Here is a 142,006-nt window from a genome sequence, read left to right as displayed (position 1 = left end):
CTCCCGAAAGCACATTTCCCTTTACTGGTGTTGTTTCCTCTCAGAGTTCAGTGTGGTGATGGCTCTTGGGAAGAAACTGTCTTTCAGTCCTTGTTCTGTTGCATCTGTTGCACCTCCCAGAAGGAAGCAAACAGCTGGGAGGCGGGATGTGTGTTGTCCTTGATGATATTGCGAGCTCTGCTGACGCACCGGGTGGTGTACATGTCCGTCAGGGAGGGGAGACGATCCTCTGCGCTGCTCTGACTGTCCTCTGTAGCCTCCCTCTGCCTGCAGCAGTGCAGCTCCCGTACCAGGTGGTGAGGCAGTACGTCAGCAGGCTCTCAATGGAGAAACCGTAGAAGGCCAGCAGCAGCTTCCATACTGTTCTTCCTGAGGACTCTCAGGAAGTGTAGACGCTGCTGAGCCTTCTTGATGACAGCTGAGGTGTTGCGTGTCCAGGAGAGGTTATCAGAGATCTGGACTCCCAGGAATCTGATGTCGTGGACCCTCTCCACGCTCTCGCTGTTGATGTAGAGGGGAAGGGGATCCCTTTTTTTCCTCCTGAAGTCCACGATGATCTCCTTTGTCTTTGTGGTATTCAGAGCCAAGTTATTTGCTGAGCACCAGGTCGTGAGCTTCTGGACCTCCTCCCTATAGGCTGTCTCGTCACCATTCAAGATCAGCCCGACCACTGTGGTGTCATCAGCAAATTTGACCATCATGTTGTCGCCGTGCAGTTGTAGGCATAAAGACAGTAGAGGAGGGGGCTCAGCACGCAGCCCTGTGGTGAACCAGTGCTCAGTGTGCGTGTATAGTAGACATGGGCAAACTATGCCCCGCCGGCCACATCCGGCCCATGGGGTCGTTTAATCCGGCCCGCCAAACTTGAATAAATTGTATTATTGAACTTTTATTTGGGTCGTTTTCCCTGCTATTAGTATGTTTCCCCTATAGATGGGGAAGCGCCCGCCCGCGCATTTACTACGAGAAGCCGTGTCAGAAAGCTCGGTGCACACTCACAAGTGTGTGTACGTACTAAGTAGTACGGACCCGGCGCACTCCGCGCTCTATTTCCATCAGTGCCGAATTTCGAGTGTGGGCTGTGAGGTCAGCAATCTCGTAATTCGCGCGCTCAGTGGCCTAGTAGTAGAGTGTCCGCCCTGAGACTGGAAGGTTGTGGGTTCAAACCCCGGCCGGGTCATACCAAAGACTATAAAAATGGGACCCTTTGCCTCCCTGCTTGGCACTCAGCATTAAGGGTTGGAATTGGGGGGTTAGATCACCAAATGATTCCCGAGCGCGGCACCGCTGCTGCTCACTGCTCCCCTCTCCCCCAGGGGATGGATCAAAATCACATGGGGATGGGTTAAATGCAGAGGACAAATTTCACCACACCCAGATGTGTGTGTGACGATGATCATTGGGACTTTAACTTTAACTGAGCTTTCAGATACAATTTTACGTTAATGCCACCCACAAACCTTCCCCTGGAATCCTTCCATTAAAATGAGTGGCCCGAGGAAAAGAAAGGTGGACACTGAGTGCCGAGTGTTTAAAAAAAAAGAGAGGACAATTTTGCTCGACCTACGCGTGTGAGCAGACGTTCCGCCACATGAACGTCAACAAAGCCCGTCACAGCTCTAGGTTAACGGACCGACACCTCGGCTCTATCCTAAGAATTACCACAACAAATTTTACTCCAGACCATGATGCACTAGCAAAAAAGAGAGCCCAACAATACTATTGATTTCTTTATTACTTTATTTAGAAGTATTCTTTCACTGATTCTTCAAGATGATGTATTTGGTCAGAATGTTTGCCGTTTGATGTGATTTTGCCTCATTAGATAAACATATTTCATAAATCTGACCTGCAGGCGCTGAAGTGATGGAAACTATTATTCATAATAACAGTGTCATATTTAATGAGAATCACTGATAGTAGTTTTTGGGTGAAATATTTTTTTAATGCTGTTAATAAATGCATTTGTTTTCAACAAGCTTTTTTTGAATATCTATGCTTTACTACCTACTAAAAGCACAAACCTTTTATGCAATGACCTTTACATGTCATTTCTATTACTTCACACAAACACTCCATCCATCTGCTCCTGGTTCGGCCCCCCGATCAAAGTTTAGAACCAAATTCGGCCCGCCAGTCAAAAAGTTTGCCCAACCCTGGTGTAGAGGAAAGGTGGGGGCCAAGTCTCACAGTCTGGGACCTGTTGGTCAAGAAGTCCTTAATCCAGGTGGATGTGAGAGGGGGGAGGCTCAGAGTGTCCAGCTTTGTGACCAGAATGTCCAGGATGATTGTGTTGAAAGCTGAGATGTTGTCCACAAAGATCATTCTCGCATAGCTCTGCTGCTGTTCCAGGTGACTCAACACAGCATGCAGAGCGTCTGATGGCTTTCGCTGTCTTAGGGTGTATTCAGACCAGAAAAATCTTTTAGTCCGCTTGTTAGGTCCATTGTTACGGTTCAAATTGCTCCCATGTTATCTTGCTCCCCGAATCCAGTTGCAGCCGTTAGGGCAAAGCCAGTTCCGCAATCTTGTGTTTCATGACTGCAGATTCGTCACAAGCGACATGGAACTTGTCTGACTGCAAAACTGTTCAAATTCTCAATAAAAATGTGGAACGAAACGTCTCGTTTACATTTCCGACCGGCTGCAAGAAATAGCAAACACTAAAAAATAGAACAGTAATAAACGGGATTTGAACCCGTGACACAAAGTAATAAAGAAAAGCTCACTGGCCATATTCAGACATTTTGCAAGTAAAGTATACACACCACGCTTGTGATGATCTGTGCTCCCACTGGACAGCAATGACCAGGACCACACACAGAGCACAGACCCGAAAATGGAGGAAAACATGCGAGTCCTACGCGCTGCATTCCTGCTCTGCATATTTGTGCTGTTGGTTCGGATCAACGCTGTTTGTAGTCACACCTGAAGCGAACCGAGCCCACTTTAATCCCGTTCTTTAATCCACACCAGGATTTGTTTGTGTGTATTCACACCTGCATAACCCTGGTCCTTTTAAAGTGGACCAAACAGCCAGGTCTGAATACACCCTTAGCGCCTCAGTTAGAGAACAGCCAAACCGAGTACAAAAGATAGGTTGAGAATCAGATTCAGTTTTACTGGCCAAGTTTGTGCATGCCAAACAAGGAATTTGACACCGGTTGATCTCAGCCTCTGTACAACATTTAAGTGACTGACAACATTCAGGTGGCTAACAAACAGACTGTGACCTGGGTGAGAAGGGTCTGTAGAGATGTTACTTGCAGGTCCTGGACAGGTACAAGTCTTGGATAGATGCGAGGTTGGTCCCGATTATCTTTTCCGCAGTCCTGATTGTCCGTTGCAGCCTGTGCTTGTCTTGTTTGATGGCCGATCCAAACCAGACCGTGTTGGAGGTGCAGAGGATAGACTGGATGATGGCGGTGTAAAAGGTCTTCAGCAGCTGCTGTGGCAGGTTGAACTTCCTGAGTTGTCGAAGAAAGTACAGCCTCTGCAGGGCCTTATTCCAGACAGAGTCTATGCGGCCGGTCCATTTCAGGTCCCGGGAGATTGTGGATCCCAGAAACTTGAAGGTGTCTGTGGCGGGAGTAGCATTTCCTCCATTGTAAAATGCACCAAATTATTTATTTTAAATAGCTGGTACTGGTAATTAGAAGAATACAATTATTCTGTTTATATTCATATTAAGCTATGTGAAATTTTGGTGTATAGGTCAAATAAAAAACAATTATTAATCAGTAGAATTTATTCTTAACTTCTTTAACTTTTCCTCGAATGACAAAGCCGCTGCATCTCTGGGTGTGAAGTTTGATAAAAGGTCCTTGTTGGGCTTGCAGTTTTGCTAGCAATGCATCAGCCTCTGTTGCGCGCTCTTTATTAGACAGATTTCTGTATTTTTTCTCAAGCTTGGTCGTGTAGTGGTGACTCAAATTATATTCTTTAAACAGAGCGACCTGTGTGACACAAACCAGACACACGGCTTTACCTTTCAGTTCTGTAAAGAAATACTTGGCAGTCCATGTCTTGTTGAAAACACGGCACTCCTTGTCAACTTTTCTTTTCTTCGCGTCAGCACACATTTTGAGGGCAGCATTACTTCGCGCTGTTCACCTACACGCACAGCTCACATTCACGCACGCTACACGGAAGTGCGACGCCTTTCAAAATAAAAGCAAAGCAGTTGTATTGCATGTACGACACTGATTTTTTTGTTCATTAAGTTGTAATCAAATGTAATTTATGATTGCGGGCCGGATAGAGACGCACAAAGGGCCGGATAAGGCCCGCAGGCCGTATTTTGGTATAGAGAGTATAGAGAGAGAAGAGCAGTGGGGAGAGTACACACCCCTGGGGGGCGCTAGTGCTGGTGGTCCAGGTGTAGGATGTGGTAGTCCCCAGCCTCACATGCTGTCTCCTGTTGGTCAGGAAGCTGGTGATCCACTGACAGGTGGAGGCAGGCACCGCGAGCCGGATGAGCTTCTGGTGGAGGATGTCAGGAGTGATGTTGTTGAACACCGAGCTGAAGTCCACAAACAGGATCCTGCCATACGTCCCTGGGGTGACTAGGTGGCGCAGGAAGTAGTGCAGCCCCATGTTGACCGCATCATCCACCGACTTGTTTGCCCGGTAGGCAAACTGTAGTGGGTCAAGCAGGGGCCCCGTGATGTCCTTCAGGTGGCTCAACACTAGCCTCTCAAAGGATTTCATAACCACATATGTCAGGGCGACAGGTCTGTAATCATTCAGTCCTGTGATGGCGGGCTTCTTGGCCACTGAAGCAATGGTGGAGCTTTTGAAGCACGAGGGCACCTCACACAGATCCAGGGAATGGTTGAAGTTTCGTGCAAAGGTGGGTGCCAGCTGTTCAGCACAGACTTTCAGGCAGGAGGGGGACACGCCGTCTAGGCCTTGTGCCTTCCTGACCTTTTGTCTCCGGAACATCTGACACACCTCCTCCTCGCGGGTCTGAAGTGCGGGCGTGGCTTCTGAAAGAAAGAGAGTAGGTGATAACGACGATGGAGGTGTGAACAGGGGGTTATGGGGGGAGATGTGGATGTTGATTGTGATGCAGGAGGCTCTGTAGTGTTGGTGGATCGTTCAAACCTGCCGTAAAACCTGTTTAGCTGGTTTGCGAGCCTTGTGTTCTCCACAGGACGGGAGTATGGTTTCTTTGAGCCCGTGATGCTCTGCAGGCCTTTCCACATCAGGATTGGCAGAGAGGTGTCTCTCCAGGTGCTCCCCATGGCACCGCTTGGCTTTCCTGATTTCTCTCTTCTGTTTCTAACTTGCAGCAGACTCACAAGCAGGTGGGATATGAATCAATACTCAGACATACCGGTGTAGTTACAGTGGTACCTCTCCTTACAAACTTAATTGGTTCCACAATCAGGTTTGTAAGTAGAAACGTGTGTAAGTAGAAGCAATGTTTTCTATAGGAATCATTGTAAAAGCAAATAATGCATGCCGGACTATCCCAAAAGTCACACTTTTTGCCCTGTTGCTCTGTGTAAAACGCACAGAAAACCGAAAAAACTGTTTTATTTTTGCTTTTTCAAACCTTTATAACAAAAAATAACTGTCACTATATTCTTGACCTAACATTTCTTGGGGGGGCCGGCTGTTCTAATTTTCTACGCTTGCTAAGAAATACCCCCGAGAAGACACAAAAAGTCAGACTAATAAGTTATTGGAATGTGCTCACATACTCGTCGTTATGTTTTGGTGCAATTAATGAGTTTTTCGACTATGTGAATGTGGTCATCGAACACACCTTGCGCAGAACGACTGAGAACTTAAAAAAAGGAAATGAAAGAAAAGGAAACTAGCTTGGAAATTGACAAACAAAAGTGTGTTCTTCATGTTTTTATTGAAAACAAGCTGTTGCTGTCTGTTGCACGGCAACAGCTTACGTCTTTCATTCAATGCGTGCGCGCTCTAGCAGCAGGGGATACTTACTTTGGCACAACACCAGCTATACTCCATCACAAACTCAATGATACGCATGCCTTTGCCATGCTCCTTTATGATTTCAAGTTTCATATTGATTTTCTTAGAAGACAGTGTTTTGACACTGTTAACGCACCAAGACCAAAATGGCAGCGCAAAGGAGACAAGGCGGGAGGAGGGCATTGGTGAGCCAAGTGCTTTGGTTCGGAAGTCGACAATTGGTTTAAGTAGACGCAAAAAAATCGCGAGCCTCTAGTTCGTATCTCGAAAAGTTCGTAAGTATAGGCGTTCGTAAGTAGAGGTACCACATCTACTGTAAGGTACCGGCCAGCTCCCTCGCTCACAACCGCAGCATCGCGTTTGTAGCTTTTACTTTGGCCTTCAATTGACTCTCGGGATGAAGCCACTAAGAGGACATGTATGTAACATTGACTTGTGGTGGTGGTGTGTCTTAAGAGTCTCTGTCTTGAGCCTCTCATGACAGGTCACTCTAGAGCAGGCCAGGACACAGGTGATTAGACCACCTGTGAGGATGGGTTTGGAGTCTGTTAAGTTAAAGTTAACTAGCGCTAGGCTAGACTTTCAGCATACACATAGCTCCTCGTGTAGACTAGAGCGCGACAGTTTAAATAGTGCTGCAGTACACATAAACACACTTTCTACTGGGGTAGTAGACAAATCCAATCACTCCGTCCCGACCGATCTTGCTGATGAAACGGTGCCTGTTTTAGACAACTTCACATGTGTAACAAATATTCATCATCAAATTCCCACGGTCGTTTCATCCCACCGCCCTAATAAACTTTTGAGAGGTGATATTAGGCCTAGAGAACACAATTTTACTCGCATCCCGTTTAAAAATCCTTCGATAGATACGCACCCTGATCAACCGATTACACTTAAATTCGGTTTTATGAATATTAGATCACTTCATACAAAAGCAGTTCTCGTTAATGACCTTATCACGGAACATAATCTAAACGTTTTTGGTCTTTGCGAGACCTGGTTAAAACCTAATGAACTGCTGCCACTTAACGAGGTCTCGCCTCCAAATTTTGTGAGCTCGCATGTGGCACGTCCTCGAAAAAAGGGTGGGGGTGTCGCCCTCATCTCAAATTCTGAGCTTAGATTTAGGCCTCGCTCAATTCACGTATTTAAAACATTTGAAGTTCTCATTGTGCGATCCACTGCGTTACCGTCACTCTATCTTGTTGTTATTTACCGGCCACCCGGGGCTTACTCTGGCTTCCTGGATGAATTTTCAGAATTTGTGGCTGATCTAGTGACAAATGCAGATAATATAGTTATCATGGGTGATTTCAACATCCACATGAATTCACCGTCAGAACCACTGACTTCGGCATTTCAAACTTTAATCGATACGTTTGGTTTTACGCAAGCTGTACAGGCAGCAACGCATAAGAATGGAAATACCTTAGATCAGGTATTATCCCGGGGACTAGCAACCTCAAATATAGCAGTACTGCCATACACTACTGTTCTGTCTGATCATTTCTTAATAAAATTTGAAATTTTAGTTCCTTGTCAAAGACAAGAGAGCAATCAGAATTATAGCAGCCGTAATTTTAACTCCATGACTGCAACTGCGCTATCTGAGTTACTGTCGCCGGCAACCGCCATGTTTCCCGCATACAGCGGCTCTATTGATAATCTTACAAATGAATTCAATGCGACATTATTGAAAGCCATCGACTCTGTGGCACCGCTACGTCTTAAAACTCGCCGTAGATGGCCAACTCCGTGGTTCACAGATGAAACACGTACGTTTAAACAATTATGTAGAAAGCATGAGCGCAGATGGCGTTTAACCAAACTTGAGGTTTTCCATCAGGCATGGAAGGACAGCCTCCTGAAATATAAAGATGCGCTTATTTTAGCAAAAACTCGTTATTTTTCGCAAGTCATTAATCTTAATAAAAACAATCCTAAATCCCTATTTGATACAGTGGCAAAGCTAACTCTGCACCAGCCGACCCCCGATAGCTCCTTCCACTCAGCTGACGAGTTTATGAAATTTTTTGCTCAAAAGATTGAGTCCATTAGGGACGAGATCAAGAATACCATTCCAATCGCTCCGCCGGTTACTAGCGCTGGGGATCATGCAATAACCCTCTCAAATTTTAAAAGCGTGTCCCTTGAAATGCTTACAAAATTGGTTAGTACGGCTAAACAAACAACATGTGTACTCGACCCGCTTCCAGCCAAACTACTTAAAGAATTATTTCCAATTTTAGGACCGTCCGTCTTAAATATAATCAATCTGTCTGTTTCCTCTGGGATAGTGCCAACAGCCTTTAAAACCACTATTATTAAACCGCTACTTAAGCGAGCAAATCTTGACCCGGACTGTCTCAGTAATTATAGGCCAGTTTCAAACCTCCCATTCATAGCAAAACTTCTCGAAAAAGTAGTAGCGCAGCAGCTTATTGATTACATGGTCGCTAATAATCGATATGACTCTTTTCAGTCTGGTTTTAGAGCTAATCATTCTACAGAGACAGCACTTGCTAAAGTGACTAATGATCTCCTCATAGCTATGGATTCAAATACGTCGTCTGTATTGTTACTACTCGATCTTAGTGCTGCCTTTGACACTGTAGACTTCGATATTTTATTAGGGCGTCTTAAAAGTTGTGTTGGTATCTCAGGGTCAGCACTAAGCTGGTTCAATTCCTATCAGACAGGACGCACCGAGTGGTCCATGGCAATACGTCCTCTGAGCTCTATAATGTTACGTGTGGTGTCCCACAGTTGTCTACAGTTAGTGCAAAATGCCGCTGCGAGGCTGCTCTCACGGTCAAGAAAATTTGATCACATTACCCCAATATTAGCCAAATTACATTGGCTCCCAGTCCATTTAAGATGGGACTTCAAGGTTCTTCTACTAACCTATAAATCACTGCATGGCTTAGCGCCTTCATATCTCGTCGACCTAGTCGTTCCTTATGTTCCGTCTCGTAACCTTCGTTCGCAAAACGCTAGTCTTTTAGTTACACCGAGGGCCAAGAAAATGTCTGCAGGGTCTAGAGCATTCTCTATTCGGGCTCCAGAGCTTTGGAATGCCCTACCAATGGATATTAGAACTACTACCTCAGTAGAAACGTTTAAAGACACATTTCTATGAGATGGCCTTTAACTAACTTGTAGTGGCCGATTTGGCCGGAGTTTGTTTTGTTCTCTCTGCCCACCCCCTCCCCGGCTGGGGAGGGGGTTAGGTGGCTCAAAAGCTGATAGCGGCTAGCTGGATTCTCGGGGACCAATTCAAGATGAAGAAACTGCAGCTCAACCCCCTTGAAGACACTGCCAGGACAGTCGCGGGCACCTCCGACATCCATTTTTTTCATTGATTTTCATATTATGTATTACTTGTGCCCTCTCTGCATCCATTACAACCTGGTGATCCTGAAAGGGGGATCCTTCCATCTGTGGTCCCTTCTCAAGGTTTTTCATTTTCCCCTGGCAGGTTTTTTTTTTTAGTTTTTCCTTGCCCTTTTGGAAGCTTAAGATCAGGGGATGCTTTGAGAATAATTGTCAATTTTGGCTATGTGAAGCCCTTTGAGACTGTTTGTGATTTAGGGCTATACAAATAAACTGGACTTGACTTGACTTGCCACCCATGAAATGAAAATGAAATTCAAGTAAACGTAATTTCTGAAAAAGGTCCCGTCCGGCGTCCGTCCTCATTTTGCAAACTGTGTCCGGACAGGAACATCCTGGGATAGTCCTCAGCACACGCGCAGCCCGAGTGAGTGACAATAAGGCCTTTGTGAAATGAAGGGAGGCATGAATTCTTTGACGTTAAGAAAAATGTATGTCTCATCCTTGTTGACGTAGTGAACCTTCGGACGCTTTGTGGTCTTTCAAGTGAACCTTCGGACGCTTTGTGGTCTTTCAGGGCTATTTTGGGAAAGGCATCCTGTCCAGAGCCAGACCGGAGCACGGAGTCTCCGACCGGTGGCAGCGTGAGTTGACGTTTGAAGACGGGTCGGGTATCGGCGTTGAACTCGTAGCTAATGCTATTTTGACCTCCCTGGCAGAACATGAGGGCTTCCTACTTCCGGTGGTCACGCAGGCCAGGTGAGCCACAAATGCTGTGAGAAGGCTTTGATTTTCTAAAGCTTTGACCCGAATACACGACAAGCACCCGGACACGTTCAGTGGAATATTTGTTCGTGGTGGCGACAAAGTGGGCCGAGTTAACAAAATCGCACTGTGCACCATACAGTGCAGGAAATACACACTTTGCCACCTGCCCTCTAGCGAGCATGTTGCCAAAACGTGATGAACGACTTGTGAATCCCTTCAAAGAAACGGACAACACGAGTGATATCATTTTCAATATGACAAGATCCAGAACCAGGCGCTGTCACAATTCTCCGCTTGAGGTGGAGAAGCACACCAAAGGCCCTTTGAGCCTTTACCACTGCGAGCGCTTCCATCACACCGCACCAGTTCTGAGACGCCTTTCCACGTTTGCTGTCCACTCCAGGTACGAGGAGCTGCTCAGGCGGGCCGAGTCCTCACTCTTGGCTCAGGGCTTGGCTCAAGTGGTCGTCAATCAAACGCTGCTATGGCTGCGTCAGCCCATCCGAGCGGACGTGCTGAGGCGGGAGGCGGAGGACGGGGAGGCGGCCCAATCGGACACACTGGCCAACCTCCGTTCTGAACCTGGTCGGAGCATGCTGCGTGAGCTTGGCCCAGCCTCGAGCCCAGACCTCAGAACTGACCAAGGAGCTAAATCTGAGCCTGATGATGCTCCTTTAGTTCCGGGGCCTGGTTTTGTTGTCATTGATGCCGGGCACGTGAGTCTTGTGACACACTTGAATGTTTTTTCGACCTTCCGTGTCATGCTCCCGGTGGTCAAGTTGAGTCTCTTGCTTTCCATGTTGATTCAGGTTGCCGCGCAGCTCAGACGAAATCCTTTACGAATGACCGAATTCCTGGAACTCGGCCCGGAGGAGGTCCACTCTTGAAACTTTGGAGTTGTTTTTTTCCATTGATGTCAATTGATTGATGGCACTTGAATTGGTCACAATGCTGTAGTAGCATCTTCTGGTATTGTCTGTCTTCTGTCTGTCTGTGTCTGTCTGCCTGCTTGTCTGTCTTCTGTCCGTCTTCCTGTCTGTCGGTCCACCTGTCTGTGCCTGCAGGCTTTCTTCCTGGTCTACGGCCTGGGCTGCCTGTCTGTCCATGAGCATCAGGTAATTGTCGCTCTCTTTCCTAGCGGTGAAAAGTACGAAAGTACAAATACTTGATTACTTTTACTGTACTCAATTACTTCTTTTCTCTCTAGGTTCCAGTCGCTAACAGCTAAGGGACATTTTCGAATTTCAGCCCGCTATGTGTGACATTTACCCTGTAAAAAAAAATCTAATTTCATTTCACACAGATGTTTTATAATCGAACGTGAGTGAATGAAAATTGAATGAAAAAGTTTCATTATTGCAATCACAACAGGAAATTCTTTTTAGAGTGAACAAAGACAATGGGACAATTTTGAACACAATGGTACAATTTTGAACATTACCGTTATCAGTGTGTATAGACTATACGTAAAATTGGCAGAGAACAGCAATATCCATCCATCCAGCCATCCATTTTCTGAACCGCTCAGTCCCCACGGGGGTCGCGGGTGTACTGGAGCCTATCCCAGCCGTCAACGGGCAGTAGGCGGGGGACACCCTGAACGAGTTGCCAGCCAATCGCAGGGCACACAGAGACAAACAACCATTTGCACTCGCACTCACACCTAGGGACAATTTGGAGTGCTCAATTGGCCTACCAAGCATGTTTTGGGGATGTGGAAGGAAACCGGAGTGTCCGGAGAAAACCCACGCGGGCCCGGGGAGAACTGTGAGGCGGACGTGCAACCCAGTGCGCCACCGAGCCGCCCAGAACAGCAATAATTTAGAAAAATTAAGAATGATGGCTTTGACCTTTTTCTGTCAGCTCATTTAATTGCCACTCGACAAGAACAACAATTGATAGTTTTCCCATCCCCCAACACTCCCACTCACTCAGAGGTGAAGAGGAGACCAAACCAATTTTACGTAACCTAGGGGTGACGTTATAGCTTTTTGACACAATTCAGAAAATGCACAGGAACTTTAGGCCTGTATTTAAAATATTATACATGATGTGTGTTTTTGGGAAGAAATTGACATGTGATTGACTTTAGGCCACAAATAATGTTGCACTATACAGTGGCTTCCCCCTTTTCATCATCCTCACAGGTGAATTGTTCCCCGCGGGCCCCCTCCCCTTCCCTGGCATTTCCCCTTGTCAGTGAGGTTCTGTGCATGCACAACTTCTTAGCAAGCATGTGCACCCGGTCTGCAACTGAAGTGGGCGCTAAATTGCCAATTCCCCTGAAGGAGGCACTAAATTGCCATTCCCCACACAGTGATAAACAGTGCAAAAACCGCCCCCCACGTGTCATAAAAACATGGCGCCCTGGGCAGCCTGCCCATGTTGCCCATGCCAAAAACCGCTACTGCACCTTGCCCTCCTGAGCCGATCTTTGCCTTGTTGTCACCTGACTGAGGCGAGTGTGTCCTCTGAAATTGCACAGGCGCCGCTGTCAATCACCGAGCTGTGGAGGCACTTGGTGGCTTTGCGCCCAGACTTTGTCAGCTCCTACGCGGCCTACCATCACTTTCGCAGCAGGGGTTGGGTCCCCAAAGGAGGAAGCGGCGCCAAGTACGGCGTGGACATGCGTAAGAAAAGCGGCAGCGCAATGGGGGGGATTGTTAGTATGATGTTTAACGTGACATGTCCCATTTTCCCCCAGTCTTGTACAGGAAAGGTCCTCCCTTCTACCATGCCAGGTACACACAGGACACCAAATCAAGTTTATTCATAGAGTCCATCACAAGATCCAAGTCAAATTATGGTTCTCAAAGTAAGGTGGGCTTGCAAAATCTTCAGGAAACTACAGGTGCAACAAATCGTGACTAAATCGACAGCAAATTGATAATCGCAACTCATTTCATAATCCGTTAATATAGTGGTCCTCGGGCGTGGATTATTTGGCACCAGGCCGCACAAGATAGAATAAATAACTTGCGTTATTTTACACCTTGGTGACGTGTACATAACATACCATTACTCATGTTATGTTGCTGGCACGATGTTATGAGGATGGTGCAAGTAAAGTTGCATAGAATACAGTGGATTCACATTTATTATACTGTGGTGTTCGCATACAGAATTCCCCTGTGGAACTAAGGTTTGAAGGCTTGATGGTGGTGTTTATGCGGTACGCACTTCCGTTGTTGTTCTCCTATATGACTGGTTGGGAAGACAGTATGATGACGTTTAGGATTGTGGTTGGTCTGTTTTTCAGAAATGGTATTGTAGTTCAAACACGGACGATTTTTGCGAACAAAACGTCCATAAACAATGTGCATTCGGTGATTGGTTTATTGACGCTTTCGACACTTGATTTAGATTTTCTAGAATTGTTTTTAGAAGTTTTCTTGGCAAAAATCGTGATGTCATCAAATACCGGGCCGTAAAAATATTGTCTGACATTAATCCGGTCCGTGGTGCTGAAAAGGCTGAGGACCACTGCATTAACACTAATGGCAATAGTAGACGTCAATGGCAGCCAGAGACTTTAGTTGAATTGGAGTTGGCATTGGGATGCCAAAGGGTCCTTGGAGGGAATTATTTCTTTATAAACCCTCCCTTGGCCCAAAAAGTTTGAGAAAACAATGCATTTGGTCCTTTCGCTCATGTGAAAACACGCCCTTCTTTGTCTTGCAGCTATTCGGTGATGGTGGAAAAAGTGGACGAACGTTTTCAGGGTTCAGCGCTGCGTGCCTTTTCCTGGCGTTCTCTGGCGACTTTGAGCAGGATCACCGCAAATGTCTCCAAGGTAACGCTGGCGGCGCCACCGCGCAATTCATCAACTGCCTTTGTCCCGCGTGAGCCAAAGCAAAGCGTTTGTTGCTCCGCCTACAGGAGCTGCTACTGTGTTATGTGATCCATCCAGCTGACCTGTCAGAAGCTGAGCTTGACTCGCCCGCCTGTCTGAGCAAGCTGAAGGTTCAGGTGATGCCGTGGTCCTTTTTCTCACAGGATTAACATGAACATCGACATTGTGCCTTCAAATGCAGCCAACGCTGACTCAGTTGCCAATCTTCCCGAGTCGTTCAGTGGGGAGACAAACCGATAGGGTGAGAGGAGCTTGCCACTGCCCCTTTCCAGCCATGGGAGGCTTTGATTCCGAGGGAATTGTCAAACGTATCGCTCTCCCACTTTGGCCATTCACGTTTGATCTAATTGAAACATTTTCGGGAGGCGAGCATCTACTCATCGTCACGTCCGAGCTTTTTTTCTTTTGCAAAGTGTCATGGTTGCTGTCTGTGTGCAGAACATCATGGTCAGCAGGTGGGTTTCCTCCAAAGAACGTGCTGAGCAAGAAGAGGTCTGATTGGCTGGCAGCAGAGGGGGTGGGTTATCTCCAAAGAATTTGCTGAGCAAGATTTCTGATTGGCTGACAGCAGAGGGAGCGCGGTCCACAAAGTAGCGCAACCTGGACATGAAGTTACGATAGTCATACGGTGCATTTCCACCATCACATTTGAGGAAAATGTCACATTGTGCGTTCCAGGTCTGAATGTTGCTCTCTTTGTGCTGTGCAGTTGCTTTATTTTGTACAGTAAATAAATCATGTTGTGAGTTTATTGGTCAAACTGAAAAGCTGTAGGTTTATTCCCGAAGATCAATGTTTTATTTTCTTGAACCGATCGTGAAAATTTAGACACTCCTTCACCTTAAAAGAAGAAAACGAAGTGCAAAGAACAAATGCATAATTTTCTTAAAGAAATGTTGTGGTGTCGTTTGATTCGACCTCTTCCAAACAAGACTTCAGCATCCTCTTATTGATGACTCCCTTTGCACATAACACACATTGTTCATTTGGTTTGCTTTGCGTCTGTTAGGGAACAAAGACCGTAGTAATGGACTGCAATTTGCTCATCGTTTGTATTGTCCAGTGGTGGCTCCTTTTGGCTTTTCTTCCCCCTCAGGGCTCGCCACAGCGAACCATCCGTTTTTGTCCAGATGGTTTGCATGAGAAGTTTTTGGCACAGTTTTTACGCCGCATGCCCTTCATGACGCAACCTTCTGCAGTTACCCGGGCTTGGGACCGGTGTTACGGTTCAATTTGCTCCCGTGTTATTTTGCTCCCTGTCTCCAGTTGTGTTCGTTAGGGTAAAGCGAGTGGCGTAATCTTGTGTTTCGTGACTGCAGATTCGTCACAAGCAACATGGAACTTGTCTGACTGCAAAACTGTAATAAATTCTCAATAAAAATGTGGAATGAAACGTCTCGTTTACATTTCCAATTGGCTGTAAGAAATAGCAAACACTAAAAAAAAATAAAAGATAGAACAGTCATAAATGGGATTTGAACCCGTGACGCAAAGTAATAAAGAATGAATCACTGGCCATCTTAACCGCTATGCTATCATACACACATTGAAATCAGGGCAAATTATCTTGAATATAGCCAAAACTAAATTACCCGGCGAGGGTACCAGTTGATCTGATGCCTGGTGTATACAACAACAAACTTAACATGGTCGCGTTCCCAGTCTTCACGCCAACCTCGCAGTAGGGCATCATGCGTTTATGACATGATCAACTTTCGAGACACATAAGGAAAGGATTCAAGCACTAAAGCAACAGATTGATCGCCAACGCAACAGTGTCGCCAATGTTATAGTGATCGCCTTTACATATTAATAAGAGTGTGGCGAGAACAGAATGTTGCCCTTTGTGTATTTGACCTTTTTTGGGGGGCTCTTTTTTGTATTGAAAGTTACGTATTGCCTTCCTCACCAACCTACTAAAATATATGTATACCTGACCTGTTAAGTTGTATTCTATTCGGAGTTTTTAGTGTTTGCTATTTCTTGCAGCCAGTCGGAAATGTAAACGAGACGTTTCGTTCCACGTTTTTATTGAGAATTTATCACAGTTTTGCAGTCAGACAAGTTCCATGTCGCTTGTGACGAATCTGCAGTCACGAAACACAAGGTTGCGCAACTCGCTTTACCCTAACGAACGCAACTGGAGACAGGGAGCAAGATAACACGGGAGCAAGTGGAACCGTAACACCGGCACAGAGGAGAAGCTGACATGTCGATTATTATTGAATGCCGTTCATTTAAAATATGTTGCATCTATTATTTAGTTGATTTAAGAATGAACTTATGGACTTATGGAAAATCAAGCTGTCAATCAAAACGACCCCGTGATCTCGCGTCCATAATCTCCTCTCGCGAGAGCATTTCGCGCCATTTCAAGTGTAAGAACTTAACGTCGCGCCAACGACGGAAGAGCGGTCAAAGTCAACCTTGGCGACGTTTGACACTTATTGTTGCTAGAGCAGCAGACCAGGGGCTGAGGAGCGAGGTAAAAGTCGTCTCGTTCGGTCATTTGGTTTGCCCCGGGTCGGGCATACGCGTTGCTAAAGGCGAAGCGGGTGCGTTGCTAGTTAGCGTCGAGTTCGCATCGCGAGCAAACAGCTAGCCGGCTGGGCCCTGCGTGGAGGCCTAGCTAATGTCGAAGCGCTCACAAGGCCGCGGCAGCAGACGGCACGATGCCAGGCGAGTGGCCACTTTAACTATACCGGGTGGGCTATCTTCACTTAAGGCTTGAATAGGCTCAGATGAAGCATTGAAGTTGATGCACTCACTTGGCTATCCAATACATTTTCCCCATTGAGATAAATCGAAATGTCGTTACAGTGAATCCCCACTATTCGCAAGGTCGCCCATTCGCAAAGCTTTCCTCATTGAAATACCGAACCTGTTCACCTGTGTCCTGCTTATATTCAGGCCGACGATCTCTCCCGCTCACTGTCCATCCGTCTGTCAGTCTTCTCTCTGTCCACATAGTGATTAACTTGCGACCTAGCTTTATTTTGCCGTGAGTGGCGCGAGAACTACAAATACGAATTGAAGTCAACAGGACGTTACGATCACGTGATCTCGCGCACAAGGCGCAGGCCAAAATGAAAAGGGCAAACATCGTGTAAACGTCTTCAGAAATCCGAGATCATGGATGTGTTTCCAAGAGGCGCTGCAGAAATGCCAATATCATCCCAAATTGGCGCACATAAGCTTGACATGTTCCCACACAAACTCACTGGGATCGTTGGAGGAACAAGCCATAAGAATGGCCCACAGAATTTGGGAACATCCACACTAGATGAAGCCACCTAGTTGGTTAACCCTTAATTCTAAGTGTTTTATTTTTTGAACAAGTGAATAGAAAAATAAGTGAAGTCAATAATAGCAAATAGAAGAGAAGTTGAGCACGTTAGAGGTCCAGGGCTCAACGATAGCAACAGCAAGTGCGGGCTTTCTTCTCATGGCGTTGCAATGGGTGTCATCAATGCCCTGGACGGGCGACTTCATCAATTCTGTGCCGGTGACAATGCGCTACCTTGTCGCATTGTGGTTAAAGCGATCGCTGCCGAGATGCCGCTCCATTCCTTCAAATCTGCTCACTCTCAACTCGCTGTAAGCAATCTAAAATTGCCAGTTGACGGCAGGACTGGAATTCCTCGCTCCGACCATTGACCAATTGGATTTGTTGGCTCCATCATGTAGCTCAAAGGAGACTCGTTGGCGACTCACTGCAAAATAAGCACAGCAGCTAACTGCAGAAGACGAGAGCAGAGGAGGAACTCACTGTGTTGCGATGAGCCGCTCCTGTCTTGTGTCTAGAGAAACCGAATGCCAAATAACTCTGTGTGTATGTGCGTGCGTGTGTGTATGTGTGTGTTCATGCACGCACATGTGCGTGATGCAGCAAGATGGCGGACGACCTGGACATCGAGGCGATGCTGGAGGCTCCCTACAGGAAGGTGAGCGTCCTCTTCTGTCGTTATTCGCACGGACTCACACTCGCGACGTTGCCTTTGACTCGCCACGTCAGAACTGCTCATTGTATCTTTTCTGCTCTCCTCCTTGACTTTTGTTTGTCTTTTTATTTTTGTGCCACATCCAAATCCTTCGTCCCGAGAAACTACCGTTTCGTGCAAGTGAAGCATATTCTTAGCCGTGAAGAGGGCAAGTGTTAGAAGAGAAACGGAATTCATTTTTGCTGGGCCCAGACCATTATCATTATGGATGCCACATCTGGCATATGGTATCGAAAATTGCCATGAGCCATTAATTGGCCGATTGATTCATTAACTGGAGATGAATAAATGAATTTCTGTTAGGCTTACAGCAACAACAATATGTTGGTGCTTGAATAGTTGTTTGGCTTTACAACAAGGAGAAAGCACAATAAACGTGCACAGAAAAGCACTAACTGATGAATTTGTCTTCGTAATGTGTGCCAAATATGAACAGGCTTGCACAGAATAATTTTGCCGTGTTCTCAAGGTGGTGCTTTGCTCATTAATTTGTTTGAAAGTTGATGAAATGTGATGGGATGTTAATGTATTTTGAATTTGACTGATCGATCACTTGTTTCATATCTTGTTGATCACACTGTCAATGACCATAGCTACACCAAAGACGGTCTATTAAGCCAATGTAATTTGCCATGTTATAAAAGGACATTGAACTCCTCTTGCAGACCGTTGTGTTCGCACCATGGCGTGACCAACCCAGAGGTTGGCTAAGTCATGGGTGAACAATCACCTAACTTCTGCTTGTTGCCATCTTCAACAACAATGAGTAACAGAAAAGCCCCACCCCTAAAAAAACTAAAAACAAATAGGCAGGGCAAGGCTCCATATTCGAATGGCTCGGCCACAGCGGGAGGCGGGATCTCACTTGCTATTGGCTTATGCCATTGTCTTGCAAAGGGTCACCTGACACAACCTGGTATTTTGGTTGGACCTTCAAAGATGCCATTCACATGCATCATCACGAAATGAAAGGCCTGGACAGCATGGTGACTGATTGCCATGCTAACGCATGAGACGCATGTCGAGTCCTGGCGTAGCAACGAGTGGAAGAAGGTAGCCCGAGTGTGGCGGAGCCGGCGAGCGTGAGCAAGCCAGGCAGGCGTCGCCCACTTGCGAGTTGACTTGACGCAAGACTCCTGTCTGCTGCAGGGCCCTTGAGATGCGTCCCAGCGCAGCACCCACAGAGGAAGAAGAGTCCCTGCCGCCCGAGTCGGCCGCCCGCCTCAGCTCTGACCCCCTCCCCCAGCGCGCAAAAAGTCTGTTTGAATGTCACTCATGCATTCTCCATATTCTCTTTTGCCCTCATCCCGCCAACTCCCCAATGTCACGTCCGCCTCCTCACGCTCTTCTCTGTCGACCCCGCTAGGACGACAAGACGGCCAGCCCCAATGGCGGGGATGAACAGGCCAAGAGGTACCTGCCGCCGTCACACTCTTCTGCCTTGTCCTGTCCTGTCTTGTGCTGTCTTGGCTCACCTGTCATCCTGTCTGTGATAAGGCTACCACAAAAATAGGTGGAAACAAAATTTCATTGTCCGCACCATGTGGAGCGTCCGCACACACTCTCCAGCAGTGTCGTCAGAACATCCTTTGGAGCCTTTGAAGTCCGTATTACTCAAATGACTCTATTTGAACAAATGAGCAAAAGGAGAAGCGCTTTCAACAGCATTGCATAGTGACAACTGCTCGGGCACAAAAGAAAGGCTTTTTGCATGAACAGGCAAAAACCTCACGGGCGAGCGGCAAAACGTTTTCAACGTCAACAAGAGCATCTCGGGTGCCTGACAAAGACATGACTGACTGCAACTATCACATATACCTCCAGCAAGAAGAAGTTGTTTGGGCCAGCGCCAGTCGGAACATCATCTTTTATTCTGTGTTCTGTCGTATCCGTGCGCCTGTCTGCAATTTGTCGGTCAACTTGCTCACTGCTGGCCTGCTTCCTGTTCTTTCACTTTTGTTTCGTCTGTCTGGTCCGACATCTTTTTTTTGTCTGTCGTTTGTCTGCATTCCTTCCTTGTCCATCTGGCATGCCGCCCCTTCTGTCTGGCACGCGGCACGTCCTTGCGGTCTCAACCGTAACGGTGGTGCTCAATGCTGCGTTCCGGCAGGAAGAAGCGCAGCCGCAGTCGCGACAAGAAGCGCAGTAAAAGTCGAGAGAGGAAGAGGAGCCGCGAGCGCAAGCGCAGCCGGGAGAAGCGGCGCAGTCGCAGCCGAGAGCGCCGGCGCAGCCGTGAGAGGGGTGGCCGCTACAGAGACTATCACAAGGCGTGAGTTCCTCCTGTCAGTCTGGTCCAGCCTTCCTCAAATGTAACCTTGCTGTAAAGCGAAACTCTTAATGAGACCCTCCAGCAGTGATGACATTAGGTAGACTTAAAAATATTATTTTCTTTGTCACAGTCAAACAGCTCTGATTTCACCAGTACGGCGCTAATATTCAAAGTCAAAGTCAGCTTTATTGTCAATTTCTCCACATGCCAAAGACACACAAAGAAACCGAAATTTCGTTCCCCCCTATCCCACGGTGACAAGACATGGCCCACATCAGACAAACAAGTAAACAAGTATAACAACAGCGTGCTGAATAAATAATGAATAAATAACACAACAAATAAGAGGAGCAAAAAAAGGAGCAAGTGCACGTACAGCAGACATTCCAGAAAATAGCGCAACAGTGCCGCACGCTACTCAACATACACAGAATACCATGATATAATCTGCCTATTTGTTGCTGTCTTCTAGCTGTTTAAATCGCAACTTGCGTTTAGCGTGAGCATTCAGCTATATGGACTTTTTTCTCACAGCTTGGACGGCCGTACTTTGATTTATTTTTTTACATTCAGTTTGAGAGTAAACTTTGCCTGGTAGTGACATTTAACGATTTGAAATGTCCAGTTTGTAAAGAGTGTTGAATTCACTGCCACCGTGAGGCGCTTTTGCGTATCTCAGGCCAGCACTATACCCATTTGAAATTCGACCCATTGGCCGTAAAGCCAAATCCTAATTCCAAGAGTGGCGTCCCAACTGTTGCTCTCAAAGCGTTGATTTGACCGTAGAGCTGCAAAGGGAGGCACGAGCGCCCGCTTCCGAATTCGACATGCAACAAAAGCCAGCATCAAGAGGAACATTTTGCGTCCTGTGTGTGCAGACGGAAGCGGTCAAGGAGCAGGACACCCATTAGGAGGGAGAAAAGTCCAATCAGAAGAGACAAGAGTCCCATCCGGAGGGAGAAGAGTCCCAACAAGTAGGTCTCGAAGGCATGTTGGAGCTAAGCGAACAGATCTCTGGGCTTTATCTGTATCTTTTTTCCCGCGAAGACCTCTGGTGGACAACTTGACCCCAGAGGAGCGAGATGCCAGGACCGTCTTCTGCATGCAACTGGCTGCCCGCATTCGCCCTCGAGACCTCGAGGACTTTTTCTCTGCTGTGGGGAAGGTAACGTCACCGCACGTGAGGGGCTCGCTTTAGCCAACCTCTGCCGCGTATTTTCCCCGCTCAGGTTCGAGACGTGAGGATGATCTCGGACAGGAACTCGCGTCGGTCTAAGGGCATCGCTTACATCGAGTTTGTGGAGGCCAGCTCTGTTCCTCTCGCCATCGGGCTGACGGGACAAAGGCTACTGGGAGTTCCCATAATTGTGCAGGCTTCGCAGGTAACGTGCAAGCAATGAGCTTCTAAAGTTGGCTTGCAGCCGGCATGTTTTTTTGGGCGGGGGGGCTCACTGAGCAGCGCATTGTAATAAGTTGGAGCAATTTCTATTACTAAGTACGTAAGGCACTACCGGTACCGACTCAATTACGGGTCTTTTCTTTAAGCGGGAGCAAGAGAGTGAGTTCACTTCCATCCAGCCACAAATCAATCAGTTTGCTCATTGCTCTTCTCTCCGGGAAACTCGGGCAACAGTTAAAGCCCATACCTTTGCCCGGCCATCCACAATCTGTTCACAGGTGAAAAGCCGGTCATGTCCTGTTGGGCTCCGGCTTACCGTGCAGCCGTGGTTTCCAGGTCCATGCATCTTTGGCCAACTTTTTTTTTCTTCACTAGTCGTTCAGGGAATAAAATCTACAAATGTGACTAGTGAGCTAGGTTTACGCGACGGGTGTTAACTGAATTAAGATTTCCATGTCCAGGCCGAGAAGAACCGGGCAGCCGCCGCCGCCGCTGCTGCCAACAACCTTCAGAAAGGTTCGTCGGGGCCCATGAGGCTCTACATTGGCTCGCTGCACTTTAACATTACGGAGGAGATGCTGAGAGGAATCTTTGAGCCCTTTGGAAGGGTGAGACACTTTGGGATCAGACAACAAAGCAGTGGGTCAGGGTGGCTGACGTGTTCATATTTGCTTGTCAGATCGAAGGCATCCAGCTGATGATGGACAGCGAGACGGGCCGTTCCAAAGGCTACGGCTTCATCACAGTGAGTCGACCCACGAACAACAAAAGGCTCCCTTTTTTTTTTTTTATTATAATTCCAAATATAACAGGAAAGGCACACTTTTTAGAATTCAGTACCCCCCCGCGTAGTTTTCTGTGCAAATTTCTGCCGTGCCCTTTCCCAAGCATTTCTCCAACAGTTTGCAGACGCAGAGTGCGCCAAGAAAGCTCTGGAGCAGCTCAACGGCTTTGAGCTGGCGGGTCGGCCCATGAAGGTGGGTCACGTGACTGAGCGGAGCGACGGCTCGGCCGCTGCCTCCCTGCTGGACAGCGACGAGCTGGAGCGCACCGGTATCGACTTGGGTACCACTGGGCGGCTGCAACTTATGGCCCGCCTCGCCGAAGGTGAGTGAGGTGGGAGACCGATGGCTTCTTTTGAGAGGCTCTCGTGTTGCCTTCACGTTTCGTACACCGCCTCTTTGCGTGTTTTACTTCATTTCCGGGTCTGTGCACTGTGTGCCGCCCTGGTCATTGTTGTCCAATGGGAGCACAAGCGTGGATGTGTATATTTGCAAAATGTACAGTCTAAATAGGAACCGCACCAAACTAAAAACATTAAGTCCGCTTTTGGTCCGGACCAAACAAGCGGACTAAAGAACTTTTCTGGTCTGAATAAACCCTTAATATTTTTCATTCCTATTCAGACTGTACATTTTGCAAGTGAAGTATAGACATCCACGCTTGTGATGATCTGTGCTCCCATTGGACAGCAATGACCAGGGCGGCACACAAAGCACAGACCTATAAATGGAGGAAATCATGCGAGTCCTATGCGCTGCATTCTTGCTCTGCATATTTATGCTGTTGGTTCAGATCTACGCTGTTTGTATTAAGACCTAAAGCGAACCGCACCAGAGTTCGTTTGGAAGCGAACTGAGACCACTTGAAGAAGTGGGTCTCGATCCGTTTCTTTAATCCGCACCAGGGTTCGTTTGCGTGTATTCACACCTGCACAAAAGGTCCGGACCAGCGTTACAATTGAACCCTGGTCTGTTTAAAGCGGACCAAACAGTCAGGTCTGAATAGACCCTTAAGTCAGAATTCTCACTTTAAAGTCAGTATTCCCACATTAAAGTTAGAATTCTGATCTGAGAATAAAGTGATAATTGGTGGCGCTGGAAGTGCCCACCACCTCCAGCTGGAGGTCCGGTGGAAGCTCCACAAACTGGAGAAAATGTCTAGCCGACCTCCTGGAACCCTCCCTGGGCATGGCGAGTGGCGCTGGAAGTCCAGTGGAAGCTCCATGAACCGTTAAAAATGTCTAGCCAGCCTCCTGGAACCCTCCCTGGGCACGGCTGGTTGACACCCGTGGCCCTGGAAGTCACCCTGACCTCCAGCTGGAGGTCCAGTTTAAGCTCCATGAACCAGAGCAAATGTCTAGCTGACCACTTTAAAGTCAGAATTCTGACTTTATTCTAAGAATTCTGACCTTCAAGTGGGAATTATCACTTTAAAGTGGGAATTATCACTTTAAAGTCAGAATTCTGAGAAAAAAGTCAGAATCCTGTCACCCTCTTATTTGTTCTTCTTAACTGGCCCTAATCATCTTCCCTATATCCCATAGCGCTAGCTTGCATTGAAGTCCCCTTTTCGAGATATGATCACACCTTTTAACTGACCCCGCATGGCCTCTGGCTCTTTGAGCTGCTTCAAACTGTTTCTGATATAGCACAGAAGTCACAGCCTGATACCACAATGGGGAAAAAAAAAAGGCACCCAGCTTGGTGTCCCGCTCCTCTGGTCGCAATTTTCTTAATGACAGCGGTGTAAGAGCTGAAAGGAGACAAGTAATGTGCTTGGCGTCCAGGTACGGGCCTGCAGATCCCTCCCGCTGCCCAGCAAGCGCTGCAGATGAGCGGTGCCATCGCCATCGGCGCCATGGCCGCCGTCTCAGGTAAGGCTGGCGCAACTCGACCTGAGCTCCGCCCCCGGCCTCGCTGATCCATCGCGTACTTGATTGCGTGACAGCGGCCATGAATCCGTCCATGAACCTCAACATGAACCCCCCGGCGCTCAACCTTCCCTCTCAGCCTTTGGCCACGCACTGCTTCCAGCTCTCCAACATGTTCAACCCCAGCAGGTGTGCCTTGTTACTGTCCAACGTGTTAAACCGCGGCATTACCGCTTATGTTTGTGTGTGTGTGTTTGCCTGTGTCAGTGAGGATCATCCCGGCTGGGAGGTAGACATCCAGCACGATGTCATTGAAGAGTGCAACAAACACGGCGGTGTCGTTCACATCTACGTGGACAAGAACTCAACAGAGGTAAAATCCACGCTAAAGTCCTGATCCCGCCCTGGTTCAATTCCGCTCGTGGTTTCCAGGGCAACGTGTACGTCAAGTGTCCGTCCATCCCCGCTGCCATGGCGGCCGTCGGCGCGCTTCACGGACGATACTTTGCAGGTGAGATTTGTCGCAGGTGGGTGATATGGCGTGCTATTTTCCTGCTGTCTTGACCTGTCGTCCATGCCAAGACAATGGTTGCGGGGCCGGAACCATTGTTCTGTTCCCATTCGTTGTAAGGAGAATCTCTGAACCAAGGGTCCGCTGGATAGGCCTCGCCTCGTGGGTTGCATTGTTGCTGGGATGTGGCAGCTTTGGTCTGCAGACTACTGCAAGTGATAGGACTGACGTTGACAGTCAAATTTAAAGTTAAAAGTTAAAGTCCCAATGATCGTCACACACACATCTGGGTGTGGTGAAATTTGTCCTCTGCATTTAACCCTACCCCGTGTGATTTTGATCCATCCCCTGGGGGAGAGGGGAGCAGTGACCAGCAGCTGTGCCGCGCTCGGGAATCATTTGGTGATATAACCCCCCAATTCCAACCCTTAATGCTGAGTGCCAAGAAGGGAGGCAATGGGTCCCATTTTTTTTATAGTCTTTGGTATGACCCGGCCAGGGTTTGAACCCACAACCTTCCAGTTGTGACAGACACAGTTGTGACAGACAGTCACATGCACGCTCGCTGATGTAGGCCGGTCATTCAAATATTTTTGGAATTGCTGATTCCATTACATTAAATTGTTTGTTTTGTTGTTGTTTTTTAGAGTTTTTCCTCCCTGATTATGAACCTTTTTTTTATTGAGTGATTAAAAAACACCAGCTAAGCAATATCACACAAAGGATTAGTGGTCAGTGTTTTCCGAATTAAAAGCAGATGTTTGCAAAGTCCTTATCTGAAATCAGATGTTGATAATGTTTAGTTCAAAAGATCTCTAAATTAAAAAAATAGTTGTCAATGAATCTATTAATTTGAACACTTACGCGCTGATGACGACAAAGGGCTACAGGGTAACAAAGCAATGTCCAAAGTGAATGCTTGAGTTTCGGCATAAGGTGAGGCAAAAAACGAATTTCAAGTTTATCGTTGGAGCGATTTTGAGGCATGTCGATTGGACGGGGGAAGATCTCTAAATTAAAAAAAAAAGTTGTCAATGAATCTATTAATTTGAACACTTATGCGCTGATGACGACAAAGGGCTACAGGGTAACAAAGCAATGTCCAAAGTGAATGCTCGAGTCTCGACATAAGGTGAGGCAAAAACTGAATTTCAAGTTAATCGTTGGAGCGATTTTGAGGCATGTCGACTGGAAGGGGGCCTATGAGCGCAGCAAACCCAACAATGAAAAAGTGGGAGCACAAGAGCAATGAGCACATCCGCTACTACGGTCCATCAGTGTTGCTGAGCTTGTTCGTCCGTGTGCTTGCAGGCAAGATGATCAAGGCGGCATACGTGCCGCTTCCCGCCTACCACAACCTGTTCCCGGACGCCGCCACCGCCACGCAGCTGCTGGTGCCGCCCCCGCGCCGATGACTTAACCGCGCCGTGAAATGTTTTGATGAGTTATTTTCGCATCGTTCAGTGAGCTTCTCGCTATTGACTTCCTGTCGTGTTGAAAATGTCAAGGGTGTGGCCTCCGTCCATCGCGGGCCCGTGCTGTCCAATGAATGAGCTCTGTGAGCTGCGAGGAGGCCCGACCACCGACATCAAACATTTGTCTTGGTTTTCTAATAAAATCCTTTATGAAACTTTATTTTCAAGTCGTAAACGAGTGGCTTTTTTTTCTCAAGACGACGTGACGTGGGTCCAAGCTGTTTACACGTGAGCTACAAACTAATAAACACGCACACATGTGTGTACATGGTCCTTCGTTTGTGTTGCGAGTCATAGGCGGGCTTCATTGAAATCAGTGGCGGATACAAGGAGGGGAAACTTAATTTCGGCCTACATCATAATATGTGTTGGTTTATAAGTAAATTCTACCCTTTGTTCCTTTTCTAGAAAATGTTCCCACAGATGTTTGTTAGAGTGGTGCTCACTAACTTATTTTTGCAAGAACCACACGGGAGACAGTATGCCCTTTTTAAGCACTTGCTTAATTCGTCGCTGTGTGTACAGCGATGATCAAATGAGGTTTGACTCAGGCCTCTTGCAAGAGCATTTTTATTGAGAGAAACAGGGTGGGGGTGAGAGTGGAAAGGATGGAGTTGAAGCCCCTGACCTCTGGTCAAAGCATATAAGGGGGTGTTTTACAACGTCGTGTAAGACAGGACAAGCTAGGTTATTTATTACAGGTTACATTCCAACATAAGCATAAAACTAATCTAGTTAGTGAAGGAATGGGGTCGAAATACAAAAAGTCCTGCCTAGCTACAAAAACAGATATGCTCAAACCTCATTGAATAAAGAACATAAGCAGACAAGTATATTCACATATTAAATCAATAAAAGAAACATTTTAAGCATATAATTATACCTACACACCAAATCAATAAAGAAGACATAACGACATTTTTGATAAGTGGTAATGAGAAAGGTTTTTATAACTATGATCTGATATATATTTCTGAGCACTTTGAAATAACAAATGACTTTTGATATATTCCCTAAATAGCTTAATGGCCCTTAAGGAACTGTGTAATGCATGCCTGATGTTTTTTCTCTAAATCAGTGGTTCCCAAAGTGGGCGGTACCGCCCCCCTGGGGGCGGTGGAAAGATCTGGGGGGGCGGTGAGGACGAAGGGGGCGGCAGTCCGAAGTCAGAAGTTGAAGGGGGCGGTAGGGGGGGCGGCAGTCCGAAGTCAGAAGTTTGAAAGTTTGTTTGATGACACGTGCAGTAGGACGAGTCAGTCGACGGGGGTGGGGGGGTGGACGGACGACGATTTGTACACAACATGTGCGGTGGGACGAGTCAGTCGACGGGGGGGGGGGGGGGCGCTAGGAATTCACTGGGGAGCCAAGGGGGCGCTAGTCTGAAAAAGTTTGGGAACCACTGCTCTAAATCATGGACACGGCCAGAGTCGTCTTGACCGTTCAGTACTTGATTGTATCTTATGTTTTGACTAATGCTAGACGCCAGTTTTTGATTACTACTGAATGCTATGCAAAGAGGGAATTATTTTGCCTAACAAAGAAAAGATATGGTTGGAAGCATGATTAAACTAAGAATAAGCAAAGACATGAAGTATCAAAAGAACAGCAATTGATGATGTCACAGCCAAAAGCTAACATAATTTCGTACAAAATGACAAAATTGAAAGAATGAGGTACGACAGTGTATGTCCAAGATTGGGGAAGAATGTTCACAGGAAGGTCACACGGAGATAAAACCAGCAGGTGCCAGAGGGAGCCAGCCAAGGACTCGGCCAAAGATGATCGCCAAGGCCGAAAGACGGGATGGAAGACAACAGCCCCCACACACACCCAATCGCCCATAACCAGCACCCACTCCCATGGCGAACTTGCCCCACCCCAAAGACTCATCACCCATCAAACTCGGCCCACACTGGCATGTGCAACTGATATAAGCTAACCAAAGAACCTTGAACGTTGCCTTTTCTGAATGGAGACTTTCCGCTCTTGAAGGGCCCAGCGCTGTATTGTACTTTCCTGAAAACAGAGCTGTCTGAACAAGAATTGTGATTGAACTCAACCAACCTGTGTAAGTCTAATTTGTGCTTCAGTGTCTTAGCATTTTCCTAAATCTGAAGAAATCAAACGAGCACGCAGTGAGTAAATTGGATAACAGGTGATTGGCAATGGCTTTTGCCGTGAGGCGCAGATAACGCGCTCCCTAAATTGTGGACAAAATCCAACAAATGGTGACCATCCGACGTGATTTCTTCTGAAGGGAAAGTGCATGCTCCACAAAGGATTCTTCCTTCTCCGCTCTTGCTCAACAATATTGCAGTCCGATCGGCACAAAAGGTAAGGGAGAACCTTTTTTTCTCTCTCCCGGTTCAGCAATATTGTGGAGTGAAAGCGGAATACAAAAATTAATCATTTCAGCTTTGTGTTCAGGAATGGTGGTTGTATAGAAGTGTGTGTTTGTGTGGGACTTGGTAAAAGTGATTTGTGGAAAAAAATTAAAAATACAAAAACAGGTGAAGGCGTCGCTGATATAGCAGGACGGATGCCGAGCGACTCCAATAGTGTGACCTTACAACATTATAGGGCTGTCTAAGGTGAGGGACATCTGGGATGTCCGAGTCGTGGTGAATTAAGAGAAAGGTGGGGAGGACTTTGTCTGATCAGCAAAGGGCACTCACACCGCTGGAACTTGTGGGATGCCAGTGACTAGCATATGGGCACCTGAGTGGCCTCAATAGTAGACACTTAGGAACTTATACTGTTGCCTAAGGTCGGGGTCGATTGGATCGGCCAGGCCACCAATACGAGTCGGGGACTCGTGAAAAAAAAAAAAAAAAAGGGTGAAGGCATCGCTGATATAGCAGAACGGATGCCTGGCGACCTCAATAGTCCGACCTTAAAGACTTATATTGTTGTCTAGGGCGAAGGGTAACTGGCAATTGTTGAAGTGTGTCTATGATGATATTGTGTGGAAAGCAGGCTTGGCTGTCAGATGGGACAGCGGCGCAGCTGAAGAAGTGAGTGATTAGTTGTGGTGCTGTTCATGGGATGGAAGTGATGATTTGTGGTTCATGAAGAACAATAAGTTGATTTGTATAAAATTGTTGATTTTATTTTTATTTTGCATGAGAGTTGGAGTCAGAAAAATGGCTTAACAAGAATTTGATAAAGAATGTATATTTAATTAGCATGAAGGTTTTATCCCATTGTGTGGTGGGGTTAAACTGTAACCGTTTTTGTTTTCAAAAGGGTGGGCCAAACGGTCAGGTGGGCACAAATGCATATTTTGGACCGAGGTGGGGGGTTGCATTGTGCGACGTGGTGGTGGCGAGGCTCTCCGCACTTCAGTTGCCCCCCCCCCCCCTTGTTATCAGATGGGAAGATTGTCATGTCTATGTTGTGGGCCCGTGTGTTATCTATGTTTGTCTCTGTGTATCAGTTCGTTATAAAGGATAGAATTACGTTAAATAGGTGCACGGAAACGGTGTGCTAGACAATGGTTTATCAGATTTGCATTGTTAAATGTAAAAATTAGAAATTATAGAATAATCTAAGGGTTGTGGGCAGAAACTCGTCCAACGAGGAGAGTGCCCAGCCCTCATAAAAATGTTAGAGTAAGAGAGAACATACATTGTAGAATTGGATAAAATTAAATTGTGATTGCAGATGTTACATTTAGGAGGAATTATTGATAGATTAGGACATTAGACTATACAAGGTAGTTACATGTAAGAATAAGTCAAAGATTTGAATCACTTAGAGTTAAAAACAACAAATAAAAACGACATTGCAAGGGGGCACTTTTTATCAAAAGAACACCAGGTAAAGTATTAAGTAGTGGGCATTCGTGATTGGGATTAAATTAAGGATAAAATTAGGTCAATGTTTAGAAATCAATGGTGCTCTACACAAAAAGGCTAAAATTTTAATGAGGAAATATTTGGAGTACTGTGTTGGTCTACATATGTCATGGTCCTAGTTTATTTGGTTTTGATTGTGGGTTGGGTTTATTTTGTTTATTGTTAAGGTGTTCCTTGTTATTCTCTTATCCCCTGCATTGTAAATGTCTTCTTTATGCAGATAGGTTAACAGGCTAGGAATTTAGTGAGGAGATAATTGATCAATTGATGGGGGTTAATAATTGTCCAAATCCTAGTCACATGTTTTGAGGGACCACAGCAACAACATTATATTTAATTTGCAGGCCATTATTTCGTATGTGATGACAGTAGATAAGTAGACTGTTTTATCAAAAATGTGAGAGTGAAGGAGGAGGTTTGATTTGTAATCTGGCATTTGGGTGCCACTTTTAAGAGTCTGTGCAGGAGCACAGATTGTTTTTGTTTGTTTTTAAAGACATATTTAACAGTTTATCTTGGTGCAGTAAGGATATAGCAATTTTGAAAGACTTGAAATTAAAAGCAAAATTACATTTTAATTCTGACACATGCCAGCTAACATGAGGATGGGAAATAAATAAATGACTACTGTATTTGCCGGTGTATTGGTCGACCTTTTTCGATCCAAAACCGACCGAAAAAAATCGACCTCGACTTATACACCGAGTCATAAAATTTAACTTCGTATTCATCGCTTCAAATGTGATGGTAACCAAGGCCGTTTCTCATGCATCTCATTGTGCGTTGCACTTAGAAAATTTGAACCGGGCGGCGTGCGCGAGTGCGCGGCCCGCTGGAAGTCGAATGAGGCGCCGCGGCCACCTCCGCGGTGCTTATAAACAGCCGATCCGCTCGGCGGGGGCTATTTTCGGCCACTTGGCTCGTGCGCACGGCCTCCCGGACGTGCCGGGAGGGTGCGCGAGCTCGCCGGCCGCTGGAAGTCGAATGAGGCGCCGCGAGCACCTCCGCGGTGCTTATAAACAGCCGATCCGCTCGGCGGGGGCTATTTTCGGCCACTTGGCTCGTGCGCACGGCCTCCCGGATGTGCCGGGCGGGTGCGCGAGCTCGCCGGCCACTGGAAGTCGAATGAGGCGCCGCGAGCACCTCCGCGGTGCTTATAAACAGCCGATCCGCTCGGCGGGGGCTATTTTCGGCCACTTGGCTCGTGCGCACGGCCTCCCGGATGTGCCGGGCGGGTGCGCGAGCTCGCCGGCCGCTGGAAGTCGAATGAGGCGCCGCGAGCACCTCCGCGGTGCTTATAAACAGCCGATCCGCTCGGCGGGGGCTATTTTCGGCCACTTGGCTCGTGCGCACGGGGTCCCGGATGTGCCGGGCGGGTGCGCGAGCTCGCCGGCCGCTGGAAGTCGAATGAGGCGCCGCGAGCACCTCCGCGGTGCTTATAAACAGCCGATCCGCTCGGCGGGGGCTATTTTCGGCCACTTGGCTCGTGCGCACGGCCTCCCGGATGTGCCGGGCGGGTGCGCGAGCTCGCCGGCCGCTGGAAGTCCAATGAGGCGCCGCGATCTCCTCCGCGGTGCTTATAAAGTGCCGATCCGCTCGGCTTGGAGCTATTTCCGGCCTCCCGTTGGTGCCGGGCGGCGTGCGCGAGCTCGCCGGCCGCGATCTCCTCCGCGGTGCTTATAAACAGCCGCATGCGCACGGCCTCCCGGAATTTGAACACATTTCGTCAATAAATTTCGCATATTGAATTTTGAAGTTTAATATAATGCAACAATTGAGCTCGACTTATACAAAGGATATATCATAAAATCGTAAATTTCCGTCGAATTTTAGGGGGTCGACTTATACACCGAGTCGACCTGTACACCGGCAAATACGGTAAATACTAGCTCAAATGTGGCATGTGTTTTAAATTGGGTGATAAGACATTCACTTTCAAGCACTATCATTTAGCGCTGCTGACAACAATAACTTATGAGATGGTAAACCAAGGAGGAGTGTCATAGTTGGAACACAGGCGCTGCATGACCTATAGGTTGAACAATAACATTCACCGCATATACAACCATGTTGGTAGATTGTTAAATTACATTACAGTTTATTACAAAGGATTTCGGAACTTTATTGGATGATAAACACTGGAACGAGGATTTTAGCCGTGTTAATGGGTGGGGTGGATGGATTACTCAAAAAAAAGAAAAAAAAAGAAAAGCATTTGTTAAGGGCGGCTTGATAGTAAGATGATGAGTGTGCGCAACTGATAAGATACAAAATGTTAATAGGAAGATTTGGGGTTTAAGGAACAAATACTACACAGGAAGACTGATAACACGAAGATAGTTTTGTGAAATGTGTGTCCCAGTGTGTTCTGCCCTAGCGCGTGGCACAAGTCCCGAACTGAGTCCTTGTACTCTACTGGCTGCCTCAAAATCAACAGAGGACTGTCCCTGGTCATGAGAAACCTTTAACCTTTGGGAGAACAACAGGAACTATTATCATGCTTGAAGGGGGCAAGCACAGCTCTTCACAGGACAAGAACCATACAGTTGGTGGAATACACACAGTTGCAGATCAAAAAGAAAATGGACTGAAAGAACAAAGGCAAGATGGACGCATTTGAGAATGGTGGACGACCCAGCCCTGAGTCATCATCATGAGAATCTAAGAGAGAGGCTGCTAAAGACTTGCACGAGGCACATGAAGTCAAACTGGACACATTGCTAAAGACTGCTGAAGCATTACAAAGTTGGTGGAGTATGGTGTTAGAGATTTGCTCACTCCAACTTATTTTGCAAGAACCACACGGGAGACAAGTAAGTCCTTTTAGACACCTGCAGGTGGAGAGTCCATTCGTCGCTGTGCGTGCAGCGATGTTCGAATGGAGGTCTGAACTCTCCACCCTGCAAGGGCATATTTCTTAAGAGAAACAGAGTGGGGGTATGAGTAGGCTGAATAGAAAGCCCTTGTCCTCTTGTCAAAACATATCAGGGGATGTTTTACGACTTTGTGTAGGAGAGGACAAGGTAGGTTATTTATTACCTGTTGCATTCCAACATAAGCATAAAACTAATCTAGCTAGGTTATTTATTACAGGTTGCATTCCAACATAATCCTACGATAAAGATAACCTGGAAAACCCTGACATATGGGACAAAAGGGATGGAGTGTGTTTGGGTGCTGGGGGAGACATAACTGAGGAGTTTTGATAAAAGAGGATAATAATATATAATATAATATATAAAAGATAATAAGGCTGCTTATTGACAATGAAACGGGCATAAAAATATACATCGATATGGACAGTGAAGATGCACTAATAATAAGTCATGCGTGTTCAGAAACTTTGCAAAGTGGACATTGATCGATAGAAATTAAATCATTTGAATCATAAATTTTTATATGTAACATAGCATTTTGACGACATGATTAATCTAATTGAAATAATGACATTTTATAATTGGACCAGTGAAAATTTGGATTCGGGCAACAGAAGGCTGAATTGCTAAACTTACCGTATTTTCCGGACTATTAGTCGCTCCGGAGTCGCACCAGCCATAAAATGCCCCAAAAAGTGAAAAAAAACATATATAAGTCGCTCCGGAGTATAAGTCGCATTTTGGGGGCAATTTATTCGAAAAAATCCCACACCAAAAACAGTCATGAACGAACAATAACAGGCTAAACGATAGCAACAACAGGCTAAACGATAGGTATGCTCACGTGACAAACACAAACAAAGAGCTGAGAACGGGCCTGACGTAACATATAGAGTGATTAAGGACAACTATTACATGAATAACATGTTTATAAAACCATTGGTGTCACTCCAATTCATTAAATAGCAACAACAGGCTAAACGATAGGTATGCTAACGTGACAAACACAAACAAAGAGCTGAGAACGGGCCTGACGTAACATATAGAGTGATTAAGGACAACTATTACATGAATAGCATGTTTATAAAACCATCGGTGTCACTCCAATTCATTAAATCCATCGATCGTTCTTTGTCAACAATGGGTGCGCGTGGCTGAGGGCGCTTGCACTTCAAAATATTCCACAGGCTCATATAACGATATATAAACTATATTTCAAATAACTATAATATAGGCCAATAATATTATCAAACCATCCGTGCACTTTAAATCCATTAACTCCATCGATCAAATTCCTCGTCCTTTGTCAACATCGCCGCGCGTGCGCCCTGACGTCAGCCTCGTCTTTATTCCACAGATCTAGTATATAACTATATTGTAGCGTTAACAAAGTACAAGGATAGATGTGGGTTTGGTAAACGACTCTTTATTAAACAAAACAAACTTCCAAGCGTGTGGCGGCGTGGACTTCCAGACACGAGAGCTCCATGGCATAGGACTGGGCGTGCGTAATGGCCATGTCCGAGCCCCATGCACCGTTCGCGGACAGCCACTCGGCTGAGCGCCGGCCCCCGACTCAGTAGAGTAGGACCGGACGTGCGTAAAAGCCATAATAGTTTTTCAAACCTTATATGTCACTCCAAATCCTTAATTCCTTCAAACTCTTTGTCCTCCATGTCACTTAGAAATGATCACCGCTAATGATGCCGGTAGTCCATACGTGGGTTCGTTTGTCCTTTATGCAAACAACTGTCACGCCGCGCCGTGCCACTGACGTCACTTGAAATAGTAATCCATTGGTACATCACGGTTCTCCAAACTTTCTTTCTGCTGCTCGATTACTGTTTTCAGCTGCATATTTTACAACTTGAAGTTTGTAACCTGCAAAATGTGAGTTTCTTTTTGGTGCCATTTGTCTTAAGCCCACCCAGTTGATGAGTCACGGCCAACGGTGAAATTTAGAGCGCCCTCATCCAGTTTTGTCTGAAAATATAATTTTTTTCAGATGTAGTTTTTTGTTTTATTTATTTGGTTGTTTTATCAAAGTCAAAGTCTGCTTTATCGTCGTTTTTTTTTTCATATACTAAGACACACAAAGAGATTGAAATTACGTTCCCACTATCCCTCGGTGAGATAGTACACATATGCATACAAGCAACACAATAAAAAACAAGAAGGCACAAACAATGAATAAATAAGAGTGTTTATTTATTTATTATTTATTTATCATTTGTTTATAAATGATAAATAAACAAATAATAATAAATAATAATAAATATAAGAGGAGCAAAAATGGAGCAAGTGTACATACAGCAGACAGTGGACTTGGATATGGTGCTTTAAAGTGTTAATTGCTTAATTTGATGTTTTCTCTATTTTTTATGTTTTGAATATGTTCAAGATAAAGATATAAAAGCATGTGAAGTGATCAACTATACTAAAAATAACATGGGAAGTGGTCAACTATACTTGTAAGTAAGTGATGTCTTAATGATCAAGTAAAAATTTGTGAAAAAAAACATATATAAGTCGCTCCTGAGTATAAGTCGCCCCCCCACCCAAACTATGAAAAAAAACGCGATTTATAGTCCGGAAATTACGGTAATTGACCTTTATCAAAACGACAGAATTTAATTACACATCAATTGCGACTGATTTAAAGGATGCATATTTGAGCCTGAAGGGGTGAGGGGCCATAAGAAAGTTGGAATTCTGGATAGTCAGCAAAATAGTAAGACAGGGCACTACTTAATTAAAAAAGAATACAGTAGGGCTTTAAATAACCAATACATTGACATGACCCTTGCGACAATTGATTTAAATTGCAATTTATGATAGGCACTTGGGGTTAGGATTAACAATCCATCCATCCATCCATTACTGGTGCGGCTTGTCCTTACGAGGGCCACGGATGATTAACAATAATAACTAGAATTATTAATTTCTGTAGAAGATGCGTGTGAAGGCGAAGAGGCTGAATAAAAATTCGGGTAATACTACAAGATTATGTTTAAATTTGGAACGTGTTGAATTGGTCAGAAAATTGATAAAAATATAGAAAAAAATTGTAAAATCGGGCGTGAATTCTAAAGTTGAAAATTTGAAATTTTCCACAAGTGGGAAGTTTTGGAATAGGTAGGCATAAGATGAACAGTTAAAAAATTGAAATGAGTTGAGTCAGTGGAAAAAAAAAAAGAAGAAAAAAGAAGGAGAAATTAGAAGGGAAGAAATGACATTTTGCAAAATTTTACCGCAATGTTGGAAGTGAGGATGTGAAATTTGAATTTGAATATAGGAGGTTAAAGCTGTAATGGAGTAAATCAGATGAATTAGGTGGAAGTAGGTAAGATAAAAATAAAATAAAAGGAAGGAGAATGCAGAGGAAATTGAATAACAATCAAGTCAAGGCAATTCAAATGTATTTACGTAGCCCACAAGCAAGTCTCAAAGGGCTTCAAATGTACTAAAATTGCCAATTTAAAATACAAGAACAATAAGTGTGAGGGCCACAATGATGATCATGACAGCAAAAATATTTCTAATTGGTTTTGATAGGTACAAAGGGGGAACATGGAAGGTTTTCAAAATTTGTGATATAGCGTGACTTCATTATCAAGAGTATTTCTTTTTAATTCTAAGAATTGGCATCAACAAAAATGAGAATGATAATCCAAGGTGATAGTGTAAGTGGCAGGAGGAAGCTGTGTATATTTTTTAAACATTATTTTCAGTATCATTATTTCTTAGGAGGGTAAGTAATGCTTGTGAGGAGATGAATGAAGGAACAAGGTAACAGTAAAAGGGAGTGCTCTAAAATGTTGGTTCTTTGTCAGAAGTAGTTATTTGGAGGGATGAATTTAAACTGAAAGCAAAATGGAACTGTTTAGTGGAAGAAATATGGCAAGGTGGAAATATTGAAGTTACAGCTCAAAGTGTCAAATAGTCTAAGTGTGAGATGTGAGCAAACTAAACGGGGAGTTAAATCATGTTCCAGTATTATGCATATTGGCAAACGATGTGAAGACAGGAGACCAGACAATTAGATATTAATTTTGGATTTAAAATAAAAAAGGGAAATTTTAATTGAGGAGAAAATTTTGCGTAGGGAGGGTTCTTTTTACAATTTAATATTGTATGTTTTATGTGTGTTGTGGGATGAGAGTTTGTCTGTAATGCTATATGAATGTCAAGTCTGGATTTGGGATGTGGTGTTTGTGTATTGTGAATGGTTAACATGATTCAAGGTTGGGGTGATGTGATCACAGCAGAAGATAACATTCCTCTCACGTGAAAAATATAAAGATACAACAGATTTGAAAAAGCAAGATTGATCAGGGCTAATTTTGGACTAAATATGGGTTTAGGATTACTCTGGGGCACCATCGACAACAAAAGACTTCAATGGAGAAGGCCCATTTCAAGATTATGACCAGACGTGACTATACCAGCATTGACAATCAAGACTCTGAGCCAAGACAGTGTATGACAACGACTCTGGATTTACCTGACAGTGTGACGAAATGTATGTGACGGAATTTGTGATGACTTGCTTTGTTTTGATGTTTTACCTAATTGTATAGCAGCCTCTAACAGCAACCCAGGGAGCAGATTGTGCTTTATTTGTTAAACTTGCGTTTACTTTGCAGGTTGTCAACTGCAGTCTTGGAGAATTTTGTGTCATGTCTGTGAACATGCATTAACAACTAACCCCTTACTTTTCATAATGAGTTTGTAAATGATCGTTTTCATGACAGGCTCGGCAGGCTCCAATTTTCAATTTCATACGTTTGACATGCGCTCGTGTGGATTTGTTTATAATTATGAATTTTATTTTTTGGTATTATGGATGTTTTTTGTACGAAGAGCTGCATGCACAGCTACAGGAGGGTGGTGGCTTTTGTTCATACAGCCATGTGAGATGCTGCCAGTCGAGTTTCAGGGACTGAGAATTGGTGATTCCAGGCCAGGATGGCATGTGGAGGTACACCGAAGTCCAGCTGGCGATGGGTATGTCACCATGGACATTGTTATTTTTACTTTTTAACCATTGGGACACATTTTTTAGAATGTGTCAAAAGGGGGAGGTAGAAAAAAAAACAAAAAATAAAAACAAAGGGGAGAATTGTGAGATTTTAAGTGTTTTCAGATTTGAGGGTTTTTAAGTCTTCAACATGCTGGAGGAGGAGAAGCAGCAGCTCGGCGGAAATGAAGTGAATGGGAGACGACATCATGAAATGGAGCCAAAGCCTGGTAACAAGTGTGAAGAGTTTCAAAATAGCTTATAATAAACTGTAGACCTTCACAAGATAGGATCAAATAGGTGGGGGAGTATTAAATGTAAAAAAATTAGAACAATAACATACAGACTCCAAACAAATTGGGAACAGGTGGATTATGAACGTTAAAGTTTGAATAACACATTATTCACGTGATTCATTTGCAGGATAAACAATGGAAGGGATTGATAAACTGAACAAATTTAAGATGATTGCGGAAGTATTATGTCGAAAACAAATAGATTCAACAAGTTTTTTCCCTATAAAATGGTGCCGTTTGTGTTTGAAGTACATAGTCGCTTCAAAGGAGGAAAAGCATGATTTAAGATACGTGATTGATCAATGAGAAGGCTATCCCTTGTACCAGGGGGGTCAAACTCATTTGTTCACGGGCCGCAGTGTAGTCATAGCTTCTTTCGGAGGACCGGTATGACTGTCATACCCAAATAAATGTGTGAGCACCTCATATTATATAGAGTAAAAGCTACAAAACAAACTGACAAGTAACTCGCTTTCAAATAAAAACTGGTCTAATATTTAAAAATAAAATAAAATATTATTAAAAGTGAAGACAATTTGCAATTCGAGTAATGACACATGAATATGAAGCACAATTTGTCTTCGCGGGCCGCATAAAATCATGTGGCGGGCTGCATCTGGCCCCCAGGCCTTGAGTTTGACACCTGTGCCTTATACAAAGGTAAAGTAGGATTAGAATTTGATAAAACAGATATGGACATCCACATATTCCATTAGAGTTTAAATTGCTTGCAATACAATTACAAATTAGTTAACGCCTGTGTGATTGATTGATTGATTGGTTTATTGATTGATTGGTTGGTTTATTGATTGATTGAGTGATTCATTGAGTGATTCATTGAGTGACTGACTGAATGACTGAGTGACCGAATGGGCAATCGTTCGATGTCTGTCTAAATGTATGTACTATATATGTATGTATGTATTTCGTTATTTGTTTATGTATTTTTCTTTCACATTTTCTTTCTCATCTTCCACTTCTTTCGGCTGCTCCTGTTAGGGGCCGCGACTGCAGAGTAATCGTTTCCATATCTTTCTGTGCGGTCACACCAACCATCTGCATGTCCTGCAACATCTTCATCTCTGCCACACTCTCCATTATTTTGGCCAGTAGAGATTTCCAAGCCTCGCTTCTAACATTCTTTCCGATAACTTCATGCTTTGCTTAATCAACATAACAACACCTCTGTAGCTACTAGAGTTCTGCGCATCGCCGTGGTCTGAAATAAAAAATAGAAGTCAACACCTTTCCGGGAATCTTCTCGCTTTATAAGAATCTCCCCTGCCGTCTCTCCTTGATAGTCCATGCTGTCACTGGACTGCCGTCTAGGCCAATTGCCTTTCCACTGTCTATCTTTTACAAATGTCTGGGTATGAATTTTATCTATATTTATTTTTCTCACTCATTGGCAGCCCCACAGAGGGGCGTGGTGTGCCAACAGAGGGACCCTGGTGGCATCAACGATTTTGGTGACCTCAGTTAAACTGAGGAATGAAGGAATGAGGTCGAAATACAAAAAGTCCTGCCTAGCTACAAAAACAGATATGCTCAAACCTCATTGAATAAAGTACATAACCAGACAAGTATATTCACATATTAAATAAATAAAAGAAACATTTTAAGCATATAATTATACCTACACACCAAATCAATAAAGAAGACATAACTAGACATTTTTGATAAGTGGTGATGAGAAAGGTTTTTATAACTTTATGATCTGATATATATTTCTGAGCACTTTGAAACAACACATGACTTTTGATATATTGCCTAAATGGCTTAATGACCCTTAAGGATCTGTGTAATGCATGCCTGATGTTTTTTTTCTCTAAATCATGGACACGGCCAGAGTCGTCTTGACCGTTCAGTACTTGATTGTATCTTATGTTTTACCTAATGCTAGACGCCAGTTTTTGATTACTACTGAACGCTCTGCACAGAGGGAAATATTTTGCCTAACAAAGAAAAGATACGGTTGGAAGCATGATTAAACTAAGAATAAGCAAAGACATGAAGTATCAAAAGAACAGCAATAGATTAATGATGTCACAGCCAAAAGCTAACATAATTTCGTACAAAATGACAAAATTGAAAGAATGAGGTACGACAGTGTATGTCCAAGATTGGAGAAGAATGTTCACAGGAAGGTCACGCGGAGATAAAACCAGCAGGTGCCAGAGGGAGCCAGCCAAGGACTCGGCCAAAGATGATCCCCAAGGTCGAAAGACGGGATGGAAGACAACAGCCCCCACACACACCCAATCGCCCATAACCAGCACCCACTCCCATGGTGAACTTGCCCCACCCCAAAGACTCATCACCCATCAAACTCGGCCCACACTGGCATGTGCAACTGATATAAGCTAACCAAAGACCCTTGAACGTTGCCTTTTCTGAATGGAGACTTTCCCCTCTTGAAGGGCCCAGCGCTGTATTGTGCTTTCCTGAAAACAGAGCTGTCTGAACAAGAATTGTGATTGAACTCAACCAACCTGTGTAAGTCAAATTTCTGCTTCAGTGTCTTAGCATTTTCCTAAATCTGAAGAAATCAAACGAGCACGCAGTGAGTAAATTGGATAACAGGTGATTGGCAATGGATTTTGCCATGAGGCGCAGATAGCGCGCTCCCTAAATTGTGGCCAAAATCCAACAAAACGTAGAAGTTAGAGTAGAAAAAGGAAATTTTGAAAATTTGGTTGAATTTCAAATTTGAAAATTTGGAATTTTTGGTGGGTGAGAAGTTGTGGAATTGGCAGGCAAAAGATGAACAGTTGAAAGTTGGAATGGGTTGAAAAATGTAGGAATTAGAGGTGAAAAACGAAATTTCGTTAAATTTTGTGAAAGTTAAACATGAAAACGTGAAATTTTTTAATTTGGCAATTTTGGGAATGTCGAGAATCATTCCGAATGTGGTTTGAATGTGCTAAATGATGTGAATTTAAAAGTGGAATGACGTAAATGTGAAATGTCGAAGCTGCCATTAAGAATGAATGTGGAAAAATTTGTTGTAAATTCGCGAATTTTGCGAAAACGGAAAATTTTCGGAACAAAAAAATGGAAGCGCTCATCTCATGAATATTTGGAATACGTGGAATGGAGTGAATCGGATAAATTATGTGGAAGAAGAAGCTGGACGAAAAGTGGAGAATAAAATAGAACTAGAAAATGCAATTTCTGGATATATTGCGTGTGAAGGCGAAGAAGACTTTGAATCACTTCTTGGGGAATGATGCCGAATGATGTTGAAATGAGTTGAATTACTTGAGAAATGTGGAAAATACAGGTGTAAAACGAAATTTTGGAGAATTTGTGGTGAAAATTTGTAATTTTCGGTAAGTGGGAAGTGGTGGAATACGTAGGGAAATGATGAGCAGTTGGAAGTTTGAACGGGTTGAATCGGTTGAAAAATGTAGAATTTAGAGTTGAAAAATGAAATTTTGGAGAATTTGTTTGAATTTCAAATTTGAAAGTTTGGAATTTTTGGTAATTGGGAAGTTGTGGAATAGGTCGGCAAAAGATGAACAGTTGGAAGTTGGAATGGTTTGAATCGGTTGAACAATGTAGAAATTAGAGTAGAAAAACAAAATGTTGGAGAATTTGATTGAATTTCAAATTTGGAATTTTTGGTAAGTGGGAAGTTGTGGAATAGGTAGGCAAAAGATGAACAGTTGAGAGTTGGAATGAGTTCAATCGGTTGAAAAATGTACAAGTCAGAATAGAAAAACGAAATTTGGGAGAATTTGGTTGAATTTCAAATTTGAAAATTTGGAATTTTTGATAGGTGAGAAGTTGTGGAATAGGCAGGAAAAAGATGAACAGTTGAAAGTTGGAATGGGTTGAATCGGTTGAAAAATGTAGAAATTAGAGTAGAAAAATGAAATTTTGGAGAATTTGGTTGAATTTGAAATTTGGAATTTTTGGTAAGTGGGAAGTTGTGGAATAGATAGTAAAATGATGAACAGTTGAAAGGTGGAATGCGTTGAATCAGTTGAAAAATGTAGAAATTAGAGTAGAAAAACGTAATTTTGGGAAAATTTGGTGTGAATTTCAAAATTGAAAATTTGGAAATTTTGGTAAGTGGGAAGGTGTGGAATAATTGTGTGAAGGCGATGGCCTTCACACATATGTTATTCTACACCATTCTCTATTATTATTATTATTGTGTGAAGGCGATGGCCTTCACACATATGTTATTCTACATCATTCTCTATTATTATTATTATTATTATTGTGTGAAGGCGATGGCCTTCACACATATGTTATTCTACACCATTCTCTATTATTATTATTATTATTATTGTGTGAAGGCGATGGCCTTCACACATATGTTATTCTACACCATTCTCTATTATTATTGTGTGAAGGCGATGGCCTTCACACATATGTTATTCTACACCATTCTCTATTATTGTGTGAAGGCGATGGCCTTCACACATATGTTATTCTACACCATTCTCTATTATTATTGTGTGAAGGCGATGGCCTTCACACATATGTTATTCGACACCATTCTCTATTATTATTATTATTATTATTATTATTGTGTGAAGGCGAAGGCCTTCACACATTGTTATTCTACTTTATTATTATTATTATTATTATTGTGTGAAGGCGATGGCCTTCACACATATGTTATTCTACACCATTCTCTATTATTGTGTGAAGGCGATGGCCTTCACACATATGTTATTCTACACCATTCTCTATTATTATTATTATTGTGTGAAGGCGATGGCCTTCACACATATGTTATTCTACACCATTCTCTATTATTGTGTGAAGGCGATGGCTATTATTGTGTGAAGGCGATGGCCTTCACACATATGTTATTCTACACCATTCTCTATTATTATTATTGTGTGAAGGCGATGGCCTTCACACATATGTTATTCTACACCATTCTCTATTATTATTATTGTGTGAAGGCGATGGCCTTCACACATATGTTATTCTACACCATTCTCTATTATTATTATTGTGTGAAGGCGATGGCCTTCACACATATGTTATTCTACACCATTCTCTATTATTATTATTATTATTGTGTGAAGGCGATGGCCTTCACACATATGTTATTCTACACCATTCTCTATTATTATTATTGTGTGAAGGCGATGGCCTTCACACATATGTTATTCTACACCATTCTCTATTATTATTGTGTGAAGGCGATGGCCTTCACACATATGTTATTCTACACCATTCTCTATTATTATTATTATTGTGTGAAGGCGATGGCCTTCACACATATGTTATTCTACACCATTCTCTATTATTATTAGTGTGAAGGTGAAGACCTTCACACTATTGTTATTGCTGTCCTTTATTATTAGTGTGAAGGTGAAGACCTTCACACTATTGTTATTGCTGTCCTTTATTATTAGTGTGAAGGTGAAGACCTTCACACTATTGTTATTGCTGTCCTTTATTATTATTAGTGTGAAGGTGAAGACCTTCACACTATTGTTATTGCTGTCCTTTATTATTATTAGTGTGAAGGTGAAGACCTTCACACTATTGTTATTGCTGTCCTTTATTATTATTATTATTAGTGTGAAGGTGAAGACCTTCACACTATTGTTATTGCTGTCCTTTATTATTATTATTATTAGTGTGAAGGTGAAGACCTTCACACTATTGTTATTGCTGTCCTTTATTATTATTAGTGTGAAGGTGAAGACCTTCACACTATTGTTATTGCTGTCCTTTATTATTATTATTATTATTATTATTATTAGTGTGAAGGTGAAGACCTTCACACTATTGTTATTGCTGTCCTTTATTGTGTGAAGGCGAAGGCCTTCACACATTGTTATTCTACTTTATTATTATTATTATTCAACTTATTCCTCCCACTTTTTTGACACCTAACTAGTCCTACATGCTTCAACCGATTCACCCCATTCAAACTTTCACACATTCCAAAAATTCATGGCATGCTTGCTACCATTTTTTTTGTTCATAACATTAACCGTTTTTGTGTAATTAGCAAATTTGTGACTTTTAAATCCCCATTCATTCTTAATGGCGATTTCAACACGAGCCATTTTCCCGCGTGGGTTCGAATTTTACACGCGTCACATCTGGCGTCTCACCATTACACAAACTCACACGACACTGGCTGCAGTTTTTTTCGTCATAAACATTTATCGTTTTTGCATAAATAGTACATTTGTGGTGTAAAATTACGCATTCATTCTTAATGGCGCATTCAACATGAACATTCATGACATTAAGCAAATTACACCACTTCAAAAAAGCAAACCAAATAGCTCAGTTAGTAAAGCGGGCCCTTCAGGTCTCTGGCCACTTCCCCGCGTGAGTTCGATTCCAACTGTGGGTACTGCTTTTTTTCCTTTTTATTCACTGCTTAATATTTTTAACGCTTACGATTTGTAACTTGTCATTTTACCATTTATTTTAATAATAATTTATTTTCCTTTTTATTCTTCCCGCTTATCATTTTTAATGCTTATCATTTGTAACTCTCAGCATTTTCCCATTTATTGAATAATAATTTGATTTCCTTTATATTCTTCCCGCTTATCATTTATATCGTTTATCATTTGTAACTTTTGTCATTTTCCCATTTATTTTATAATAATTTTATTTCCTTTAATTCTTCCCGCTTATCATTATTCACGCTTTTCATTTGTAACTCTCGTCATTTTCCCATTTATTTTATTCATAATTTATCATTTATTTCCCTTTTTATTTTTCCCACTCATCATTTTTCCTATTTATTTTATTTCTCATCATTTATCATTATTTATTTCCCTTTTTATTTTTACCACTTATTTTTCCCATTTATTTCATTCATCATCATTTATCATCATTTATTTCCCTTTTTATTTTTCCTGCTTATCATTTTAACACATCATTTTACCCATTTACTTTATTCATCATCATTTATATTCATTAATTGCCCTTTTTCATTTTTCCTGTCTTTCATTTCGAAAAAAGTAGAATAACAATAGTGCGAAGGTCTTCGCCTTCACACGCAATTTCTCCAGGAATTGCAATTCTAGTTATTATTATTATTCTACTTATTCCGCTCACTTTTTTGACGCTTAACTCCTTCCACATACTTCAACCGATTCACTCCGTTCCACTTTTCACTTATTCCAAATATTCATGACACGGCTGCTTACATTTTTTTTGTTCGAAAAATTTTCCGTTTTCACAAAATTCACGATTTTGTGGCATTTTTTTCCCCATTCATTCTTAATGGCAGATTCAACATTTCACATTTTTGTTGTTCCAGTTTGAAATTCACTTATTTCAACACATTCAAATCACATTGGGGACATTCCCAAACTTGCCAAATTCAAAAATTTCACGTTTTCACTTTTAAAACTTTCACAAAATTTTGCAAAATTTCACAAAATTTAGTTTTTCACTTCTAGTTTCTACATTTTTCCACCGATTCAACTCGTTCCAACTTTCAACTGTTCATCTTTTGCCTACCTATTCCACACCTTCCCACTTACCAAAATTTCCAAATTTTCAATTTTGAAATTCACACCAAATTTTCCCAAAATTTAGTTTTTCCCTTCTAATTTCTACATTTTTCAACCGATTCAACCCATTCCAACTTTATTCACTTTGTTCACCTTATGCTTACCATATTCACCCCCTTCACCCCCACTTCCACAATTCAACCCTTGACCCCCACTTCCAGAGTGGCGGCCATCTTGGATTGACCCTGAAGTGCCCCAAATCAAACCGGAATTGACCCCAAATGAACCGGAAGTGACCTCAGGTAAACCGGAAGTGACCCCAAATCAAACCGGAAGTGACCCCAAATCAAACCGGAAGTGACCTTTTTAAACCGGAAGTGACCTTTTTAAACCGGAAGTGACCCCAAATAAACCGGAAGTGACCTCAGCTAGACCGGAAGTGCCTCTAATCAAACCGGAAGTGACCCAAATAGACCGGAAATGACCCAAATCAAACCGGAAGTGACCATATTTCAACATTAAGTGCCCTAAATACCTACATTTGCGCTAACTTTTGCAAATTTTGCCCGATAAAACCCGTTTCAACATTTTAACCCCAAAAGTGAACCTCCTGAAGCCGTTTTTTTTCCTTTTGTTCCTAATTTCAAAAAATTTTGGCGCAATTTTTTTTTCTTTTAATTCCCATTCATTCTCTATTAGGATTCAAGATTTGCTCTAACTTCTACATTTTTTAACCGATTCAACTCATTCCAACTTTACACTGTTCATCTTTTGCCTTCCTATTCCACAACTTCCCACTTACCAAAAATTCTCTACAATTTTGTTTTTCTACTCTAGTTTCTACATTTTTCAACTTATTCAACCCATTCCACCTTTCAACTGTTCATCATTTTCCTACCTATTCCACAACTTCCCACTTACCCAAAATTCCAAATTTTCAATTTTGAAATTCACACCCAATTTTCCCAAATTTCCTTTTTCCCTTGTAATTTCTACATTTTTCAACCGATTCAACTCTTTTCAACATCATTCTGCAGCATTCCCCAAGTATTTATTCAACCTCTTCACCTTCACACGCAATTTCTTCAGGAATTGCAAATTCTAGTTAGTGTGAAGGTGAAGACCTTCACACTATTGTTATTGCTGTCCTTTATTAGTGTGAAGGTGAAGACCTTCACACTATTGTTATTGCTGTCCTTTATTATTATTATTATTCTACTTATTCCGCTCACTTTTTTGACGCTTAACTCCTTCCACATACTTCAACCGATTCACTCCGTTCCACTTTTCACTTATTCCAAATATTCATGACACGGCTGCTTACATTTTTTTTGTTCGAAAAATTTTCCGTTTTCACAAAATTCACGATTTTGTGGCATTTTTTTCCCCATTCATTCTTAATGGCAGATTCAACATTTCACATTTTTGTTGTTCCAGTTTGAAATTCACTTATTTCAACACATTCAAATCACATTGGGGACATTCCCAAACTTGCCAAATTCAAAAATTTCACGTTTTCACTTTTAAAATTTGCACAAAATTTTGCAAAATTTCACAAAATTTAGTTTTTCACTTCTAGTTTCTACATTTTTCCACCGATTCAACTCGTTCCAACTTTCAACTGTTCATCTTTTGCCTACCTATTCCACACCTTCCCACTTACCAAAATTTCCAAATTTTCAATTTTGAAATTCACACCAAATTTTCCCAAAATTTAGTTTTTCCCTTCTAATTTCTACATTTTTCAACCGATTCAACCCATTCCAACTTTATTCACTTTGTTCACCTTATGCTTACCATATTCACCCCCTTCACCCCCACTTCCACAATTCAACCCTTGACCCCCACTTCCAGAGTGGCGGCCATCTTGGATTGACCCTGAAGTGCCCCAATGAACCCGGAATGAACTGGAAGTGCCCCAAATCAAACCGGAATTGACCCCAAATGAACCGGAAGTGACCTCAGGTAAACCGGAAGTGACCCCAAATCAAACCGAAACCCCAAATCAAACCGGAAGTGACCTTTTTAAACCGGAAGTGACCTTTTTAAACCGGAAGTGACCGCAAATAAACCGGAAGTGACCTCAGCTAGACCGGAAGTGCCTCTAATAAAACCGGAAGTGACCCAAATAGACCGGAAATGACCCAAATCAAACCGGAAGTGACCATATTTCAACATTAAGTGCCCTAAATACCTACATTTGCGCTAACTTTTGCAAATTTTGCCCGATAAAACCCGTTTCAACATTTTAACCCCAAAAGTGAACCTCCTGAAGCCGTTTTTTTTCCTTTTGTTCCTAATTTCAAAAAATTTTGGCGCAATTTTTTTTTCTTTTAATTCCCATTCATTCTCTATTAGGATTCAAGATTTGCTCTAACTTCTACATTTTTTAACCGATTCAACTCGTTCCAACTTTCAACTGTTCAATTTTGGTTTTCTACTCTAATTTCTACAATTTTCAACTTATTCAACCCATTCCACCTTTCAACTGTTCATCATTTTCCTACCTTACCACAACTTCCCACTTACCCAAAATTCCAAATTTTCAATTTTGAAATTCACACCCAATTTTCCCAAATTTCCTTTTTCCCTTGTAATTTCTACATTTTTCAACCGTTTCAACTCTTTTCAACATCATTCTGCAGCGTTCCCCAAGTATTTATTCAACCTCTTCACCTTCACACGCAATTTCTTCAGGAATTGCAAATTCTAGTTATTGTGTGAAGGCGAAGGCCTTCACACATTGTTATTCTACTTTATTATTATTATTATTATTGTGTGAAGGCGAAGGCCTTCACACATTGTTATTCTACTTTATTATTATTATTATTATTATTATTATTCAACTTATTCCTCTCACTTTTTTGGCACCTAACTAGTCCTACATGCTTCAACTGATTCACCCCATTCTAACTTTCACACATTCCAAAAATTCATGGCATGCTTGCTACCATTTTTTTTGTTGATAACATTTACCGTTTTTGTGTAATTAGCAAATTTGTGACTTTTAAATCCCCATTCATTCTTAATGGAGATTTCAACACGAGCCACTTTCCCGCGTGGGTTCGAATTTTACAGTGGGCGGAATTTATTTAAAAAAAAAAGTAGAATAACAATAGTGTGAAGGTCTTCGCCTTCACGCGCAATTTCTCCAGGAATTGCAGATTGCTAGTTATTATTATTATTATTCAACTTATTCCTCCCACTTTTTTGACACCTAACTAGTCCTACATGCTTCAACCGATTCACCCCGTTCAAACTTTCACACATTCCAAAAATTCATGGCATGCTTGCTACCATTTTTTATGTTCATAACATTAACCGTTTTTGTGTAATTAGCAAATTTGTGACTTTTAAATCCCCATTTATTCTTAATGGCGATTTCAACACGAGCCATTTTCCTGCGTGGGTTCGAATTTTACACGTGTCACATCTGGCGTCTCACCATTACACAAACTCACACGACACTGGCTGCAGTTTTTTTCGTCATAAACATTTATCGTTTTTGCATAATTAGTACATTTGTGGTATAAAATTACGCATTCATTCTTAATGGCGCATTCAACATGAACATTGATGACATTAAGCAAATTACACTATTTCAAAATAGCAAATCAATTAGCTCACTTGGTAATGCAGGCGCTTATTAACTTGAGCCGCTTCCCCGCGTCAGTTCGAATTCCAACTGTGGGTACCGCTTTTTTCCCTTTTTATTCACTGCTTAATATTTTTAACGCTTATGATTTGTAACTTGTCATTTTACCATTTATTTTAATAATAATTTATTATTCCCGTTTATCATTTTTAATGTTTATCATTTGTAACTCGTCATTTTCCCATTTATTGTATAATAATTTTATTTCCTTTATATTCTTCCCGCTTATCATTTTCATCGTTTATCATTTGTAACTTTTGTCATTTTCCCATTTATTTTATAATTTAATTTCCTTTTTATTCTTCCCGCTTATCATTATTCACGCTTTTCATTTGTAACTCTCGTCATTTTCCCATTTATTTTATTCATAATTTATCATTTATTTCCCTTTTTATTTTTCCCAATCATCATTTTTCCTACTTATTTTATTTATCATCATTTATCATTATTTATTTCCCTTTTTATTTTTCCCACTTATTTTTCCCATTTATTTCATTCATCATCATTTCTCATCATTTATTTCCCTTTTTATTTTTCCTGCTTATCATTTTAACACATCATTTTACCCATTTACTTTATTCATCATCATTTATATTCATTAATTGCCCTTTTTCATTTTTCCTGTCTATTATTTCGAAAAAAGTAGAATAACAATAGTGCGAAGGTCTTCGCCTTCACACGCAATTTCTCCAGGAATTGCAATTCTAGTTATTATTATTCTACTTATTCCGCTCACTTTTTTGACGCTTAACTACTTCCACATAGTTCAACCGATTCACTCCGTTCCACTTTTCACTGATTCCAAATATTCATGACACGGCTGCTTACATTTTTTTCGTTCAAAAAATTTTCCGTTTTCGCAAAATTCACAAAATTCCGGCAAATTCTTCCCCATTCATTCTTAATGGCAGATTCAACATTTCACATTTTTGTTGTTCCAGTTTGAAATTCACTTATTTCAACACATTCAAATCACATTGGGGACATTCCCAAACTTGCCAAATTAAAAAATTTCACGTTTTCACTTTTAAAATTTGCACAAAATTTTGCAAAATTTCACAAAATTTAGTTTTTCACTTCTAGTTTCTACATTTTTCCACCGATTCAACTCGTTCCAACTTTCAACTGTTCATCTTTTGCCTACCTATTCCACACCTTCCCATTTACGCAAATTTCCAAATTTTCAATTTTGAAATTCACACCAAATTTTCCCAAAATTTAGTTTTTCCCTTCTAATTTCTACATTTTTCAACCGATTCAACCCATTCCAACTTTATTCACTTTGTTCACCTTATGCTAACCATATTCACCCCCTTCACCCCCACTTCCACAATTCAACGCTTGACCCCCACTTCCAGAGTGGCGGCCATCTTGGATTGACCCTGAAGTGCCCCAATGAACCCGGAATGAACTGGAAGTGCCCCAAATCAAACCGGAATTGACCCCAAATGAACCGGAAGTGACCTCAGGTAAACCGGAAGTGACCCCAAATCAAACCGGAAGTGACCTCAGGTAAACCGGAAGTGACCCCAAATCAAACCGGAAGTGACCCCAAATCAAACCGGAAGTGACCTTTTTAAACCGGAAGTGACCTTTTTAAACCGGAAGTGAACCCAAATAAACCGGAAGTGACCTCAGCTAGACCGGAAGTGCCTCTAATCAAACCGGAAGTGACCCAAATAGACCGGAAGTGACCCAAATTAAACCGGAAGTGACAATATTTCAACATTAAGTGCCCTAAATACCTACATTTGCGCTAACTTTTGCAAATTTTGCCCGATTAAACCCGTTTCAATATTTTAACCCCAAAAGTAAACCTCCTGAAGCCGTTTTTTTCCTTTTGTTCCAAATTTAAAAAAATTTTGGCGCAATTTTTTTTTCCTTTAATTCCCATTCATTCTCTATTAGGATTCAAGATTTGCTCTAACTTCTACATTTTTTAACCGATTCAACTCGTTCCAACTTTCAACTGTTCAATTTTGTTTTTCTACTCTAATTTCTACATTTTTCAACTTATTCAAGCCATTCCACCTTTCAACTGTTCATCATTTTCCTACCTATTCCACAACTTCCCACTTACCCAAAATTCCAAATTTTCAATTTTGAAATTCACACCCAATTTTCCCAAATTTGCTTTTTCCCTTCTAATTTCTACATTTTTCAACCGATTCAACTCTTTTCAACATCATTCTGCAGCATTCCCCAAGTATTGATTCAACCTCTTCACCTTCACACGCAATTTCTTCAGGAATTGCAAATTCTAGTTATTAGTGTGAAGGTGAAGACCTTCACACTATTGTTATTGCTGTCCTTTATTATTATTATTATTATTATTATTATTATTCTACTTATTCCGCTCACTTTTTTGTCCGTTAACTACTTCCACATACTTCAACCGATTCACTCCGTTCCACTTTTCACTTATTCCAAATATTCATGACATGGGTGCTTACATTTTTTTCGTTCACAAAATTTTCCGTTTTCACAAAATTCACGATTTTGTGGCATTTTTTTCCCCATTCATTCTTAATGGCAGATTCAACATTTCACATTTTTGTTGTTCCAGTTTGAAATTCACTTATTTCAACACATTCAAATCACATTGGGGACATTCCCAAACTTGCCAAATTCAAAAATTTCACGTTTACCTTTTAAAATTTGCACAAAATTTTGCAAAATTTCACAAAATTTAGTTTTTCACTTCTAGTTTCTACATTTTTCCACCGATTCAACTCGTTCCAACTTTCAACTGTTCATCTTTTGCCTACCTATTCCACACCTTCCCACTTACCAAAATTTCCAAATTTTCAATTTTGAAATTCACACCAAATTTTCCCAAAATTTAGTTTTTCCCTTCTAATTTCTACATTTTTCAACCGATTCAACCCATTCCAACTTTATTCACTTTGTTCACCTTATGCTTACCATATTCACCCCCTTCACCCCCACTTCCACAATTCAACCCTTGACCCCCACTTCCAGAGTGGCGGCCATCTTGGATTGACCCTGAAGTGCCCCAATGAACCCGGAATGAACTGGAAGTGCCCCAAATCAAACCGGAATTGACCCCAAATGAACCGGAAGTGACCTCAGGTAAACCGGAAGTGACCCCAAATCAAACCGGAAGTGACCCCAAATCAAACCGGAAGTGACCTTTTTAAACCGGAAGTGACCCCCAATAAACCGGAAGTGACCTCAGCTAGACCGGAAGTGCCTCTAATCAAACCGGAAGTGACCTAAATAGACCGGAAGTGACCCAAATCAAACCGGAAGTGACCCCAAATGAACCGGAAGTGACCTCAGGTAAACCGGAAGTGACCCCAAATCAAACCGGAAGTGACCTTTTTAAACCGGAAGTGACCTTTTTAAACCGGAAGTGACCCCAAATAAACTGGAAATGACCTCAGCTAGACCGGAAGTGCCTCTATTCAAACCGGAAGTGACTCAAATAGACCGGAAGTGACCCAAATCAAACCGGAAGTGACCCCAAATGAACCGGAAGTGACCTCAGGTAAACCGGAAGTGACCCCAAATCAAACCGGAAGTGAGCTTTTTAAACCGGAAGTGACCTATTTAAACCGGAAGTGACCCCAAATAAACCGGAAGTGACCTCAGCTAGACCGGAAGTGCCTCTTATCAAACCGGAAGTGACCCAAATAGACCGGAAGTGACCCAAATCAAACCGAAAGTGACAATATTTCAACATTAAGTGCCCTAAATACCTACATTTGCGCTAACTTTTGCAAATTTTGCCCGATTAAACCCGTTTCAACATTTTAACCCCAAAAGTAAACCTCCTGAAGCCGTTTTTTTCCTTTTGTTCCAAATTTCAAAAAATTTTGGCGCAATTTTTTTTTCTTTTAATTCCCATTCATTCTCTATTAGGATTCAAGATTTGCTCTAACTTCTACATTTTTTAACCGATTCAATTCGTTCCAACTTTCAACTGTTCATCTTTTGCCTTCCTATTCCACAACTTCCCACTTACCAAAAATTCTCTACAATTTTGTTTTTCTACTCTAATTTCTACATTTTTCAACTTATTCAAGCCATTCCACCTTTCAACTGTTCATCATTTTCCTACCTATTCCACAACTTCCCACTTACCCAAAATTCCAAATTTTCAATTTTGAAATTCACACCCAATTTTCCCAAATTTCCTTTTTCCCTTGTAATTTCTACATTTTTCAACCGATTCAACTCTTTTCAACATCATTCTGCAGCATTCCCCAAGTATTTATTCAACCTCTTCACCTTCACACGCAATTTCTTCAGGAATTGCAAATTCTAGTTATTATTATTATTCTACTTATTCCGCTCACTTTTTTGACGCTTAACTCCTTCCACATACTTCAACCGATTCACTCCGTTCCACTTTTCACTTATTCCAAATATTCATGACACGGCTGCTTACATTTTTTTTGTTCGAAAAATTTTCCGTTTTCACAAAATTCACGATTTTGTGGCATTTTTTTCCCCATTCATTCTTAATGGCAGATTCAACATTTCACATTTTTGTTGTTCCAGTTTGAAATTCACTTATTTCAACACATTCAAATCACATTGGGGACATTCCCAAACTTGCCAAATTCAAAAATTTCACGTTTTCACTTTTAAAATTTGCACAAAATTTTGCAAAATTTCACAAAATTTAGTTTTTCACTTCTAGTTTCTACATTTATCCACCGATTCAACTCGTTCCAACTTTCAACTGTTCATCTTTTGCCTACCTATTCCACACCTTCCCACTTACCAAAATTTCCAAATTTTCAATTTTGAAATTCACACCAAATTTTCCAAAAATTTAGTTTTTCCCTTCTAATTTCTACATTTTTCAACCGATTCAACCCATTCCAACTTTATTCACTTTGTTCACCTTATGCTTACCATATTCACCCCCTTCACCCCCACTTCCACAATTCAACCCTTGACCCCCACTTCCAGAGTGGCGGCCATCTTGGATTGACCCTGAAGTGCCCCAATGAACTCGGAATGAACCGGAAGTGCCCCAAATCAAACCGGAATTGACCCCAAATGAACCGGAAGTGACCTCAGGTAAACCGGAAGTGACCCCAAATCAAACCGGAAGTGACCCCAAATCAAACCGGAAGTGACCTTTTTAAACCGGAAGTGACCCCAAACAAACCGAAAGTGACCTCAGCTAGACCGGAAGTGACCTCAGCTAGACCGGAAGTGCCTCTTATCAAACCGGAAGTGACCCAAATAGACCGGAAGTGCCCCAAATCAAACCGGAAGTGACCATATTTCAACATTAAGTGCCCTAAATACATACATTTGCACTAACTTTTGCAAATTTTGCCCGATTAAACCCGTTTCAACATTTTAACCCCAAAATTGAACTTCCTGAAGCCATTTTTTTCCTTTTGTTCCAAATTTCAAAAAAATTTGGTGCAATTTTTTTTCTTTTAATTCCCATTCATTCTCTATTAGGATTCAAGATTTGCTCTAACTTCTACATTTTTTAACAGATTCAATTCGTTCCAACTTCCAACTGTTCATCTTTTGCCTTCCTATTCCACAACTTCCCACTTACCAAAAATTCTCTGCAATTTTGTTTTTCTACTCCAATTTCTACATTTTTCAACTTATTCAAGCCATTCCACCTTTCAACTGTTCATCATTTTCCTACCTATTCCACAACTTCCCACTTACCCAAAATTCCAAATTTTCAATTTTGAAATTCACACCCAATTTTCCCAAATTTCCTTTTTCCCTTGTAATTTCTACATTTTTCAACCGATTCAACTCTTTTCAACATCATTCTGCAGCATTCCCCAAGTATTTATTCAACCTCTTCACCTTCACACGCAATTTCTTCAGGAATTGCAAATTCTAGTTAGTGTGAAGGTGAAGACCTTCACACTATTGTTATTGCTGTCCTTTATTATTATTATTATTATTATTATTATTATTATTATTATTATTATTATTATTATTATTCTACTTATTCCGCTCACTTTTTTGACGCTTAACTACTTCCACATACTTCAACCGATTCACTCCGTTCCACTTTTCACTGATTCCAAATATTCATGACACGGCTGCTTACATTTTTTTCGTTCAAAAAATTTTCCGTTTTCGCAAAATTCACAAAATTCCGGCAAATTCTTCCCCATTCATTCTTAATGGCAGATTCAACATTTCACATTTACGTTGCTCCAGTTTGAAATCCACTTAATTCAATGCATTCAAATCACATTGGGGACATTCCCAAACTTGCCAAATTCAAAAATTTCACGTTTTCACTTTTAAAATTTGCACAAAATTTTGCAAAATTTCACAAAATTTCGTTTTTCACTTCTAATTTCTACATTTTTCCACCGATTCAACTCGTTCCAACTTTCAACTGTTCATCTTTTGCCTACCTATTCCACACCTTCCCACTTACCAAAATTTCCAAATTTTCAATTTTGAAATTCACACCAAATTTTCCAAAAATTTAGTTTTTCCCTTCTAATTTCTACATTTTTCAACCGATTCAACCCATTCCAACTTTATTCACTTTGTTCACCTTATGCTTACCATATTCACCCTCTTCACCCCCACTTCCACAATTCAACCCTTGACCCCCACTTCCAGAGTGGCGGCCATCTTGGATTGACCCTGAAGTGCCCCAATGAACTCGGAATGAACCGGAAGTGCCCCAAATCAAACCGGAATTGACCCCAAATGAACCGGAAGTGACCTCAGGTAAACCGGAAGTGACCCCAAATCAAACCGGAAGTGTCCCCAAATCAAACCGGAAGTGACTTTTTCAAACCGGAAGTGACCCCAAATAAACCAGAAGTGACCTCAGCTAGACCGGAAGTGCCTCTATTCAAACCGGAAGTGACTCAAATAGACCGGAAGTGACCCAAATCAAACCGGAAGTGACCCCAAATGAACCGGAAGTGACCTCAGGTAAACCGGAAGTGACCCCAAATCAAACCGGAAGTGAGCTTTTTAAACCGGAAGTGACCTATTTAAACTGGAAGTGACCCCAAATAAACCGGAAGTGACCTCAGCTAGACCGGAAGTGCCTCTTATCAAACCGGAAGTGACCCAAATAGACCGGAAGTGACCCAAATCAAACCGGAAGTGACCCCAAATGAACCGGAAGTGACCTCAAGTAAACCGGAAGTGACCCAAAATCAAACCGGAAGTGACCTTTTTAAACCGGAAGTGACCTTTTTAAACCGGAAGTGACCCCAAATAAACCGGAAGTGACCTCAGCTAGACCGGAAGTGCCTCTTATCAAACCGGAAGTGACCCAAATAGACCGGAAGTGACCCAAATCAAACCGGAAGTGACCTTATTTCAACATTAACTGCCCTAAATAGCTACATTAGGCGCTAACTTTTGCATTTATTGTCCGATTGAACCCGTTTCAACATTTTAACCCCAAAAGTGAACCTCCTGAAGCCGTTTTTATCGTTTTGTTCCAAATTTCAAAAAATTTTGGCGCAATTGTTTTTTATTTTAATTCCCACTCATTCTCTATGGGGATTCAAGATTTGCTCTAACTTCTACATTATTTAACCGTTTCAACCCGTTCCAACTTTCAACTGTTCATCTTTTGCCTACCTATTCCACAATCTCCCACTTACCAAAAATTCCAAACTTTCAAATTTGAAATTCAACCAAATTCACCAAAATTCTGTATTACACTTCTATTTTCCACATTTCTCAAGAAATTCAACTAATTTCAACATCATTCGGCATCATTCCCCAAGAAGTGATTCAAAGTATTCGCCTTCACACGCAATTTCTCCAGAAATTGCATTTTCTAGTTATTATTATATTTTATTCTCCACACTTTTTTGTCCCGCTTCTTCTTCCACATTCTTCATCCGATTCACTCCGTTCCACTTTTGACGTATTCCAAATATTCACGAGATGAGCGCTTCCATTTTTCTCGTTCCGAAAATTTTCCGATTTCGCAAAATTCGCGAATTTACGACAAATTTTTCCCCATTCATTCTCAATGGCAGATTCGACATTTCACATTTACGTCATTCCCCTTTTAAATTCACCTCATTCAGCACATTCAAACCACATTCGGAATGATTCTCGACATTCCCAAAATTCCCAAATTCAAAAATTTCACGTTTTCACGTTAAAAATTTCGACAAAATTTCACAAAATTTGGTTTTTCACCTCTAATTTCTACATTCTTTGACCGATTCAACCCATTCCAACTTTCAACTGTTCATCTTTTGCCTACCTATTCCACACCTTCCCACTTACCAAAATTTCCCCAAATTTTATTTTGAAATTCACACCAAATTCTACAAAATTTAGTTTTTTCACTCTAAATTCTACATTTTTCAACCGATTCAACCCATTCCAACTTTATTCACTTTGGTCACTTCATCCTTACCGTATTCACCCCTTCACCCCCACTTCCACTATGCTTACACAATTCAACCCTTGACCCCCACTTCCAGTGTGGCGGCCATCTTGGATTGACCCTGAAGTGCTCCCAATGAACCTAGAATGAACCGGAAGTGCCCCAATTCGAACCGGAAGTGACCTTAGGTAAACAGGAAGTGACCTCAGGTAAACCAGAAGTGACCCCAAATCAAACCGGAAGTGACCCAAATCAAACCGGAAGTGACCCCAAATGAACCGGAAGTGACCCCAGGTAAACCGGAAGTGACCCAAAATCAAACCGGAAGTGACCTTTTTAAACCGGAAGTGACCTTTTTAAACCGGAAGTGACCCCAAATAAACCGGAAGTGACCTCAGCTAGACCGGAAGTGCCTCTTATCAAACCGGAAGTGACCCAAATAGACCGGAAGTGACCCAAATAAACCGGAAGTGACCTTATTTCAACATTAACTGCCCTAAATAGCTACATTAGGCGCTAACTTTTGCATTTATTGTCCGATTGAACCCGTTTCAACATTTTAACCCCAAAAGTGAACCTCCTGAAGCCGTTTTTTATCGTTTTGTTCCAAATTTCAAAAAATTTTGGCGCAATTGTTTTTTCTTTTAATTCCCACTCATTCTCTATGGGGATTCAAGATTTGCTCTAACTTCTACATTATTTAACCGTTTCAACCCGTTCCAACTTTCAACTGTTCATCTTTTGCCTACCTATTCCACAATCTCCCACTTACCGAAAATTCCAAACTTTCAAATTTGAAATTCAACCATATTCACCAAAATTCTGTAGTACACTTCTATTTTCCACATTTCTCAAGAAATTCAACTAATTTCAACATCATTCGGCATCATTCCCCAAGAAGTGATTCAAAGTATTCGCCTTCACACGCAATTTCTCCAGAAATTGCATTTTCTAGTCTAGTTATTATTATTATTATATTTTATTCTCCACACTTTTTTGTCCCGCTTCTTCTTCCACATTCTTCATCCGATTCACTCCGTTCCACTTTTGACGTATTCCAAATATTCACGAGATGAGCGCTTCCATTTTTCTCGTTCCGAAAATTTTCCGATTTCGCAAAATTCGCGAATTTACGACAAATTTTTCCCCATTCATTCTCAATGGCAGATTCGACATTTCACATTTACGTCATTCCCCTTTTAAATTCACCTCATTCAGCACATTCAAACCACATTCGGAATGATTCTCGACATTCCCAAAATTCCCAAATTCAAAAATTTCACGTTTTCACGTTAAAAATTTCGACAAAATTTCACGAAATTTCGTTTTCACCTCTAATTTCTACATTTTTCGACCGATTCAACCCATTCCAACTTCCAACTGTTCATCTTTTGCCTACCTATTCCACAACTTCCCACTTACAAAAAAATTCCAAATTTTCAAATTTGAAATTCAACCAAATTCTTCGTAATTTCGTTTTTCTACTCTAATTTCTACATTTTTCAACCGATTCAACCCATTCCAACTTTCAACTGTTCATCTTTTGCCTGCCTATTCCACAACTTCTCACATACCAAATATTCAAAATTTTCAAATTTGAAATTCAACCAAATTCTCCAAAATTTCGTTTTTCTACTCTAACTTCTACATTTTTCAACCGATTCAACTCATTCCAACTTTCAACTGTTCATCTTTTGCCAACCTATTCCACAACTTCCCATTTGCCAAAAATTCCAAATTTGAAATTCAACCAAATTTTTCGTAATTTCGTTTTTCTACTCTAATTTCTACATTTTTCAACCGATTCTACTCATTCCAACTTTCAAGTGTTCATCTTTTGCCTACCTATTCCACAACGTCCCACTTACCAAAAATTCCAAATTTGAAATTCAACCAAATTCTCCAAAATTTCATTTTTCTACTCTAATTTCTACATTGTTCAACTGATTCAACCCATTCCAACTTTCAACTGTTCATCTTTTGCCTACCTATTCCACAACTTCCCGTTTACCAAAAATTCCAAATTTGAAATTCAACCAAATTTTTCAAAATTTCGTTTTTCTACTCTAATTTCTACATTTTTCAACCGATTCTACCCATTCCAACTTTCAACTGTTCATCTTTTGCCTACCTATTCCACAACGTCCCACTTACCAAAAATTCCAAATTTGAAATTCAACCAAATTCTCCAAAATTTCATTTTCTACTCTAATTTCTACATTGTTCAACCGATTCAACCCATTCCAACTTTCAACTGTTCATCTTTTGCCTACCTATTCCACAACTTCCCGTTTACCAAAAATTCCAAATTTGAAATTCAACCAAATTTTTCTAAATTTCGTTTTTCTACTCTAATTTCTACATTTTTCAACCAATTCTACCCATTCCAACTTTCAACTGTTCATCTTTTGCCTACCTATTCCACAACTTCCCACTGATCAAAAATTCAGAATTTGAAATTCAACCAAATTCTCCAAATTTTCGTTTTTCTACTCTAATTTCTACATTTTTCAACTTATTCAACTCATTCCAACTTTCAACTGTTCATCTTTTGCCAACCTATTCCACAACTTCCCATTTGCCAAAAATTCCAAATTTGAAATTCAACCTAATTTTTCTAAATTTCGTTTTTCTACTCTAATTTCTACATTTTTCAACCGATTCTACCCATTCCAACTTTCAACTGTTCATCTTTTTTCTACCTATTCCACAACTTTCCACTTACCAAAAATTCCAAACTTTCAAATTTGAAATTCAACCAAATTCTTCAAAATTTAGTATTACACTTCTATTTTCCACATTTCTCAAGAAATTCAACTCATTTCAACATCATTCAGCATCATTCCCCAAGAAGTGATTCAAAGTCTTCGCCTTCACACGCAATTTCTCCAGAAATTGCATTTTCTAGTTGTGTGAAGGCGATGGCCTTCACACATATGTTATTCTACACCATTCTCTATTATTATTGTGTGAAGGCGATGGCCTTCACACATATGTTATTCTACACCATTCTCTATTATTATTATTGTGTGAAGGCGATGGCCTTCACACATATGTTATTCTACACCATTCTCTATTATTGTGTGAAGGCGATGGCCTTCACACATATGTTATTCTACACCATTCTCTATTATTATTATTATTGTGTGAAGGCGATGGCCTTCACACATATGTTATTCTACACCATTCTCTATTATTGTGTGAAGGCGATGGCCTTCACACATATGTTATTCTACACCATTCTCTATTATTATTATTGTGTGAAGGCGATGGCCTTCACACATATGTTATTCTACACCATTCTCTATTATTATTATTGTGTGAAGGCGATGGCCTTCACACATATGTTATTCTACACCATTCTCTATTATTGTGTGAAGGCGATGGCCTTCACACATATGTTATTCTACACCATTCTCTATTATTATTGTGTGAAGGCGATGGCCTTCACACATATGTTATTCTACACCATTCTCTATTATTATTATTATTATTATTATATTTTATTCTCCACACTTTTTTGTCCCGCTTCTTCTTCCACATAATTCATCCGATTCACTCCGTTCCACTTTTGACGTATTCCAAATATTCACGAGATGAGCGCTTCCATTTTTCTCCTTCCGAAGATTTTCCGATTTCGCAAAATTCGCGAATTTACGACAAATTTTTCCCCATTCATTCTCAATGGCAGATTCGACATTTCACATTTACGTCATTCCCCTTTTAAATTCACCTCATTCAGCACATTCAAACCACATTCGGAATGATTCTCGACATTCCCAAAATTCCCAAATTCAAAAATTTCATGTTTTCACGTTAAAAATTTCGACAAAATTTCACAAAATTTGGTTTTTCACCTCTAATTTCTACATTCTTTGACCGATTCAACCCATTCCAACTTTCAACTGTTCATCTTTTGCCTACCTATTCCACACCTTCCCACTTACCAAAATTTCCCAAAATTTTATTTTGAAATTCACACCAAATTCTACAAAATTTCGTTTTTTCACTCTAAATTCTACATTTTTCAACCGATTCAACCCATTCCAACTTTATTCACTTTGGTCACTTCATCCTTACCATATTCACCCCTTCACCCCCACTTTCACTATGCTTACACAATTCAACCCTTGACCCCCACTTCCAGTGTGGCGGCCATCTTGGATTGACCCTGAAGTGCTCCCAATGAACCTAGAATGAACCGGAAGTGCCCCAATTCGAACCGGAAGTGACCTTAGGTAAACAGGAAGTGACCTCAGGTAAACCGGAAGTGACCCCAAATCAAACCGGAAGTGACCCAAATCAAACCGGAAGTGACCCCAAATGAACCGGAAGTGACCCCAGGTAAACCGGAAGTGACCCTAAATCAAACCGGAAGTGACCTTTTCAAACCGGAAGTGACCTTTTTAAACCGGAAGTGACCCCAAATAAACCGGAAGTGACCTCAGCTAGACCGGAAGTGCCTCTTATCAAACCGGAAGTGACCCAAATAGACCGGAAGTGACCCAAATCAAACCGGAAGTGACCCCAAATGAACCGGAAGTGACCTCAAGTAAACCGGAAGTGACCCCAAATCAAACCGGAAGTGACCTTTTCAAACCGGAAGTGACCTTTTTAAACCGGAAGTGACCCCAAATAAACCGGAAGTGACCTCAGCTAGACCGGAAGTGCCTCTTATCAAACCGGAAGTGACCCAAATAGACCGGAAGTGACCCAAATCAAACCGGAAGTGACCTTATTTCAACATTTACTGCCCTAAATAGCTACATTAGGCGCTAACTTTTGCATTTATTGTCCGATTGAACCCGTTTCAACATTTTAACCCCAAAAGTGAACCTCCTGAAGCAGTTTTTTAACGTTTTGTTCCAAATTTCAAAAAATTTTGGCGCAATTGTTTTTTCTTTTAATTCCCACTCATTCTCTATGGGGATTCAAGATTTGCTCTAACTTCTACATTATTTAACCGTTTCAACCCGTTCCAACTTTCAACTGTTCATCTTTTGCCTACCTATTCCACAATCTCCCACTTACCAAAAATTCCAAACTTTCAAATTTTAAATTCAACCAAATTCACCAAAATTTTGTATTACACTTCTATTTTCCACATTTCTCAAGAAATTCAACTAATTTCAACATCATTCGGCATCATTCCCCAAGAAGTGATTCAAAGTATTCGCCTTCACACGCAATTTCTCCAGAAATTGCATTTTCTAGTTATTATTCTTCTATTTTATTCCCGCCACTTTTTTGTCCCGCTTCTTCTTCCACATAATTCATCCGATTCACTCCGTTCCACTTTTGACGTATTCCAAATATTCACGAGATGAGCGCTTCCATTTTTCTCGTTCCGAAAATTTTCCGATTTCGCAAAATTCGCGAATTTACGACAAATTTTTCCCCATTCATTCTCAATGGCAGATTCGACATTTCACATTTACGTCATTCCCCTTTTAAATTCACCTCATTCAGCACATTCAAACCACATTCGGAATGATTCTCGACATTCCCAAAATTCCCAAATTCAAAAATTTCACGTTTTCACGTTAAAAATTTCGACAAAATTTCACAAAATTTGGTTTTTCACCTCTAATTTCTACATTCTTTGACCGATTCAACCCATTCCAACTTTCAACTGTTCATCTTTTGCCTACCTATTCCACACCTTCCCACTTACCAAAATTTCCCAAAATTTTATTTTGAAATTCACACCAAATTCTACAAAATTTCGTTTTTTCACTCTAAATTCTACATTTTTCAACCGATTCAACCCATTCCAACTTTATTCACTTTGGTCACTTCATCCTTACCGTATTCACCCCTTCACCCCCACTTCCACTATGCTTACACAATTCAACCCTTGACCCCCACTTCCAGTGTGGCGGCCATCTTGGATTGACCCTGAAGTGCTCCCAATGAACCTAGAATGAACCGGAAGTGCCCCAATTCGAACAGGAAGTGACCTTAGGTAAACAGGAAGTGACCTCAGGTAAACCGGAAGTGACCCCAAATCAAACCGGAAGTGACCCAAATCAAACCGGAAGTGACCCCAAATGAACCGGAAGTGACCCCAGGTAAACCGGAAGTGACCCTAAATCAAACCGGAAGTGACCTTTTTAAACCGGAAGTGACCTTTTTAAACCGGAAGTGACCCCAAATAAACCGGAAGTGACCTCAGCTAGACCGGAAGTGCCTCTTATCAAACCGGAAGTGACCCAAATAGACCGGAAGTGACCCAAATCAAACCGGAAGTGACCCCAAATGAACCGGAAGTGACCTCAAGTAAACCGGAAGTGACCCCAAATCAAACCGGAAGTGACCTTTTTAAACCGGAAGTGACCTTTTTAAACCGGAAGTGACCCCAAATAAACCGGAAGTGACCTCAGCTAGACCGGAAGTGCCTCTTATCAAACCGGAAGTGACCCAAATAGACCGGAAGTGACCCAAATCAAACCGGAAGTGACCTTATTTCAACATTAACTGCCCTAAATAGCTACATTAGGCGCTAACTTTTGCATTTATTGTCCGATTGAACCCGTTTCAACATTTTGACCCCAAAAGTGAACCTCCTGAAGCCGTTTTTTTTCGTTTTGTTCCAAATTTCAAAAAAAATTGGCGCAATTGCTTTTTCTTTTAATTCCCACTCATTCTCTATGGGGATTCAAGATTTGCTCTAACTTCTACATTATTTAACCGTTTCAACCCGTTCCAACTTTCAACTGTTCATCTTTTGCCTACCTATTCCACAACCTCCCACTTACCAAAAATTTCAAACTTTCAAATTTGAAATTCAACCAAATTCTCCAAAATTTTGTATTACACTTCTATTTTCCACATTTCTCAAGAAATTCAACTAATTTCAACATCATTCGGCATCATTCCCCAAGAAGTGATTCAAAGTATTCGCCTTCACACGCAATTTCTCCAGAAATTGCATTTTCTAGTTATTATTATTCTTCTATTTTATTCCCGCCACTTTTTTGTCCCGCTTCTTCTTCCACATAATTCATCCGATTCACTCCGTTCCACTTTTGACGTATTCCAAATATTCACGAGATGAGCGCTTCCATTTTTCTCGTTCCGAAAATTTTCCGATTTCGCAAAATTCGCGAATTTACGACAAATTTTTCCCCATTCATTCTCAATGGCAGATTCGACATTTCACATTTACGTCATTCCCCTTTTAAATTCACCTCATTCAGCACATTCAAACCACATTCGGAATGATTCTCGACATTCCCAAAATTCCCAAATTCAAAAATTTCACGTTTTCACGTTAAAAATTTCGACAAAATTTCACAAAATTTGGTTTTTCACCTCTAATTTCTACATTCTTTGACCGATTCAACCCATTCCAACTTTTAACTGTTCATCTTTTGCCTACCTATTCCACACCTTCCCACTTACCAAAATTTCCCAAAATTTTATTTTGAAATTCACACCAAATTCTACAAAATTTCGTTTTTTCACTCTAAATTCTACATTTTTCAACCGATTCAACCCATTCCAACTTTATTCACTTTGGTCACTTCATCCTTACCATATTCACCCCTTCACCCCCACTTCCACTATGCTTACACAATTAAACCCTTGACCCCCACTTCCAGTGTGGCGGCCATCTTGGATTGACCCTGAAGTGCTCCCAATGAACCTAGAATGAACCGGAAGTGCCCCAATTCGAACCGGAAGTGACCTTAGGTAAACAGGAAGTGACCTCAGGTAAACCGGAAGTGACCCCAAATCAAACCGGAAGTGACCCCAAATGAACCGGAAGTGACCTTTTTAAACCGGAAGTGACCCCAAATAAACCGGAAGTGACCTCAGCTAGACCGGAAGTGCCTCTTATCAAACCGGAAGTGACCCAAATAGACCGGAAGTGACCCAAATCAAACCGGAAGTGACCCCAAATGAACCGGAAGTGACCTCAAGTAAACCGGAAGTGACCCCAAATCAAACCGGAAGTGACCTTTTTAAACCGGAAGTGACCTTTTTAAACCGGAAGTGACCCCAAATAAACCGGAAGTGACCTCAGCTAGACCGGAAGTGCCTCTTATCAAACCGGAAGTGACCCAAATAGACCGGAGGTGACCCAAATCAAACCGGAAGTGACCTTATTTCAACATTAACTGCCCTAAATAGCTACATTAGGCGCTAACTTTTGCATTTATTGTCCGATTGAACCCGTTTCAACATTTTAACCCCAAAAGTGAACCTCCTGAAGCCGTTTTTTTTCGCTTTGTTACAAATTTCAAAAACTTATGGCGCGATTGCTTTTTCTTTTAAATCCCTCTCATTCTCTATGGGGATTCAAGATTTGCTCTAACTTCTACATTATTTAACCGTTTCAACCCGTTCCAACTTTCAACTGTTCATCTTTTGCCTACCTATTCCACAATCTCCCACTTACCAAAAATTCCAAACTTTCAAATTTGAAATTCAACCAAATTCACCAAAATTCTGTAGTACACTTCTATTTTCCACATTTCTCAAGAAATTCAACTAATTTCAACATCATTCGGCATCATTCCCCAAGAAGTGATTCAAAGTATTCGCCTTCACACGCAATTTCTCCAGAAATTGCATTTTCTAGTTATTGTGTGAAGGCGATGGCCTTCACACATATGTTATTCTACACCATTCTCTATTATTATTATTATTATTATTATTATTATTATTATATTTTATTCTCCACACTTTTTTGTCCCGCTTCTTCTTCCACATAATTCATCCGATTCACTCCGTTCCACTTTTGACGTATTCCAAATATTCACGAGATGAGCGCTTCCATTTTTCTCGTTCCGAAAATTTTCCGATTTCGCAAAATTCGCGAATTTACGACAAATTTTTCCCCATTCATTCTCAATGGCAGATTCGACATTTCACATTTATGTCATTCCCCTTTTAAATTCACCTCATTCAGCACATTCAAACCACATTCGGAATGATTCTCGACATTCCCAAAATTCCCAAATTCAAAAATTTCACGTTTTCACGTTAAAACTTCCGACAAAATTTCACGAAATTTGGTTTTTCACCTCTAATTTCTACATTTTTCTACCGATTCAACCCGTTCCAACTTCCAACTGTTCATCTTTTGCCTACCTATTCCACAACTTCCCACTTACAAAAAACTTCCAAATTTTCAAATTTGAAATTCAACCAAATTCTTCGTAATTTCGTTTTTCTACTCTAATTTCTACATTTTTAAACCGATTCAACCCATTCCAACTTTCAACTGTTCATCTTTTGCCTGCCTATTCCACTACTTCTCACATACCAAATATTCAAAATTTTCAAATTTGAACTTCAACCAAATTCTACAAAATTTTGTTTTTGTACTCTAACTTCTACGTTTTTCAACCGATTCAACCCATTCCAACTTTCAACTGTTCATCTTTTGCCTGCCTATTCCACAACTTCTCACCTACCAAAAACTCCAAATTTTTAAATTTGAAATTCAACCAAATTCTCCAAAATTTCGTTTTTCTACTCTAACTTCTACATTTTTCAACCTATTCAACTCATTCCAACTTTCAACTGTTCATCTTTTGCCAACCTATTCTACAACTTCCCATTTGCCAAAAATTCCAAATCTGAAATTCAACCAAATTTTTCTAAATTTCGTTTTTCTACTCTAATTTCTACATTTTTCAACCGATTCTACCCATTCCAACTTTCAACTGTTCATCTTTTGCCTACCTATTCCACAACGTCCCACTTACCAAAAATTCCAAATTTGAAATTCAACCAAATTCTCCAAAATTTCATTTTTCTACTCTAATTTCTACATTGTTCAACCGATTCAACCCATTCCAACTTTCAACTGTTCATCTTTTGCCTACCTATTCCACAACTTCCCGTTTACCAAAAATTCCAAATTTGAAATTCAACCAAATTTTTCAGAATTTCGTTTTTCTACTCTAATTTCTACATTTTTCAACCAATTCTACCCATTCCAACTTTCAACTGTTCATTTTTTGCCTACCTATTCCACAACTTCCCACTGATCAAAAAATCCAAATTTGAAATTCAACCAAATTCTCCAAATTTTCGTTTTTCTATTCTAATTTCTACATTATTCAACTTATTCAACTCATTCCAACTTTCAACTGTTCATCTTTTGCCAACCTATCCCACAACTTCCCATTTGCCAAAAATTCCAAATTTGAAATTCAACCAAATTTTTCTAAATTTCGTTTTTCTACTCTAATTTCTACATTTTTCAACCGATTCTACCCATTCCAACTTTCAACTGTTCATCTTTTTTCTACCTATTCCACAACTTTCCACTTACCAAAAATTCCAAACTTTCAAATTTGAAATTCAACCAAATTCTCCAAAATTTAGTATTACACTTCTATTTTCCACATTTCTCAAGAAATTCAACTCATTTCAACATCATTCGGCATCATTCCCCAAGAAGTGGTTCAAAATCTTCGCCTTCACACGCAATTTCTCCAGAAATTGCATTTTCTAGTTATTATTATATTTTATTCTCCACACTTTTTTGTCCCGCTTCTTCTTCCACATAATTCATCCGATTCACTCCGTTCCACTTTTGACGTATTCCAAATATTCACGAGATGAGCGCTTCCATTTTTCTCGTTCCGAAAATTTTCCGATTTCGCAAAATTCGCGAATTTACGACAAATTTTTCCCCATTCATTCTCAATGGCAGATTCGACATTTCACATTTGCGTCATTCCCCTTTTAAATTCACCTCATTCAGCACATTCAAACCACATTCGGAATGATTCTCGACATTCCCAAAATTCCCAAATTCAAAAATTTCACGTTTTCACGTTAAAAATTCCGACAAAATTTCACGAAATTTCGTTTTTCACCTCTAATTTCTACATTTTTCGACCGATTCAACCCGTTCCAACTTCCAACTGTTCATCTTTTGCCTACCTATTCCACAACTTCCCACTTACAAAAAAATTCCAAATTTTCAAATTTGAAATTCAACCAAATTCTTCGTAATTTTGTTTTTCTACTCTAATTTCTACATTTTTCAACCGATTCAACCCATTACAACTTTCAACTGTTCATCTTTTGCCTGCCTATTCCACAACTTCTCACATACCAAATATTCAAAATTTTCAAATTTGAAATTCAACCAAATTCTACAAAATTTTGTTTTAGTACTCTAACTTCTACGTTTTTCAACCGATTCAACCCATTCCAACTTTCAACTGTTCATCTTTTGCCTGCCTATTCCACAACTTCTCACCTACCAAAAACTCCAAATTTTTAAATTTGAAATTCAACCAAATTCTCCAAAATTTAGTTTTTCTACTCTAACTTCTACATTTTTCAACCGATTCAGCTCATTCCAACTTTCAACTGTTCATCTTTTGCCAACCTATTCCACAACTTCCCATTTGCCAAAAATTCCAAATTTGAAATTCAACCAAATTTTTCTAAATTTCGTTTTTCTACTCTAATTTCTACATTTTTCAACCGATTCTACCCATTCCAACTTTCAACTGTTCATCTTTTGCCTACCTATTCCACAACGTCCCACTTACCAAAAATTCCAAATTTGAAATTCAACCAAATTTTCAAAAATTTCATTTTTCTACTCTCATTTCTACATTGTTCAACCGATTCAACCCATTCCAACTTTCAACTGTTCATCTTTTGCCTACCTATCCCACAACTTCCCGTTTACCAAAAATTCCAAATTTGAAATTCAACCAAATTTTTCAAAATTTCGTTTTTCTACTCTAATTTCTACATTTTTCAACCAATTCTACCCATTCCAACTTTCAACTGTTCATCTTTTGCCTACCTATTCCACGACTTCCCACTGATCAAAAATTCCAAATTTGAAATTCAACCAAATTCTCCAAATTTTCGTTTTTCTACTCTAATTTCTACATTTTTCAACTTATTCAATTCATTCCAACTTTCAACTGTTCATCTTTTGCCAACCTATTCCACAACTTCACATTTGCCAAAAATTCCAAATTTGAAATTCAACCAAATTTTTCTAAATTTCGTTTTTCTACTCTAATTTCTACATTTTTCAACCGATTCTACCCATTCCAACTTTCAACTGTTCATCTTTTTTCTACCTATTCCACAACTTTCCACTTACCAAAAATTCCAAACTTTCAAATTTTAAATTCAACCAAATTCTCCAAAATTTAGTATTACACTTCTATTTTCCACATTTCTCAAGAAATTCAACTCATTTCAACATCATTCGGCATCATTCCCCAAGAAGTGATTCAAAGTCTTCGCCTTCACACGCAATTTCTCCAGAAATTGCATTTTCTAGTTATTATATTTTATTCTCCACACTTTTTTGTCCCGCTTCTTCTTCCACATAATTCATCCGATTCACTCCGTTCCACTTTTGATGTATTCCAAATATTCACGAGATGAGCGCTTCCATTTTTCTCGTTCCGAAAATTTTCCGATTTCGCAAAATTCGCGAATTTACGACAAATTTTTCCCCATTCATTCTTAATGGCAGATTCGACATTTCACATTTACGTCATTCCACTTTTAAATTCACCTGATTCAGCACATTCAAGCCACATTCGGAATGATTCTCAACATTCCCAAAATTGCCAAATTCAAAAATTTCACGTTTTCACGTTAAAATTTTCGACAAAATTTCACGAAATTTCGTTTTTCACCTCTAGTTTCTACATTTTTCAACCGATTCAACCCATTCCAATTTTCAACTGTTCATCTTTTGCCTGCCTATTCCACAACTTCTCACCTACCAAAAATTCCAAAATTTCAAATTTGAAATTCAACCAAATTCTCCAAAATTTCGTTTTTCTACTCTAACTTCTACGTTTTTCAACCGATTTAACCCATTCCAACTTTAAACTTTTCATCTTTTTTCTACCTATTCCACAACTTCCAACTTACAAAAAATTCCAAATTTTCAAATTTGAAATTCAACCAAATTCTCCAAAATTTCGTTTTTCTACTCTAATTTCTACATTTTTCAACCGATTCAACTCATTCCAACTTTCAACTGTTCATCTTATCCTACCTATTCCACAACCTCCCATTTACCAAAAATTCTAAATTTGAAATTCAACCAAATTTTTCAAAATTTCGTTTTTCTACTCTAATTTCTACATTTTTCAACCGATTCTACCCATACCAACTTTCAACTGTTCATCTTTTGCCTACCTATTCCACAACTTCCCACTTATCAAAAATTCCAAATTTGAAGTTCAACCAAATTCTCCAAAATTTCGTTTTTCTAATCTAATTTCTACATTGTTCAACCGATTCAACCCATTCCAACTTTCAACTCTTCATCTTTTGCCTACCTATTCCACAACTTCCCACTCACCAAAAATTCCAGATTTGAAATTCAACCAAATTCTCCAACATTTTGTTTTTCTACTCTAATTTCTACATTGTTCAACCGATTCAAACCATTCCAACTTCCAACTGTTCATCTTTTGCCTACCTATTCCACAACCTCCCACTTACCAAAAATTCCAAACTTTCAAATTTGAAATTCAAACAATTTCTCCAAAATTTAGTATTACACTTCTATTTTCCACATTTCTCAAGAAATTCAACTCATTTCAACATCATTCGGCATCATTCCCCAAGAAGTGATTCAAAGTATTCGCCTTCACACGCAATTTCTCCAGAAATTGCATTTTCTAGTTCATAATAACAGTGTCGTATTTTATGAGAATCACTGATAGCAGTTTTTGGGTGAATTTTCTTTTTTTTAATGCTGTTAATAAATGCATTTGTTTTCAAAAAACCTTTTTTGAATAGCCATGCTTTACTACCTACTAAAGGCCAAAACCTTTTATGCAATGACCTTTACAGGTTGTTTATATTACTTCACACAAACACTACATCCATCTACTCCTGGTTCGGCCCTCCGGTCCAAATTTAGAACCCACTTCGGCCCGCAAGTCAAAAAGTTTGCCCACCCCTGCTCTATGGTAACCTAGCACATCTGGAATCGGGCTATTAACTGTTAAAATAAATGTTTTAACAGCAAATTGTGTTATTGTACTCTATGGGACATCTAAATTAGCCCACTGCAATGTACAATTAATACATTTGACCCAACTTGTCTCTAAATATGGAATTATTTTAGTGGGCTCTTTACATGAATAGCACACATGCATGCAGCACCCCATCTTCAATCTTTCCCACTGTAAATACCTAAATAAATAAATACGCCACCTAGTAACGTTACAACCACTAACGTTAATATCACGTTAGCATTAGTGTTGGGTCTAAATACGATTAGACATTAAATCACTCGCTGGAATGAAGAGGAGAAGACAACCAGAACAGGTTTACTCGCGAGGAGAACGATAGAGAAAGCAATCTCAGTTACAACCTCCATCAGTTCTGAGTCCTTCCTCCACGTGCCCCTCTTTTTAATGTTATGGTTGCCCTGGTTTCAGAGGCGTTGCTACACTAAAGGGAGGGGGAATTGTGTCTGTAGCAACGCTGATTAGCAAAAGAATGTAGTGTGGTGTGAATTAGCACTTCACTGTTTGCCCGTGACCCCCCGCAGAGGCCATCCCCAGCCGTCTTCCCTCACAGTTGGCTGACTCGTCCTCGACTGTGGTCAAATACCTTGAAGCACGTTGATTGCCGCTTTGCTGTGGAACAAATGCAACTAGACCTTTGCTAACTTTATCTACTTGGTAAATTAACACATAATAATAATAAGTAACTTGTCCTAAACACTTCAACACACATTAAACAAACGTGAGGTAACCGGTATGCAGTTCCTTAAACAAACATTGAGTAAATATGGGATAACTTTTATGCAACTACTTCTAACTGTATGTAACCTTTAACAAAGAAAAACAGGTCTGATAAACTACAATCTATGAACCAAACCTACATCTAAATGAAAAGGAATGAAGTTCCTGTGAATCAAACAAAGAACATGTCACCTATGCAAATAAGCCCTGCTCATTGTTAGTGAAGGCCTCTTACGGGAACCAAAACACACAGACAACATAAGGACAGGAAGGACACAAATGGCTGACAGGGATCAAAAGACATCCCTATCACTAAAAAGGAAGAACCTAGATAAAAGGAAAGATAAACTCGTAAAGTCGAGGCCTCCAGGTCTGGCAGGCCAAAGCTTCACTTAAAATTATTCCAACATTTAGCCATCTCGGTTAATTGCAAGCAAGCTCGGTAACGTCAGTATGGCTGAATACAGTTTGTGAAATACAAGAGGAAATACGCCAGGGTTCAACTATCTTAGTAAAATTGAATGAAACACTACACAAGTTGGATCATAGTCTTGAAAGTTATATTAGAATTGTATTTACTGTCTTCCGATGCAATGCAGACAGCATGCCGTTCCATCTTGTTTACATTTGGGGGGGGGGGGGGTCCTTAAACACCGTATGCAAATTGTCATTGGTTTATCAGCTAGAGGTGTCCAACGATATGCATGAGAAAACATTTCATTAAAATGTAAGATTGTGAAAAAGGATTACCAAAAATGAGCTCCCAACAAATTGTTTTTGACTTAATATAACTAGATATCACACACAAAGAATTATGAACTCCCTTGATGCAGATCAATCAAGTTCACTTAAGTCGCGTTCGGCCCGCCGTCTATATGTGTTAAGAATTCTCCATGTTATTTATGTTATTCAGCCGTGCTTTGATTTGAGGTATTTATTTGCTTTATTTTGAAGGCTGTTTTCAGATGATACCATTTCAAATCATTAAATCTCCTGACTCTCGAAGTCAATGAATGGAACTCATTGTCAGTGAGGCTCCAATTATTCCACAGCCATAGTGCGCTCTCATGCGGTTTAAAGTGAAAATAACATGCGAAGTGATCAACTATACTAGTAAGTAATATGTTACTGATCAAGTAAAAATCTGTGAATAATTTCACATATAAGTCGCCCCCCTCCCACTCAAACTATGGAAAAAAAAACGCGACTAGCCCCGTGGTGACCATCTGCATGTGCCCTGACTGAGTGCCCAGGATGCTGCTCACACGTTTGCCTGCTTTGTGATGTTTTCACCGATTCACGACCACGGTCCATTGGGCGCCATTGAACTGGACTGCCCTTACACCTGTCTATGGACCCCGTGGAGGCTATTTTGTGTGCTTTGGGGTGTTCTCTGATATTGAGGGGTGCTGGTTGGCCGCTGTTACTTTTTTCCCTTTGTCTTTTTGCTTTGCTTTGCTTTGCTTTGATGGCTTTTATCTTTCGCACTTTCTGGCTTTCTTTGTGGCGCCGTTGTGTGGCAGCCTTATAAAGTTAAAGTCCCAATGATTGTCACACACACACAACTGGGTGCGGTGAAATTTGTCTCTGCATTTAACCCATCCCCGAAGGGAGCAGTGGGCAGCAGCGGTGCCGCGCCCGGGAATCATTTGGTGATCTAACCCCCCAATTCCAACCCTTAATGCTGAGTGCCAAGCAGGGAGGCAATGGTGAGAGCCTATTGAGTTGCGCTCATGCATCTGTGTGTCTTTTGTATACCCGCTCTGTGGTATGGATACTGCTGGGGCCTCAATTTCCACACCCCTGGGGATCAATAAATGTTCAATCAATCTTATAGTCTGAAAAATACGGTATTCACTGTAGAGCTTAGATAGCAAATAAACGTATTGTTACTTCAAAGTAACTCAAAATAAAACAATGAATGTGTAAAATGCTGGCAACAAAAGTGAGTACACCTCAACTGAAAATGTCAAAATTGAACCCAAATGTCAATATTTTGTGAGGCCACCATTATTTTCCAGCACCACTGTAACCCTTTTAGGCATGTAGTTCACCAGAGCTTCACAGATCGCCGCTGGAATCCTCTTCCATGATGACATCACGGAGCTGGTGGATGTTGGAGACCTTGCGCTCCTCCACCTCCCGTTTGAGGATGCCCCACAGATGTTCAATAGGGTTTAGGTCTGGGGACATGCTTGGCCAGTGCATCACCTTCACCCTCAGCTTCTTTAGGAAGGCAGTGGTCGTCTTGGAGGTGTGTTTGTGGTCGTTATGTTGGAATACTGTTCCGCAGCCCATTTTATGGAGGGAGGGGATCATGCTCTGCTTCAGTATTCCACAGTACATGTTGGCATTCATTGTTCCCACAATGAACTGTAGCTCCCCAGTGCCAGCAACACTCATACAGCCCCAGAACATGATGCTCCCTGGTTGCCGCCACACACGCTGGACACCGTCTGCATGGCTGTCATCCCAGGAAAAAGCCTCTTCTAAAATACATGCACAAGAAAGCTCGCAAAAGGATATGCGTTAATGGAACCATGTCCTGTGGTCTGATGAGACCAAGATAAACATATTTGGTTCAGATGGTGTCCAGCGTGTGTGGCGGCAACCAGGTGAAGAGTACAAAGACAAGTGTGTCTTGCCTACATTCAAACATGGTCAGGTCTGGGGCTGTATGAGTGCTGCTGACACTGGGGCGCTACAGTTCATTGAGGGAACAATAAATGCCAACATGTACTGTGGAATACTGAAGCAGAGCATGATCCCCTCCCTCCGTAAACTGGGCCGCGGAGCAGTATTCCAACACAATAACAACCCCAAACACACTTCCAAGATGACCACTACCTTCCTAAAGAAGCTGAAGGTGAAGGTGATGGCCAAGCATTTCCCCAGACCTAAACCCTATCGAACATCTATGGGGCATCCTCAAACGGAAGGTGGGGGAACGCAAGGTCTCCAACATCTGCCAGCTCTGTGATGTCATCATGGAAGAATGGAAGAGGATTCCAGCGGTGACCTGTGAAGCTCTGGTGAACTCCATGCCTAAAAGGGTTACGGCGGTGCTGGAAAATAATGGTGGCCACACAAAATATTGACATTTGGGTCCAATTTTGACATTTTCAGTTGGGGTGTACAGTAATGCCTCGCTACATCGTGGTTCGTTTATCGCGGTTTCACTATATCCCGTGTTATTTATGTACTTGTTAGCTCTGGACTGCCAAAGTCATCTTGCTGGATTCCGTCAATTGCTGCAGCAACTGCCGGGAGAATTGCCGCCCCCCTAACTGGGTAGCGGGACAAATACATCCCACAATGGCAAAAAAGGTAAGATAAACTCATCTTAGAAAATTTTCTTTCTATAAGCAAGAAATGCTTATAACTTGAAAACAACTAAAACAAGTGCCGACTTACTTGTTAGCTCTGGACCCCAAAACAAAAGTGCTGCTTTCATTCAGTCTGGACGGTAAAGGGAAATGTGCTTTCGGGAGTTTGCAAACATATTTTTTAAGGTTGTGTTAAACTTATAATCATATTAATATCTAGTATTGGAGTGCTCGTGTGGATTGGTGGGGGCCGAAGAATGTGCAGGCAAACTGCATGAACTTGTTTTCTTCGAAGTGTTGTGGAATAGGCCCGGATAGGGAGTACCGGAGGAGACCACCTCAAGGTCGGTGAGGAACGAGAACAACAGTACGTCTATGTGGCCAGGCTTCGAGGGGAAAACCCAACCGCCTGACCTCAGCGACACCTGGACGGGGAGGAGATGGCCATCGACCAATCATCTCACAATATTTTGCATGCTTTAATATTCATATTGTGTTTCTTTAAAACTGGGCAACACGGAAGAATGTGTCGTCTTTTGGTGATCACAAAAACGCACGAGCTTTAGTGTGAGGGACCCGGGACCCAGGCCTGTATTAGTGCGCTTTGTCAGGAATAAACAATTGGTAAATTTGGTCTGATTGATCTACTGGTCTTCTCTTTGACAGAACAAACTCGCAAAATTGTTAGGTGCGCCAGTGTGTGGATTAGGACATAGCAATTTATGTGTTAAGTGTTGATCGCAATTTGGAGTCAGATCAATAACTAAAATCCGTAGCCTAACAACGGCTCCCACTAAAGAACACAAACAAAAGACATTGTCTTGAGTTACAGTTTTAACGCTAATCCCAAAACTGTAGTCAGTTTTGTTTTCCCTCCAGATAGGCCAAATTGCAATTCCGCTGAGGTAGGGTAACCTCGCGACTTGGCTGCCTCTGGTCTCCTCTTCAGCTACGTGGCGACCCTTTTTGCCATTTGTCATGATTGAGAGAGTCGGTAGCCAAGAGGTGTGCCCAAGAGCTGCCGGAGGAACAACGCATCACGTTGGGTTCCTTTTAGCTTGCTTTTGCACCTCCCAAAGCTCGTACTCATTCAACCATTTTGGTTCCATACATACACAATTGATATTCTTGACAAAAACGTAAATAGCTCAAAAGCCAAACAGAGACCGGCATTGCATTCCGCTGCCAAAGATTCATTCAAGACAGCTGCCGGACGACCTAAGCGCAAAAAACCACTCCCCTCTGCGTCAGGGGCAAAAGTGTGTTGTGTTGTCACCTTTGGGCCTTCTTTCTTGATGGGTTCGCACTTTGCCTTCACGCTGAAAAATAAACACACACACGCACACACACATACACACACGTTTTAATCGGCCCATTTGGAGGTCACCTGCCGCATGTGCCGTTATACTAACTGAGCGGAGATGTTCAATGATCGGTCAGACGCTACGGCGCCGCTTGTGCGGTTCTTCCTCTGAGGATGGCGACAATGTGCACACACAAAAAGCCAACATCAGTTTTGGCATGACTTACGCTGGCGGCCGAAAAACTCCACTGACCTGACCGGATGAGAACATGATGTCCGGGTTGCAAAAAACAAAACAAGAAGACAAACGCATCTGAAAGATTGCCCAAACTTGTGGGAGACACCCACAAGTCAACTTGGGAATGGATTCGGACAAGAAAATCAAAGTATGGTAGCACCAGAGTCAAAAAGCATGGGGACACGAATGTGATTAGGACGCTGGGCTGGAGCAGCGCAAGAAGCAAAACAGGGCTTGGAAGGGACGGACGATGAAGGACAGGGATGCACCTTTTTGGGGACCGGACTGCCCCTCTGGCTGCTGCTTTCTTCGCAACCTCGAGGACAGCTGCCAACACACGCAAGCAAAAATCTGACTCGGAGACCACTCACCCAAGGAAGGCAGTCGCTGCTGCTTCATCCGTCCTACCTTGACGCTGACCTCGCAACTCTGCTTCTTTGCCTCACTTTCGGGAAACAAAACTTTGGCCTGTGGTGATAACCGTGGCCACGTGCACAGGAAAAAAGTAATTGTTGTCATTGCCGCACACGAGAAACTCAGTCACAAATGCAAAGAAACACACCGACTGAGTTTCTTTCACACCAAAGCACAAACACAGTCAAACTGCAACATCACGCAGTCTGTCAATCAGTCTCACACACACGCGCACACATACCCACTCACACACACACTCACAGCACCCCTTCCTCTCTCTCACACTCCCCCCTCAGTCGTTTCGTTTGCACTGACGTTTCATTGGCTCAACCAGTGTTTGTCAACCTTTTTTCATTCACGGCACACCTTTTCATTGGAAAAAAATCTTGAGGCACACCAACAAAAATCTGTTAAGACGTAGCCACCTATATTAACAATATAGTCATTCTTATCAAAGTGTCTTGAATAGGAATCAACTCAAAAACGTATTTTTATCATCTTTTATATTTCTTCTTTCAAATAAAAAGTGCACTTAAATTGCAATAATATTTGGGAAAGATTTCACTTTTACAATATGAAAAGTTGCATGTACAAAATGTCAATCTCAGTATATTTTACTCCTTCACTCCTGTGAAACCTGTGCATGTTTGGATGAACACAGAGCTGATATCCTGGCGGGAATTGAAGAAAGACACACATGAAGCTCTTCCTCAACAGCTCTCAGTCTCTCTGTTTTTACTTTTTACAGCAGTCAGGCTTGAGAAGCTCACTTCACACAGATATGTTGTGGTTAATGGGAGCAATGTCAAAATAGCTTTGTCTACCAGAATGGGGAACTCCTTGGCAGCAGTCACCCAAAAACTGTCCAAAGGCAGATCAGCCACGATTTTGTCTGTTTGTTTAGTTCTTCCTGCTCCTGTAAAGTCATCTCCTTTCCAACAACTGCTGAGCTGTATGGGTCCCTAACCCAGTCAAGGCATTCAGTGAAGGCTGAAGAGAAATAAAATGACATCTTATCCTCGAGAGTTTTTAAATGTGTATTTATTATTTCACACAGTGCAGCAGTGTGAATATTTTGCCATTTCTTGGTGAGTGGGAACATTTCAGTGTTGCCACTTTCCACATGTTTTTGCCAGAGGTGCACCTTTGAGCGGAATCCGTTTATTTTATCCGTATTTCTTAGCAGGTTTTCATTTCGGCCTTGCATTCGTGTATTCAGTTCATTCAGATGATGAAAAATATCCGCCAGGTACCTTATTTTTCGGACTAAAAGTCGCTCCGGACTATACGTCGCATTAGCCATAAAATACACAATAACGTGAAAAAAAAACATATATAAGTCGCTCCGGAGTACAAGTCGCATTTTGGGGGAAATTTATTCGACAAAATCCAACACCAAGAACAGACATGAACGAGCAACAACAGGCTAAACGATAGGTATGCTAACATAACATAAACACAAACGAAGAGCTGAGAACGGGCCTGACGTAACATTCAGAGTTATTCAAATAACTATTACATAAATAACTCGTTTATAAAACTATCTGTGTCACTCCAATTCATTAAATCCATCAATCGTCCTTTATGTCAACAATGCCAGGTGCACGCTGCTGACGGCGGTTGCACTTCAAAATATTCCACAGGTCCATATAATGATATATAAATTATATATCAAATAAATATAAGCAATAATATTATCAAACCATCTGTGTCACTCCAAATCATTAAATCCATCGATCGTCCTTTATGTCAACAATGCCAGCCGGGTGCGCGCCGCTGACGGTGCTTGCACTTCAAAATATTCCACAGACCCATATAACGATATATAAATTATATATCAAATAACTTTTATACAAGCAATAATATTATCAAACCATCTGTGTCACTCCAAATCATTAAATCCATCGATCAAATTCCTCGTCCTTCGTCAACAACGCCACGCGTGTGCCGCTGACGTCAGCCTTGTCGTTATTCCACAGATCTAGTATATAACTACTATATTGTAGCGTTAACAAAGTACCAGGAAAGATGTGGGTTTGGTAAACGGCTCTTTATTTAACAAAATGAGTTCAACGAGCCAACAACTACTGAACTATAACGATAAAATCATATACAAGTTGCTACATGAAATAAAATACATTAAATAACTATAACATAAATAGTTCATCTTCACACGGCCCCAAGCACCGACGTCGACTTCCAGGCGTGTGGCGGCGTGGACTTCCATCCGCGGAGGTGGCACCTCCAGCCACAGAGGTGGCTGGGACCTACATAGAGTAGGACCGGGCGTGCGTAGGAGCAGTGTCCGTGCCCCATCCACCGTTCCCGGACAGCCACCCGGCCGAGCGCCGGCCCCCGACTTCCATCCACGGAGGTGAAAGAGAGCTCCGTAGAGTAGGACCGAGCGTGCGTAAAAGCTATGTCCGAGCCTCATCCACCGTTCCCGGACAGCCACCCGGCCGAGCGCCGGCCCCCGACTTCCATCCACGGAGGTGAAAGAGAGCTCCGTAGAGTAGGACCGGGCGCGCGTAATAGCCATAATAGTTTTTCAAACCTTCTATGTCACTCCAAATCATTAAATCCTCCAAACTCTTTGTCCTCCGTGTCACTTACAAACAAAGCCGCGAATGATGCCGGTAGTACGTAAGGCCCTTCGTCATCTTCGTCATCCCGTGATCGAATCTTTGTCCTTTATGTAAACAACCGCTGCGCCCTTGAATAAAAGAGTTCTAAAAACATATTTACAGTATGTACACTTGTACCTTGTTATACAAAATATAATAATGAAATAATGAAAATAAAAACATATTTACAGTGTGTGTTAAGAATTCTCCATGTTATTTGTTATTCAGCCGTGCTTTGATTTGAGGTTGGGTGATTTATTTTGAAGGCCGTTTTCAGGCGATACCGCTTCCTGTTTTACGTTCGTGTAGATATGTCGGTTACAGTGGTACAGGAGTCATTGACGATGTAAGTGGGTCTCCAAACAAGAGAAATGAACGATCACATGTGTCTAACCTTTAGGACAATGTAGTATTGCTCCAAATGTTCAAATTAAATTAAACAATTAATGGAAAATTGATTGACAGACTGATTGACAAAAATATGTTTTCAAAGCCAAATGGCCATACGTATTTTTAAAAAAGGCTTACTTTTCTGGCACAGGGCATTGGGAATGGCCGGGACCAGAGGACGAATCTATATCAAACATGCTGACCTCTTCATATCAAACATGCTGACCTCTTCAAGGTGCGCGCGCGCACACACACAACACACACTTGGCATGCGACAAGTCACGGAACGTGTTGCGTGTGCGCTCGTCAGTACGCGGCGGACACCAGGGACAAGCAGTGGCTGGCCGAGCGTCATCACATGAGGGCGGCGGGCGGCAAGATGGTGAGGCCGTGCGTTGGCGGCTGCTCCTACCGCGGGCCCCACCAACACTGATTTACGGATATTCGTGCGTCTGCTTGATCTCTCAGGCCTACCTGCTCATCAAAGAGGATGTCCAGGATCTGGCGCGCGGTGACGATTACAAGTAAGTGGGCCACTGCCGCGCTCTTTTGCTTCAGCAACATGCCACGTTGACCACGTGTGGGGGCGCGCAGGGACTGCCCGGATGTGAAGTTGGAGGAGATGAAGCCCTTCTCTGTTCCTCTCTGGATGGTGGAGAAAATGCAGAGGGCCATGGAGGCGCAGAGGGACACGGAATTCTGAAGCACAAGTTGCCAGCTCCTCCATGTGTATTAAAAAACAAAAGCCGAAATGTCAAAAGTCGCTTGCGCTACTCCAAGTGTGTGGGTCTCGGGCTCCCTCTAGTGGTATGAATGCAATGAATGAAGCCACCATTGCTGTTGGAAACCCGTGTGATTCGATGGTGAGCGGATGTGGTGGTATGTGCGTGTATGTGTAGGGGCCTCTGAGGTGCACTCATATCTCTGGAGCGGCTCTGGAGCCGCGGGTTGCCGAACCCTGCCCTCGGGGTTCCGTAGAGCCTCCACTGCGGAGGGCCAAACACATTTTTCGTGTAAATTCATGATTACGCATATCCAGTGAGGGGCCGTGCATTTCACACCTAGTCCTTCAGTAGTGCTCCGTCTGAATCAATCCAACCCTCAATAACTATTTTATGTCTATAAAACTTCTACTGCAAGTACAGCTGTGACACACATAAAAAAGCATAAACCTGATAAAATTGCAATATTATTTAGGAATATAGCAACAGTTTACTCACCAAAATTCCTGATTATTTGTACACAAAATCCATCCTTTCTTTTTTCAAGATTTCAATTACTCTGTTGTGCAGATTATCCATGCGTTTCAGTTCCATCAAGAAGTCAGAGGTCTGATAGTGAAGGCCTCCAGGCAGATTTCTTTGACCCTGGCAACAAGTAGTGGCTGAAATGTGATTAGTTAAATGTTTTCAGGAAAAGTACATTACAGCGCTGGGATTTCATGCGACAATGCCTAAAAGCATAAAGTCCCCGCTCAGAAAAAGTAAAGTTCCTTGGTCAGGGTGGGGCCAGGTCGCATGAGAGTTGATTCCATGGGCGTGGGTGTGAGTTTGATAAGAGCTGATTCCATGGGAGGTTGACGCGATGATGGGCGATTTGCTGTGTGTGTGTGCGTGCGTGCGTGCGTGTGTGCGTGCGTGTGTGTGTAGGGTGGGGTTTGGCTCGGTGGGGGCTGTTGATTTTCCGTCCACCTGCTTCCAGTCTTTCGGCCTTGGACTCAACCTTTGGCCGAGTTCGTGGCTGCTTCTCCTGCCGCTCTCCCTCTGGCACCTCTGCTGGTTTTAGTGTACTTCCTGTAAACATTTTTCTCCATTCTTGCACAACCGACCTTCTGCATCCATCCACTTCACCCTCTGTCGCACATCATCCATTCATCATCCTGCCAATTTGTCATTTTGTACGGAATTACGTTTTGGGTGTGACATAAACTGTTAGCCGAGATGTGAACTTGTGATCATGCTGCATTTATCAATTTCATTAATATTTAATTAGCTTAATGTTTCCTGACTATTTACATTTACTCACCACATACCATACATTTGTTTATTCTTTTCACGTTCCATGCACTTACTTACTTTCGTCACATTCTCAGTTAATCATGCTTCTAACCCAGGGGTCAGCAACCCAAAAAGATCAAAGAGCCATATTGACCCCCCCAAAAAAACACACCTGTCTGGAGCCGTAAAAATGTAAAAGCAACAATATAAGGCAACATAGACTGTCAATACATGAGGTGTATGCCTACTATTAAAATAATTACGTAGGCTACAAATACAAAGCAACAAAGCGATGCAAAACATCGCCCCTGGATGGCCAGCGGACTTCGACTTCAGGAGATCGGCATATTCGCTGTCAACTTCATCTAGCAATTCATGGAACTGGCGGTGGTTTAATGCTTTTGCGATTATTTTGTTCACAATATGGATGACAAGGTTCATTACCTCCATACACTCCGGTGGGAATGTTTACGCACACAGCACTTCTTGGTGCAATATGCAATGGAATGCAAGCAAATTTCGATCCAATGCTTTCTTTCGTAAAGTCACAAACTCTTGTGACCCTCTCATACTTGGTGCGCCGTCTGCAGCGACTGAAATCAGGTGATCAGTGTGTATCTCTGTCATTTAAACACTGCAGCACAGCCTCGCAGATGTCCTTTCCACGTGTTTGGCCTTTTAGTGGTATCAATTTCTTCTTGCGGCCCATTAGAGTTCACGTACCTGGATAGCAGAGCTGTCTGTTCGATATCGGTCACGTCACACGACTCATCACAGGCAATTGAGAAAGCTGGAGCTGAATTGATGTCCTTGATTAGCTGATCGGTGATATTGTTTGCCATTCAAATTACCATTTCCTGCACTGTTTTTGCGGAGAGAGGCATGTCTTTAATTTTCATAATGATCTCGGTTTTGTTTTTGAAGTCCGAAAATAGGCACTCTGATATTTTAACGAATGAATCCTTCATGTACTCGCCATCGGTGAATGGTTTTCCGCGCTTTATTATCTCCCGGGCTGCAACAAAACTTCCAGCAGTAGTAGAGTTTGGAGATGCAATCCACTTCTTGAAACTGTTTTTTTGTTCCTCAAATTGCACCTTTCCTCTCAGTTCCAACTGGGTGATCGGCAGCAAATTTAGCATGCTTTAGCTGAAAATGTCGCTCCAAATTGCTCTTCTTGTTATGTTTGAAAACTTCTCATTGCAAATCAAACATTCAGGCAATCCTTCAGCATTAGCAATGAAAGCATATAGTTGAGTCCATTATTTCTTAAACCCTCTGTTCTCATCAGCAATCATTCAATTTTTGCCTTTTGAATCCATGGCCCGTCACTCACTGTTTGATTACAACTCGCCTGTGCCGTGTCGCTTGCTATGACGCAATTTTGCGCCATTCTGAACTTTTCAAGATTCAAGATTCAAGAGTTTTTTATTCGCCATGTTTGAGCGTGCCAAACAAGGAATTTGACTTCGGTAAATCACAGCCTCTGTTCAACAATTAGGTGACTAACAACAACACTCAGCACATGTGAAGAACGAAAGATATTCTCAAACATCCCCAGATCTTAAACTCCCAAGAGGGCAAGGGAAAACTCAAAACTCCAGCTATGGGAAATGAGAAACCTTGAGAAAAGTCCACAGATGGGAGGGTCCCTCTTCTAGGATGACCAGGCTGCAATGGATGCAGAGAGGACACATAGTACAAACAGTGTAAACAAAAAAGGTGTGGAAAGCAGGATGTTATTGCACAGTAATGACTCTGAGACTCTAAGAGTGGTGTGAGTTCATCAGAGCGACAGCCTGGGGGAAGAAGCTGTCTCTGTGTCTGCTGGTTTTAGTGTACAGAGCTCTATAACGGCGTCCGGAGGGGAGTAGTTCAAACAGGCTGCAACCTGGGTGCGAAGGGTCTGTTGAGATGTTACTTGCACGTTTCCTGGTCCTGGTCAGGTACAAGTCTTGAATAGATGGGAGGTTGATTCCAATTATCTTTTCTGCAGTCCTTATTGTCCGTTGCAGTCTGTGCTTGTCTTGTTTGGAGGCCGATCCAAACCAGACAGTGATGGAGGTGCAGAGGACAGACTGGATGATGGCAGTGTAGAAGGTCTTCAGCAGCTCCCGCGGCAGGTTGAACTTCTTGAGCTGTCTCAGGAAGTACAGCCTCTGCTGGGCCTTCTTCCGGACAGAGTCTATGTGGCCGGTCCATTTCAGGTCCCGAGAGATTGTGGTTCCCAGGAACTTGAAGGTGTCTGATGATAGAATAGTATTACTGCGGATAGTGAGGGGTGAAAGTGGTGAAGGGCCTCGCCTGAAGTCCACTGTCATCTCCACGGTCTTGAGCGGGTTCAGGTCCAGGTGGTTTTGGCTGCACCAGTGGACCAGCCGCTCCACCTCCTGTCTGTATGCAGTCTCATCACCGTTCTGGATCAGTCCGATGAGAGTGGTGTCGTCTGCATACTTCAGGAGCTTCACAGAAGAGTCACTTGCGGAGAAATCGTTGGTGTAGAGGGAAAAGAGCAGTGGGGAGAGGACGCACCCCTGAGGGGCTCCAGTGTTGGTAGTCAGAGTGTCAGATGTGATGCTCCCCAGCCTCACACGCTGTCTCCTGTTGGTCAGGAAGCTGGTGATCCACTGACAGGTGGAGGCAGGCACCGCGAGCTGGATGAGCTTCTGTTGGAGGATGTCAGGAGCGATGGTGTTGAACGCCGAGCTGAAGTCCACAAACAGGATCCTGGCGTACTTTCCTGGGGTGTCCAGGTGTTGCAGGATGTAGTGCAGACCCATGTTGACCGCATCATCCACCGACCTGTTTGCCCGGTAGGCAAACTGGAGGGGGTCCAGCAGGGGGCCCGTGACATCCTTCAGGTGGTTCAGCACTAGCCTCTCGAAAGATTTCATGACCACAGATGTCAGTGCAACAGGTCTATAGTCATTCAGACCTGTGATGGCGGGCTTCTTGGCCACTGGAACGATGGTGGAGCTCTTGAAGCACGCGGGCACCTCACACAGCTCCAGGGAACGATTGAAGATCCGTGCAAAGGTGGGCGCCAGCTGCTCAGCGCAAACTTTCAAGCAGGAAGGTGACACGCCGTCTGGGCCCGGTGCCTTCCTGATCTTTTGTCTTCGGAACATCTGGCGCACTTCCTCCTCGCGAATCTGGAGTGCGGGCGCGGCCTCTGCAAGAGAGAGAGTCGGTGACCACGGTGATGGAGGTGTGGACAGAGCAGCTTTTGTATTTTTAATATATTTACAACTACATACATTTTCTACAGCATGATAATGTTTGTGTCACGAGTACCATCTAAAAATCATATTTAAAACAAAAAACAAAAGAAACATATTTTTCCATTTTCACGCACTTTTGCAAGAGCTCCAGGGAGCCGCTAGGGGCGTGCTAAAGAGCCGCATTCGGCTCTGGAGCCGCGGGTTGCCGGCCCCTGACCTAAACCCAGAAAAAACAGCGTGGATGAGTTGACTGAGCAAGAACATTGCAGTGACCTCGCAGCGGTACCTGTTTCCGACGGGGCCCTCAAGTGTGCTGGGTGTGCGTGTGAGTAGCAACTTCTATATTGTTACCTTGTGAGCCATAGACGTCTATTAGACCTCTCGTCTATGTGTAGACCTAATTTAGACGACAAAATTAGGGATCAACAAGGGATCATACAGTAATCCCTCGCCACATCGCGGTTCGATTATCGCGGCTTCAGTACGTCGCGGGTATTTTAAAAAAAAAATCACCTTCTAAATTGAGGAATTATGGCGCGAACGTTGCCCAGACGCCAGCAGAAGGCAGGGAGTGTCCACACAATTGCAGTATGTACACTTGTACCTTTTTATAAAAAAGTTATAGTAATGAGTTCTAAAATATATTTACAGTATTGTACCTTGTTGTAAAAAAACATGTTATAATAATAAGAGTTCTAAAAACATATTTACAGTATGTACACTTGTACCTTGTTATTAAAAAGTTGTTATAATAAGTTCTAAAAACATATTTACAGTATGTATACTTTAGCTACATATAGATATGTCACACACGCGCACGCACGCACACACACGCACACACACGCACATTTTCTCATTCATGGTTTTGAGGCTTTCCATTTCGTTACCTCCCATAGAGGGCAGTCTTTTGGGCGCCAGGCTCTCGGCCCCTAAATCCGGAATTGAGCGCTCGCCACTTCCTGTTTTAGTCGGCGTGTTTGTGGCGTTATTCTAAGACTTTTGTTCCAGAAGACAATTACCGATTTAGCACATCGAGGGCGTCCGAACATTCGACAGCGGCTATGGTAAGAACCGCATCAACACTTACAATTTACACTTATAAACGTTTAAATGAAGCGAACTTGCTAGCATCGAGTGACTGTCCGAGTGGTGATTTTGAATATCTAGCCTGATCGTAGCTGATTTGTTCATTAATTTGCATTGTGATGAGTCGAGCGTGGTCGTCCACTGTGTCCTAGGCTTTGCCACAACTCGGTCACACGGCCAATGTTGACTCACCTAATTTGCCGACGAGTTGTTCTTGTGCGAGTCACACCTGACCTGCATAATTGTTGTTTTATCTCTTTTGCACGATTAACTACGGAGGCCCGGACATTAAAAGGGACATAAATGCATGTCGCAAACATCACAAAATGTTGGACGCTTGGGTTGGCAAATGTAGTGCACCCATTTGTTCGAACCTGCTCAAATTTACTTTAACGAGAGGAGTGGAGCTCCATTTTCATGCACAACCGTCCAAAGATCATGTTCCTGTCGATCATTTGTAGTCTTTGGCCACAATTGAGCGTTTGGTATAAATTGAGCAAATATGATCATTGTTGGTTATCTGTGACGGGGGAGTTGTAATGTTGTTTAATGACACATTTGAAATCTGTATGTCTCTACACAGGCTCGAAATGCTGAGAAGGCCATGTGAGTAGGCATGCACGCGCACGCACGCACGCACACACACAAATGATGAGTCCAGTTGTTGGAGCCGCTCGAGTTCTACGGCAACCAAGACCTTAGAACAAAATGTAAAAGTAAAGCGAGAGTCGGTGAGAAATGTGATCATGTCAATTGTGCAGTGTCGAGATGTCTCGGGAAGGTTCAAGTGTGCGCTAATGCTCATCAACAATCGTTCTGCAAATACCGCAGTTTTTTTGTTTTATTACCATGGCCGTCCGTCCGGGATGCTCTTTAGTTGGTCAAAGGCAGGTAGGTGGAGGTCGTCGGTGGTTATGCTGACGACCGCAGGCATCAATGTGCCCTTTTTCAAAATGCGCTGCAACATCGTCAAATGCTCAACCTGCTGCTGGTTTCACCACGGCCTTGATGTTTTCCTTTGTTTCAGGACGGCCTTGGCTCGCTTCCGACAAGCTCAGCTGGAGGGAGGAAAAGTCAAGGTTGGTTGCATCTCATAAGTTGGACCTCCATGCGCCTTTACCTGGCTTTACCCTTGAGGATAATTGTGTGTGTGTGTGTGTGTGTGTGTGTGTGTGTGTGTGTGTGTGTGTGTGTGTGCGTGTGCGTGTGCGTGTGTGCACGCGTGTGCGCGCGTGTGTGCGTGCGCGTGTGTGCGTGCGCGCGCAGGAGCGTCGACCTTTCCTGGCGTCCGAGTGCAACGATCTTCCCAAAGCGGAGAAGTGGAGGAGACAGGTAGGTACACCCGCCCGCCTGTTGGTGCATGACTGATCGCCGGCTTCGCGGCATCCGCTTCTAACATGTCTGTTTGCGTGCGTCTTTCAGATCATCAGTGAGGTTGCCAAAAAAGTGGCTCAGATTCAAAATGGTTAGTCCGGGCAGAAGCAGGACCGGCCCGGCTGTCTGTCTGACATGTCTTTGTCTTTTTGTGCTTACACAGCGGGTCTGGGCGAGTTCAAGATTCGAGATCTGAACGACGAGATCAACAAGCTGCTAAGGGAAAAACGGCACTGGGAATATCGCATTCGGGAGCTGGGAGGCTCGGACTATAAGGTCGGCACCTATGCCGCATGTGCCCTTGAATGGCGCCCCTGCCCAGCATATCTCACGGCCAGTGTATGTCTGTTTGTCTGTCTCTCTCTGTGTCTGTCCGTGTGTGTTGCAGCGCTTTGGGCCCAGGATGCTGGATCACGAGGGCCGGGCGGTTCCTGGCAATCGTGGCTACAAATACTTTGGGGCAGCCAGAGATCTGCCCGGAGTACGAGAACTCTTTGAGAAAGAACGTAAGTACATGCCCTCGCGCTTCCATGCTAGCCCAATGTGGTGTACAGCTCGCATGCTCAAATGCTCATTAAGGTGTGTGTGTGTGGGGGGGGGTTTGCGCCCACGTGCATGTGTGTGCGCGTGTGTTGGGTGTGGTGTGTGTGTCGTGTGTGCGGCCAGCCGCTCCCGAGCTACGCAAGACTCGCGGTGAGCTGATGAAGGACGTGGACGCTGAGTACTATGGCTACCGAGACGAAGACGACGGCGTCTTGGTTCCGATGGAAATCTTACACAAGAAGCGAGGTGGCTGTCAGTTGGCAGTTTTTTTCCAAACGCGTGTATTCGGCCCCACTTAGAATGTGTGTACTTGTGTGCTTGTAGCCGTGGCCGAGGCAATATACAAGTGGAGGGTGGATTGCCAATGTCTCTCTTCAGGGGATAACAAAGTGCCGGAAAACGAAGAGGACGACGAGCCCAGCATCTATTGCGTCAACAACCGCCAGGTCTCCACGCACGCAGCAGCTCAAACATAAATTTGTCATATGACGCCCCCTGCTGGTTATGTCAAGCATAACCAGGCGCGTGCCTGTTTGTTTTGTGGGCCTATGTGCACCAGCCAGAGGATGACGAGCACGACCAGGAGACTCTGGAGGAAGGCGAGGGGGGCGTGGCCTTCTTTGCACACGTCCCCGTTCCCTCGCAAAAAGAGGTGACGCACACGCATGTGCACGCATGCGACACATAGCAAAACGCGCAAATGGTGCCTGCGCTCACCTTGATTGTATGCCTGTGCAACAGGTGGAGGAGGCTCTGGTCCGCCGGAAGAAGATGGAGCTGCTTCAGCGGTATGCCAGTGAAACTTTGCAGCAGCAAAGTCAGGAAGCCAGAACGCTGCTGGGACTGTGACACGCGCACTCCCCCACACTCGCCTGTCTCATAGCGGTGGTCTTTATTTGCAGAACTTTCACAGTATAAATGGTTTTTATTTTTCCCCACAATAAAATTTGTTCAGAAAGCGATTGAGTGCAGACGAGCGTCCTGTCGCCACTTGCCGTGGAATGAAATTGCATCATCAGAGTGCCAGCAGTGGACCGCGCCAAGGCCATTTTTGGTCATCCACGGTGAGCGCTGACGGTACGGCTGGACTTTGCCGCCGCTTCATTACGATTCCCCAAAGGCAAGATTAATCAAAATGGCAGCCATGGTCAGACGAGTGCTACGTCCAGAATGTATCGTCGAACTTTACCTCGCCTTTGCGGTCGGGCCTCAAGTAGACAGTTGAGCAGTCATCGAAGTCAAGTTGCTTTTTTTTCCCTTAATCACATAAACATCTCAAAGGGCTTCTCATGCCCACAGCTGACAAAAAATGGCAACGTTGGGGCTCTCCCGAGTAGCCGATGTACTAACGGGATTTCCAACGGGAACCGACAACTGGGCTAGCGTGCAGGTCGCTTGGTTGCGGCATGAGCAGCGGGGCATGTGACGGGTCGCGCATGTGACGGGTCGCGCATGTGACAGGTCGCGTGTGTGGCGGCAATCTAACCCAAGTCAGCAGCAGTCAATCAGACACAAGCAACCTTTTGTCAGCACTGGCAAATCGGGCCAAGGGCGGTGAATGGGCGTCACGTGCTATGCTGTGAAATCCCCATCTAGCATTTTAGGACATTATTTCCTCAGCACTCTGATTGACTGTAGCCCCGCCCCCAGGTGATGATGTCACACGACAGCACTTCGTTAAGACGTGCGGCGGCTGCACGATGGACGGTATTAACGTCTTTGTCGTTATGTGGTGCGCGCGCCTGCAGCACGCGCTCAGGACAGTGGCGCGCTGCACCGACGCTCTGCAGGTCAGTGCGCCTGCGTGTGCGACTGCGTGATGGATGGAGAAAATAGTAGAAAATGAATGGTGGGAATTTAAGCGATAATGGCGGACAGATCCAGGCGAGTCGCCGGCACTTGCTGTGGTCTCGTTCCACCTCATGCTGCTTTAATTTGCTGTAATCAGGAAGTAGTAGGATTTGAAAGGCTACCTGACGCGATGAGTCTGTTTTGACTTGATTGCGTTTCAGCTTTGAGAGTCCTATTTAATGTAAATTGTTGCCTACCGATATGTCAGTTAGCCGGTGAGGGGAGATGAAAAGGGTTGAAAGACAAGAGTGGCACAGCCGGGTGTGTCGCCCTGTGTTGTGCCGGCAGCAGCAGCACCACCTGCCGCCGTCCCCTCGGTGCGAGGCTGGCATCCTGCTGGACGTGGATGGCGTGCTTGTGCGCGGCGGCTCAGTCCTCCCGGCGGCACGGCGAGCCTTCCAGAAGCTGCTCGACCGCAGCGGCGACTTCCTGCTACCCGTTGTGTTCGTCACCAACGCTTCAAGTTGTTGGCCCGAACGCAAAGCGCAACAGCTGTCGTCACTGCTCGACGTGCCGGTGAGTGACGAGACGTTTGTATGCCCGTGCGTGCGTGCGTTGAACGGGTTCTGTTGACTGTGTTCCGTTCGGATCCCAGTTGTGACCTGTGTGTGCAGATTAGTCCCGACCAAGTGGTTTTGTCCTACAGTCCTCTGCAAACATTGACGAATTTTCACGACAAGTGCGTGCTGGTGTCCGGACAAGGACCGATCACGGACATCGCGCACTCGTATCCTTTCTTCGGCTTGACTGGCAGTCGAACCGGGCACCGCCCACCACTTTGTCGCCGAGCCCTTGACCTCCGCGAGTCAGTCTGGGTTTCAAGAAGGTGGTGAGCATGGAGCAGCTCCGAGAACAGTACCCTCTGCTGGACATGGTCGACCACAGCAGGATGCCCAGAGCAGACGTACGTCCGCCATCGAAGTACACGCTTCACTGCGTTCAATTAGTCAAACGTCACCATCGTGAGCAAAACCACAAACGAAAAAGTATGTGTCAAGTATAAAATGCAGATATAATGTACAGTACGTAAGTCAACACGAGGGTACATGTGTCAAGTAACCAAAACAAAAAAAAAAAAACAACAGATAATAAATAATAATAAAAGACGCAAGGATGCTGATGGTGCACTTGCCTGACTTGTGCGGGGCTTCAGCGAAGCTTCAGCGATGGATTTCGTTGTTTTGCGTGGGTGCAAGAGCCTGTTCTCAGAGAGCTCTTAAGACGCTGCCACAAATATGGATTCTTACAGTCAACGTCAATGAAAATGTTTTCTTTCGCACCATAGCAAGCCAATAACGTGGCTGAGAAATATTGGTTGGCTGAAGCATTTGCTCCGCAGTCAGGAAATCAAATGCCAATAGTATGTAAAAAGGAACGTTTCCAATAGTAAAAAATTATTTGTGGACATTTCTGGAACTTTAACGGGATGCGCCATCGATGCCAGTGTGCGCAACGACCTCGGTCGTCGGTGGCAATCGATCGAGCTCTCCGTGAGTTAAAAGTCGACTGTGGCATGCCATGAATCGTTTCTGGTTCCAACCCCATCGATGAATGCTGTCTTAATCACTTCACTGGTTTCTTTTATATCAAACAAATTGTTTTAGGTTCTTTACCTGACATGTTTCGGCGGTTTCTTCCGCCTTCATCAGAGTGTCACAGATGTGATAGTGACGCGTCTATCAGCTGATGGATGATGGATGAAGGCGTGGCTCACCTGTCAGATTTGACAGGTGAGTCACGCCCTCTGCTGTCCATTCACCTCTCCAGAATGCTGTTCCAGGTTGTAGAGAGCATATAGGCTCCCTCATCCCTGTTGATGGTCCTCGGGCCCCGCTTGCGGATCTCAATGGCCTCCCTGATCCAACGCTGATGTTTATTTTCTTCACTGCGGATGACTCTGGCCTTTTCCCAGATCACTGTAAAAGAGAAAACCACATCATGGACTGGGAAAAGGCCAGAGTCATCCGCACTGAAGAAAATAAACATCAGCGTTGGATCAGGGAGGCCATTGAGATCCGCAAGCGGGGCCCGAGGACCATCAACAGGGATGAGGGAGCCTATATGCTCTCTACAACCTGGAACAGCATTCTGGAGAGGTGAATGGACAGCAGAGGGCGTGACTCACCTGTCAAATCTGACAGGTGAGCCACGCCTTCATCCATCATCCATCAGCTGATAAAGACGCGTCACTATCACATCTGTGACACTCTGATGAAGGCGGAAGAAACCGCCGAAACATGTCAGGTAAAGAACCTAAAACAATTTGTTTGATATAAAAGAAACCAGTGAAGTGATTAAAACAAGGAAAAACAAGATGAACTTAGTACAATTATGATGAATGCTGTCTGTTTGAAGTGACAAGTGGGTTCTTTTGTGTTGCAGTCCAACGTTGCGCACAAGTTCCCCCAAATTGAAGGTAAGAGCACTACACGTGCGCCTTATGTTTCGGATCTCTTCTAACGCTTTATTGTTGATGCCTCATGGTTTTCGACAGCTGTGCTGCTGTTTGGCGAGCCAGTGCGCTGGGAGACCAATCTTCAGCTGCTGGTGGACGTGCTGCTGACCAACGGACGTCCGTCGGCTGCTTACGATTGGTCGCCAGCCCAGCTGCCCGTGCTGGCCTGCAACATGGACCTGCTGTGGATGGCCGAGGCACCCTCGCCGCGGTAAGGAAAAAAAAAACAAATGCAACTGTTCCATTGACTTAGTATGAATCTACATGCGCAGAACTGGTTTAGACCTTCATGGGGCCCTTGGCAAAAATATGTCATATGTATTAGTCTTATTTGAACGCAAAAAACACCGTCTTATATTCGGGCCAATACGGTACTCAGTTTTTAATAATCAGTTGCTCCACCTCCTACTCAGTAACTGCATCGACACAAGTGTACAAATACGACAACAACAAAACAACTTTATTCAACAAAACATCGGGAGACAGATGGATTGCTCCTCACTGCAGCGTCCAGTCACGCAGTCTGTCACTCAGTCTCACACACACACACACGCACACGCACGCACGCACGCACACACACGGCACCCCTTCCTCTGTCTCACACTCCCCCCCCCCCCCCCCCATGGTGGCCATACCCCCCCCCCCCCACACACACACACACCTCTGCTCAGCCAAATTTATTGTGTGACATTTTCATGTCACGCACCAACATGATAATGACAGAAAGTGACTCCTACAGTACTAAGACCACAGGCCAGTCATTTTCAACTATGAACATTGTGTGTCTCACACACAAACTCTCAGTTCAACAAAGTCCACAAACAAAAACATAATTTACAATAGTGTTTTTTCACTTACTAAGCATTTTGCTTAGTGCATTCCTTGCCTTGAACAATCGTCTTCAAATCTGGCTTGTATTTCGTTGTTGCTACTCGAAGCAATTCTTTTTGTTGGATGTCTGATACCATTTGTTTTAGTTTGTCGTTTTCAGGAGGCAAGATTTCAACATCGTCACTGAGACATTTTTTAACGAACTCACCTTCATTGTATGGCTTTTTAGCACGTGCAATGTTCCAAGCCAGTTGATGCAATGGAAGCGTGGCAGTCTCTGAGTGCTTCGTAATTTTTGGGAAAAACTGTACCTGTTTTTCTGCCTGACTTTTCAAAGTGTCCAACTTGCGCTTGCGAAATTCAGTCCCTTTTGGAAAGCCCTTATCGATTATTAGCATGAAGTGAGCTGATGTGGCGCTGAAAATTTGAAGCTATGAAATGCGCTAATGACGTCTGACATGTCGGGCAGAATGGCTTGCCATTGCGTTCAACAAAAAAATATAAACTTTCCCACTCTGTTAAAAACATCCTGTGTTCATCTTCATATTTTCGTTTAGCTGTGTATTTTCTCCCTGCCATTTTGAGAGTGAAATTGACACTATTTGTTTCCTCGAATGTGTTTGCCCCTCCTCCTTTGCGGGATAACACTTCATGCGCATACGCGTTTGACGGAAATACCATATTAATAATTATAATAATAATAATACGTTTTATTTATAAGGCGCCTTTCAAGGCACTCAAGGTCGCCGTACAGACATAAAATAGCATAAAAAATGACCGTAGATATTGAACGCAAGCGAAGCAGCACGCACAAAAAAAACCACAAACACAAACTTTGATATGAACGTAAAAGAGCCGCATGAAACCAGGCAAAGAGCCGCATGCGGCTCGCGAGCCGCGGGTTGGCCACCCCTGGGCTAAACAAATAGGCTAGTCAGCTGATGGTTCTCAACTACTACAACTTTCAAAACAACAGCAAAACATTGACAACAAAACACCCTTTCCTCTCTCACACTCTCTCCCCTGTTGATTCAGTTGAACAGACTTAAGTTGCACAGGCTAAACGAAAACGAAACGCTAGTCAGCTGGTGGTTCTCAACTAGTAAATTTCAAAACAACAGTAAAACGTTAATAATAAACCCTAGTTTACCACGCATCTGCGTACTGACTGTATCCAAGACCTGGGCACGTTTTAACTCGGCTACAGTGGTGCCTACCTTGAGATATGAGTTGAAACTGCTCCAACAATCGACCTCAATCACGCTGGCCACAACGGCCCGTGCGTTGTTTGACATGTGTGAGGTTGAATTTCCCAGAACTGTTTCCTTTGAGGCTTAACCTTAGCAGGGCACGGCAGAGACCAGGGAGAAGCTGCTTTGCTCTTGCTTGTATGTCCAGAAGCTGTGCTGTTTGGCAAATGAGAGTCCATGTGATGACAAGAGTGCGTGTGGCGTGCGTGTGGCAGTTTTGGCCACGGCATGTTCCTGCTGTGCTTGGAGTCGGCGTACAAGAAGTTGACGGGACGAGAGCTGAGCTACCGGGCGCTGCTGGGGAAGCCCAGCCTGCTTACCTACCGCTTCGCTGAGCACGCGCTCATGCGCCGAAACTGCCACCACAAGGTCCAAACCATCTACGCCGTCGGGTGAGCACTAGCGCGCACCTATGTCCAATTGAAGCATCCATTGTTCTTTCTGTAGCTTGAGCTCTGGAGAAATGCGGGTGCCTGTGGCGCTCGGAACATTGTCAACAGACAAGTAACTCATCGAAACGCTATTTCAGCTCTGTGTTGGCAGGTGTTCTCTGATGACAGAGTTGTCAAATTGTTAGAATGAAGTCAGCGGAATGTTAATATTGTATGATCCTATTATGTTGCGCAGTTAGTACCTAGGTGCCAAAATCTGACTGGGTGGCAGTTGTACAAATGTTAATTGACGTCCAGTGGATTTCTTCTGCTCTTTTACAGCGACAACCCCATGACGGATGTTTATGGTGCCAACCTGTACAATCGCTACCTGTCTGAGCAACGTAGCGCCACCGGTGAGACGGCAGCCCGGGAGCCCGGCGAGGGGGAGCCCGACGAGGGGCAGCTGGCGTCCGCCGCGCGCTGTCGATCTGTCCTGGTAGGTGGTGATGACACGACCCGCTTGGAATCCAAAGATCCCGTCCCCCGAGCCCTCTCGACTATCCGTCGGCTACCGTTGCAGTGATGACCCCAAACCGTTGCTAATGTAATGCTGTCAGCCTCAGCAACCATACACACGGTGCTCAGGCCCCTCCGGCATTGGAGCTCTCAACGACAGTTGTTTTGCCAGCCCCCCTTCCTGTGCAAGAGTTCAGCATCCACAATTTGATGTCAAGTGGCGCGAGTGGAATAAGGTCCTCGTTGTAGCGATGTCCCCATTCTTGCTCCAAATGTAAACGTGCCAGTCATGGGAGCAATCTGAAAGTCGGGAACAATTTCAAGAGGAAACGGTGGCGACAGTGAAGCCTCTCTCTCATGCGTCCTGACGGCCATCTGAAGGCTTTTGTGTATGTAAGGCCATAAAACATTCACTTGGTTACTGTTGTCTTTTTACATTCCCTATGTCTCGTCTGCTTTATTTGTCACCCTTTGATCAATCCATGTACCAAAGAGGAAACATTTCTAATTGTCCTTTTCGCACTGAACTGAAAGAATCCGAAAAACAAACAACTAAGCTGCTTTTGGGGATCATTTCCAAGCGGGAAAAAAACGTGCTTTGACGCCTTGCGTCTATGTTGTGAACAGGTGTGCACGGGCGTCTACAAGCCAGCACCCGCCCGGGAGAACATCTTTTTGCACGGCCACCGGGACATGAGTGCCGAGGCCGGCTTGCTGGAGCCCGCCTACGTGCTGGAAGACGTTGAGGCCGCCGTTGACCTTGTGCTCCGCAGGCACCTCTGACGTCGTCCGCAATTGCTTGACACACCATTACGCTAAAGGACAATCCCAGTCCCCGTGGACCAACGGCACGGCGCAGGTTTGCTCTCTTAACGCCGGTAAAAACTAAAAGTCTACACAGCATTGCTGCAGTCTGGATTGGAACTCACAACACAAATTGATGATTCAAAGTATTAAAAAAACAAATCAACAACATAAGAAGAGGGTTGTGCGGTAACAGAAAAAATCACGCAAATGATTGACAAATATAATTGCCATGAAATTTGATTTTTGTTCATTTGGAGAATAAAATATAACAAATTTTAACAAAAACTAAAGGATCTGAAGAAAAAAATTATATTGGATGTCAGTGTTTTTTGTTCAGGTAAAACTTTAGATTTGAACCATATTTCCTTTTGGTATGAGTCTATCACTAATGGTAAATGTTTTAACCCGTCATTATTAAAACAAAACATTGTTCATTGGAAGAATAAGTTAGAATGTTATAACAATTTTTAAATATGTATTAACACCAAGAATGCTATAAAAGAGGTGTCATTTATTTAAAGACTTTGTCTATGAATTATTTTTTTTGCTCTTGCAGTTCTTCAGTTCTGATTGAAAGGCCCCATCATGTTTTGTTTAATTTGTGTCTGAGTGTATTGCTACGAAAGGCGTAATTTATTGAAACACTTGTTCTGTGAATTATCTTTTTGCTCTTGCAGTTTTCGTAGATAGTTTCGATATAAATATGTGCAACTGTGACCTCCTGCGCGATCGGGGGGGGGGGGGGGGGGGGGGGGGGGGAGAGAGTGTCGTCGACCTCTTCGAGATGGCGTCCGGGGCGTGACAGACCAGAACGGGAAGCGTGTCGGTGGGCGCGCATGCGTAGTCGCGCTTTTCTCTCCCCTGTAAAGATGTCTGAGCAGGCGGGGAGGGAGCGGAGGAGCCCAAATCCACAGGCAGAGCCCGCGACTCGTAGCCGTTCAAAGAATTCAGGTAAGGCAATATGGCTCGCTCGAGCTGCCCCGACGCTACCCGAACGCGTTGGAACTTTCCGGCTTTGAATTGAGCCGCACAAAATGTTCGCACGGGGGCCCTGTCGCCACGAAAGGCTCAAAACGGTTCGCAGGACGCTGTGGCAGGGGCGTGTCCGCCATCTTGTCTGAGCACAACCGGCGCCCAAACGGCAGCGTCTCCCGACGGACAAGATGGCAGCCAACCGGCCCGATACTACTGCTGAGTCCGAGCCGCGCGCGTTCCGCTCGTCAGCCGAGCGGGCGGCGAATCAAAGATCTGGACGGTTTCCTGCGCGTTTTGTCCTCCCCCTTCCCTGCCTTTCGCCGTTCGCTTCTGGTTAGTTTCCTCCTCGTCGTTCTCCTCCTCCTTGTTTGGCGACGAGAGCTGCACTGCGCATGCGTGTAACAATGGCGCTCATTTCTGTGCAAGCAAAACAACAATTGAGCAAACCTTTTCACTTGGCCTTTTAACCGAATTCAGGGGTTTCCACAGCGGTGCGGTTGTGTTGCGATGGTTCCGAACTGAGGTGATCGAAGGACGGCGTTGCTGTTGCCTGAAGCTTGGTTGGCGGGTTATGGCGCTTTTCTCTTTCGCCTTGAATAGCCCTAACATTCAAGACGTCCTTTTGATATGAACGCGAGCCTGCAAAATGCCTTTATATACTACACGTGTTAAATAAGAAAAGAAAAGAAAATACTCACGCTGATGCAACAGTGTTAGTTGGACGTCCTTGATGTGTGCACAGTCTGAGAACTCCAGCGGACGGTCGCATCTCGTGGACACAAGTAGACTCCCACAACTAGGTTAAAATTATGAGCGTCTCTAAGTATTGCATGTCCATAACTTCCTTCAAAAGTCAGACATTTGAAATTGGCAGTGAAAACCCATAGTTTGATTCAGTTTCTGGTTTGGCCCGTAACAAGTCAGAAAAATGCTAATCATTGTTTACCCAGGTCACCCAAACGATCTTTAAGGAAAAACACTTGAAGTCAAACCACAGCTGTAAATTGGTAACACAAAATACCACAAATTGTACATACCGGTACTTAGGTGTGCAAAATGTATGCAAGGGGGAAGTGATAATAAGCAGAAAATTGGTTTCAATTGAGCGGAATGTTACATTTTAATGTACCACCCTTGAATTGTATTGCACTGCTTTTATGATTATGAGAGCTGCACGCTAAGTTGAAATCAGTTTTTGGCTGATGTGAGTCCTTCCGTAGGCGGTACGTTGGAGCACTGCATGTCCGCCTCACAGTTCAGAGATTGTGGGTTCAATTCCACCTCCCTGTGTGGAGTTTGCATGTTCTTCCCTGTGCCTGGGTGGGTTTTCTCCGGGTTTTCCGGTTTCTTCTCACATCCCAAAAACATGCTTGGTAGGCTGATTGAGCACTCCAAATTGCCCATAGGTGTGAGTTTGATTTGGCTTTTACCAAATTTTGTAAGCAGAGACTACAACTAGGCGCCGGGTGCTTGCTCTACCAGCCTGTTTATATACTTGCGGAGACAGTATCCAAAAGAACCCAATGCAAGTCAGCCAGGGTCCTGGCGGACGCTAGCTCCAAGTTAAAACAACCCGTTGTAACACTTTCATTGAACAAAGGCAAGCCAACCGGGGGGAGGCACTGACTTCTTCTCTTACTAAAGATGTGTTTGATGTGTTCCACATGGGGGAAATTGTCACAAATGTACAAATTCGTCTAAAAAACACATGTAAGGAAGAAGAATTGCCATAAAATCGTGATTGGAATTTTATTTTGAAAAAATGCTGCTATGATGTTTTTGCTATATTGCCCACCCTCATTGTGTTTTGTTATCAGGATCGGTTTGACGGTGTTGTCTTTGGTACGGTGCCAGGTCAACCGATGCGCTTGTGACGGACGAACAGCAGAGATGTCCAACGAGAGCCGGGCATCGCTGAAGGGGGAGGGGGCCATGGTGCATTCTCCCGGCGCCTCTGCTGCCTCGCACGTCCTACCTCTCTCACCTTCGGCCGCCGCCAAGCCACCCGAACTGCCAGGTGCACACCGTCTCTCTCACCCTCACGCGGATCACTCTCGCTGCTGTCTCTGTCTGTCTCGCTTCTCTGTACCTCTGTCCGTTTCGCACCCCTGTCCTGAGTGTCTCGCCCGTCTGCCGGGCCTCTCCCTGCAGATGAGCTGATCCAGGCGGGCTGGTCCAAGTGCTGGTCTCGGCGGGAGAACCGTCCGTACTACTTCAACAGATTCACCAACCAAAGCCTGTGGGAGGTGCCGGTGTTGGGCCAGCATGACGTCATTGTGAGTGGCCAATAAGCCCGGCCGTGGCAAATTAGTGCACACCCCTACCTGAAAATCTTTCGAACAGTCATCGACACCGGGGTCCGAACTGAACGGTGGCCCAGGTTAGGCGAGTCCAAAAATTACAAAACCAAATTGGATGACGTTGATTCATTCCGCCTTTATAACCCTAATATTCTAGTCTTTAATCCACTAACAAGATAGGAAACGGGTAACGCTTCCACGTCAGTGTCTCTCTTCTCGTCAACCTCCGCGTTTCATCTGTGACATGTATCGAGTCATATGATGGGAGTCAAAGTTGGTTTAGGTCAAGTGCGGCTGAAAATGGGTGGATTCTGCGCCACAATAGTCATCCCATTACCGTGTCTCGAAAAAGCGTCTTATTTTGGCCTTTAATCTGCCAAAGTCCAGATGATGACGAAGACGATTCTTTTGCAAAGGGCTAGTATGATCGTCGCTCTTGTTTGACACAGAAAGGTGTTAGTCCCCCATCATTTTGTATTCCTTGATAATCAACCTGTTGTTCGCTGCTATATATGTGTGTGTCTGCGTGCAGTCGGATCCTTTAGGCCTGAACGCCGCTCCGACAGAGGGCGCAGACGGCAACCTTGGCAACGGCCAGAGGAAGAGGCGCAGCTCTGAGGAGCAGGCGGCCGGGCCCAACAGCCTGAAACGGGCCAAGGTAAGCTCAGCGGGGACCTTCGTTGGACCTCTCTCATGACCCGCGTGTCCCGTCCCATTCAGATCGAGCCCACCACGCCCATCTCGCCCAGCGTGCCCGGTGCAAAGCCCTGGAGCGCTGCACCTGATGACAAACGAGGCACGGCGGCTGTGGCGCCCGGCACACCGAGCCCCACCCCTGCAATCTACAAGCCGACCATGTAAGTCATAATGTTGGACGGCAAGCCGCGGGTACTGTCGGGCAGCGCTCCTCAATCTTTGCACAATGAGCGGAACCCCAAAACTACATGGCTTGTACTCCGAGCACCGCTCCAATGAGCGAACACCGTCGCACAATCAAATGGCCTGAGAATGGGGATAAAACAGGAAAGAAATACTAATCTCTGACACGCCTCTACAACATTGCGTGGACATCGGGGACAGTGCTTCTGGATTGGCAGACTGGGGTGGTGGTTCCCCTCTTTAAGAAGGGGGACCGGACGTTGTGTTCCAATTACAGGGGAATCACACTCCTCAGCCTCCCTGGTAAGGTCTATTCAGGGGTGCTGGAGAGGAGGGTCCGTCGGTAGGTCGAACCTCGGATTCAGGAGGAGCAGTGAAGCTTTCGTCCTGGCCATGGAACAGTGGACCAGCTCTACACCCTCAGCAGGATCCTCGAGGGTGCATGGGAGTTCGCCCAACCAGTCCACATGTGTTTTGTGGACTTGGAGAAGGCGTTCGACCGTGTCCCTCGGGAGGTTCTGTGGAAGGTGCTTTGGGAGTACGGGGTGCCAAGCCAACTGATAAGGGCGGTTCGGTCCCTGTATCACCGATGCCAGAGTCTGGTCCGCATTTCCGGCAGTAAGTCGGATTCGTTCCCAGTGAGGGTTGGACTCCGCCAAGGCTGCCCTTTGTCACCGATTCTGTTCATAATTTTTATGGACAGAATTTCTAGGCGCAGCCGAGGCGTTGCGGGGGTCCGGTTTGGGGACCTCAGCATCGCGTCTCTGCTTTTTGCAGATGACGTGGTGCTGTTGGCTTCTTCAGGCCGTGATCTCCAGCTCTCGCTGGAACGGTTCGCAGCCGAGTGTGAAGCAGTCGGGATGAGGGTCAGCACCTCCAAATCCGAGTCCATGGTCCTTGATCGGAAAAGGGTGGAATGCCCTCTCCGGATCGGGGATGAGATCCTGCCCCAAGTGGAGGAGTTCAAGTATCTTGGAGTCTTGTTCACGAGTGAGGGGAGGATGGAGCGTGAGATCGACAGGCGGATCGGTGCAGCGTCGGCAGTAATGCGGACCCTGTACCGGTCCGTTGTGGTGAAGAGAGAGCTGAGCCAAAAGGCAAAGCTCTCAATTTACCGGTCGATATACGCTCCTACCCTCACCTACGGTCACGAGCTATGGGTCGTGGCCGAAAGAACGAGATCTCGGATACAAGCGGCCGAAATGAGTTTTCTCCGCAGGATGTCCGGGCTCTCCCTTAGAGATAGGGTGAGAAGCTCGGTCATCCGGGAGAGACTCGGAGTAGAGTCGCTACTCCTCCACGTTGAGAGGAGCCAGATGAGGTGGCTTGGGCATCTTATCAGGATGCCTCCTGGACGCTTCCCTGGGGAGGTGTTCCGGGCATCTCCCACCGGTAGGAGACCCCGGGGACGACCCAGGACGCGCTGGAGAGACTATGTCTCTCAGCTGGCCTGGGAACGCCTTGGGATCCCCCGGGATGAGCTGGACGAAGTGGAGAGAGGGAAGTCTGGGAGTCCCTCCTGAAGCTGCTGACCCCGCGACCCGACCCTGGATAAGCGGAAGAAGATGGATGGATGGATGGATGGATGGATGGATGGATGGATGGATACTAATCTCGTATCAGTTTCCGAAAACCTTTTCTTTGAATTACGCCAAAATATATTAAAAAACGCAAAGAATGATACTATAACAGGTGTTTCTAAACAACATTGCGGAGGATGAAAATAAGCATTGCACTTAGAGCAATAAATAAAATGCTCTCAAAGTAGAATCAATTAAAATGCGGCAGAGGTTTGACTCGTTCAAAGTCAGGCAAATATTCCCGGAGGTAACAATATGAGCCGTCCGTCCTCAATTCCGCTGTGTTGCGCAAAGGCTCAATTCAAACGGGCCCTCACCAAATTGAAGCCAAAACGGTGTGCAAAGCGCAGGTGAGTGCTCAGACTCAGTCGAGCGGAGGTTTGTGGGGCATTTGGGTTTCCTCCTGACATGTGGCCCCTGGGATCACAACCACTTTGTGCGTTACTGTCGACCTCAACATCCCACTGCCAACGCGCCGGGACACCCGCATAGCGCGTCGCACCCCCCCGTGGGTTTTACACTGGGGATGGCCGGCAGAAGATTTTGGCGTCCCGATAGCAATCCTCTTCTTTGAGCGGCCGGACCCGATTTGTATGCACCGCTTGTGTGCCGTCACCAACATCAACCGACTTTGGCCGGCATGCTGGCCACTTTCTCCACGATGCCATTTCACGCATGCAACGCATTTAGCCGCTTTAATTGACGGAGGAAAATTTACTGGCACGAGTATCACGTGCATCGTTGCCTTGTCGTTTTTTGCAGTGCAAGCAACGTAGGGCTTCACTTGGTTATGTCGTGCATGTGTGTGTGCTGCCCCAGCATCTACTGGGATCTGGACATCCAGACCAATGCCGTCATCAGAGAGCAACCCCCCGCCCAGCACCTGCCCCCCCACCCCGAGATCGAGCTGCAGAGAGCTCAGCTGGTCACCAAACTCAGACAACACTACCATGAGCTCTGTCACCAGAGAGAAGGTGCGCACGCACACATAAACATGGCATCCCGCTCCACAAAGCGATGTAGACGTCAAAGCCGCAACTTGTTGAGTGGCGGACGAATTGGCACTGCTTCCTTTCCAGACATCGTGGAAAAACTTGGCATTTTTCCGTTTTGCCATGAAAGCAAGGCCGAAAGTCGTATCCATTATTTTTTGGGAAGGGCTAACAATTTTCCCACATGCTCCACACCAACTCGGAAAGGGAAGCCTCGCGAATTTCTCTTCCTAGCTTGGCTTGCTTTTATTTTGTGTACTTCCATCTAAGAACAGTGCAAAGGAGGAGTGAAGCCGACATGGCCCTCTTCAGCAAATTCCCGCGGAGAAAGGTTCTGCCATTGGGCGAAGGAGGAGCCAGTGCAATCAAAGTCTTGGAAAGATAGTGATGATGAAAATCATGATTGGTGGCAGCCTAAACAATTTTTTTTTGTACTACAAGAAATGCAAAGTTTTAGCCAAAGTCCGTCTTGCTCGTTTTCCTTTGCAATGCAAAAAGTGCAAATGAAAGTCAAGCTTGCTGTGGCGCGGGACGTTAAGTCTTGCGCGTCTCGAATGGAGCGCCGAGTGACTTAGGCCAAGGACGCCGAATCGGCCGTCCGGCGTGGCTCTGGGCTTTGACTTGCGCGTGCGCCGGCGCCAGGCATCGACCCACCTCGGGAGTCATTCAACCGCTGGCTGTTGGAGAGGAAAGTGCTGGACAAAGGTTGGGACCCTATGTTGCCCAGCGACTGCGAGCCTGTCATCTCGCCGTGCATGTTCCGAGAGGTCATGAACGACATCCCCATCAGGTTGCGAGCGCCGCCGTTGGTGACTGATGTCCCGAAATGACCGACGTCCCGAAATGACCTTTTGTGGTGTCTGGCAGGCTGTCTCGCATCAAATACAAGGAGGAGGCCCGCAAGCTTCTCTTCAAGTATGCCGAAGCGGCCAAGAAGATGATCGACTCCAGGCGCGTGACGTTGCCGACTTCCACCCTTTGGCCGCCTTGCCGCTGACCCGCTGACGCTTTCTTTGCAGGAATGCCAGCCCGGAGAGCAGGAAGGTGGTCAAATGGAACGCCGAAGACACCATGAGCTGGTTGCGCAGGGACCACTCAGCCAGCAAGGAGGACTACATGGTACGGCTGCCCACGTGTGTGTGTCTGTGTGTGATTGTGTGTGTGTGCTTTTGTCCTTCTCTCTCTTTCTTAAGCTTCCTCTCTCCTTTTCTGCTCTCATCCCCGCTCTGTCTTCTTCTGCATTCGCCGGCATCAAGCAGAAACTCCAATGCGACAATGTACCTTTCGCCACTATTGGTCAGTGGCCATGTGTGGCTTCAGAACGCTTTGCGCCTTTTGGGGCTCTGCTGAAAGTGACAGCCGGCCATTTTCTCTCTTCCTTCCTCTTGCTTTGCCTTTGGACAAAACAAGTGATGACGCTAGCCGAGCTAAAACGTTGGGGCTATCGTGCTCGAGACCTCAAGGTGTTTGAGGTCTGGATGGGTGCGAGGGGGAGCAAAGGGAACTACTCTGCTTGTCTCAAATGTTGCTTCAATGCCATCGCACACACGTGCTTGCTAAAGAGTGGCCTGGCCTCGTTGGCGCAGGACCGTCTGGAGCACCTCCGACAGCAGTGCGGTCCTCACGTAACGGCTGTGGCCAAAGACTCGGTGGAGGGGATCTGCTCCAAGATCTATCAGTTGTCGTCCGACTACTGCAGGCGCCTTCGACACACGCACCTCAGCCTGCTGCAAGACCCGCCCGCAGGTACTCAGTACACGAGTCCAATTGTTGGGAATGGTGTAAAGTGGCCAAGGGCTAATGTCTGCTGCAAAAATCTTTGTGTTGCGTGTTCAGATGCGTCCGCCTCCTCCTCGTCTCCCCCCCCGCTGCCAGCATCGTCCCGTCTGGTGTACTGTTACCCGTTGCGTTTGGCGCAGGCGTCGCCGTCACTCCCGCGTGTGGAGCTTCACTTTGAGAATGACGTGGCCTGCCTGCGATTCCGAGGGGAGATGGTCAAAGTCAACAGGGGACACTTCAGCAAGCTGGTTGGTACTCGAAGCTGCGCGCACCCTTGGCAAAAGTACTTGGGGAAAAGTGACCAAAACCACTCACCCTAAAGTCACGCCCAACTAATCGAATAGCAAATTTGTCGAGCGCTCGTCTCGTGCCGTCGATTGTTGGACTTCACCTCGGCTGAGTGCCTCTCAGCAATCAAGGTTTTATAATAGAGCGCCCACCTTATTATAGGACACATAGAAACTTCAGCTACTTTGCCAAGTAATCCATGTTTTTGACACATTACAGACAAAAGTGCTAACTTGGTCACTCAATGCTCATCTGTCTGAGCATTTGCAATGGTGTTGTGTTGCAATGAAGGGATGGAAATGAAATCACCTGGTTGTTTTTATCACCCTCTGTTTCATTGGTTAATTGACAGATAAATCGATCGAGGCTACTCTCAGCCCTAATACGCCACTGGTGTGCGTGTGTGCATAGGAGCTGCTGTACAGGTACAGCTGCATCGACGACTCTCGCTTCGAGAAGTTCCTGTCGAGGGTTTGGTGCCTACTCAAGCGATACCAGGTCAGCCGCACGCCAATCAAACTCGCCGGAGTTTCCAATCCCACGTGCGCAAGGATGACGCCCGCTTGCCGCGTCTCCGCGTGTGCAGGTGATGTTTGGCAGCAGCGCCAACGATGGCGCCGGCCTGCAGGGGGCGCTGCCAGTGTCTGTGTTTGAGGCTTTGAATCGCCACTTTGCTGTTTCTTTTGAGTGTTTCGCCTCGCCGCTTAACTGCTACTATAAGCAGTTCTGCTCCGCCTTCCCCGACACCGATGGCTACTTTGGATCCCGAGGGTGAGGCGCTTGCGGCCGCTCATGTGCGCTCATGTATTTAGTAATTGCGTGTGCCTTCGCAGGCCATTTCTGTCCTTCCGTCCCGTCAGCGGCTCGTTTGAAGCCAACCCGCCATTCTGCGAAGAGCTGATGGATGCCATGGTGGCACACTTTGAGGTGATTTGGAGTAGCAAACATTGAAGCCAGCCAGCGGCTGCGTGGGCGCCCAAAACGCCAAAATAGGCCCGAGGCGTCCAAATTCTGCCAGATAGACCATTTTATCGAGACTGGCATGGACTCCTATCTTAGATGTGCCCTGAAAATTGCCTGCCCTTCCAATTTAGATTTTTCTTGTCCTGATGAAACTTGCACTCCCTTCCATTTGTAGTTAAATTCATGATAGATTTTTTATTCCTTTTCTTGGGGGGGGGTATTTGGGTGTAAACAGAATTTATGTGAGCAGCTCAGAAAAAATGTATGTGATCCTGCAGCTCAGAAAATGCACAAATGGCAGAAGGGCGTCTTTGTTAGACAGTGGCAAGAACGTTGCCAAATGCTGTTGCGCTGTGAAACATCTGTCCTGCAAAATACTGTCTGCAGAAGACACATTTTTTTAATGCAGCAAACGACATTGGGTATGATTTCTTTTTTTTTTTTTCCCCCCTTGCTCGATTTTCAGCTTTTTTCTTGTTTCTTCTTTTGGGATGTATCCACTTGCGAAGCCAACATGATTCTCAGTTTTGAGAGGAGGTATTCAGATGTACATTTGCAATGGGGCATATCAGTCATGGTGCCATCATCATTTCAGTCTGGCTGGGCCCAGGAGGGGCGTAGCACAAGCAAATGTGCACGTCACTGTGTTGATGGAATAAAAACTCTCTGGGACCATGTCTTTTGAGACCTGTTTTGTTCATTTTGCAACGTATTGCTTGCGTTGCACCTACAGGGGAGATAGCGCTAAGTCCATTCTTATTGACCCAGGCTCGCTGACGTGTGCGTGTCACCCACCCAGGACCTTCTGGAGCAGTCCGGCGAGCCGCTGTCTTTCATCGTCTTCGTCCCCGAGTGGCGAGACCCTGTGACACCGGCTCTGGGCCGCATGGAGGCCAGCCGGTTCCTGCGCCACCAGATGAGCGTGCCTGCCTACGAACACGAGTACCGCTCCGGAACGCAGCACGTCTGCAAGAGGTGCCAAACGCAAGCCATTGCTCACGATTCTTCCAAACAACTTTGCATGCTGCCGCCTAACCCGTCATTGGAAATCCAAACATTTCCCCACGAGAGGGCTTTTTTGGTTTTCTGCCCAAGCGGAATGCTACGATGGCGCGAGCAAAGGCCTCGAGCGCTCCGGCTGGGCTGACTGCTGAGAAAGGCCAGCACTGTCTTGAGCCAACCGATTACCGGAAACCACGCTAAAATTTGACTGAGAAAAAGAAAAGAAATCCAAACACGCGGTTAGGGTAGTGCTGCCTCCGTGGGGGAATGAACCTGAAAATGCCCAGCCTTGATCACCAGGTCGACCAGGACCGCTCAAATTGCACATGTTGCTCAGAGGGAACTTGCCATTTGGCAGCGACAGATACGGAAAGAACGTCACCCTCATTCATTTGGGTGGTCTCCTACGCATCAAGGCACCAAAAAAGTTGCTACATATGTTTGATAAATGAACCTGTCAGTGCAATGTTGTACTCCCAATGATCAGAATTGTGGCAGTTCCTCCAAAATTGGCATCGCTCTAGCCGCCCTCGCTAAAAGCAACAATCTGGCTATTTTGGAAGGTCCGCACACGGTGGTGGCCCAATGCGGCTCCGGGGTTTCCCTCACTGGCAAAAGCAAAGCTCGACTCGTACTAGCAAGCCTGAGGGAAGGCTATTTCAAACGTGCAGTCAAATACTGAAGACTCTTAATGGGGGTTCTGACGGGGACAAAGCCACCGTTTCGGACAAGCGCTTAGCTAAGAAACCGTATGAAATAAATCGTTCAAATCAATACTGGACCCAACTTTCCCGTGGGGGAGGCCGGCTCATCTGAATTAAGTTTAAGTACGTGCGTGTGTGTACAGGGAGGAGATGTACTACCGGGCAGTCCACGGCACAGCGGTGCTTTTCCTTCAGAATGCGGCGGGCTTTGCCAAGTGGCCTCCCACGCCGGAGCGGCTGGCCGAGCTGACAGCGTCCTACCGGCCCTCGCGCTCCACCCCTGCCGCCGGTCCGCCTCCGTTAGCCTCCCCAGGCCCCGCCCACCCGCTGCCGGTCGACCGAGACTCGTCCGCCCTCAACAAGGCTGGCGACAGGGTGAACGATGCGCACGCATCGCCAGGTGGCCATGACAAGAACAACAACGGTGGCAGTCCGCAGGAAAAGATGGCCGCCGTCTAAAGGCAGGCACATACATGCCAGACAATTGGTTGGCAAGGCAGCTATCGCATTCTTTTTCTTTCTCGAATGGCCAGTTTAAGTTTGAAACGGACGTCTCGGCCAGCATCAGCGAGCAGCCCGGCCCCCCTTTTGCACGTGTGCTGCTGCACAGACGCCTTTCTCGAGCCCAGAAAAAGAACACCTTCACGGATGTGCTGGCCTGCGTTTTACAGCAGTTATCGCCAACATCCGAACACAAGAAACTGTAGTGGCTGCGCTCGGGCCATTAAATGTCTCTGCAGTCTACGTCAAACGGGCCACACACGCACTGCCATGCCTGCAGACGTCTGCCCAATTTAGTCATTTTCCAACGACTGACAGGCCAAGGTCGGCGTGGCAACAAGTAACTATGCTCACTTCAGAAGAGATCATCGCCGAAAATGAACGTAGCCCCAAACGGCAGTGAGGATACGCACCAACCGATTGGCCGCCCGCCTGCCTGCCCTGTAAATGATGTACAGCAAAGGTCATGCTCATTGGGGGCTTCATTGTCATCGTTTCTGTATCACAATGTTTACCATAGTTTGTTCCAAACTAAACCAAAGTGTTGAGAAGAAAAGACAAGTCTATATATTGTAAACGTACAGAAAGAAGTATTTGATAGTCAACCCAGCAAGTTTTTTCTTTTATGTGGTGAACTCGGAACGCAGCACCTGTGCTTACATGAAAGGTTTTCTTTTCACAAGGACGCTGAACGAGATGCAAAAATGACTTTTGGCCCCTTGTAAAAAAACAACACTTTATCCAACGAAGTCTAGATTTTTTACAAGAGTTTTCACAAGTAACAAAGAGAAAGTCGATTGTGACAGTTTGTGTTGTGAGCGTTTGTCATCTTGTGATTTTTTTTTAAATCCAAATGACGCCAATCAGCTCTTTGTTCTTTTTTAAAACTGGCCCTGCTTGGCTAAGCGCAACAAGGAAATGCGCGCTTGTACATAGGACAACGTGGGACTGTAGAATGTACGTAAATACGCTAAATGCAGTTTGAGTTTCAGTAAAGTTATATTCCATCCTTCGGCACTTGTCCTCTTTTTAGACAGCAAATTATGTCACTTTTGAATCAAAACGTTATTAATAGAAATAAATGAGCTCTCCTTGTGTGGTGTATACGATGGTTGCTTTTAGTCGGTCCAAAGAATAACCAAAATCCGGTGAAAATTGACTCTCGTTGTAATAAAAAAAAAAACCTGGTTGATGAATGTAAGATACAGTTATCAGCGTTTGGTGCAAAGTTCAAGTTATCCACGAACAATATGAGAATTCTTTCACACCATGTCTGATTTTTTTAAATTATATAAATCACTCATGCACATACACACTGTCAAATGCGGGAATCTAATTCCTGGAGCCTGCACACAAGACAGGGGTACCACTACACCTGGGGTGTCAAACTCATTTTTTTCACGGGCTGCATTGTAGTCATAGCTTCTTTCGGAGGGCCATTATGACTGTCAACCCAAATAAATGTATGAGCACCTCATATTATATACAGTAAAAGCTGCAAAACAAACTGACAAATCATACGAGTAAAAACTGGTCAAATATTTAAAAAAATATATTAAAAATGAAGACAATTTGCAATTCTATTAATGACATGAATTTGATGCACAAATTGTCTTCGCGGCCACATAAAGTGACGTGGCGGGCCGTATTTGGCCCCCGGCCTTGAGTTTGACACCTGTGCACTACACCATCAGCCATCCGCAGTAGGTCTGAATTGCGATCGCAGGCAGTCGCTTGCCACGTAGCCACCAAAAGCTATTTGCGCAAATTTGCGTCCAATCCGGGAACCAAGGACGCGTTCGGAAAAGACTCCGCACGAGTTCAAGAGTGTTTTGCTCGAGTTTGCTGTTCGGAAACTCAGAGTCCACCAAAACGGAGAGCCAGTGTGCGCACTCGGCGCCCCGGCTTGGCACAAAGTGCGCTAGTGCTGGCTGCTTTCGGAAATGAGCGGAAGTAGACCGCGCTGTGTCTTTTTAATCTCAGTGCGAATTTCCCAACGTATTCGAGAAGTCATATGTGACCCACCCCTCGCACGGAGAACTCGATCCGAATGACGTTTTGGCGCCGTTTGCAGTCACTCGAAGTCGTCATATTAGATGTTTATCGACACTTGTTCCTAGCTGCCTCTAACGGTTTATTTGGCGCTGTTTTCAGAGATTATAGCTGCTGTTAGCCTAGCCGCTCGTTAGCGTGCTAGCCGGAGGGCCTTTGCGATGGAAGGCAAACAAGCAAAGCGATCGCAGGCTGACGAAAGCCAGCATCCGTCGGTAAGAGGGACAAATGGGCGAAACGAAGACGCCCATGCGCGCTACTGAGTACTGAATTGGTAACTACTGAGTGGCGTCTTCCTCTTTGTTTGGGTCAGAAGCCGTGGAACTTGATGATTAAACACAGACACGTTCACAGGAGAGGACGACGCTCGCACATGGCCGTCAGGTAACACACTCGTAGTCTGTTGCAAAGAAGAGGAAAGGGATGGACGGTGAAAGGGAAATTAATACAATTGACGCTTGTTTCATAGGGTTAATCTCATTTCGGTTGTCGATTGGAGTTGCTGTAGAGCAGTGCTCCTCACGTTTGCACTCTCATTTTCTTCTCCCCTAGGGAAAAGAAAACATTTCTCGCCCCCCATATTATTAACATTAAAGAAAACAAAAATAAACAAAAAAGAAAGATCAACTTACAATAAAGAATAACTCTATTAATAACATTGTTTTTTAGTCTGTAACAGAACAGATTCAATGTGCATCACTTTGCCTGAAATTAAAAAATAAATTATAATTATTTAAACTATAAACATTCTTGCCCAACTGCCATTTTATGCTAAAAAATACAATAAGATAATAAACATACTTAATATTAAATTAAATAACGCCAATAAATAATTAAATTCAAAGTAATCAGCAACATTAACTCAGGAGCACAATATATAAAACATTTTAACCTACAAAACAAAAATGTGCTATTTTTTTAATCAAAATGAGGCAGCATGAAGGAGACCATTATCCACGGCTGCAGGTATGGTTTGTTTTTCGTACTGAGCAATTTGGTACGCTGCTTTATATGATGCTTACAGTGCTTGCTGATTGACTGACGTAGCATTCACAAAGTGGGATGATTGTTGGCAATATTCAGCCCATTTTCGCTGAAAAACCTCGAGCATCATATCAGCGTGATTAGGGTGCAATGACTTTAAGTGGCGCCTTAATTTATTTGGCTTCATACTGTCCGCTGCCAACATTGTAAGGCACAGTAAACACACCGGTCTTTCCTCGTCTCCCATCGTAGTCACACTGAAGCCGAGCGCTACGTACGCTTCGTCATATTTTCTTGTCTTAGCTTTCGTGTGACTCTCAATTCTCTTATCTCCGTCTCTCTCCGCCGTTCTTTTCAACCCAGGGATGTGCGGTCAGAGGAGGCAAGGGAGGCTACGCCTCCCCTACTATCATGAAAAGGGGAAAAACAAATTCAATTGTTTTTATTATAGTCATTTTCCTTTTAATTTCAATAATTTTGTATCATTTTGAACCAAAATCACAGAATTTTTATAGTTATTTTAAAACCGAAGACGATACGCTCGGAGGAGCCAATTTCCTGTCTAGCCTCCTCTGAGGATTGCGTAATAACACGGCTGCCTCTGTTGACAGGTTATGCAGTTAGACTGAACTGCTCTCTGTCTTTATGTCACTGTTTAAGTGTTCAAACACTGGCTATATTAAATAATTTCCGTAGTTAAGCTGGTGTATATAATAACTCGTGTTTTTTGTCTTCTGTCTGTAACGTTGTGTTTCTTTAGATGAACAAAATGGCTTTGGCTTTGAAAAGAGATCTTACGGAGGCTACGAAAAAAGGTTCTGCACCCTTATGGCAGGGGGTGCTAGTGATCCTGGGATGCTTCATGCGCCTACCTGTAGAATAAGAGATCTCCAGTTCAGTGTCTCTCCAGTCATGAACCTCACTGCACGTCACTGTTTCAACCCTGTTAAATATTTTTCCATGGTGTCCCACTGCACTTTTTATCGCCTGCTCTTTACTCTACTCCTTGCGCACACTCTTACAGCGATACCGCCACTCCTACCTACTACAGTGGATGTCTAATTATCCTTTAACACGCCCGGACTGATCATCGGGAGAACCGGGAGTATTCCCGAAGCGCCGGCCTAGGATAGGCCTGCTGGCCTGCGTCTCTCTCTTTGTTTTTTTTTTGTTTTGTTTTTTTAAGTGCCGGTGCGGCGGTGTTCCTATCAGAGAGACAGGCCAGGTCACTCAGGCCAGGAGCATGTGAGGAGGGAAAGACGATTGGTTTATATCCCGACCCCACAGTCCGTATCAACCACACAGAGCGCGTGTGGAGGAAAGGGTGTGTTACTATGTCAGGTGCTGCCTGCTGTAGCGAGCGAGCGGTGCAAGTGAGGTTAATGGACTTCAAACGTGGTAAAAAGAAGAGGAAAGGCGGTGCGGAGAGGACAAAAAAAGAAAGGCGCTGGCTGGAGGAGGATGTGGCCAAATGCAGAAAAGTTACGGAATTGTTCTGCCCCCCCCCCACCCCCCCCCACCCCCATACACACACACACACACGGTGCCATTCAAAACTGTGTGTGACCGCGCGTGTATGCATGCCAGTTTGCATGTGTTGTGTGCATATGTGCCGCTGCCATGTAATAAGGCTGTCCCTCTGCTGATTTATTGTTAGATTTAGTTGATTTTGTAAGTTGAAGAGTCATTTGTTATTCTTTCATACTTGCACATTCCTCTAAACTTTGTAACTGACCCTGGCTAAATTAATATTAAAATATATGTCTCTGTTTCCTATGCAAAGGTGGAAATATTGCCAGTTTTGGTGCTTCAGAAAGTAGGCCCTGTACTAGATCAGAGCAGCTGACAGGTTAAGAACAGACAGTCATCTATTAATGCATGAAATTGAATAGGCTATGACTATGCGTGAACATTTGGAAAAAAAAAGCATATATTTAACCATATTCTTTTGATATTGATTAAATGTGTTCTTGTTGATAATATAATTATTATGCTGGTTGTTCTGACACTCCCAGCAGATGCAGAGTATACTGGCAAGACAAGTCCAGGTAGCAGTGCAAGGGAAAGGCCAACTCAGGACACAGTCAGACTCAGAGAGACCTTTTGATTATTTTGCTCACCCACATTCTAGAGATTTTGATTTTTTTTTTTCCCGTACCACCCACAACAAAACCCAAAGAATGATTGTGTGCATGTGTGTGCGCACAAATGTGTTTTGGTTGTGGCCATGCATTTAAGTGTGGGTGTGAATATGCACGTGAGGGCAAGGCCAGGGTGGCCTGGTTACATAACTGACTCTTGCCCTGTCCTTTAATATAGTACAGCCAAAAGAAAAGCATGTTGTCTGGTGTCACACGCGCCCCACTATTTGAGAAGGACTGCCATAAAGTGATGTAATGGGCTCTCTGCTTTCAAATCGTATATGAAAACCACAATGACTTGGAGAAGAGGCAGTAACGGCGTGCACAATACGCGCAGGTATCAGGACAGGTTTCAGGCCTATCAGGGTAGCGCAGGTATCAGGCCTTGCGCGACGTGCGTGACGTCATTATTATGTCAGGTGTGTTGTAGAGTCGGAGCGCTGCATGGCTTGCAGCAGCGTGTCCTGGACTCGTAGCCGCAAAGATGTTGCTGCATTTTAAATCGGGGAATGAAAAAAGAAAGAGGCGTCTTTATGACAATGAGTAAAGACAACAGCAGTCAGGTAAGCAAGGCAACTTAACCCCTCCCTTTTTATGGTTAGGCTACCCATTGCCCTTCTTCTGTGTTAATGTTGTATGGAATGAAAATCTTGCACAATGCCGAGTTAAAATGTGCCCAGGTCTTCGATAGTCAGTTCGCAAATGCGTTGTAAACTAGAGTTTATTGATTGTTTTACCGTTGTTTTGAAAGATAGTAAGTACTTAAGCACCACCAGCTGACTAGCGTTTCATTTTTCTTTAGCCTGTGCAACTTGAGTCTGCAATCGAATCAACAGGGGAGAGAGTGTGAGAAAGAGAAAAGGGTGTTTTGTTGTCAGTGTTTTGCTGTTGTTACGAAAGTTGTTGTAGTTGAGAACCATCACCTGACTAGCCATTCGTTTAGCCCAAGTGTGTCAAACTCATTTTTTTCGTGGGCCCCATTGTAGTCATAGCTTCTTTCGGAGGGCCATTATGACTGTCAACCCAAATAAATGTATGAAAACCTCATATTATATACAGTAAAAGCTACAAAACAAACTGACAAATAACTCGTTTTCAAAACAGACGAGCAAAAACTGGTCAAATATTGAAAAAACAGATATTATTGAAAGTGAACACAATTTGCAATTCTAGTAATGACACACGAATTTGATGCACAATTTGTCTTCACGGGCCACATAAAATGATGTGGCGGGCTGTATCTGGCCCCCGGGCCTTGAGTTTGACACCTGTGGTTTAGCCCAGTGTTTGTCAACCACTGTGCCGCGTCACACTAGTGCCGTGAGTGATCGTCAGGTGTGCCGTGGAAAATTGTCCAATTTCACCTAATTGGTCTAAAAATGTTTTTTGAAAACGAATTATTATCTGCAGATAATATGCCATTGTCAAGTGTCTCTGCTGTAGTAGTGACTGGCAGCGTAATCATGTAATGATTTCTTATCATAAGATGGCAGCAGGGAGCGAATTGCATTGTACGTTGAGACAAGAGAATTAGTGATGCATGAATGTGACAGGTACCAGTGAGAGCATTGTGGCTAGCAAGACTGTGTGCTGACAGTGATGGAGAAGTTTTTGAAAAGAAATAATGCTAACTCCGATCTGGGCCCTGGACAAAATTCAGACCCAGATGTAGGCCCTCGTATGAGAAAGAAGGCAAATACCGTGAGCTCGAGGCAATACAATGAGAGTTATATTTCATTCGGATTTACTTTTACCAGGGATGCAACGACACAGACTCCGTTGTGCTTGGTATGTGGTAAAAAGCTATCTAACAATGCTATGGTACCAAGCAAGCTTAAACGCCATCTCCAAACGAAACACCCTTCGCTTCAAAACAAGAATGCAGACTATTTTGTTCGCCTGCGTACACACACGGAGAAACAGGCAACTTTTATGAAAAAAAACACAAAAGTAAATGTGAGAGCCCTTAAAGCTAGCTACCATGTAGCTGAACTTATAGCTAAATCAAAAAGGTCCCACACTGTGGCAGACACATAATATTACCCGCCTGCAAACTCATTGTAAATAAGATGCTCAGACCTGAAGCGGTGTAAGAAATAGCTCAAGTCCCTCTCTCAGATAAAAAATTTATAGTGATAGTGACATAGTGATGACATGTCTGCAGATATCGAAAGTGTGGTTTTGGAAAAGATCCGTATCAGTGAGAAATTTGCGTTGCAACTTGACAAGTGTACTGATATTAGTGGAGATGCTCGACTCTTGGCCAATGTGCGTTTTGCGGATGGAGACGCAATCAGAGAAATCTTCCTATTTTGCAAGGCATTGCCAGACAAGACAACAGGAGAGGAAATTTGTCGGGTCACATCAGAATATCTTGAACAAGAGGACTTAAGTGGGAAAACTGCATGAGTGTTTGCACTGATGGAGCTGCAGCCATGGTCGGGCGCAACAAAGGCTTTGTAAGCAGAGTGAAGGAAAGAAACCCGGATGTGATTGTTACGCACTGTTTCTTACACCGTGAGGCACTCGTGGCCAAGACTTTACCAGCAGACCTAGCCCCTGTATTGAATGAGTTTGTGCACATGGTAAACTTTGTGAAGACACGACCTGTGAAAAGCCGCATATTTGCATCTTTGTGTAAGGAAATGGGAGCGGAGCATAAGATCTTGCTGTTTCATACGGAGGCCCAATGGTTGTCGCGCGGCAAGGTGCTGGCCCGTGTGTATGAGCTGCGGGAGGAACTCAAAGTGTTCCTGAAATGAGGTGTCCGATTACGCAATGCTGCTTGCGAGTGATGAGTGGTGTGCAAAGCTGGCATACCGTATTTTATGGACTATAAGTCACGTTTTTTTTTCAAAGTTTGGGGTGGGCGACTTATACTGAGGAGTGACTTATATGCGAATTTTTTCACAAATTTTCAAAATTAAAAAACAACAACAAATGAAACCGCGATAAACGATCCACGATGTAGCAAGGGATTACTGTAATTTGAACTTCAAGTGACATCAGCGGCACGGCGGTTGTTTACATAAAGGACAAAGATTTGATCGCGGGATGACGAAGATGACGAAGGGCGGCACCTACTACCGGCATCATTAGCGGCTTTGTTTGTAAGTGACACGGAGGACGAAGAGTTTGAAGGATTTATTGATTTGGAGCAGACCTGGGCAAATTACGGCTCGCGGGCCACATCCGGCCCTTTGAGCGTCCCTGTCCGGCCCGCATGAGGCCAATCGTAAATTATATTTGATTACGACTTAATTAAAAAAAAAAGATTTGTGTCCTGCGTGCAATACAACTGTTTTGCTTTTATTTTGAAAGGCGGCGCACTTCTGTGTAGCGTACGTGTATGTGAGCTGTGCGTGAAGGTGAACAGTGCGAAGTAATGCTGCCCGAGAAATGTGTACTGACCCTCAGAAAAGAAAAGTTGACAAGGAGCGCCGTGTTTCCAACAAGACATGGACTGCCAAGTATTTCTTTACAGAAATGAAAGGTAAAGCCGTGTGCCTGATTTGTGGTACACAGGTCGCTGTGTTTAAAGAATATAATTTGAGTTGCCACCACACGACCAAGCATGAGAAAAAAATACATCTGTCTGATAAACAGAGCGCATCAGAGGCTGATGCATTGCTAGCAAAACTGCAAGCCTAACAAGGACTTTTTATCAAACTTCACACCCAGAGATGCAGCGGCTTTGTCATTTGAGGAAAAGTTAAAGAAGTTAAGAATAAATTGTACTGATTAATGATTGTTTTTTTATTTGACCTATACACCACAATTTCACATAGCTTAATAAAAATATAAACAGAATAATTGTATTCTTCTAATTACCAGTACCAACTATTTAAAATAATTTAATGCATTTTAGAATGGAAGAAAACTGAGCAGGTTTAAGTTATCGTAGGTGTGGCCCTCTGACACAACTCAGGTTTTTCATGTGGCCCCTTGTAAAAATTAATTGCGCACCCCTGATTTGGAGTGACATAGAAGGTTTGAAAAACTATTATGGCTTTTAAGCACGCCTCAGTGGATGGAAGTCGGGGGCCGGCGCTTGGCCGGATGGGTGTCCGGGCACGGTGGGTGGGGCTCGGACATGGCTTTTATGCATGCCCGGTCCTACTCTACGGAGCTCTCTTTCACCTCCGTGGATGGAAGTCGGGGGCCGGCGCTGGGCCGGGTGGCTGACGGGGGACGGTGGATGGGGCTCGGACACTGCTCCTACGCACGCCCGGTCTTGCTCTACGTAGGTCCCAGCCACCTCCGGGGATGGAAGTCCACGCCGCCACACGCCTGGAAGTCCACGCCGGTGCTTGGGGCCGTGTGGCAGTGAACTATTTATGTTATAGTTATTTGATATATTTTATTTTGTGTAGCAACTTGTATATGTTTTTATCGTTACAGTTAAGTAGTTGGCTCGTTGAACTCTTGTTTTGTTAAATAAAGAGCCGTTTACCAAACCCACGTCTTTCCTGGTACTTTGTTACCGCTACAATATAGTTATATACTAGATCTGTGGAATAACGACAAGGGTGACGTCAGCGGCGCACGCGTGGAATTGTTGACAAAGGACGAGGAATTTGATCGATGGATTTAATGATTTGGAGTGACACAGATGGTTTGATAATATTATTGCTTATATAACAGTTATTTGATATATAATTTATATATAGTTATATGGGCCTGTAGAATATTTTGAAGTGCAAGCGCCATCAGCGGCGCGTACCCGGCTGGCACTGTTGACATAAAGGACGATCGATGGATTTAATCAGGGCTGTGGACTCGGACTCGGGGACTCGGTCGGACTCTGTCATTTTTGCCGGACTCGGACTCGGTGTTGATTTTGACCGAGTCCACCGAGTCCGACAATAAAAAAAATGCCTTCAATTTTATTTTCATCATGCTGCTGAGAATGCGCGTAGGAATACTGTCCACAGCCCTGCTTACGATCAATGCGGCCACGTTGAGTTGCACTTAGGCTAATGTTTACATTATGTACCAATGTCAAGGACGATTGTCACCCAGCTTATATCATTATTTAGATTTTGATCTAAATTAGCCTTGAATAAAGACTAAGCAGTCACATGAATTAACAGAAAAATATGGACAGCCGGACTCGGACTCGGTGCAAAAATCCGACCGAGTCCACAGCCCTGGATTTAATGATTTGGAGTGACACAGAAGGTTTGATAATATTATTGCTTAATTTATTTTATATATAATTTATATATCGTTATATGGGCTTGGGGAATATTTTGAAGTGCAACCGCCGTCAGCAGCGCGCACCCGGCCGGCATTGTTGACATAAAAAACGATCGATGGATTTAATGAACTGGAGTGACACAGATGGTTTTATAAACGTGTTATTTATGTAATAGTTATTTGAATAACTCTGAATGTTACGGCAGGCTCGTTCTCAGCTCTTCGTTTGTGTTTATTACGTTACCATACCTATTGTTTAGCCTGTTGTTGCTCGTTCATGTCTGTTCTTGGTGTTGGATTATGTCGAATAAATTTCCCCCAAAATGCGACTTATACTCCGGAGCGACTTTTGTTTTTTTTCACGTTATTGTGCATTTTATGGCTAATGCGACGTTTATTCTGGAGCGACTTTTAGTCCGAAAAATAAGGTACCTGGCGGATATTTTTCATCATCTGAATGAACTGAATACACGAATGCAAGGCCGAAATGAAAACCTGCTAAGAAGTACGGATAAAATAAACGGATTCTGCTCAAAGGTGCACCTCTGGCAAAAACATGTGGAAAGTGGCAACACTAAAATGTTCCCACACACCAAGAAATGGCAAAATATTCACTGTGTGAAATAGTAGGTACACATTTAAAAACTCTCGAGGAGAAGATGTCATTTTATTTCTCTTCAGCCTTCACTGAATGCCTTAACTGGGTTAGAGACCTATACAGCTCAGCAGTTGTTGGAAAGGACATGACTTTACTTGAGCAGAAAGAACTAACTGTACTGAGACAAAATCGTTGTTTAAAGCTGAGCTTTGCTGATCTACCTTTGGACAGTTTTTGGTTGACTGCTGCCAAGGAGTTTCCCATTCTGGCAAACAAACCTATTTTGACATTGCTCCTATTTTCCACAACATATCTGTCTGAAGTGAGCTTCTCAAGCCTGACTGCTACAAAAAGTAAAAACAGAGAGAGACTGAGAGCTGTTGAGGAGGAGCTTTGTGTCTGTCTGTCTTCAATTCCCACCAGGATATCAGCTCTGTGTTCATGCAAACATGCACAGGAGTAAAATATACTGAGATTGACATTTTGTACATGCAACTTTTCATATTGTAACAGTGAAATCTTTCCCAAATATTATTGCACTTAAAGTGCACTTTTTGTTTGAAAGAAGAAACATAAAAGATGATAAAAATACGTTTTTGAGTTGATTCCTATTCAAGACACTTTGATAAGAATGACTATATTGTTAATATAGGTGGCTACGTCTTAACAGATTTTTGTTGGTGTGCCTCAAGATTTTTTTCCAATGAAAAGGTGTGCCGTGAATGAAAAAAGGTTGACAAACACTGGTTGAGCCAATGAAACGTCAGTGCAAACGAAACGACTGAGGGGGGAGTGTGAGAGAGAGGAAGGGGTGCTGTGAGTGTGTGTGTGAGTGAGTATGTGTGCGTGTGCATGCGAGTGTGCGTGTGTTTGTGTGTGAGACTGATTGACAGACTGTGTGATTGGACGCTGCAATCTGTCTGTCTCTCATTGTTTTGTTGAATAAAGTTGTATTTGTTGCTGTCGTATTTGTACTCGTGTAGATGCTGTTACTGAGTAGGAGGTGGAGCAACTGATTATTTAAAACTGAGTAATTGTTATTTTTTTTCACATTACAGTAATCCCTCGTTTATCACGGATAATTGGTTCCAAAAGCCACCCGCAATAAGTGAAATCCGCGAAGTACGGTCACCAACAAGAAGTACTGGGCAGGCCAACGAGTTACCGGAAAGATGCTAATACGCGATCGTGCTACCACGCGAAAACGGACTTCTAAAATAATGTAAACAAACATTTGGAGCAATACTACATTGTCTTAAAGGTTAGACACGTTTCCTCAATTTAGAAGTTTTATTTTGACTTTTAAATGTTTTTTTAATTTGAGAAAAAAATCCGCGATGTCGTGAAGCCGCAATAAACGAAACACGAAGTAGCAAGGGATCACTGTAAACTTAATTTGAGTAAATTTTTTTCTCTCTGGGGGGGAGGCAGGACGACTTTAGTTAGGGGGGCCCCTTGAGATATTTCTGCCTAGGGCCCCATGGAGGTCTGATCAGAGGTGTTACCAAATGCCAAATAAAATGTATTCAACTTTGAAAATTGAGTGTGATCAAGTGGCGCGAAAAGCAATGGCTGTAAAAAGCATTGCATCTCGCCAATGATGTGACAAACTGCATTCCCATGCTAGGCCACCATGGAAAGAATTGAAAAAAATAATACTCCCAAAACAGGAACATGCTCCCCGACAAATTGTTAGACAAAATGTGGAGTACTTGTTATTTCTTATATTTATTTCGACACTCGAAAAGCAAGTATTTCTTTTGACATTTTCTTTAATGGTTAACGCCGACAACTCACAGAATCATGAATTTGTGGGTGTGTGTAGTTATACAGACCCACAGGTGTCCATGGACCTCCTGAGGGCGGTCCTTCAACCCAGCTTCAACGATGACATCATGGCCGTGTTCCAAAAATACCACACGGTACGCTGCACGTGCGTGCGCGCGTGTGTGCACACGTATGTGAGACGGGCTTGTGTTGTTGTTAATGCAGTTCTTTGAGAAGGCGGCGCATAACGTGAAGGAGAATATTGGTGACGAGGTGCACGCAGATCAGCTCATCAAGGAAGCATGCAGGAATGTTCTGGAACATGTAAGCCTGTGCATGCGTGCGCGTATCTAGTAACTATGTTGCAGTTTGACTGTGTTTGTGCTTTGGTGTGAAAGAGACTCAGTCGGTCTGTTTCTTTGCATTTGTGACTGAGTTTCTCGTGTGCGGCAATGACAACAATTACTTTTTTCCTGTGCACGTGGCCACGAATATCACCACAGGCCAAAGTTTTGTTTCCCGAAAGTGAGGCAAAGAAGCCGAGTTGCGAGGTCAGCGTCAAGGTAGGACGGATGAAGCAGCAGCGACTGCCTTCCTTGGGTGACTGGTCTCCGAGTCAGATTTTTGCTTGCGTGTGTTGGCAGCGTCCTCGAGGTTGCGAAGAAAGCAGCAGCCAGAGGGGCAGTCCGGTCCCCAAAAAGGTGCGTCCCTGTCCTTCATCGTCCGTCCCTTTCGAGCCCTGTTTTGCTTCTTGCGCTGCTCCAGCCCAGCGTCCTAATCACATTTGTGTCCCCATTCTTTTTGACTCTGGCGCTACCATACTTTGATTTTCTTGTCCGAATCCATTCCCAAGTTGACTTGTGGGTGTCTCCCAAAAGTTTGGGCAATTTTCAGATGCGTTTGTCTTCTTGTTTTGTTTTTTGCAACCCGGCCATCATGTTCTCATCCGGTCAGGTCAGTGGAGTTTTTCGGCCGCTAGCGTAATTCATGCCAAAACTGATGTTGGCTTTTTGTGTGTGCACATTGTCGCCATCCTCAGAGGAAGAACCGCACAACCGGCGCCGTAGCGTCTGACCGATCATTGAACATCTCCGCTCAGTTAGTATAACGGCACATGCGGCAGGTGACCTCCAAATGGGCCGATTAAAACATGTGTGTATGTGTGTGTGTGTGCGTTTATTTTTCAGCGTGAAGGCAAAGTGCGAACCCATCAAGAAAGAAGGACCAAAGGTGACAACACAACACACTTTTGCCCCTGACGCAGAGGGGAGTGTTTTTTTGCCCTTAGGTCGTCCGGCAGCTGTCTTGAATGAATCTTTGGCAACGGAATGCAATGCCGGTCTCTGTTTGGCTTTTGAGCTATTTACGTTTTCGTCAAGAATATAAATTGTGTATGTCCATCCATCCATCCATCCATCCATCCATCCATCCATCCATCCATCCATCCATCCATCCATCCATCCATCCATCCATCCATCTTCTTCCGCTTATCCGGGGTCGGGTCGTGGGGGCAGCAGCTTTAGGAGGGACTCCCAGACTTCCCTCTCCCCAGCCACTTCGTCCAGCTCATCCCGGGGGATCCCAAGGCGTTCCCAGGCCAGCTGAGAGACATAGTCTCTCCAGCGCGTCCTGGGTCGTCCCCGGGGTCTCCTACCGGTGGGACATGCCCGGAACACCTCCCCAGGGAGGCGTCCAGGAGGCATCCTGATAAGATGCCCGAGCCACCTCATCTGGCTCCTCTCAACGTGGAGGAGTAGCGACTCTACTCCGAGTCTCTCCCGGATGACCGAGCTTCTCACCCTATCTCTAAGGGAGAGCCCGGACATCCTGCGGAGAAAACTCATTTCGGCCGCTTGTATCCGAGATCTCGTTCTTTCGGTCACGACCCATAGCTCGTGACCATAGGTGAGGGTAGGAGCGTATATCGACCGGTAAATTGAGAGCTTTGCCTTTTGGCTCAGCTCTCTCTTCACCACAACGGACCGGTACAGGGTCCGCATTACTGCCGACGCTGCACCGATCCGCCTGTCGATCTCACGCTCCATCCTCCCCTCACTCGTGAACAAGACTCCAAGATACTTGAACTCCTCCACTTGGGGCAGGATCTCATCCCCGATCCGGAGAGGGCATTCCACCCTTTTCCGATCAAGGACCATGGACTCGGATTTGGAGGTGCTGACCCTCATCCCGACTGCTTCACACTCGGCTGCGAACCGTTCCAGCGAGAGCTTGAGATCACGGCCTGAAGAAGCCAACAGCACCACGTCATCTGCAAAAAGCAGAGACGCGATGCTGAGGTCCCCAAACCGGACCCCCTCAACGCCTCGGCTGCGCCTAGAAATTCTGTCCATAAAAATTATGAACAGAATCGGTGACAAAGGGCAGCCTTGGCGGAGTCCAACCCTCACTGGGAACGAATCCGACTTACTGCCGGAAATGCGGACCAGACTCTGGCATCGGTGATACAGGGACCGAACCGCCCTTATCAGTTGGCTTGGCACCCCGTACTCCCAAAGCACCCTCCACAGAACCTCCCGAGGGACACGGTCGAACGCCTTCTCCAAGTCCACAAAACACATGTGGACTGGTTGGGCGAACTCCCATGCACCCTCGAGGATCCTGCCGAGGGTGTAGAGCTGGTCCACTGTTCCACGGCCAGGACGAAAGCCACACTGCTCCTCCTGAATCCGAGGTTCGACCTCCCGACGGACCCTCCTCTCCAGCACCCCTGAATAGACCTTACCAGGGAGGCTGAGGAGTGTGATTCCCCTGTAATTGGAACACACCCTCCGGTCCCCCTTCTTAAAGAGGGCAACCACCACCCCAGTCTGCCAATCCAGAGGCACTGTCCCCGATGTCCACGCAACGTTGTAGAGGCGTGTCAGCCATGACAGCCCCACAACATCCAGAGCCTTTAAGAACTCCGGGCGGATCTCATCCACCCCCGGGCCTTGCCACCGAGGAGTTTTTTAACTACCTCAGTGACTTCGACCCCAGAGATTGGAGAATCCGCCTCAGAGTCTCCAGGCCCTGCTTCATCAATGGAAGGCGTGTAGGTGGAATTGAGGAGGTCTTCGAAGTATTCTCCCCACCGACTCACGACGTCCCGAGTCGAGGTCAGCAGCACGCCATCCCCACTGTAAACAGTGTTGACGTTGCACTGCTTCCCCCTCCTGAGACGCCGGATGGTGGACCAGAATTTCCTCGAAGCCGTCCGAAAGTCATTCTCCATGGCCTCACCAAACTCCTCCCACGCCCGGGTTTTTGCCTCAGCAACCGCCGAAGCCGCGTTCCGCTTGGCCATCCGGTACCTGTCAGCTGCCTCCGGAGTCCCGCAGGCCAAAACGGCCCGATAGGACTCCTTCTTCAGCTTGACGGCATCCCTTACCGCCGGTGTCCACCAGCGGGTTCGGGGATTGCCGCCGCGACAGGCACCAACGACCTTACGGCCACAGCTCCGGTCGGCCGCCTCAACAATGGAGGCGCGGAACATGGTCCACTCAGACTCAATGTCCCCCGCCTCCCCCGGGACGTGGGAAAAGCTCTGCCGGAGGTGGGAGTTGAAGCTCTTCCTGACAGGCGATTCTGCCAGACGTTCCCAGCAGACCCTCACAGAGCGTTTGGGTCTGCCAGGTCGGACCGGCATCTTCCCCCACCATCGGAGCCAACCCACCACCAGGTAGTGATCAGTTGACAGCCCCGCCCCTCTCTTCACCCGAGTGTCCAAAACATGCGGCCGCAAATCCGACGACACGACTACAAAGTCGATCATCGAACTGCGGCCTAGGGTGTCCTGGTGCCAAGTGCACACATGGACACCCTTATGCTTGAACATGGTGTTCATTATTGAAAATCCATGTCGAGCACAGAAGTCCAACAATAGAACACCGCTCGGGTTCAGATTAGGGGGGCCGTTCCTCCCAATCACGCCCTTCCAGGTCTCACTGTCATTGCCCACGTGAGCATTGAAGTCACCCAGTAGAACGATGGAGTCCCCAGAAGGAGCGCCCTCCAGCACTTCCTCCAGGGACCCCAAGAAGGGTGGGTACTCTGAGCTGCCGTTTGGTGCATAGACACAAACTACAGTCAGGACCCGTCACCCCACCCGAAGGCGGAGGGAGGCTACCCTCTCGTTCACCGGGGTGAACCCCAATGTGCAGGCGCCCAGCTGGGGGGCAATAAGTATACCCACACCTGCTCGACGCCTCTCACCGTGGGCAACTCCAGATTGGAAGAGAGTCCAGCCCCTCTCGAGAGGGCTTTTACCGGAACCCAAACTGTGCGTGGAGGCTAGTCCGACTATATCTAGTTGGAATTTTTCTGCCTCGCACACCAGTTCGGGCTCCTTTCCAGCCAGAGAGATGACATTCCATGTCCCAAGAGCCAGCTTCTGCAGCCGGGGATCAGACCGCCAAGGTCCCTCCCTGCCTTTGGCTGCCGCCCAGCTCACATTGCACCCGACCCCTTCGGCCCCTCCCACAGGTGGTGAGCCCATGGGAAGGGGGACCCACGTTTCCATTTCGGGCTATGCCCGGCCGGGCCCCATGGGCGAAGGCCCGGCCACCAGACGCTCGCCTTCGAGCCCCGCCTCCAGGCCTGGCTCCAGAGGGAGGCCCCGGTGACCCGCGTCCGGGCGAGGGAAAACAAAGTCCATTTGTGTTTTTCGTCATAAGGGGCTTGGGTGAGCCGTGCTTTGTCTGACCCCTCACCTAGGACCCGTTTGCCATGGGTGACCCTACCAGGGGCATGAAGCCCCCGACAACATGGCTCCTAGGATCATAGGGGCACGCACACCCCTCCACCACGATAAGGTGACGACTCACGGAGGGGAATTGTGTATGTATGGAACCAAAATGGTTGAATAGGTACGAGCTTTGGGAGGTGCAAAAGCAAGCTAAAAGGAACCCAACGTGATGCGTTGCTCCTCCGGCAGCTCTTGGGCACACCTCTTGGCGGCCGACTCTCTCAATCATAACAAATGGCAAAAAGGGTCGCCAAGTAGCTGAAGAGGAGACCAGAGGCAGCCAAGTCGCGAGGTTACCCTACCTCAGCGGAATTGCAATTTGGCCTATCTGGAGGGAAAACAAAACTGACTGGAGTTTTGGGATTAGCGTTAAAACTGTAACTCAAGACAATGTCTTTTGTTTGTGTTCTTTAGTGGGAGCCGTCCAGACTGAATGAAAGCAGCACTTTTGTTTTGGGGTCCAGAGCTAACAAGTAAGTCGGCACTTGTTTTAGTTGTTTTCAAGTTATAAGCATTTCTTGCTTATAGAAAGAAAATTTTCTAAGATGAGTTTATCTTACCTTTTTTGCCATTGTGGGATGTATTTGTCCCGCTACCCAATTAGGGGGGCGACAATTCTCCCGGCAGTTGCTGCAGCAATTGACGGAATCCAGCTAGATGACTTTGGCAGCATATGTCACAAACCAAACTAGAAACTGGACCATCATTGATGTTGCTGCTGCATTTCCCGCACTGTCAATTTTCAATAACATCCTCTTATTATACTGTATAATAAAGGGATGAAAATCTGGGTAGAATTTTTTTTAACTCAACAATTAATGGAAAATTGATTGACCGATTGATTGACAAAAATATGTTTTCAAAGCCAAATGGCCATACGTATTTTAAAAAAAGGCTTACTTTTCTGGCACAGGGCATTGGGAATGGGCGGGACCAGAGGACGAATCTACATCAAACATGCTGACCTCTTCAAGGTGCGCGCACACACACACCACCCACTTGGCATGCAACAAGTCACGGAACGTGTTGCGTGTGCGCTCGTCAGTACGCGGCGGACACCAGGGACAAGCAGTGGCTGGCCGAGCGTCATCACATGAGGGCGACAGGCGGCAAGATGGTGAGGCCGGGCGCCGGCAGCTGCTGCTCCGTTGGCGGCTGCCCCACCAACACTGATTAACGGTTATGCGTGCGTCTGCTTGATCTCTCAGGCCTACCTGCTAATCGAAGAGGACGTCCAGGATCTGGCGCGCGGTGACGATTACAAGTAAGTGGGCCACTGCCGTGCTCTTTTGCCTCAGCAACATGCCACGTTGAGCACGTGTGCGGGCGCGCAGGGACTGCCCGGATGTGAAGTTGGAGGAGATGAAGCCCTTCTCTGTTCCTCTCTGGATGGTGGAGAAAATGCAGAGGGCCATGGAGGCGCAGAGGGACACGGAATTCTGAAGCACAAGTTGCCAGCTCCTCCATGTGTATTAAAAAACAAAAGCCGAAATGTCAAAAGTCGCTTGTGCTACTCCAAGTGTGTGGGTCTCGGGCTCCCTCTAGTGGTATGAATGCATTGAATGAAGCCACCATTGCTGTTGGAAACAAGTGTGATTTGATGGTGAGCGGATGTGGTGGTATGTGCGTGTATGTGTAGGTGCCTCTGAAGTGCACTCATATCTCTGGAGCGGCTCTGGAGCCGCGGGTTGCCGACCCCTGCCCTAGGGGTTCGGTAGAGCCTCCACTGCGGAGGGCCAAACACATCTGATTTTTGGTGTAAATTCGTGATTACGCATATCCAGTGACGGGCCGTGCATTTCACGCCTAGGCCTTCAGTAGTGCTCCGTCTGAATCAATCCAACCCTCAATAACTATTTTATGTCTATAAAACTTCTACTGCAATTACAGCTGTGACACACATAAAAAAGCATAAAAAATAACCTGACGAAATTGTAATATTATTTAGGAATATAGCAACAGTTTACTCACCAAAATTCCTGATTATTTGTACACAAAATCCATCCTTTCTTTCTTCAAGAAGATTTCAATTACTCTGTTGTGCAGATTATCCATGCGTTTCAGTTCCATCAAGAAGTCCTTTTCTATTGCCATCGAAGCTAATGCTGAAAGTCGAGCCTGTCCTGTCATATTTCTGGCATAAGTGTAAATCTGTGTTGCTCTCAGCAATGAGAGAAAGAAGCGTCGCATAGTTTCCTCTGTTTTTGGATCCAGCACTTTCGCTTTCATCGAGCCCCCGAAATGAAAGTTCCTGCTTGCCTCAAAAAATGACAGTCTATCAGTCTTTTTAAGATTTCCCTAATTTTCTTCACCTTTTCGTTGTGGTGCTCCGTTTCCCTGCCCACTTGTTCGCTCAGCTGTAGATCCACTCTGGTTTCCCCAAAAGTTTTGGAAAGCACCATTGCTTGTAATTGTCCGGCAGTGCTTTGATGCCTCGTTGCTGCCTTGGTAAGGCAAGTAAAAATTACAAATCCAGTGTGGCTTCAATCACCATGTCGAGCAATGGCAAATAACAAGCACTCCCAGCAATACAATTTGCAGCGTTCCTCGGAGACTGTGAGACAGGTTTACCGCTCGTAACTAGTGGACTGAAAGTGGCGGACAAATCCTTTTTCGGGTTGTGACAGGCTTGCGAGGTTCGCGATTGCCTGACCTTGCTTAACAAGGTCCAGCTTTTCTTGAAAAGTCCGTCTTGAAAATGGCTTTGATAGTAAATTTGCAACCAAATCCATTTCTTTTCCTCCTTCAGCCATGGTGGGTTGATAAAACAGCGATTAAATCAACAGGCAGCTCGCTACAGATGCAGTTCGCCCGCTCTGGCTAGTAAACTCTCTGACTAACCAATCAAAGCGTGTGAATACGCTGACATTTCCGTACGCCTGCGAGAAGGCCTTGGTGTCGCCAACTCTAAATCTGAGGTCCTCTGAGGTCTATAATGTTACGTGTGGTGTCCCACAGGGATCGGTACTCGGACCAATTCTATTTAATATTTATATTAAATCCGTCCTTTTTATCTGCCGAGGGAATTTACCGCGATTCTGCTAGTCACGGTATACATCCCGCCTTCCAACATCGAAGGAGACAGGATCGCGGCGCTTGGTGAACTGTACCAGGCTGTCAGTGAACAGCAAACAGCGCACCCTGACGGTTTCACCATCTTCGCTGGAGACTTCAATCATGCCAACCTGAAGTCTGTTTTCCCAAGGCTTCACCAGCATGTTCCTTTTCCGACACGTGGAGACAGCTTCCTGGACCTAGTCTACTCGGCGCAAAAGGGAGCTTTCAAAGCCACCCCCCTCCCCCATCTGGGGCTTTCTGACCATCTCACCGTTTTGCTTTTGCCCGCATACAGACAATTGGTAAAGGCATCCAGGCCGGTTCGGAGGCAGGTTTGAGTGTGGCCTGAGGGTGCCTCCGATGCACTTCGTGACTGCTTCGACACCACTGACTGGGACTTGTTTAAGCAGGCAGCCACCTACAACGATTGGACGGACATAGAGGAGTATACTGACTCTGTTACCTCTTACATCACGAAGTGCATCGATGATGTGACTTGCTCGAAATCCGTCGTCACTCGCGCGAACTGGAAGCCGTGGCTAACGGGGGCTGTCCTCAGACTGTTGAGGGCCAGGGACAAGGCTTTCAGATCGGGGGATGAGGCTGGCTTGAGGACAGCGAGGGCTGACCTGTCCCGAGGCATCAAAGAAGCGAAGAAGACGTTCTCGTGCAAGGTCTCCACCCACTTCAAGGACAGCAAGAACGCACGTAGCCTTTGGCGGGGCATTCAGACCATCACGGACTACAAGCCCGCGCCAAGGAGCTGTGAGGGCGACGTCCGTCTGCTGAACGATCTGAACCGCTTCTTTGCTCGCTTCGACGCCCAGAACAGCACTTGCCCGCTGAAGACCACTCCCCCCCCACATGAGCAGCCCCTGCGCCTCTCTGCCGACGGTGTGAGGAGGGCGCTTGCCGCTATTGACACCCGTAAGGCGGCGGGCCCTGACAACATCCCGGGTCGAGCGCTGAAGGACTGCGCTGGGGAGCTGTCGGGTGTCTTCACGGACATCTTTAACGTTTCCCTGCAGCAGGCCATCGTCCCCTCGTGTTTCAAGGCTGCCACCATCGTTCCTGTGCCGAAGAAACCTGCACCGTCCTGCTTCAATGACTACCGCCCTGTGGCACTGACGCCCATCATCATGAAGTGCTTTGAGCGGCTGGTCATGGAGCACATCAAGTCCGTTCTCCCCCCCACCATTGACCCTTTCCAGTTTGCGTACCGTGCCAAGCGGTCCTCTGAGGATGCCATCTGCTCTGCCCTCCACTCGGCCCTCACCCACCTGGAGAGAAAGGACTCATATGTGAGGTTGCCGTTTGTGGACTTCAGCTCTGCCTTCAACACCATTGTGCCGCAGCGACTCATCTGCAAACTCGACGAGCTGGGCCTCTGTACCTCCCTCTGCAACTGGCTACTGGACTTCCTCTGTCAGAGGCCTCAGGTGGTGCGTGTTGGCGACAAAATCTCCGCCAGCATCACGCTGAGCACGGGGGCCCCCCAGGGCTGCGTGCTCAGTCCATTGCTCTTCACCCTGCTGACGCATGACTGCACTGCGACCTACAGCGACAACCGCATAGTGAAGTTTGCTGACGACACGACTCTGGTGGGTCTCATCACGAAGGGCGACGAGACTCGGTACAGGTCGGAAGTTGACCTTCTGACCACGTGGTGCAGGGACAACAACCTCCTGCTGAACGTTAATAAGACTAAGGAAATCATTGTTGACTTCCGGAAGGGTCACACAACACACCTGCCGCTGATCATCGACGGTGCTGTGGTGGAGAGGGTGAGCTGCACCAAGTTTCTGGGGGTGCACATCAGTGAGGACCCCTCCTGGTCCGCAAACACCTCGTCACTGGGTAAGAAAGCTCCTCAGGCAGTCCTGTCTACGTTCTACCGTGGCACCATTGAGAGCGTCCTCACCAGTTGCATCGCTGTCTGGGGTGGTAACTGCACTGAACAGAACTTGAAGGCCCTGCAGCGCATAGTGAATACGGCTGGTAAGATTATTGGTGCTTCGCTCCCCTCCCTGAAGGACATTTACACCTCCCATCTCGCCCGCAAGGCAACCTCGATTGCCAGAGATGTGAGTCACCCGGCTCACGCCTTGTTTGACCTTCTGCCCTCTGGGAAGAGGTACAGGAGCCTGCGCTCCCGCACCACCAGACTCGCCAACAGCTTCTTTCTCCAGGCTGTTAGGGCCCTGAACTCGCTACCCCCTTCTGCGGAGCGTGCGGCACTGTTGTGCTATTTTTGCGAATGTCTGCTGTACGCGCACTTGCTCCTTTTTTTTTCTGCTCCTCTTATTTATTTATTTATTGTTGTGTTATTTATTCATTATTTATTCAGCACGCTTTTGTTATACTTGTTTACTTGTCTGTTGTGAGCCATGTCTTGTCACCGAGGGATAGGGGGGAACGAAATTTCGGTTTCTTTGTGTGTCTTTGGCATGTGGAGAAATTGACAATAAAGCTGACTTTGACTTTGAAAAAAAAAAAAAAATGATTCCGCTTGGGGACATAATACGTAAATATAATATTAGTTTTCAATGTTACGCGGATGACACCCAATTATATATGCCAGATCCGCTGAACTGTTGTAATCTCGAGGCATGCCTTGTGGAGATCAAGCAGTGGAGTTCTCTTAACTTCCTTCGTCTTAACCCAGATGAAACTGAGATGTTGATAATTGGTCCACCTCGTTATCAACACTTATTTGAAGAAACCACTATAACTATAGATAACCGTACTATCAGAGCGATACTGTAACTAATCTCGGGGTAATATTTGACCAAACGCTCTCCTTTCAAAACCACATTGTGAATATAACCAGAATTGCGTTTTTTCACCTTCGTAATATAGCCAAGATTCGTCCGATCCTCTCGACCGGTGATGCGGAAACTATTATACATGCATTCATCACGTCGCATCTGGACTACTGTAATGCATTATTCTCTGGTCTTCCTAAGTCCAGCATCAAAAGTCTACAGTTAGTACAAAATGCTGCTGCAAGGCTGCTCTCACGGACAAGAAAATTTGATCACATTACCCCAATATTAGCCAACTTGAATTGGCTCCCAGTCCATTTAAGATGTGACTTCAAGGTTCTTCTATTAACCCATAAATCATTGCATGGCTTAGCGCCTTCATATCTCGTCGACCTAGTTGTTCCTTATGTTCCGTCTCGTAACCTTTGTTCGCAAAACGCTAGTCTTTTAATGACACAGAGGGCCAAGAAAATGTCTGCAGGGTCTGGAGTATTTTCTATTCGGGCTCCAGAGCTTTGGAATGCCCTACCAATGGATATTAGAACTGCTACCTCACTAGAAACATTTAAGACACGTTTAAAGAAACATTTCTATGATATGGCCTTTAATTAACCTGTAGTGGCCGATTCGGCTGGAGTTTGTTTTCGCTCCCTCTCCCCATCCCCCCTCCCCCCCACTCCTCCCCGGCTGGGGAGGTGGTTAGGTGGCACCCAAGCTGACAGCGGCTATCTGGATTCTCGTGGACCAATTCAGGATGAGGGAACTGCAGCCTACCCTCCTCGAAGACACTGCCAGGACAACCGAGGGCACCTCCGGGAGCTCTTCGCATTGACTTGGACATCCACTTTTTCATTGATTTTCATATTACGTATTTTAAGTGCCCTCTCTGCATCCATTGCAGCCTGGTGATCCTGCAAGGGGGATCCTTCCATCTGTGATCCCTTCTCAAGGTTTCTCATTTTCCCCTTGGTGGGTTATTTTGAGTTTTTCCTTGCCCTTCTGGGAGCTTAAGATCAGGGGATGCTTTGAGAATAATTGTCAATTGTTTGTCTATGTGAAGCCCTTTGAGACTGCTTGTGATTTAGGGCTATTCAAATAAACCTGACTTGATTTGACTTAAATCTGATTGGTTGAAGCAACAGTCGGATCGCCAGTTATTTTATGCTACAGGGACCGCAGAACTGAGAGTGAAGGCCTCCAGGCAGATTTCTTTGACCCTGGGTGAAGTGGCTGAAATGTGATTAGTTAAATGTTTTCAGGAAAAATACATTACTGCGCTGGGATTTCATGCGACAGTGCCTAAGAGCATAAAGTCCCCGCTCAGAAAAAGTAAAGTTCCTTGGGGCCAGGTCGCATGAGAGTTGATTCCATGGGCGTGGATGTGAGTTTGATAAGAGCTGATTCCATGGGAAGTTGATGCGGTCATGGGCGATTCGCTGTGTGTGTGTGTGTGTGTGTGTGTGTGTGTGTGTGTGTGTGTGTGTGTGTGCGTGCGTGCGTGCGTGCGTGCGTGCGTGCGTGCGTGCGTGCGTGCGTGCGTGCGTGCGTGCGTGCGTGCGTGCGTGCATGTATGTGTATGTATGTGTATGTATGTGTATGTATGTGTATGTATGTGTATGTATGTGTATGTATGTATGGGGTTTGGCTCTCGGTGGGGGCTGTTGATTTTCCGTCCAGCTGCTTCCAGTCTTTCGGCCTTGGACTCAACCTTTGGCCGAGTTCGTGGCTGCTTCTCCTCTCGCTCTCCCTCTGGCACCTCTGCTGGTTTTAGTGTACTTCCTGTAAACATTTTTCTCCATTCTTGCACAACCGACCTTCTGCATCCATCCACTTCACCCTCTGTCGCACATCATCCATTCATCATCCTGCCAATTTGTCATTTTGTACGGAATTACGTTTTGGGTGTGACATAAACTGTTAGCCGAGATGTGAACTTGTGATCATGCTGCATTTATCAATTTCATGAATATTTAATTAGCTTAATGTTTCCTGACTATTTACATTTACTCATCACATACCATGCATTTGTTTATTCTTTTCACGTTCCATGCACTTACTTACTTTCGTCACATTCTCAGTTAATCATGCTTCTAACCCAGGGGTCGGCAACCCAAAAAGATCAAAGAGCCATATTGACCCCCCCCAAAAAACATACCTGTCTGGAGCCGCAAAAATTTAAAAGCAACAATATAAGGCAACATAGACTGTCAATACATGAGGTGTATGCCTACTATTAAAATAATTAAGTAGGCTACAAATACAAAGCAACAAAGCGATGCAAAACATCGCCCCTGGATAGCCAGCGGACTTCGACTTCAGGAGATCGGCATATTTGCTGTCAACTTCATCTAGCAATTCATGGAACTGGCGGTGGTTTAATGCTTTTGCGATTATTTTGTTAACAATATGGATGACAAGGTTCATTACCTCCATACACTCCGGTGGGAATGTTTACGCACACAGCGCTTCTTGGTGCAATATGCAATGGAATGCAAGCAAATTTCGATCCAATGCTTTCTGTCGTAAAGTCACAAACTTTTGTGACCCTCTCATACTTGGTGTGCCGTCTGCAGCGACTGAAATCAGGTGATCAGTGTGTATCTCTGTCATTTAAACACTGCAGCACAGCCTCGCAGATGTCCTTTCCACGTGTTTGGCCTTTTAGTGGTATCAATTTCTTCTTGCGGCCCATTAGAGTTCACGTACCTGGATAGCAGAGCTGTCTGTTCGATATCGGTCACATCACACGACTCATCACAGGCAATTGAGAAAGCTGGAGCTGAATTGATGTCCTTGATTAGCTGATCGGTGATATTTGCCATTCAAATTACCATTTCCTGCACTGTTTTTGTGGAGAGAGGCATGTTTGTAATTTTCTGAATGATCTCGGTTTTGTTTTTAAAGTCAGAAAATAGGCACTCTGATATTTTAATGAATGAATCCTTCATGTACTTGCCATCGTGAATGGTTTTGCGCGCTTTGTCTCCCGGGCTGCAACAAAACATGCAGCAGTAGTAGAGTTTAGAGATACAATCCACTTCTTGAAACTGTTTTTTCGTTCCTCAAATTGCACCTTTCCTCTCGGTTCCAACTGGGTGATCGGCAGCAAATTTAGCATGCTTTAGCTGAAAATGTCGCTCCAAATTGCTCTTCTTGGTATATTTGACAACTTCTCATTGCAAATCAAACATTCAGGCATTCAGTATTGGCAATGAAAGCAAATAGTTGAGTCCATTCTTTCTTAAACCCTCTGTTCTCATCAGCAATCTTTCTCTTTTTGCCTTTTGAATCCATGGCCCGTCACTCACACACCTGTTTGTTTACAACTCGCCTGTGCCGTGTCGCTTGCTATGATGCAGTTTTGCGCCATTCTGAAATTTGGTATTTTTAATATATATACAACTACATACATTTTCTACATCATGTTTGGGTCATGATTACCATCTAAAAATCATATTAAAAAAAACAAAATAAAAAAAAACATCTTTTTCCATTTTCATGCATTTTTGCAAGAGCTCCAGGGAACCGCTAGGGGCGTGCTAAAGATTTGTTGAACCACTCACATACTTCCCCTTGGTCTTCTACCGCATACTGGAAGTCTTTTTTTAAAATAGTTTGACCATTCTCACGATCTTCTCTGGAATTCCATACTTTTTCATGATGATCCACAGGCTTTCGTGATGTACAGAGTCGAAGGCTTTTTCAAAGTCTACGAAGTTTAAGTATAGTGTTGCTTGCCATTCATTTACCTGTTCGATTATGTTTCTCAATATGAAGATTGCTTTTGTTCCCCTACCTGTCCTGTAACCTGCTTGTTCCTTTCTCAGCCTACAATCGATTCCATTCTTTATTCGATCTACTATATTCCTGCCCAGTATCTTTCCCACCACAGAGAGCAGGGTTATGCCTCTTGAGTTTTTGCATTCTTTGAGATTTCCCTTCTTTGCTAGTTTGATGATTAGTCCTCTATTCCACTTTGTTGGGATCTTCTCATGTTTCCATGTTTTCTGTAACAGTTGGTGTACTTTCATTGCTGAAAACGCTACATCTGCTTTTAATAATTCGGCTGTGATGGAGTCAATTCCTGCTGATTTGCCATTCTGCTGTTTTTTTATTGCTTCTTTGACTTCACTTAGTGTTGGTTCATTTACCGTGATCTCTTCAGCTCTGTTGCTGAATTCACATTCGTCTTCTTCAGTTATTGGGTTTTCCGGCTCTGTTCTATTCAACACTTCTTTGAAGTGTTCCGTCCATCTCATCTTAACCGCATCCCTTCCACTAACGAGGTTACCATCCTTGTCTAGTACTGCTGTGCTCTGCCTGGGTCTCTCGTTGCATAGTGTCTTTGTTAGTCCATAAAGTGTCTTCATGTGTTGTTTTCTTGCAGCAGCTTCAGCTTCACTTGCAATGTCCTCCATCCATTTCCTTTTGTCTGCTTTTATACTTCTCTTCACCTCTTTGTTCTTCGCTGCATACTTCCCTTTTAACTGCTTCTTGATTCTTTCGGAATGTGTTCCCAGGTTCTTCTTATTTATTTCATCTCTTTGCTCTACGACGCTCCATGATTCCTTGGCCACTCAGCAATACCTTTACAAAACCCTGCATGTTTTGTGAGAAGAATCACACATTGCAAGAGTTTTGCAAGATTAGAGAAAAGACGCATAATGAAAGAGTGGACTTTTTGAAAAAGAATGGACTTTGCTTCAGTTGCTTAATGAAGGGTCATCTGACCAAAGAATACACAAAGAAGATGACGTGAGGTTTGCGCTCTGAAGCATCCATGCCTGCTGCATTTTTCTAGGAACATTACAAAGGAAAAACCAGCTGGAACTGAGGTCACCAAAGCCAGTGCTATCAGTGAACCACCAGAAAAGAAGGAAACTAGTGCTTGTACTCGGGCTGGAGACAAGTGTGTGCTTGCCATTGTTCCTGTGCAAGTGAAAGTCAGCAAAAGTGGCAAGACTGTACGAAAGCCGTGGCAAGGCAGCTGAATGTGCAAGGCGGACGCGCAGATCTTATGTTAAGTACTACCAGTTCCAAGGGCATGGTAAAAAGCTACGTTTTCTCACACTTGGAGGTCAGCAGCCTTGAAGACAATTTCATCGCACAGTCAAAAGTGTACACAGAAGAGCATTCCCGTGTCTTGTGAAAACATTGTCAAGTGGCCATACCGCAGTGAGGTTCGGCTGCCTCAGATTGATGCTGGGGTCAAACTCCTCATAGGAACCAAAGAATACACCATCTTGAAGCCATGGAAAGTGATTCCAAGTAAGAACAATGGACCATATGCCATCAAAACTGCACTTGGATGGACCCTGAACGGGCCTCTTAGAGAGACAAACATCACAGCTTATAATCTTGCGCAATGTCGTGCTGTTGAGGAGAATAGCCATCAACAATGTGGAGCATTTTCTTAAAAAACAGTGTGACCATGTCTTTCCTGAGCGCCACTGTGACGAAAAATCCGAAATGTCTCAAGAGGACCACAAATTAATAAAGTCTGTGTCCATTTTTTCTTGATTTATGGATGGACACTACGATATCAGTCTGCAAACAAATAAGATGCCGAACAACCGCAGTTCAGTGATGCAGAGTGCGTTAAACCTCAAAGGCAAGTTCAAAAGGAATCTTGAGTTCCATGAAGAATATACGTATAGCATTCATAAATGACATGCTGAGCAAGGGGTATGCCATTGAGATTCCTACGGCACCACTGATCTGTCAAGATGGAAAACTCTGGTATATTCCTCACCACGGTGTATATCACCCACAGAAGAAGAAGCTCTGCGTCGTCCGACTGTGTGGCCAGGTACCAGGGAATCTCGCTGAATAGTGAGCTACTACAGAGACCGGCTCTGGCAAATTCACTGATAGTTCAGGCAATAACCAATTGCCATCACTGCAGACATCGAGGCTATGTACCATCAAGTCCGCATTCCTGTGGATAACACCGACCTGCAGCGCTTCCTGTGGTGGCCAGCAGGAGAATTAAGTCAATTGACGCATCCAGCTGGATGCGTCAATTGACGCCAATCACAACTTTGCGTAATGACTGCTTTATACATGTTTGTAGGAAAATTCAGAAAAAATCTGAATGCTTCGTAGAAAAACAAAGAAAAAAACTTTACATAAGTTGTGTGCATGATACAGTAGTTTATAACGAGAACAGCTAGATGCGTCAAATGACGCAATTGAACATTATAGCATGCACAATATAGTTGTCCACATAAAGTTCTTTCACTAGCATTTCAGTCACAGACTTGCACTTTGTGCCTGTCCCTGATATCAGACAGCCTTATCTTTGCAGGCCATGCAAATTTTAGCCATGCGTTTTCCACATACAGGACCTTTTCAAACATCACGAACGGTTACAGTTCTGTTGCCGCTACACCCCACTTTTATCTGACAAGTCACTCTGTCCCCAAACTGTTGACTCTCTGCTCATCCTCTCCCGAGATATGGCTTCACACTGAGGCAGTCTTTTGTTCCAACTTCAGCTCGGATCCAAAACTTGATTCCAAACTTGTCGGGTTTATTTGGCATATATTGAGCGAACCTACATCGAGTTTTGGTTGGAAACAGCTATTCATCCACTGTCAGTGAATCCTGTGGAATATATGCCTTCTGGCTGTTCTCAACAAACCTGTCCAAAACCATGACATCAAACAAAATTTGTCTTTCTTGACCCTCTCTCCACGAGTGGAGCGGACATCAAAATGGTACTGTTTTACTCTTCTGAATCGGGCACGAGGCATTGCTTGACGAAAGGCTTGGCTTCCATATTTTTCTGACAACAGCAAATCTAACACCCTCTTAAGTACAGCAACCCAATAAATGCTTCAAGCTTGAAGGAATGGGGTCAAAATACAAAAAGTCCTGCCTAGCTACAAAAGCAGATATGCTCAAACCTCGTTGAATAAAGTACATAAGCAGACAAGTATATTCACATACCAAATCAATAAAGAAGACAAAACTAGACATTTTTATATATGGTGACGACAAAGGTTTTTATAACTTCATGATATGTATTTCTGTGCACTTTGAAAAAACAAATGTTTTTTTGATATATTGCCTGAATAGCATAATGGCCCTTACGGAAAAAATTAATGCATGCCTGATGTTTTTCTAAATCACGGACACTGCCAAACTCGTCTAAAAATGTTCAGTACTTGATTATATCTTATGTTTTGATTAATGCTTGATGTGACGTCGTATTTTGCCGAATGCTAGACGCCAGTCTTGGATTACTACTGAAAGTTCTGGACGAAAGGAAAATGTTTTGACTAATAATGAAAAAATATGGTTGGAAGCGTGATTAAACTAAGAATTTGACGAAGTAAGCAAGTACATGAAGTGTCAAAAGAACAAACAAATAAATGCATGGTAAGTGGTGAGTAAGAACTTTTCATAGTCAGGAAACATTAGCGAATTAATGATGTCACACCCAAAACTTCACATATGTGTGTACAAAATGACAAAATTGGAAGGATGATGAATGGATGAAGTGTGACAGTAGGTGAAGTGGGTGTATGGGCAAGAATGGAGGAGAATGTTTACAGGAAGGTCACTTGGAGATAAAACCAGCAGGTACCAGAAGGAAAACGGCAGGAGGGAGACTGCCAAGAACACGGCCAAAGGTGATCGCCAAGGCTGAAAGACGGGATGGAAAACAGCCTCCACACACATCGAATCGCCCATAATCAGCACCCAACCCCACGGAACCAGCTCTCACCGAACCAGCACCCACTCCCATGGAATCAAACTCTTCTGCTGTATTGTATCTTTCCTGAAAACAGTTTTCTTAAAAAGAATTGTGATTGAACTGAACCAACCTGTCTAAGTCTAATTTTGTTTCGGTGTCTTCGTCTAAAACTGAAAAAGAAAACAAACACGCAGTGAGTAAATTGAATAACAGGTGATTGGCTCTGGCTTTTGCCAGAGGCGTGGATAGGGCGCTTCCCAAATTGTGGACAAAGTCCAACAAATGGTGACCATCCGACCTGATTTCTTCAGAAGGAAAAATGCATGCTCCTGAAAGGATTCTTTCTTCTCTGTGTTCTGACCGACACCCGGGGGTGAAAAGAGCATAACCATCCGAGCCAACTCTCCGAGCCAACCCTCTATACAGTCCTCAGGCTCCCAAACAATAGCGTTAGCAGTTTGGACTATTTTATTGCAATGTTTTTCCTTATTCAGATTTGTTTCAAGACTAGAGTTACAGTTAGACTTCACTTTGATGGTTAATGCAGTCATTGTAATTTTGTTGTTTTATCACAGTAGATTGGTTTATTTACATTTCAAAAACTAGAAGCCATTAATTTACAAATGATTGCACATTAGTTTACATATTTAAATGTTCAGATATTAAGATGTGATGGACAGTTTTTGCACGATTTGAATGAGGCAAAATAACATGCTTTTTCTCTCGAATATATTGTAAGCATTTGTTCCAGTTGTAATCATTTTCTGTATAAAAATTTAATTTGGCGTTCAAAAAGTCTTTTTTCAAATTTGAGTCTTGAAAGAAGGGGTCGTCTTATATTCGGGCCAATACGGTATGTCCTCACCTGGAGATCGCCAAACATTATGCACTGAGATGGCTTAGTGCACAGCGCTAAATACGTAGCTCGCTGTATTAACTTAAAAAACATGCCAATGGTACTTGTGTATGGAATTACACGCAAGGAAAAAAGAAAAATGAAAAGATGAACAATGTGTTGAATTTAGAACTTTATTGATTCAACAAATCAAACAAACAAAAATATTGTACAAATATGACTTTCACAGGTTGGTCTTTAGAAAAAAAATAAAGCAGAGCAGGTTCACATATGGAATGTTGAGTGTAGGTGAGCTTTGTAGGCTGAAATGGGGGAGGAAGAGAGCAGTTAGACATGAAACCCCATCAGGCCTTGCGTCTTTCGCGTTTGCTTTATTTCCCCTAAGAATGTACTTTCACCAACCAATTGTCATGTTTGTCATTTGCATTGTTGCTATCCTTTTTTGTTGTTTAAGAAACAAGTGTGAAAAGGGGAGCTCGCTTTTTTAAAACCTACGTAAAGACAGGAAACTACTTCTTGTGAGCAGCACTTGTCCACTTTTGAGCAAGCCACACAAATGACTGGCGTTCACTTGCTCGGATGGCCCTTCTCTCCACACCATCGGAAAGTGATTTTGAATACGTTGAGAGACACAAAAATTCAGCTTGCTTTTTCTCATGATTACTTGCAGCATTGATGAAGAATGCCAACCCCCCTCAACACATTTGTTTGCACCCGTTCGTCCTAATCATTTGTTTTGAAGCATTAATCACCTCGCAAAGGCATTGGGGGGGGGGGGGGGGGGGGGGGGCACCACTTGTCCTTGAGGATGTCCAGGCAGATGAAGCCCTACTCGTCCACTTTGGGATGGAAACACAGTGACAGAAAGCGCACACGTGGTTCTTATTTCAAGGAATCCCAATATCATTTACTGATATGGCTCTAAGTCGGCAGTGGTTCAACTCAAGAGAAATTTCTGACCAAATTTTCCACATTTTCATCCAAAAGCGATCTGCTGAAAATCATGTGATTGGTCCTGATGTCACATCAATCGTGATCAAGCCTTGCAATGATCATTTTGGCTACAAGCACGTACACCCCCCCTAATAAAAACTTTTAATTTATTTTTTTAAAAAAGACCAAGA

The 142,006-nt window shown here is 44.2% G+C and overlaps 7 protein-coding genes and 2 long non-coding RNA genes across 27 annotated transcripts in view; 8 read left to right on the top strand and 1 right to left on the bottom strand.

The window, feature by feature from the left end:
* Positions 1 to 14,676, top strand: part of tsen2 (TSEN2 tRNA splicing endonuclease subunit) — a 16,152-nt gene extending 1,476 nt beyond the window's left edge. Inside the window, exons 2-12 of one of the 7 annotated variants that reach the window (XR_015861424.1) lie at positions 9,866 to 9,932; positions 10,008 to 10,047; positions 10,460 to 10,772; positions 10,866 to 10,931; positions 11,121 to 11,171; positions 12,542 to 12,686; positions 12,761 to 12,797; positions 13,738 to 13,849; positions 13,936 to 14,025; positions 14,131 to 14,274; positions 14,348 to 14,676. Coding sequence is in view for 4 of the 7 variants with exons in the window: in XM_088390608.1 (XP_088246734.1) it covers positions 9,866 to 9,932; positions 10,008 to 10,047; positions 10,460 to 10,772; positions 10,866 to 10,931; positions 11,121 to 11,171; positions 12,542 to 12,686; positions 12,761 to 12,797; positions 13,738 to 13,849; positions 13,936 to 14,025; positions 14,348 to 14,407 (981 nt within the window). In the remaining 3 variants the exon portion in view is untranslated. Of the gene's footprint in view, positions 1 to 9,865; positions 9,933 to 10,007; positions 10,048 to 10,459; positions 10,773 to 10,865; positions 10,932 to 11,120; positions 11,172 to 12,541; positions 12,687 to 12,760; positions 12,877 to 13,737; positions 13,850 to 13,935 lie in introns of all 7 variants that reach the window. The other 6 variants (XR_015861426.1, XR_015861425.1, XM_088390609.1 and 3 more) reach the window with 6 other exon arrangements.
* Positions 14,677 to 16,088: 1,412 nt separating this feature from the next.
* LOC148390254 (RNA-binding protein 39-like) lies at positions 16,089 to 26,377 on the top strand. 3 transcript variants are annotated; one of them, XM_088390605.1, is made up of 16 exons: positions 16,089 to 16,394; positions 17,799 to 17,853; positions 19,060 to 19,166; positions 19,277 to 19,323; positions 20,021 to 20,179; positions 21,058 to 21,153; positions 21,227 to 21,344; positions 21,409 to 21,561; positions 22,040 to 22,186; positions 22,258 to 22,323; positions 22,481 to 22,685; positions 24,148 to 24,234; positions 24,309 to 24,420; positions 24,499 to 24,604; positions 24,664 to 24,742; positions 26,054 to 26,377. In XM_088390605.1, the coding sequence occupies exons 1-16, from the start codon at positions 16,119 to 16,121 to the stop codon at positions 26,155 to 26,157; spliced, it is 1,917 nt and encodes a 638-aa protein (XP_088246731.1). In that variant the 5' UTR covers positions 16,089 to 16,118; the 3' UTR covers positions 26,158 to 26,377. The 3 variants fall into 3 exon arrangements, with proteins under 3 accessions (XP_088246731.1, XP_088246732.1, XP_088246733.1); XM_088390606.1 differs by lacking the exon at positions 19,060 to 19,166 and having other exon boundaries at positions 16,097 to 16,394; positions 17,803 to 17,853; XM_088390607.1 differs by lacking the exon at positions 19,060 to 19,166 and having other exon boundaries at positions 16,099 to 16,394.
* Positions 26,378 to 73,961: 47,584 nt separating this feature from the next.
* On the top strand, positions 73,962 to 76,414 carry LOC148390253 (uncharacterized). The gene is made up of 3 exons (XR_015861334.1): positions 73,962 to 74,163; positions 75,665 to 75,781; positions 76,076 to 76,414. It is a non-coding gene; the product is annotated as an uncharacterized LOC148390253 (long non-coding RNA).
* Positions 76,415 to 80,663: 4,249 nt separating this feature from the next.
* Positions 80,664 to 81,509, top strand: LOC148390252 (uncharacterized). The gene is made up of 5 exons (XR_015861358.1): positions 80,664 to 80,705; positions 80,901 to 80,984; positions 81,060 to 81,131; positions 81,218 to 81,273; positions 81,344 to 81,509. It is a non-coding gene; the product is annotated as an uncharacterized LOC148390252 (long non-coding RNA).
* A 5,361-nt stretch (positions 81,510 to 86,870) lies between these two features.
* On the top strand, positions 86,871 to 89,932 carry isy1 (ISY1 spliceosome associated protein). The gene is made up of 11 exons (XM_088390380.1): positions 86,871 to 87,031; positions 87,637 to 87,659; positions 88,081 to 88,132; positions 88,320 to 88,385; positions 88,476 to 88,518; positions 88,591 to 88,703; positions 88,816 to 88,933; positions 89,094 to 89,216; positions 89,295 to 89,416; positions 89,530 to 89,622; positions 89,712 to 89,932. The coding sequence occupies exons 1-11, from the start codon at positions 87,029 to 87,031 to the stop codon at positions 89,817 to 89,819; spliced, it is 864 nt and encodes a 287-aa protein (XP_088246506.1). The 5' UTR covers positions 86,871 to 87,028; the 3' UTR covers positions 89,820 to 89,932.
* Positions 89,933 to 90,602: 670 nt separating this feature from the next.
* Positions 90,603 to 97,364, top strand: LOC148390250 (haloacid dehalogenase-like hydrolase domain-containing 5). Of its 4 annotated transcripts, none has more exons than XM_088390374.1 (9): positions 90,603 to 90,760; positions 91,110 to 91,337; positions 91,436 to 91,548; positions 91,632 to 91,725; positions 93,204 to 93,237; positions 93,316 to 93,487; positions 95,573 to 95,749; positions 96,071 to 96,227; positions 96,875 to 97,364. In XM_088390374.1, the coding sequence occupies exons 1-9, from the start codon at positions 90,671 to 90,673 to the stop codon at positions 97,028 to 97,030; spliced, it is 1,221 nt and encodes a 406-aa protein (XP_088246500.1). In that variant the 5' UTR covers positions 90,603 to 90,670; the 3' UTR covers positions 97,031 to 97,364. The 4 variants fall into 4 exon arrangements, with proteins under 4 accessions (XP_088246500.1, XP_088246502.1, XP_088246503.1 ...); XM_088390376.1 differs by having other exon boundaries at positions 90,628 to 90,760; positions 91,113 to 91,337; positions 91,417 to 91,548; XM_088390377.1 differs by lacking the exon at positions 90,603 to 90,760 and having other exon boundaries at positions 90,767 to 91,337; positions 91,468 to 91,548.
* Positions 97,365 to 97,848: 484 nt separating this feature from the next.
* On the top strand, positions 97,849 to 110,029 carry pcif1 (phosphorylated CTD interacting factor 1). 7 transcript variants are annotated; one of them, XM_088390371.1, is made up of 16 exons: positions 97,849 to 98,005; positions 99,884 to 100,046; positions 100,181 to 100,305; positions 100,862 to 100,987; positions 101,050 to 101,186; positions 103,608 to 103,762; positions 104,423 to 104,570; positions 104,648 to 104,731; positions 104,800 to 104,899; positions 105,367 to 105,526; positions 105,617 to 105,807; positions 106,259 to 106,345; positions 106,434 to 106,618; positions 106,681 to 106,774; positions 107,610 to 107,785; positions 108,660 to 110,029. In XM_088390371.1, the coding sequence occupies exons 2-16, from the start codon at positions 99,920 to 99,922 to the stop codon at positions 108,973 to 108,975; spliced, it is 2,211 nt and encodes a 736-aa protein (XP_088246497.1). In that variant the 5' UTR covers positions 97,849 to 98,005; positions 99,884 to 99,919; the 3' UTR covers positions 108,976 to 110,029. The 7 variants fall into 7 exon arrangements, with proteins under 7 accessions (XP_088246497.1, XP_088246492.1, XP_088246498.1 ...); XM_088390366.1 differs by having other exon boundaries at positions 103,551 to 103,762; XM_088390367.1 differs by having other exon boundaries at positions 97,850 to 98,005; positions 99,847 to 100,046; positions 103,551 to 103,762.
* A 699-nt stretch (positions 110,030 to 110,728) lies between these two features.
* dnttip1 (deoxynucleotidyltransferase terminal interacting protein 1) lies at positions 110,729 to 128,002 on the top strand. 2 transcript variants are annotated; one of them, XM_088390378.1, is made up of 13 exons: positions 110,729 to 111,284; positions 111,383 to 111,453; positions 121,817 to 121,913; positions 121,984 to 122,082; positions 122,262 to 122,321; positions 122,403 to 122,459; positions 122,798 to 122,856; positions 122,946 to 122,988; positions 126,917 to 126,975; positions 127,416 to 127,476; positions 127,548 to 127,619; positions 127,711 to 127,766; positions 127,837 to 128,002. In XM_088390378.1, the coding sequence occupies exons 1-13, from the start codon at positions 111,231 to 111,233 to the stop codon at positions 127,943 to 127,945; spliced, it is 897 nt and encodes a 298-aa protein (XP_088246504.1). In that variant the 5' UTR covers positions 110,729 to 111,230; the 3' UTR covers positions 127,946 to 128,002. The 2 variants fall into 2 exon arrangements, with proteins under 2 accessions (XP_088246504.1, XP_088246505.1); XM_088390379.1 differs by lacking the exons at positions 110,729 to 111,284; positions 111,383 to 111,453; positions 121,817 to 121,913 and having other exon boundaries at positions 122,048 to 122,082; positions 122,403 to 122,712.
* Positions 128,003 to 141,041: 13,039 nt separating this feature from the next.
* The window catches only part of ube2c (ubiquitin-conjugating enzyme E2C), a 4,185-nt gene continuing 3,220 nt past the window's right edge, over positions 141,042 to 142,006 (bottom strand). Inside the window, exon 7 of the mRNA XM_088390381.1 lies at positions 141,042 to 141,184. Within this exon, the coding sequence (XP_088246507.1) occupies positions 141,147 to 141,184 (38 nt within the window). The 3' untranslated portion in view covers positions 141,042 to 141,146. The remainder of the gene's footprint in view (positions 141,185 to 142,006) is intronic.

Source organism: Syngnathus floridae, chromosome 11 (assembly GCF_059516105.1).
Source record: "Syngnathus floridae isolate MCC-2025c chromosome 11, RoL_Sflo_1.0, whole genome shotgun sequence".
Lineage (NCBI taxonomy): Eukaryota > Metazoa > Chordata > Actinopteri > Syngnathiformes > Syngnathidae > Syngnathus > Syngnathus floridae.
Note: the sequence above shows the minus strand (reverse complement) of the source record. Positions and strands in the feature narration are given on the sequence as shown.

Bases quoted from the DNA above. Each gene is read 5' to 3' on its own strand.
- isy1 (XM_088390380.1), top strand. The intron at 88,133-88,319 runs GTTGGTTGCATC...GTGCGCGCGCAG, and splicing joins TGGAGGGAGGAAAAGTCAAG to GAGCGTCGACCTTTCCTGGC. The intron at 89,417-89,529 runs GTCTCCACGCAC...TATGTGCACCAG, and splicing joins ATTGCGTCAACAACCGCCAG to CCAGAGGATGACGAGCACGA.
- LOC148390250 (XM_088390374.1), top strand. From the start codon at position 90,671: ATGGACGGTATTAACGTCTTTGTCGTTATGTGGTGCGCGCGCCTGCAG. The intron at 91,338-91,435 runs GTGAGTGACGAG...CTGTGTGTGCAG, and splicing joins CGTCACTGCTCGACGTGCCG to ATTAGTCCCGACCAAGTGGT. The intron at 96,228-96,874 runs GTAGGTGGTGAT...TGTTGTGAACAG, and splicing joins CGCGCTGTCGATCTGTCCTG to GTGTGCACGGGCGTCTACAA.
- dnttip1 (XM_088390378.1), top strand. From the start codon at position 111,231: ATGGAAGGCAAACAAGCAAAGCGATCGCAGGCTGACGAAAGCCAGCAT. The intron at 122,989-126,916 runs GTGACAACACAA...TGTGTTCTTTAG, and splicing joins TCAAGAAAGAAGGACCAAAG to TGGGAGCCGTCCAGACTGAA. The intron at 126,976-127,415 runs GTAAGTCGGCAC...TTTCTGGCACAG, and splicing joins TTGGGGTCCAGAGCTAACAA to GGCATTGGGAATGGGCGGGA.
- pcif1 (XM_088390366.1), top strand. From the start codon at position 99,920: ATGTCCAACGAGAGCCGGGCATCGCTGAAGGGGGAGGGGGCCATGGTG. The intron at 100,988-101,049 runs GTAAGCTCAGCG...CGTCCCATTCAG, and splicing joins ACAGCCTGAAACGGGCCAAG to ATCGAGCCCACCACGCCCAT. The intron at 101,187-103,550 runs GTAAGTCATAAT...CGTTTTTTGCAG, and splicing joins GCAATCTACAAGCCGACCAT to TGCAAGCAACGTAGGGCTTC.
- LOC148390254 (XM_088390605.1), top strand. From the start codon at position 16,119: ATGTCGATTATTATTGAATGCCGTTCATTTAAAATATGTTGCATCTAT. The intron at 22,686-24,147 runs GTGAGTGAGGTG...CTTGGCGTCCAG, and splicing joins TATGGCCCGCCTCGCCGAAG to GTACGGGCCTGCAGATCCCT. The intron at 24,421-24,498 runs GTGTGCCTTGTT...TGCCTGTGTCAG, and splicing joins AACATGTTCAACCCCAGCAG to TGAGGATCATCCCGGCTGGG.